General features: G+C 49.8%; 6 protein-coding genes across 9 annotated transcripts in view; 4 read left to right on the top strand and 2 right to left on the bottom strand.

The window, feature by feature from the left end:
• Positions 1-406: 406 nt before the first annotated feature.
• On the top strand, positions 407-12,959 carry LOC142826602 (ecto-ADP-ribosyltransferase 5-like). The gene is made up of 4 exons (XM_075919675.2): positions 407-605; positions 7,226-7,925; positions 9,351-9,383; positions 10,596-12,959. The coding sequence occupies exons 1-4, from the start codon at positions 543-545 to the stop codon at positions 10,700-10,702; spliced, it is 903 nt and encodes a 300-aa protein (XP_075775790.2). The 5' UTR covers positions 407-542; the 3' UTR covers positions 10,703-12,959.
• Positions 12,960-38,019: 25,060 nt separating this feature from the next.
• Positions 38,020-48,369, top strand: LOC102444481 (ecto-ADP-ribosyltransferase 5-like). Its single transcript, XM_075919667.2, has 5 exons — positions 38,020-38,064; positions 41,880-41,967; positions 44,077-44,782; positions 46,224-46,256; positions 47,326-48,369. The coding sequence occupies exons 2-5, from the start codon at positions 41,905-41,907 to the stop codon at positions 47,430-47,432; spliced, it is 909 nt and encodes a 302-aa protein (XP_075775782.2). The 5' UTR covers positions 38,020-38,064; positions 41,880-41,904; the 3' UTR covers positions 47,433-48,369.
• An 8,297-nt stretch (positions 48,370-56,666) lies between these two features.
• Positions 56,667-66,290, top strand: LOC102443765 (ecto-ADP-ribosyltransferase 5-like). The gene is made up of 4 exons (XM_006110161.5): positions 56,667-56,744; positions 59,253-59,958; positions 61,406-61,438; positions 62,515-66,290. Exons 1-4 carry the CDS (start codon positions 56,682-56,684, stop codon positions 62,619-62,621), a joined length of 909 nt encoding a protein of 302 aa, XP_006110223.3. The 5' UTR covers positions 56,667-56,681; the 3' UTR covers positions 62,622-66,290.
• A 244-nt stretch (positions 66,291-66,534) lies between these two features.
• LOC149526000 (ecto-ADP-ribosyltransferase 5-like) lies at positions 66,535-84,588 on the bottom strand. 2 transcript variants are annotated; one of them, XM_089775815.1, is made up of 5 exons: positions 84,480-84,588; positions 78,958-79,045; positions 72,888-73,563; positions 72,620-72,652; positions 66,535-71,687 (listed from the first exon to the last, which is right to left on the bottom strand). In XM_089775815.1, the coding sequence occupies exons 2-5, from the start codon at positions 79,018-79,020 to the stop codon at positions 71,620-71,622; spliced, it is 840 nt and encodes a 279-aa protein (XP_089631941.1). In that variant the 5' UTR covers positions 79,021-79,045; positions 84,480-84,588; the 3' UTR covers positions 66,535-71,619. The 2 variants fall into 2 exon arrangements, with proteins under 2 accessions (XP_089631941.1, XP_089631942.1); XM_089775816.1 differs by having other exon boundaries at positions 66,535-71,863; positions 84,480-84,587.
• A 3,849-nt stretch (positions 84,589-88,437) lies between these two features.
• On the bottom strand, positions 88,438-117,175 carry LOC112546380 (ecto-ADP-ribosyltransferase 5-like). 2 transcript variants are annotated; one of them, XM_075919668.2, is made up of 5 exons: positions 117,004-117,175; positions 114,861-115,193; positions 98,234-98,948; positions 92,476-92,508; positions 88,438-88,924 (listed from the first exon to the last, which is right to left on the bottom strand). In XM_075919668.2, exons 2-5 carry the CDS (start codon positions 114,921-114,923, stop codon positions 88,770-88,772), a joined length of 966 nt encoding a protein of 321 aa, XP_075775783.2. In that variant the 5' UTR covers positions 114,924-115,193; positions 117,004-117,175; the 3' UTR covers positions 88,438-88,769. The 2 variants fall into 2 exon arrangements, with proteins under 2 accessions (XP_075775783.2, XP_075775784.2); XM_075919669.2 differs by having other exon boundaries at positions 88,783-89,064; positions 117,004-117,172.
• Positions 117,176-136,177: 19,002 nt separating this feature from the next.
• Positions 136,178-140,851, top strand: part of LOC102447458 (ecto-ADP-ribosyltransferase 5-like) — a 12,972-nt gene continuing 8,298 nt past the window's right edge. The window contains exons 1-2 of one of the 2 annotated variants that reach the window (XM_006111771.5): positions 136,178-136,782; positions 137,418-137,487. The gene's annotated coding sequence lies outside the window, so the exon portion shown is untranslated. The remainder of the gene's footprint in view (positions 136,783-137,417; positions 137,488-140,851) is intronic. The other variant, XM_006111772.5, reaches the window with a different exon arrangement.

Below are 140,851 nucleotides of genomic sequence, written 5' to 3'. Positions count from 1 at the left end.
AGAATGGGTAGGAACGAGGGGCTTTTAAAGTGCGGGTCACAATCCAGCTTTAGGCAGCCATCCCCTTGGGTCCCTGAGCGCTGAGCAAGGCTGCCCAATATTCATACCACAGTGCTGAGACACCCGAAATTTGAAACCCACTGCCCTATGGCGAACAGACCTCCCTAGCCGCTGGGGTCTGTGCATTGTGCAGTCTTAGTGCGCTGACGAGTATCCCCAGCAAACCTGTGGATCGTATTTACATCCCCCAGAGCCCATTTGATAAATGTGATCCCCATGGAGTGACAGCAGGATTCCCACCGACGGCTCCCCACCCCTTCAGCTGAGAACTGTACTCCAGGATCACCCCCCACCTTGGTGTAGTTGGGCTGTGATCAGTGAGAGCAACTCCTCCCTAGGAAACCCCCGTTCCTGAGCGTGGCTCAGCGGATCACAGGACACAAGCAGGACGATGTTTAGTTTTACGATGTTCTTTCCCCCCAAATCTCCACTGACTCTCCTGGTGGATTCTCCCACAGCCGCACGGGGGAGTTGGAACCACCATGAGGTCTCTGCTGATCCCCTTGACGTACTTTTGCCTGCAAACCCGGCTGGGAACTGCTCAGGTAAGTGCCTGAGCCTTGCCAGGGGAGCTCTCTGGGTTTTCTTTGCTCAAGGCTGTGTTGGGTGCCAGGTTGCCTTAGACCCACCGACGTGCAGGGCTGGAAGGGACCTCGCAAGGTCGTCTGGTGCAGCCCTCTGGGCTGAGGCAGGGCCTAGCTCACTGAGACCAGCTTTGATGGATTTTGTCTAATCAGGGCCCCTCGACACTTTCCCCAGTGCCTGGTCGGGGGACGCAGCCTCTCACTGAACTGGGCGCCAGGGCACGGCTCCATCAGACTCCTTGCTGCTGCCTTCCTGGACATCTTCCTACCACAGCCTGTTCCCTGCCTGTCTCCCCTCAGCCTCTCCAGGCTCAGCCTTCTGTCAGGGCTGGACCCGCAGGGCTTCCCCCGGAACTCCCCAGCGTGATCCCACAGGAACAGAGCAATTTCTGTAAACCAAGCTCTGCCCCGCTCAGGCTCCCTCCTCACCCTGCAGGAGCCTTCCTGTTCTCCTCAGGTCTCTGAACGTTTTACTGCCCAGGGAGGGACTGCAGACGTCTCCCTGTCTCCCCTCCGTCCCCCACGCTCCACTACAAAGGCCTCTTGGGCTTTCCCATCACTGGGGCCCTATCAAAGTCACAGTCCACTGTGGTCTGTTTCACAGCCATTGGGTTTAAAAAAGGATAAATTTCACCATTTTAGCTTTTTAAATCTGAATTTCATGATGTAGTTGTCGGGGTCCTGACTCAAAAATGTATGTACAGGGAGAAAAGCACAGAAAAGACCAGATTTCACGGGGGGAGACCAGGTTTCATGGTCTGTGACACATTTTTCATGGCCATGAATTTGGCAGGGCCCTAATCACCAGAGCCTCTGGCTTCTCCTGGCCCGAGCCCACCCACCCCTGGCCCAGGCATCACTGCCCCTCGCCTGCTCCTGCCCAGACCCTCCAGTTCTGGCGCCAGGCCTCTCTCTGCCATTATCCCCAGAGGGGACATTCCCTGCAACTGCATTTGTGCCTAACACCCCTCCAGGTGTCACCCAGCAGCCTAATGGGGTGCAGGCTCCTATTATTTCCTGAGTCCATCATACACCCAACCCTCCTTCACTGAGCCCCCATGTCTCCAGTCCAGATTCCTACACCCCCACATTCCCAGCCTCCTGCCATTACATTCCTGCACCCACACCTCAACCCTATGCTTTGAACCCCCCATGCACCCAACCCCTCTGCCCCAATCTAGACTCCTGCACCCCCACATCTCCAACCCCTCTTAACCCCTGGTTTACCAGGGTAGTATTCGTACAACCCACCACAGAGTGTTGAGAAATTGCTTCTCTAAGCTTTGTCCCAATGTGACACACAACAGACTGACCCGTCCTTTTCTAGCACAATTGGAGATGAAGCACCTTGTGCGACTGGGCACTGTAGGTCATGCATAGAGTATAAGAAAATCACGGCGTGGAAACAGTGTGCTGCAGACCTGGGGTGAGAGGCAGTAGCAGAAGCTGGATTTTAGAGAGTCGAATAGGGTAACAGTGCGCAGCCATGTGTGCTGGCTGCTGTAAAGAACAGCGAGGAAACGTCACCTTGAATTACCTGTAGCCACACCTCTATTCACGATAGTTCGTGAAAACATTTTGGTCCCGATCCAGCAAAGCACATAAGCATGTGCTTAACCTTAAGCACATGAGGAGTTACACAGACATCAGTGGGGGCTACTCCCCTATTTCAAGTTAGACAGATGGTCAAATACCCTGCTGAACTGGGCCCTACCTTGTAACATAGCCCCCCATTCCCACACGTGCTGTCTCACGCCTGCCTGTAATGTGACATTTGCTGCACATGGACCGTGGGGGCGCCCAGAGCGGTGTAATGCATAAGAACATAAGAACATAAGAACGGCCATACTGGGTCAGACCAAAGGTCCATCTAGCCCAGTAGCCTGTCTGCCGACAGTGGCCAGCACCAGGTGCCCCAGAGAGGGTGGACCGACGACAACGATCAAGCGATTTGTCTCCTGCCATCCCTCTCCAGCCTCTGACAAACAGAGGCCAAGGACACCATTTTATCCCCTGGCTAACAGCCTTTTATGGACCTAACCTCCATGAAATGATCTAGCTTCTCTTTAAACTCTATTATAGTCCTAGCCTTCACAACCTCCTCTGGCAAGGAGTTCCACAGGTTGACTACACGCTGTGTGAAGAAGAACTTTCTTTTATTAGTTTTAAACCTGCTACCCATTCATTTCATTTGGTGTCCTCTAGTTCTTCTATTTACGGAATTAATAAATAACTTTTCTTTATCGGCCCTCTCCACACCACTCATGATTTTATAGACCTCTATCATATCCCCCCTCAGTTTCCTCTTTTCTAAACTGAAAAGTCCCAATCGTTTTAACCTCTCCTCATATGGGACCCGTTCCAAACCCCTAATCATTTTAGTTGCCCTTTTCTGAACCCTTTCCAAGGCCAAAATATCTTTTTTGAGGCGAGGAGACCACATCTGTACACGGATTCAAGGTGTGGGCATACCATAGTTTTATACAGGGGCAGTAAGATATTCTGTGTCTTATTTTCTATCCCTTTCCTAATAATTCCTAGCATCCTATTTGCCTTTTTGACCGCCGCTGCGTGGAAGTTTTCAGAGAACTGTCCACGATAACTCCAAGATCCCTTTCCTGATTTGTCGTAGCCAAATTAGCCCCCATCATACTGTACATATAGTTGGGGTTATTTTTCCCGATGTGCATTACTTTACACTTATCCACATTAAATTTCATTTGCCATTTTGTTGCCCAATCACTCAGTTTGGTGAGATCTTCTTGGAGTCCCTCACAGTCTGCTTCTGTCTTGACTATCCTAAACAGTTTTGTATCATCTGCAAACTTTACTACCTCACTGCTTACCCCTTTCTCCAGATCATTTATGAATAAGTTGAAAAGGACTGGTCCCAGGACTGACCCTTGGGGTACACCACTAGTTACCCCTCTCCAATCTGAAAATTTACCATTTATTCCTACCCTTTGTTTCCTGTCTTTTAACCAGTTCTCAATCCAAGAAAGGACCTTCCCTCTTATCCCATGGCCATGTAATTTACACAAGAGCCTGTGGTGAGGGACTTTGTCAAAGGCTTTCTGAAAATCCAAGTATAGTATATCTACTGGATCCCCCTTATCCGCATGTTTGTTAACCCCTTCAAAGAACTCTAAGGGTATGTCTACACTACCCCGCATTTGCATAAGCCGGGCGCCGCCATTTTTAAATCCCGGCTAGTTCGAACCCCGTGCCGCGCGGCAACACGCGGCACGGAGTAGCTAGTTCGGATTAGGCTTCCTAATCCGAACTAGCTGTACTCCTCATTCCACGAGGAGTACAGCTAGTTCGGATTAGAAGCCTAATCCGAACTAGCTACTCCGTGCCGCATTTAGCCGCGCGGCACTGGGTTCGAAGTAGCCGGGATTTAAAAATGGCGGCGCCCGGCTTATGCAAAGGAAGCCCGGGAAATTCAAATCCCGGGCTTCATTTGCAAGTGCGGTATGCCTACATTACCCCGCTAGTTCGAATTAGGAGGGTAGTGTAGACGTACCCTAATAGATTAGTAAGACAGGATTTCCCATTACAGAAACCATGTTGACTTTTGTCCAACAAATTAGGTTCTTCTACATGCTTCGCAATTTTATTCTTTACTATTGTTTCGACTAATTTGCCCGGTACTGACTGCTAATTTCTTATTATTGGAGCATGGAATTACTATCCATAGCGATTCTATGGAACATGTTGATTCACTTAATATTTTTATTTCGTTTGATTCTACATTATCTTTCACATACAGTGCCACTCCGCCACCCACCCGGCCTGCTCTATCCTTTCTATATATTTTATATCCCGGTATGATTGTGTCCCACAAATTTTCCTCATTCCACCAGGTTTCAGTGATGCCTATTATGTCATTCTCCTCATTTAATATGAGGTACTCCAGTTCACCCATCTTATTAGTCAGACTCCTGGCATTTGTGTACAAGCACTTTAAAAATTTGCTTATTTGTCTGCCCTTCCCTGATGCATTGGATTCCTTTGTCTGAAGTTGTTTGTCTGCTCTGGTCCATGGTTTGTCCTCTCCCCTCCTCTCTTTCTGACTACAGCCTAGAGAATCTCTATCAATAGATTCTCCTCTAAGAGAAGTCTCCCTCCGATTTACGTGCATCTCCACACCAATCGGCTTTCCCCCATCTCTCAGTTTAAAAACTGCTCTACGGCCTTTTTTAATGTTTAGTGCCAGCAGTCTGGTTCCATCCTGGTTTAGGTGGAGCCCATCCTTCCTGTATAGGCTCCCCCTCTCCCAAAAGTGTCTCCAGTTCCTAATAAATCTAAACCCCTTTTCCCTACACCATCGTCTCATCTACGCATTGAGACTCTGAAGCTCTGCCTGCCTAGCTGGCCCAGCGCGTGAAACTGGAAGCATTTCCGAGAATGCCACCATAGAGGTCCTGGATTTCAGTCTCTTTCCTAGAAGCCTAAATTTGGCCTCCAGGACATCTCTCCTACCCTTCCCTACTTCGTTGGTACCTACGTGTACCACGACCACTGGCTCCTCCCGAGCACTACACATAAGTCTATCTAGATGCCTCGAGAGATCCGCAACCTTCGCACCAGGCAGGCAAGTGACCATACGGTTCTCCCGGTCATCACAAACCCAACTATCTATGTTTCTAACGATCGAATCACCCACTACTAACACCTGCCTCTTCCTAACTGGCATTCCCTCCCCATCAGAGGTATCCTCAGTGCGAGAGGATACCGCAACATCCTCTGGGAGGAGGGTCCCAAGTACTGGATTATTTCCCTCTGCTCCCATTGAATGCTCTGTTCCCTTGAGACTTTCATCCTCCTTAAGAGCACTGGGGCTCTCAGACTGGAGGTGGGACAGTACTACAGTGTCCCGGAAAGTCTCATCAACATAGCTCTCTGCCTCCCTTAGCTCCTCCAGTTCAGCCACCCTGAACTCCAAAGCCCGAACTCGGTCACTGAGGGTCAGGAGCTCCTTGCAACGGGTGCACACATACGCCACCCGCCCACAGGGCAGGTAATCATACGTTACACTCGACGCAATAAACAGGATAGCCCCCACTCTGCTGCTGGGCTTCTGTCTGCATTTTTCTAATGAATAAGTTTAAGTGTAAACTGGAATTCTTTTTAAACCTCTGGAATATAGATTATTCTAAAAGTTATGTTTCAAAGGTCCGAAGTCACTAGTGCCCTCTAACTTCCCTCTCCAAACTCTCCTGTTAGCTGTTCCTGTTCGCAAGCTCCCTGGTCGCTGAGTCACAGGCTTATATAGCTCTGGTAGCCCCTCCCCCTGACTGAGGCTCAGCCAATTAACAGAGGCTTCTAGCCTCCTTCTCCTTTCTAATTGGCTGTGTGTGTCAGTCACCCCCAGCTCTTCCCTCCTCTTCCAGGCTCACTCTCCCACCTTCTCCTGACCTTCCATGTGCCTTTGGGGGTTGGATGGAACCTTCCCACGGGCTCTGCCAGCCCTGGAGCATGCAATGCTTACATAGGTGGTCTCCCACTGAGGTAAACAGGGGGGCTACGTCTACACTGGCATGAATTTCCGAAAATTCTTTTAATAATTTTCAGAAAAGTGCATCTAGATTGGCAGGATGCTTTTCCGCAAAAGCACTTTTTGCGGAAAAGCGTCCGTGGCCAATCTAGACGCACTTTTCCGCAAAAAAGCCCCGATTGCCTTTTTCACGATCGGGGCGTTTTTGCGGAAAACAGTACTATGCTGTCTACATTGGCCCTTTTGCGCAAAAGTCTTTTGGAAAAAGACTTTTGCCCAAACGGGAGCAGCATAGTTTTTCCGGAAAAGCACTGATGATTTTACATGAGATCATCAGTGCTTTTCCGGAAATTCAAGCGGCCAGTGTAGACAGCTGGCAAGTTATTCCGGAAAAGCAGATGATTATCCGGAAATACTTGCCAGTCTAGACACAACCGGGTGGTTTCTAGATATTCCGGTGGGAATTGGATTGGGATCTGAGTCCCTCCTGGCTCCATCCCTTCTACAGCCCTTGTTCCCCCTGCTACAACAGCCCTCTTAATGTGTCCCTTCCTGCCTTTCTTCCTACCCCCCTCTCCCACCTGCACACATGGCAGCCGTCACTCTAACAGAGTTCTCCAGGATCCCAAATCTCCAAAGTTACTAGTCCTGCCATTGTCCCCTAACAGCCCTGAAGTGTTTGCTGAGAAGCAGCTTGTCCTGAGAGCTCGGCTTGTTTTCCCAACAGACGTTATTAAACCAAGTCAGATGTTCAGTTAATGCCTCAGTAGCTGAGGCTGCAGACAGCACTGATCAGTTATTACAGGGAAACTATAAATCTCCTGCATCCCTAACCCCAAAGTCATGGAACCTATTGCCTTGCAATACCTAGAGGAGTCTTTTTATGTGTCCTGTCCCTTTCTCCCACTTTCCATCTGTCTTGTCTGTTTAGAGCTCAGCTCCTAGGGAGCAGAAGTCATCTCCAAGTGTGTTTGGCCAGGGCTGAGCACAAAGGGACCTTGTCCTAGGGGGTGACCTTTCGGTGCTATTATAACACCAGTGCTGACCATATGTCCCATTATTCTCCCTGGCTCCAACACAGGTGGCACTAAACATGATGCTCAATGCTTTTGATGACCAATACATAGGATGTGCTGAAAAAATGGAAAGAACTGCATCTGCACTGCTAGCAGAAGAAAAGTCGAAATCCTCACATCTTGATGATGTGTGGGGAAAAGCAACAGTCAAATGGGAAGAAGTGAAAAGAAATATTCCTCTCCCCAGAAACTTTCGGGATGAGTATGGAATAGCCATAGTCGCCTATACTTACAGCTCCGGTTTCTACAACAAATATTTTTCAACTGAATTTAATCTGGCAGTGAAAGAGAACGGGAAATCTCGAGATGATTACATGAACAATTTCCAGTTCAAAGCCTTTCATTATTATTTGACAAGAGCCTTACAGCTGTTACGCGGGAAATGCGATGTAATGTACAAAACGACAGTGTACCGGGGGGTTAAAGACACATTCCAACACTCAGGTTCAGATCCTATCAGGTTTGGACATTTTGCCTCTTCCTCGGTTAATAAAGAAGTGGCGAAGGGGTTTGGCACGGACACATTATTCACCATCCACACGTGCTTCGGCGTTGATATCAAGAAATTCTCATTCATACCAGTCCAAGAAGAAGTGTTAATCCCAGTCCATGAGAAGTTCCGTGTGACCCCAGATGGGAGTAACAGATTTGTCCTCTGGAGCACAAACAAGACCTGCAGCCACTTTAACTGCGCGCACGAGGGCCGTGAGTACTGGGCTGAACAGGAGAACTGTTGGGGGTTGGGGGGAACGACTGTTTGCTCTGGGGAATTTGAAATGCCCTGGGGGAGCTGACGAGAGGGACGCTGACATGGGGACTTGCCACCAAGGCTGGGGGAGACGGGCTGCCATGACTCTTGCAGCTAGCGAGGGCTCAGGCTTGGATGGGCAGACACTGGGCCCCAAGTGCTCTCTGAGGACAGAGAAGGTGCCTAGACACCATGGCGAGGGGCTCACTAAAGAGACAAGGAAAGTCCCCAAACAGTTGCAAGTTTTACATACACACACATGCTCCCTACAGGGCCTGGCAGAGCAGCTGTGTCTCCTCAGACAGGGCCCAGCCAAGCAGTAGGCTGCAGGCAGGTGGCCTAGTGTGTGGCTGGCACATTATTTAGGGCAGGCAGGGCTAGGGACGATGGTGAGGAACTTCAGAGAGATGTGACCAAGCTGGGTGAATGGGCAACACCACATCAGGTGAAATTCACTGACAGGCAATCAAGGTATCACGCGTTGGGAGAAACAGCATCACTGGGTTGTTAAGGAGCTGGGCTGACTCAGACAGAGACCAGGCCATCATTGTGGGGAGTTCGGTGGAAATCCCAGTGAAACCTCTGCTCAGCGTGCTGCTAGGTCTGTAAAGCAAACAACATGTTAGCCAGCCTAAGGAACAATGGGATGGAGAAGTATGTGAAATGTCACAGCACTATTATTAGAATCAATGGGGCAACCTTTCTTGGGATACTAGATTTGGACCTGACCACACTAGCTCTAAAACTGTTTAATTTATGAGAGTTGTGGAGACACTTCTAAAGGTGAGCCTGAAATGGTTTAATTAGCAGAACCAACACCCATAAGAAATACAAGATGGAAACATACAAAATAATAAATGAGACAGTGGCAGATCAGAGAGTGCCATTTTCCCTTTTCTCAGAAAACAAAAAATAAACTGAAGGCAACATATTGTAACCAGTAAATGGGAATGTCCTGTTAGATAATGCAGGGTACACTCGTGGAACTCATTGCCACATGATTTCCATAAGGACATGTGTTTAGTAGAATTAAAAAAAAAGTATTTATTTATACAGACATAATTTCACCAGTTATGTTACATAGGATAAAACAATTGTTTTTAAAGGGACTATAATCCCCTCGGCCTGAGGACATATAGCAGTTACTAGGTGCCAGGGTTGCAAAATAACTTTTCCTTTGTGTCGGTAATTCCAGAATTGTTTGTGAGGGGATTTCTTGCAGCTTGCCATGATGCAGTTGGGCCTGCAGGATTTCTGACTAGATGCAGCCTGTTGGTGGGCTCCAATCTGACAATTACCAGGTTTCTATGGAAACAGTAGAACGAAGTTGAAAATTCTGCCTGGACAGATCCTACATCACTGACCCTCTGTTTGTGCCATAGGAGAGAAGAACAACACGTGTGTTGATAACTCGGGTAAGAAAGAAACTTTTCCTTTGCATTGTTCTGACAATGACTTGCCCTCTGTGCTGAAGTGCAGACCCAGGAGCAGCCCCAACAGGCAAACATGTCACATGAAACCAGTTGAGAATTACATGGGTTTAACTATAGATTCTATTTAACCAATTTCCCTCATGACTAGTCTCTAAGCAGCTTCAGGTCCCAGTGAATTCTGTGTGCTGTTGATTTCAGAAAAGAAAATGTAGGGAGAATGGCCCCTTAGAGCACTAGTGTTTTGATATCCAACTAGTTCTGAAGCTGTAGCCACTATAGTGGCTACTGTTATAGTGAACGAGCCACATTATTCTGAAATAATGATGAATTGTTCAAATCAACTAGCCACACTCAACTGGCCAAATAGCCACATGTGGCTAGTGGCGAGTGTGCTAAGCACCATGGCACTAAAAATTCATCTTCAGTCTTCTCAACTATAATCTGAACACCCCCCGCCACAACCCTACAATCCTCCTAAGAACTAGGCCCATTCTATCCCCAGGGGAAGTACACCTATCCCCTCAAAAGACCAATCAGCTGTTTTTCCAGTTTAGGTCGGGAAAATCTCAATGAAACATTTCTCATTGGAATTTTTCAATAGCAATGCCTAGGAGTTATGGACCTCAAGATTTCCTGCACCTTTGACTCTGGGATAGCCTGCGTGGTGCACTGCCCCAGGGCCATGGGTGAAGAATTTCAATTTTTTTTGTTTTCAAATTGGGACAAAGCAAAATGTTGCAATATCGGAATCGTCCACAAAAGGGAACGGCCCCTCCCTGCCCAGCTCTAAATCTTCCCCTAAAGCCAATAAAATACCATCAGAAATAGCACTCCTGGGGTCTGCAGCCAGGGATCCACACACTCGTGTCCTTATTGCTCATGACGGGAATGCACTTACGTGTAGACAAGAAACTTTAACCGGAGCCTCTCGGGCTGGCTTGGGTGAAATGGGCTCCTCAATGATACTTGCAAGGAAACAAGTAGGCTAGGGAGGGAGGAAGCAGGGGAAATATGTTGCCAATGAGGTGAATGTCCCAGGTAGAGCCCAGGCTGGGGTGTCCTGTGGAGGGGAAATGGAGTAACGTTGTCCCTTTGGCATAAACAAGTTCCACTAGCTGTTTCCAGCTGTAGGATCTCTGTCTGGTTGGAATTATTTCCTATCCATTGTCTGATCCGCTTTTTCTTTTTAACAAGCTACCAGAGGAGGCGTCGCCTTCCCCGGCGGGATGATCCCTTCTCTGTTTGGAGGATCCATTATCCTGATCCATGCTGCTGCTCTGAAGCTGACGGCCGGTTTCTAAATTTTCCTATTTGCGTTGCTCTTTTTTTCTCTCTAACACAAATCACAGGGATGGGGCTTGCCAGAGCCAAAGCCGCTCTGCTCTCCTGCCAGCGTTTGAAGGGAAACCGATGGAGTGTCGCTGGTACCTGCTTGGGCAGCTTTGATTAGACGCGCCGCATTAGTAGATCACAATGAAAGCTCATGGATCTGTTCCAAATGCAGTAGGATTTGTGTTACTATGCTAGAGCTATAAACGGGTGCTTGTTATAGATATCGTTTCTTATTAGTCAAGTTAGCATTTTCTACCAGCTTTTGATGACTTCAGTAAAAGTGTCGTGATCTGCCCACAGCAAATATGTTCTTTTCACACATGTGGATTACACTCCCACCTGAAAGATAAAATCAGATGTGCCCTCGGATGTGAGCTGAGTCAGGAGCCACCCAGCAGACTCTCATAGAAGATGTTAAACTTTGAGTAGTTGAACTTTCTTTTCCCCACTTAACCTGGGGTGGGTCTTTTGCTCATGGTGTAAGTTTATGAACAATGTGATTATTTCCCACCTTAATTCACAGTTACTGCCTTCCTTTTGTTAAAAGTTTCTTTGCTACACTCAGACTCTGTGCTTGTAAAAGGGGAAGCATTGCCTCCTAGGGTTGGCTAGTAGGTGGTGTGTAATTGTCCCAGATCACTTGGCAGGGGTTACATCTGTTTATTGTTGTGTTGTTGAAAAGAAACCCCTGGACAGCGAGCTCGGCTCTTGTTGCTTGTTTCCCAAAGCTGAAGAAAGTAAGTGAGATTAATTGGGAGAAAAAGTGTAGACAAAAAATTCTGAATGAACATTGATAGTTTTTTAAGAAGAAAGTAAGAGGATAATTTTCGCTCAAAACCCATCGTGACTCATTGAGGGAATGAAAGCAGCCATTAGAAATAGAACAGTACTGTATATTAGAAATGGGGAAAGTGGAAATAGATAATAATGAAAATAAATTAAAATGTATGAAGTACAGACAATAGATAAGGGAAGCTAAAGACATAAAGGAAAACCTTATTTTTGTCAGAGCTAAGGATAATAAGTTTTTAAAAGATAATAGGAACAAAAAAGTGCTAACACTGGTATAGGCCCTGTGATGGATGCGAGGGATGCTGCCCTTTTCTAAACATCTCAGCATTCAGTAACTAAAAGGTTATACCCAGGCTATTTCAGAGGAGGCTTTTCCAAAATTTGGTCTGTCTACACTGGGCCAAATTTTGGAAAGGCTGTCTCTTTCAAAAGAGCCCTTCTTCTTGGGAAAAGGAAGAGTGAGTCTAAATAAATTAAAGGAGATTGCCTATCTCCTAGAACTGGAAGGTACCTTGAAGGGTCATCAAGTCCAGTCCCCTGCCTTCACAGCAGCACCAAGTACCATCCCTGACAATTTTTGCCCCAAATGGCCTCCTTGAGGATTGAACTTACAACCCTGGATTTAGCAGGCCAATGTTCAAACCACTGAGCTATCCCCCCCCTTAAGTCTACTCTTCCTTAAAAAAAACCTCCAAAATAAAAACAAAACAAAAAACCAGACGAACAGACGTGTTCCCTGGATGCAGCGGAGTTTTTCTGGGATACTGTCCTGGAAAACCCCCGTAGTGTAGACATAGCCCCAGGGTAGCCAGAAAACGTTGGCAGGGAGCCAGTAGAACTAATGGGAAGACATGTTGAGATTTGAATTGAAAGGGAATCTGCCTGCTGCAGTTCTTTTGTGGGAGTTCAAACCAGGACCTAGGGGGAAAGATGAATTGAATCCAGCAGGAATATTCATGCCTAGAATAGGAATGCCCATGCCTTGAAATGGACTGGACCTTGAAGCTTGACGCTATCAACATGCAAGTACAGTAAAACTCCAGTGGTCCGGCATCCAATGGTCCAGGACTTCTGATGGTCCGGCACCATCTGGAACCCAGAAGTGCTCCGGGCAGCTGGATAATTGGGGCTACTCTGCCCCGGGCTTCCCCGAGTCAGCCGCTGGTGAATTTCAGCAGCGGCTGACTTGGGGAAGTCTAGGGCAGAGCAGCTGGGGTGCTGCTGGGTTGGTCCCACAGCGCCCCTCCCACTCCACCCCAGACCCCTCATAGCCCTCCCCTTCCGATAATCCAGCTTATCTGATAATCTGACACCCCCTGGGTCCTAAAGGTGCCGGATTATTGGAAGTTTACTGTAATAGGGAACGTTTAATTAGACGCAATCAGATTCTTTTCTTTGTTTTGTAGTTTGGTTAAATTCCTCTGTGCTAAGACCATGTGCCACCCTCCTCCCCCCCCCCACACACACTATGGCTACGTCTACACTGGCCCCTTTTCCGTAAGGGGCATGTAAATTTCACCTATCGTCGTAGGGAAATCCGCGGGGGATTTAAATATCCCCCGCGGCATTTAAATAAAAATGGCCGCCGCTTTTTTCCGGCTTTTAAAAAAGCCGGAAAAGAGCGTCTACACTGGCCCCGATCCTCCGGAAAAAGCGCCCTTTTCCGGAGGGTCTTATTCTTACTTCAAAGTAAGAATAAGACCCTCCGGAAAAGGGCGCTTTTTCCGGAGGATCGGGGCCAGTGTAGACGCTCTTTTCCGGCTTTTTTAAAAGCCGGAAAAAAGCGGCGGCCATTTTTATTTAAATGCCGCGGGGGATATTTAAATCCCCCGCGGATTTCCCTACGACGATAGGTGAAATTTACATGCCCCTTACGGAAAAGGGGCCAGTGTAGACGTAGCCTATGTGTGCATGCCTAAGATGGGGAGGTCAGCTATCAGAGATCACAGATTTTTTTCAAGCTCTCTTGTGATAAAAGAGCTAGGGGTACCCCTCTGGAAGAAGTTCCCAAGTGAGTTTTCCTGGGTTCAAAAAGGTTGTTTTTTTCATTTGGGTGGTGGCAGCATACTACCCAAATGTCAGGGAATTTTAAAGCAGAAAACCCTGGCGAGTTTTTAAGCAGAAGCCTGTCAAGACAAGGTATTTTTAAAGTCTCTTGCGGGTCCCCACCATCTGCACTCGAAGTGCCAGAGTGGGGAACAGCCCTGACAGGCCCATTATTAAATGGAGAGCATGCAACTCATAATGATGCAGATGAGGCAGAAATCATCATTTCTGTCCTGAATAAGGAAAGAAGCAATCTGATGTATTTGTATCACATGAGGGTAATGAAGTACTTTTCAGTCCATTAGTAACAAAGAAAGATATTAAACAACATCTGCTAGGGATACACATTTTTAAATCAGCAGCCCCAGATAACTTGTATCTGAGAGTCCCAACAGAGTTAGCTGAGCAGATCTCTGTCATTGCTGAGGTTAATTTTTAATAAATCTTGGAACACTGTGCTGTGATGGCTAGGAGTGCTGGCTAGCACCTGATGACTAAAGGGTTAAACTCAGGTAGCTGAGGGTATGTCTACACTACCACCCTAGTTCGAACTAGGGAGGTTAATGTAGTCAAACAAACTTGCAAATGAAGCCCGGGATTTGAATTTCCCGGGCTTCATTTGCATGTTGCTGGGCACCGCCATTTTTAAATGTCCGCTAGTGCGGACTCCGTGCCTGCGGCTACACGCGGCACAAACTAGATAGTTCGAACTAGGGTGATAGTGTAGACATACCCTAAGAGTGTTGGCAGGGGGCCAGAAAAACCAATGGGATACCGTGCTGAAATTTAAGTCCTGCTTCCCTTTCTCTTTGTGTGAGTTCTAAGTTAAGGGATGGAGGGAGCAAGATGGAGTAATCAGAATTACCATTCACCTGCAAGGAATATTGGCATGGGAGTGAACTGGGCCTTGAAGTATGGATCAGCATGGATCGTGAGTAGAGAGAGGAATGTGTATTTAGTCGCGATCAGGATATTTTTCTTTGTTTAGGTTGTTTGGTTAAGTATTTCTGTGTAAAATCCATGTCCCCTCCCCCCATTCATTATCTAAGCTGTACCCAGAGATACTGTTTCTCTGTGGTTTAATTTGTTTTTCTCAGTTGCTCTGTAACACCTACCAACCAAATATGCTTTATGAAGGATACCTTTTTGTTTTTTGTTAATAAAATCATCTTTTTTAAGGCAATGATTTGATTCTTGTGCGTGGAAGGTAACAGATCTCTGTGTGTGTCTGCCTAACCTTGGAGGTCAGCTATAAAAGACCCAGTTTGTTTTCTGTGTTTTCTTTTGTTTCTTTTTTCAAGCTCTCTTGTGCTATCCGTGGGGAAGGAATTCAGATGTTCCTTTTTGGTTTTTCAGGGTTCCTTAAAATCACTTGATGGTGGCAACCTGTCTTCTAGTGCCAGTGCATCTGTGACTCTGGGGAGGTTTTTTTAAATTTGTAAGGAGATCCTATAGAGCAGTGTTCCTCAAACTTTTTGGCCCATGGACCACCTGGCTTAATGTAATCTTTCCGTGGACCACCAATTGCTACTAGAAGCTCACTGTTAATTGCACAACTACAGTGCAGTTACAGCACAGCACATTTTGCTAAGGCTGCAGCTGGGGAGAATGGTTTAACTGAAATTATTAAACAGAATAAGCATTTTAACTTTCTCATGTTAGTTTCTCAAAATTCATCTTATAAATATTTCTGAAAGTGTGTGTGTGTGTGTGTGTGTTTGTCCCAAAAGATCTCTGAAACAGTAAGAGCTAGTAACACCAGATTTTACTCGAATACTACTGATTTCCTAACTTAAATAACTGGATTGGTTATATCTCAAAATCGGTTCCCTCAGTTCCCAGAGCCCCAGTTGGGCCCACTGATAATTAGATTCATAGACTCTAAGGTCAGAAGGGACCACTATGATCATCTAGTCTGACCCCCTGCACAGTGCAGGCCACAGAATCTCACCCACCCACTCCTGGAATAATCCTCTCCCCTATATCTCAGATACTGAAGTCCTCAAACGATGGTTTAAAGACCCCAAAATGCAGAGAATCCTCCCACAGGTGACCCGTGCCCCATGCTACAGAGGAAGGCGAAAAACCTCCAGGGCCTCAGCCAATCTACCCTTGGAGGAAAATTCCTTCCCGACCCCAAATATGGCTGTGACGGGGTGAGGCAACCCCACAATAAGGGTGCCCCCCCCAGCGAGGCAGGGAGAAGCGGCGCGGCTTTTCTTGCCACCGCCAAGGACGCGGTCGGCAGGGCAGCCGGGACATGCCGCTCGGCAGGCGGCTTGATTGGCAGCCCCGAGCACCGCGGGGGAAGTGCTCCCCGCGCAGGGAGAGACGGTGGCAACGGGGGAGGAACGCCACTCCACTAGCCTCGGAGCGGGCGGCCCCGCAGACGCCCCCGGGCAGCCCTCTTCCTCACTGATGCCGGCGGCAAGGAGGACGCCGGGGGTGAGTGACGACAGCTGGGGAGGAGAGGGTGGAGCCGTGGGCGAATGCAGGTGCAGGCATTCTGGAAGGGAGGGGGCGGCACCCTCCCCAGGTATAAAAACCGCAGAGTCAGGAGGGGAAGGGAAGGCGAGGAGGAGGATGCCGGATGAAGGGGCTGAGAGGCACGAGGAAGCAGCGGGACAAGCCGACTGGTAAGCAGACGAGCGAGGGCGTGAGGAAGCAGCCCAGGGCGTGAGGAAGCAGCCGCGGGCTGATGTGTTGAGGCTCCGTGCCCCATCAGCCAGGTCGGGGGAGAGAGGTTAGTCTCCCCCGCCTTAGGGCCCTGGGCTGGGGTCTGGAGAGAGGGAGGGCCCGGACCCCCCTCACCTCCTCGCTCGAGGGATCGTCTGGGTGGCTGAAGGGAGGGTGACTGGGCACCGTTTAATGAAGACCGGGAGTGACTGCGACAGCGAACGGGGCGGCGGGACTGCCTGGGACGGGGTGAGCCCCTGTACCCTGTAACAATGGCCATCAGCTAAACCCTGAGCATGTGGGCAAGACTCACCGACCAGACACCCAGGAAAAAGTTCTCTATAGTAACTCCTATCATCCCTCCATTGGCCTATTTACCACTGATCGTGAAAGGTCAATTAATTGCCAAGATCATGTTATCCCATCAAAGCATCCCCTTCATAAATCCATCTAGCTTAATCTTGAAGCTTTTAGTAGCGCCTGATCATAGGCATTTGCTGGATTCTTCTGTTAAGCATGTCACATAAACTGCAACTACGAGATCCTAGGGGATAAAGCATGTGGGCACCTGCAGCACCATCAAGGGAAAGCCCATGGGGGAGAGGCTGCAGTGGGGCAGAAAATCAGCAACCTCCACTACACTAGGGCACCAGCAGGTCTCCAGGAGAGGCCCAAATGTGGCTGATGCTGGCTGGGGTCTAGCCTTGCTAATTGTGGCTGGGAGAAGCCTCCAGCTGTCACAGCCTCTCAACATCTTCATGCAGCCAAGCTCCGACTGAACCCCTTCTGGAAATTAAAGTTTCTTCCCTCCCCCCACGCCCAAATAAGCCATCCCACCACTCGTCCTCCTTTGGGCTGCCTGCGTTCTCCTGGCAGGGCTGTGTGCGTTATCTGCAAGTGCCACTGGCATTATGCACTTTGCAGGATTCAGCTCACAGTACAAAGTGCAGGTGGTAGGAGGACAAGGTTTTGAGCACTGTGGAGCCTGAGGAGGACACGGTACACTCAGAACAGCCTATTCTCATTAGAACAGGTATGTTCAGGTGCTGCATGTTCTGATCATCTAGATATTGTTGGGGTCACTGGGCATGATCCTAGGTAACTCGGGGGAGTGGAAGATCACAAGGATCGATGAAGCCCCCCCGCTCTAGGCCCAAGCACCCTAGAATCCCCTTCCGCCCCTTCCCCCCCCCCCGACATAACTTTTCTCTAGCTCGCTAACAGCTGGGAACAGCAAGACCTTGAAGTTGCCTAGTTACTATCAGGGGTATAGAAGAAGAATTCAGATGTGTTTCTGTAGAGGGGGAGGAGGAGGAGCATGTCCCAGCGTGGGAATCTTGCTACAGTTCACTATATTCCTGCAAGTAAACAACCTGGGTATATAAGGAGGGAAAACTGCTTACGTTGGGGTGCTTGATTTGAGATGTCTAGTCTCCTGGCACCTATTTGAGCGTTCAAATAAACTTTTTTTTTGCTTCTCCACACCGGTGTGTTTATTGGAGCGCGCACACCAGGCAACGAACCCAGCTGTTGCCCCCCCTCGGGCACTGTGTGCCGGCAACAATATCACTAATTGCACCTGGTCTGAAGGTCTTTTGCTTTGTCTGATCAATGCAATCGGTCCAGCTGCCACTAGGAAGTCCATTCAGGTTGCCCCATGGAGCGTGCAGTGAAGACACTTGGGGAGGGGCTACTTGGGGAGCAGTGATTTGCTGCTGCTGCAGAGCCCAGGAGACATCCCCTCCATTTCTCAGGGCTTCTGGCAAGGAGGCTGTAGGCATTGGTTTGCATAGCGACTTTAAGGGAAGATGGGCCTTCCTGATTGGTAGGGATTGAGAAAAGAGACCCTATGGGATTTGTCATTTTGTAAGCACATCCCTAGGTATGTTAATTTCTTAAAGTACTATCTCACAGAAAAGTATTTCCAATACAATATACTATGTTAATGTCATTGACGTAGTTCATTCATCACACCTTTTACTATATTTTCCCCAGGCGACACTGGGTATTTCTGCTGTGCACGGGGCCTATTGAAGCGTGGGGCCCAGAGCAGCCGCCCCGCTCGCCTTGCCCTATATTTGCTACTGATGTCTTGTCTCCCACCCTGGGCTAGGTGTGCGCTGGGGGGGCGGCGGGGAGGGCGGGAGGTAACCATCATGTACTGTGTTTGTATGCCAGTCTCAGACTCCAAATTTAGAATAGGGGTTCTTAACAGAATATCATAGCCTGACTCAGAACATTTTATCCTACAGGGATAAACACGGATCCACCGCTGAATAGAATTGGGATTGCGCTAGCGCACTGTGTGAGCTGTGGGATCAGCTCAGGAATTCCTTTGTCCTTGTTCTAAATCTCTCTGGCCCCAGGGAACCTGACGACGGGGCTTCAGCGAACCTGGCCAGAGAGCTGGCTCAGCGGGGGAGGGTGCCTAGGGGATGGAGCAGCCCTGCGTTCCCAGGACGAGAGGCGAAGAGGGTGCTAATCTCTGGAACAGGCTGGCCATTGCTCCCTCCACCCCACCACCACCACTCCAGAGCTGAGCTGAGGACCGGAGAGGCGTCTCCGTGCCAGTGCTGTGCAGGGCTTTGGCACACGCAGGGCTCAGCTCCTCCTGGCCAACACTCCGGCCCAGAGGGACTTGGGCTTTCCCGAGCAGCTGGCCTAGTCAGAGGCAGTGTGGGAAGGAAGGAGCTGTGAGTGCTCTGACCAGGGGCGGGTTGCCCACACATGGAGACGCCGGTGCCAGCCAGAAATGGGAGGGGGGGCAGAGCCGTGCTGGCCGAGAGCTTGCATGCAGCTGCAGCTACACAATGGACCAGCAGGGGGCGCAACTGGCCGCATGTGCTGCATCTCCACCCTGTTACCAGCCTTGCACATCTACTGCTGCTGTTGGCCACTGGATCCCTTCATTCACCAATGGCAGGGGCGGATTTTCAATGAAAGATATGGTGTCCCACCACTGATATGGGGGGAGGGGGTCAGTCCCTCTGCACAGAGGGCTGTGGGTGGGGGCAGGAGAACAGGGAGGCTCACCTGCAGGCTGCAGCCTCAGGAGAGCTGGCAGGAGGTGGCGAGCAGCGTGATCTTGGGCTGGAAGGCTTCAGAGGAGAACAGGGCAGCCACACAGCCGGCTGGAGAAAATCGGCGCTTCCCTCCAGCCACCGACTGTGTGGCTACCCAGTGCTCCTCTGAAGCCTTCCAGCCTGTGTTCGTGCTGCTGGTCATCACCTGGTGAGTGGTGGCTGTCTGCAGGGTGGGGTGGGCAGCCAGCCATGGACATTAGGAGTACTTGACAATGGCACATTTGTTTCCTAGCACCATTGAATGTGTCATGTCCTGCAGGGGTGGATGAGAGTTTTGCGGGGCCCACGGCGTGGGCCTATTGAAGTGCGGGACCCGGGGCAGCACAATTTCACGCATGCGCCATTCCCACTAGCATTCACTATGTTAGACATTCCTTCATCATCCAGGACCTCTATGGTAGCATTATCTGAAATGCTTCCAGTTCCACGCGCAGGGCCAGGTAGGCAGACAGAGCTTCAGAGTCTCAATGTATGGATGAGACAATGGTGTAGGGAGGAAGGGTTTAGATTTATTAGGAACTGAGGAAACTTTTGGGAGAGTGGGAGCCTATACAGGAAGGATGGGCTCCACCTAAACCAGGATGGATCTAGACTGCTGGCACTAAACATTAAAAAGGTCATAGAGCAGTTTTTAAACTAGGAGATGGGGGAAAGCTGATTGGTGCGGAGGAGCACGTGGATCGGACAGAAACTTCTCTTAGAGGAGCGTCCATTGATGGAGATTCTCTAGGTTTTAGTCAGAAAGAGAGGAGGGGAGATGATAAAGTATGGGCCAGATCAGACAAGAAACAATCACATATACAAGAATCTAATATATCAGAGAAGGGCAGACAATAAACACTGGCAATTTTTTAAAGTGCTTCTACACAAATGCTAGAAGTCTAAATAATAAGATGGATTAATTAGAATACTTTGTATTAAAGGAGGAAATTGACATAATAGACATCACAGAAACCTGGTGGAATGAGGACAATCAGTAGGACACAATCATACTGGGATATAAAATATATCGGAAGGACAGAATAGGTCATGCGGATGGTAGAGTGGCACTATATGTGAAAGATAAGGTAGAATCAAATGAAGTAAACATCTTAAATGAACCAACGTGTTCCATAGAATCACTATGGATAGTAATTCCATGCTCTAATAAGAATATAGCAGTAGGGATATATTATCGACCACCTGGCCAGGTCAGTGATAGTGACGTTGAAATGCTAAGGGAGGTTAGAGAGGCTACCAAAATGAAAAACTCAATAAAAATGGGGGATTTCAATTATCCCCATATTGACTGGGTACATCTCACCTCAGGACGAGATGCAGATATAAACTTTCTTGATGCCTTAAATGACTGCTTCTTGGAGCAGCTGGTACAGGAATCCACAAGGGGAGAGGCAATTCTCCATTTAATACTGAGTGGAGTGCAGGATCTGGTCCAGGAGGTAACTATTACAGGACCACTTGGGAATAGTGACCATAATATAATAACATTTAACATTCCTGTGGTAGGAAGAACACCTTAGCAGTCCAACACTCTGGCATTTAATTTCCAAAAGGGGAATTATGAAAAAATGAGGAAGTTAGTTAAACAGAAATTAAAAGATACAGTAACTAGAGTAAAATCCCTGCAAGCTGAATGGAAGCTTTTCAAAGACATCGTAATAGAGGCCCAACTTAAATGTATACCCCAAATTGGAAGTAAAAGACCTAAAAAAGAGCCACTGTGGTTTAACAACCATGTAAAAGAAACAGTGAGAGATAAAAAGGCATCTTTTAAAAAGTGGAAGTCCAGTCCTAGTGAGGTTAATAGAAAGGAACATAAACACTGCCAAATTAAGTGTAAAATCTCCTGGTTAAGCCCAAGTGGTCTCTTACCTTACTTTCTATCTTTCCTATGCAGTGGAATAGTTTGCTTTTCGGCCCTTAATAATGTTCCTTTGAAAAATTGCCAGCTCTCTTCAGTTGTTATCCTATCTAATTGTCTATTTATATCTTCAGTCTCTCTCTGAACAGCTGAGCGCTGTCTAAAGATACCTTGTGGCAATGAAGTATATTCCGGGGAGCTGACAGCCTTGCTGGGCCCCTGGGCTGTTGCACCCTTCCCTGCCCCCCTATTCTGCAGGCCTGGTTGTATTAAATCATAGAATCATAGAATTATAGGACTGGAAGGGACCTCGAGAGATCATCGAGTCCAGCCCCCCGCCCTCAAAGCAGGACCAAGCTCCGTCTACACCATCCCTGACAGATGTCTATCTAACCTGTTCTTAAATATCTCCAGAGAGGGAGATTCCACCACCTCCCTTGGCAATTTATTCCAATATTTGACCACCCTGACAGTTAGGAATTTTTTCCTAATGTCCAATCTAAACCTCCCCTGCTGCACTTTAAGCCTGCACTCCTTGTCCTGTCCTCAGAAACCAAGAGGAACAAATTTTCTCCTTCCTCCTTGTGACACCCTTTTAGATATTTGAAAACCGCTATCACGTCCCCCCTTAATCTTCTTTTTTCCAAACTAAACAAGCCCAGTTCATGAAGCCTGGCTTCATAGGTCATGTTCTCTAGACCTTTAATCATTCTTGTCACTCTTCTCTGTACCCTTTCCAAATTCTCCACATCTTTCTTGAAATGTGGCACCCAGAACTGGACACAGTACTCCAGCTGAGGCCTAACTAGTGCAGAGTAGAGAGGCAGAATGACTTCATGAGTTTTGCTTACAACACACCTGTTGATACAACCTAGAATCATATTTGCTTTTTTTGCAACAGCTTTTTTTGCAACATCTGCCTTGGGCAGATGGAGTGGAGGTGGATCTACAGAGAGAAAGAGAGACAAAGGGAGTGTGTCAATGTGAGAGCCTGTGACAGACTGGGCCGGGTCTGGGCATAGCTGAGGGTGTCCACTCAGGGTGAATTGCTCAAATTCAGGGCTCCTTACAGCCCCAGACTGGAGACCTTCCGAAATAGGCCACAAACCAGTCACTCTGAATAAAATCCGCCAGAAACCCCAGATCTCCATGCCACAATCAGCCCCGGGCCTAACAACCGGTAGGTGAGGAGTTATAGAACCCGATCTCACCTACCCTGAACGGGTTCTTCTGGTCTCAAGAAACCAGGCACAGTTCTCAGTCAATTTACACTTTGAATCTTATCCACAAGATCACGCTGGGCCAATCTTTTAGATTCTAAAATCTGGGGCTACATCTACAGTGGCATGATTTTCTGGAAATGCTTTTAACGAAAAAGTTTTCCGTTAAAAGTATTTTCGGAAAAGTGCATCTAGATTGGCAGGACGCTTTTCCGGAAAAGCACTTTTTGCGGAAAAGCGCCCGTGGCCAGTCTAGATGCACTTTTCCGCAAAAAAGCCCCGATCGTCATTTTCGTGATCGGGGCTTTTTTGCAGAAAACACAACTATGCTGTCTACACTGGCCCTTTTCCGGAACAGTTTTCCGGAAAAAGACTTTTGCCCGAACGGGAGCAGCATAGTTTTTCCGGAAAAGCACTGATGATTTTACATTAGATCGTCAGTGCTTTTGCGGAAATTCAAGCGGCCAGTGTAGACAGCTGGCAAGTTTTTCCAGAAAAGCGGCTGATTTTCCGGAATAACTTGCCAGTGTAGACACAGCCTAAAGGTTTATTACTAAAAGAAAGAAAAGCATGAGAGTAAAGTTATTAAGGAGAATACTTTACATGCATTGAATCACCAAGTTCTCAATACAGACTCGTAGCAGAGATGTCTATCTTAAAAGTCTCTGGTGTACATCCTGTGTCAGGATGGGTCCACAATTCTTCCCAGCTCTCTGTCCTTTGCAAGACTGCATCTGGGATCAGAAGCAGAATTGCAGACCAAATGGAGATTGCCACATGGCACTTATATACCTTTCCTAGCATCTTCCTGGCCAGAGCAGGGCACATGGCCCGGTGACTTATCCCTGTGTCCTATGTCAGCAGTCATCCGATACTGGCTAGTTTGCAGGTATCCAGATTTCCAGACGCATTCCCCAGATATGTATTTGGCACCTAGCGATTCATTGTCCCTGGAGCCTTGCTAATTAGCACCATCACTGGCTGAACATTCTTTGCCCATTGCTTACTCTCAGACAGAGACTCTTCCAGCATAAGCACAGAGTACATAGTTATAATTCCACATACAGATATCAGACAAGTACATGAATAGCATGTACAGAATCAGTAAAACACAAGCTTTCATTTGACATCTCACATGGCCCCCTCCGTACAGACTTTGGGGCAAACTCCCCCCCTCCGTGGGTGCAGCAGTGATCCTTAAAATCCAATAACATGACAAAGCCACTTTGTGTGTGAGAGACGGACTTTGAGTGTCTAAGGCGCGGAGGGCCCTGAGTCTGCATTAAAGATAACCCTCGTCTTTTTACCCAGAGCATGCATGTAACCACCGTGCCAGTCTCTGCTCAGTGAGACTGCTCCAGCCCCAGTGGTGCAGTACGGGCACACCACGCCAGCCAGAGACTACACCTAGCTCAGGAGCCAATGATGCGCTGGGAGAGGCAGGCTGGTCAGGGCATTGCCCGGATGGGGGGTGGCATTGCAAGTGCAGGTTGGGGGGAGGAGGAGCTGGGAGGAGCTGGTCCCTCTTCCTGCATGCTTTGAACAGCTGGCAGCTCCCTCTAGGCACCCTGGCAGGAGACTTTGCGTGCTCCCCTCCCCCAGACCAATCAGGACCAGAGTGAATGGTCCATAGTGTGATTACTTGGCTCATCGGTGCTGAGTACTTGGGAGATCCAGCCCTGGAGCACCCACAGGAAAAGCAGCCCATGCTTAGCACCCACCAGCAACGGTGCCGCAATCCCTGCCAGGGATCAGTCATCCTTGGGCGTCCCCTTCCCCGTGAAGCAGCTTGCTGATGGAGGTGTGAATCACCCTGGAGCTGTTCACCTTTTGTAGCCCCTGGGCCTGTGTTGCAGAGGCCAACCCAGACCTGCGTCTCCTGGAGCTGCTTTACTGCCCCAGCCAGGGTTAGAAGTGGGCAATGGGGGAAGGGGAGGGGCAGGACTCCCTCTGCCAGTTACCTGTTCTGGGCTTGTATAGGCCGATCTAGAGGCGAATGTTTGCAAAATATCAGGACGTGGTGGCTCAGCCTCAGGCAAACCACAACCCTCTGGGCCCCAGAACAGACCCTGGTGGAGAGCCTCTGGTATCAACACAATTCGCATTTACCATCAGTGAGCTCAACAGGACCGACAACGCTAGTCTGGGCAAAGCCAACGCATGAGTCACAGAATCATAGATATGCGGGGTTGGAGGAGAGCTCAGGAGGTCCCCTAGCCCCAGCTTAGACAGGACCTGGATTTGTGTTATAAAAGGAGGCGACATAAAAAATCTTCCCTCCCCAAGACAAAGTGGAAGTCAGCGCCTATCACTTGGATCATCCCATGTACCTGTTTAAACCTAGCAGTCCATGGCCAAGTTCCTAGGGAAAGTGGTGGAAACTGCATCTCTTGGGCCATTTGACAATGGATGCAAAGAGCACTGGAAATAGAGGGGAAAAATAAAAATAGTTTAGGAAACAATTGTGCATAGTGCCCTGAGGATGGACTATGTGGAATATCATTACACGGTTCCACCCCCTAGCAATGATTTCATGTCAAAGGCTTCTTGCTACTACCAGGCAGCAGAACCTGGCTTAACCCTCTGCCTTCCAAAAGGACACAGTCTAGGTTCGTAGAACAGAGCAGTAGAAATCCCGTGGGAATGTGTTAGGAGAGTCATTCTCACCAGCATGCCGGCCCCACTGTGCACAAGACAGAGACGTCCTGTACCTCAGGGCTCAGAGGAAATTGGTTGACCAGGACAGCAACGTAAACAAATTGCACAGGCCTTTGGTTTCAATTCCTCCCTTCCTGTGTATTGTGGTCCACGGGGTCGGTATCTTGTGGCAGAGAAGTAGAGATGTGAAAACTTTTCAGCAGTTTCCAGTCCTTCTGAGACTCACACATCGCACGATCGTCTCCTGTTGTGTTGGTTGGTTACTCTGGGCCAGGGCTGATGATGATGGGGGAGGGGGCAGATGCCCTTGAGCTTGTCAATTTACAAGGGTCTGTGGTTCCTGGCCGCCATCGATGCTACTGGGGAAAAGAGTCCCCAGCCCGTTAAATCACCACTGGAGCCTTGTGCATCACTGTCCTTAGTCCCACTCTTTCTGCTTAAGGCCCCGCCCCTTCCAGGGGTCCCAAAACCGGACCCCCCACATTGCCAAGGGCTCAGGCACATCTGCACCAGCTATTCTCTGTCCTTTTCTCCCCTTTGCCCCAGAGCAAACACCTCACCCGTAGCACAGAGATGTCTCCATTCTGCAAGCTAGTCGAACTTGCATGTCCATACTGTGCTCATTGTGTTGGCAGAATGCACCCTCACTAGCAGGGCTTTTGTGGCTACACAGAGCACTGCATTGTGGGTAGCTGTCCCCCAGTGCATGTAGTCAAGTTGAATGTTGGGTTGGGCTTGCAGTACCTAAAGGGACCTGTAATATAACAGGGTTTCTGGATTGGATCTGCTTTTACTGCACGGTTCCCGTATGTCCTATGCACTCTTGCCAAAAGCTAAAGAAAATAATTAATTTATCCATACAGGCTCTGGCAAATATTTGAAATCCAAAAAACAACCTGTTAATACAGATATACATGCTCTCTATAGTGTAGGAATCTTGGCATTTAGCCAGGAAAGCAATATGGTTGTGTGCCTCAGTTACCCTTTTCCACACAGCACATTATTTCTGCAATGTCCTTTCTCATGTGAGAAGTGCCAAGACTAGATTAGAAGCACTAACTGTGGAATATCAGTAACACTAGGTCTTTTAACATAGAGCCTGTCTTTAGGTACCACTCTTAATCTGGTTTCCAAAAGATCATGCACATTGTACATCTTTACAGTTTTGGGCATCAGCAGCCCATCAGTTACAAAAGGTAACATCAGCAATAAGAAAAAATCTATTACAGTCTTACATTTACATTTTTTGTATATGCCACATCTTTGGTTGATAGCATTGGAGTTCTGGCTTCCCTTTGCAAAATGAATTAGTTTCTTTCCTCTTTGCCCCGTGGGCTCAAGTTGCTTAACAGTTGGCTGGCTGGGTGCATCCTCTAAGGTCACAGCTGCCATGCATAACAGTCTCTAAGAAGTAGCTGTGTTAGTCTGTAACTTTAAAAACAATGAGTAGTCCTGGCTGTAGCACCTTAGAGAATAAATATATATATATATGGTATCATAGTCTATCTATCTGGTATATATGATATATATGATATATATGGTATCATGCTCATCTAAGGAAGTGGGTTGTGCCCACGAAAGCTCATGATACCATTTATATATTTTTCTTAGTCTCTAAGGGTACGTCTACACTACAGCACTATTTCGAATTATCTTAATTCGAAATAGTTCATTCGAATTAAGCTAATTTGAATTAATGCATCTACACACACAATCTATTTTGAGATAGTGCGTCCACACTGAGTGGACCCTGAACCGAAGTTACGGCTGGCCGGAACCAGCTGTTATTTTGAATTAACTTTGCAGTGTAGGTATACCCTATGATGTTACAGGGCTACTCGTTTTTAACTGTCATGGAGTCTTTCTCCCCCCAGTCAGATAACAAGTATCGACACAGTCACAGATCTTTTAAATCAATTCTTAGGCCAGGTCTACATTGTGAGATAAAGTCGAATCTATTATGAACAATTTCCAGTCACCCGATTTTGGAAAGTCAAACGTACATGTCACCACTGCAGGGAAGAATTTAATGTTTGAATTAGCGCATCTCCATTAGGGAGACTGCTGTTGACTTTGAGAGCAATGCTCGGTGGGTAGCTGTCCTACAGTGTCTGCACCACTTTGCATTCTGGGTTATGGTCCTGGTGCACGCTGGGAACAAAACTGTGCGGTGAGTGGTTCTGGGTTCATGTTTTCAGCATCTCAGAATGCACTTGTCTGCTCCCTCCCCCCTTGCTTGAAATGAACGAGAACCTGTCTTTTCACACCTTTTTTTGCCCTGGTTATCTGTGCAGATGCCACAGAAGTGCGAGCATGGATCCCTTTGTGCATCAAACCATTGTGATGTTGAGGTCTGCCTTGGTGCGCCCAATGACGCAGTATTTCGAGAGTGGAAGAGTACGAGGAGGAGGAGGAATCTCCTCTGTCTCAGGATGCCCTGGGCCCACTGTGCAGGCCAGCCCGTGTGTTGGGCGAAATGGAACTGCAGCCGGCGTTTGTTCCTATACACTGGTTCAGTGCCGTGAGACGAGCTCAGACTGGTGGGACTGCCTAGTGCTGAGGAGATGGGAGGATCTGCAGAGGCTGCAAAAGTTCTGAATGCTCAAGGCCACTATCATGAAAGGTTGTGAATGGCTTTCCTGCCTCGCCCCCCCCCTCCAGAAGCCCAGAGACTCTGACTGTGGAGAAGCGCGTGGCAAATGCCCAGTGGAAGCTTGGAATGCCAAACAGCTACTGGCTGAGAGTGGGGAACCCTACAGCGGGGGCTGTTGTTATACAAGTAGCCAAAGCAAACGACACCATTCTGCTACGGAAATGTGAGTGCCCTAGTGCAGTGGCTCTCAAAGTGGGGTCCACGAGTCGTTCATAGAAGCCTTGCAGCTGGGCCACGGCTCGAGCTCAACCCCCTTTATTCTCCCCACAGCGGGGAACTCACACTGGTGGTCTCAGCCCTCTACCCTGTGAAGCTGGAGCACCAGCGCTGGTTTCCTGCTAATGGGAGAGGAGCCCCGAGTCTCTCTGAGCAATCTGACTCCATATGCTGCTGCTTCCCTCCGCCGCACTTTCCCTGCTACTCCCATTGGCCAGATTACAGCCAATGGGAGCAGCAGGAAGCCATGCTACATGGTGCCTGGGAGTGGTGGGGGTGTGTGTGAAAAGGCAAGTAAGTGCCCGTCTTCCTCTAGTGCCCAGACTCTGGTCCCCACCCCGCTCATGCACACCCCGACTGAGACCTGCACCCCTAGTCCACTCCTGCACCCTCCCCCGTGGACAGACACCCTATTACTACCCTGCTCCTGCACCCCACCTCCTCCCCAGATCCTGCACCCTCATCCCACTCACTGGGAGCCCTGTCCTGCACATTAAACCCCTCATTTTGACCCCACCCCAGAGCCCAGGGGGGTTCACAAAATCCACTAATCCTGGAACACCAGGAGAGTTAATTTGACCTATGGGAAGCTCTGAACCTGAGTCCTTCCTGCCCCTCCCCCATTAGTCTGGAGAGCCTGGGAAGTGAGGTGTCTCAGTTGGGGGCCACATCAGTGAGGGTTGGGGGAGACTTGGAGGGGTTTTCTTCTGCTTCTCACCTATGCTTCTCACCTATGTGGTCCTCAGCTGTTTTTTCTGTGGGTCAGTGGCCCCTGACTCACAAAAGGTTCCCCACCCCTGCTGTAAATGAAAACAATTTTGAAACCTTTTGTGCTGGGTATATTTTACTTCAAGTAAAATGAAGTTAGATAAACTAACATGAGAAAGTTAAAACAATCTGATTAACAATTTCAATTCAATTCACATTTCCTTTTTTACTGGTTAAATTAAACCGCTCTTCCTAGCTACAGCACTAGCAAAATGGCTCAGGCATAGTTATACAATAACGGCGAGTTTCCATTAGCAGCTGGTGGTCTGCGGAAAGGTTTGCGTTGAGCTGGGTGGGCCATGGGCCAAGAAGTTTGAGAGCCACCGCTCTAGTGGATGGCTTTGCCGCGATGGGGTTCCCTAACTGCGGTTGGGCGGTAGACGGAACACACAGCCCCATCTTGGCGCCCAGCCACCTTATGCTTGTATAGGCTAATCTAGAAGGAAACATTTGCAAAATATCAGGACATGGCTCAGGCAAACCACAAACCAGAACGAACATTGGCGCAGAGCATCTGATATCAACACAATTCACATTTACCATAAAGGAGCTCAAATTATAAACGGATCAAGCACACTAGTCTAGGCAAAGCCAAAGCACGAGTCCCCCAGCCCCAGCCTAGACAGGACCTGGATTTGTGTTCTAAAAGGAGGCAACATCAATGAATCTTCTCTCCCCAAAACAAAACAGAAGTCAGCGCCTACCACTTGGATCATCCCATGTGCCCATTTAAACCTAGCAGTCTACAGCCAAGTTCCTAGCGGATGTGGTGCATACCACGTCTGTGGGGCCATTTAATAATGGATGCAAAGAGCACTGCAAATAGAAAAAATAAAAATAGTTTAGGACACAATTCTGCATAGTGTCCTGAAGCTAGACTAAATGGGAAGGTCATCGCATGGTACCACCTCCTAGCAATGTCAAAGGCCTCTTGCTGACCCACAGCTAAACCTTGCCTGACCCTTTGCCTTCTTTAAGGACATAGTCTAGGTTCATAGAACAGAGCTAGAGAAATCCCGTGGGAATGTCTTAGGAGAGTCATTCTCACCAGCTTGTCGGCCCCACTGTGCACAGGACAGAGACGTCCTGTACCTCAGGGCTCAGAGGACATTGGTTGACCAGGACAGCAACTTGAACAAATTACACAGGTCTTTGGTTTCTCTTCCTCCTTTCCAGTGCATTGTGGTGCACAGGGCCTGTCTCTTGTGGCGGAGAAGTAGAGATGTGAAAACTTTTCAGTAATTTCCACTTCTCCTGAGATTCACACATCGCACGATTGTCTCCTAATACTTCAGTTAGTTACTCTGGGCCAGAGCTTCCGGTGGGGGGGGGGGTGTGTGTGTCTTAGAATCCAATCTCACCTACCCCGAACAAGTTCTGTCCGGTTCCAAGAAACCACCCACAGTTCCCAGGTCAATTTACACTCTGGATCTTACCCACAAATCACGCTGAGCCAATCCTTTAGAATCTACAATCTAAAGGTTTATTACTACAAGGAAGAAAAGCCTGAGAGTAAGGGTATGTCTACACTTGCAGCCTATTTCAGAATAGGGCTGCAAATGTAGGCATTCGGAATTGCAAATCAAGCCCGGGATTAAATATCCCACGCTTGATTTGCATCTTCCCAGCTGGGCGCCATTTTTGAAATTTACAAGCCCGGAATAACTGCCCGCGTCTACACGCGGCAGTGAAATGGGCGTTCGAAATAAAGCCCTATTTCGAACTACCTGTTAAACCTCATTGCAGGAGGAATAACAGGTAGTTCAAAACAGGGCTTTATTTCGAATGCCTGTTTCCCTGCCGTGTGTAGATGTGGGCAGTTATTCCGGGCTTGTAAATTTCAAAAAAAAAATGGCGCCCGGCCGGGAAGATGCAAATCAAGTGCAGGATATTTAAATCCCAGGTTTGATTTGCAATTCCGAATGCCTACATTTGTAACCTTATTCCGAAATAGGCTGCAAGTATAGACATATCTCAAGGTTGTTAACGTATCATACATTACATGTATCGAATCTCCCAGTTCTTGATGCAGGCTTGCAGCAGAGATGTTATAGCTGCTGGCTTAAAAGTCCTTGGTGCACATCCTATGCCAGGATGGGTCCACAGTTCTTCCCGGCTTGTGAATCCCTAAGAGGCTGCATCTGGGGTCAGAAGCAGATCTGGAGACCAAGATGGAGTTGGCCACATGGCCTACTTATACCTCCTTCCTGGTTTCTTTCAAGCTGGCTAGAGTCACATGGCCAGTGGCCAGGCATGTCTTTGGCCTCCAGAGATCCATTGTTCCCTGGAGACTTGCTCATTAGCATGTCCATAGGCAAACATTCCTGGCCCATTACTCAACCACATAGAGAGAAAATACCAGTCTCCATACAGAGTACATATTCATAACTCCACACACAGACATTATACAGATATACGAAGAGCATATACAAAACCAGTAGAAAGTAAGCTTTTGTTTGAAACCTTACATGGCCCCCTTTGTACCACTTTTGGGGCGAACACTCCCCCATGGGTGCAGCAGTGACTCGGCTGTTCCCCTCAAAATCCAATAACGTGACACCTGTCAATTTAAAAGGGCCTTTGGCTCCTGGCTGCCATCACCACTACTGGGGCACCAGCATCAGCTGGCATCTATGCAGAATTAGGAGTACCCGACATCAAGTTCAGTGGCCCTTGAGGTTGAGGTCAAGCTCTGTGACTGGTCTCACCCACAACTATTTCCAGTTTGGGGACAATTTATAACTTCAAGTCAGTGGCACAGCTGTGGGCACCTGCATAGCTCCCCAATGTGCCAACCTCTTCATGGATGACCTCGAACAACGTTTCCTCAGCTCTCGCCCCCTAGCACCATTACTCTACTTGTGCTACATTTACAACATCTTCATCATATTGACCCACAGGAAGGAGACCCTTGCAGAATTCCACAGGGTTTTCTACAACTTCCACACCACCATCAGCCTTATCCTGGACCAGCCCCCACACAGATCCACTTCCTCGAGACTAATAAGAGTGGTAGTCCATCGTGTCCAACAATGACATCTTGAGCTTTCACAGGCTCATCGGTTGTGGACTCGAATGTGGCTGAGGAGTCCAAGACTTGAATGGCATGGGCTTTCACAGTGGGGGCAAAGGAATTGTCCTGGCTCTGTTGGTGTGGCTGCTACTGTTGCTTTTCTCCTCTCATGAGCATCAATCAGGCGAATGCGTCGCTGCTCTTCGAAGCTGTTGTGCGCGTATCGTATGAGAGCATGCCAGCCTGTTCAGTCTTCGGCAAGCTGCTCTAGCTGCTTTGGCTTTAATCCAGCATGAGCAGTGTTGGCCTTTTCACAGTCTTTATACCTCTGGCGAGGCCTACCTTGATTCCTTTTGCCCTGGGAGAGTTCACCATAGAGAAGTTGCTTAGGAATTCTTGACTCTTCCATTCAAATGACGTGCCCTGTCCAACGAAGCTTGTTTTTCAGAATCATGGCTTCAATGCTTGTGGTTCCTGCTCTGTCAAGGACTTCCAAGTTCGTGCCATCGAATGTGCAGTAATGACCTTAGGCTGCGTGTGTGGAAGTGCTCGAGGGCTACGTCTACATTGGCATGATCTTGCGCAAATACTCTTTAATGCAAGAGTTCTTGCGTTAAAGTATTTGTGCAAGAGAGCGTCTACACTGGCATGTGCCTTTGTGCAAGAGATGTACTTTTGCACAAGAGCATCCGTGCCAGTGTAGACGCTTTCCTGCGCAAGAAAGCTCCGATGGCCATTTTAGCCATTGGGCTTTCTTGCACAAGAAATTCATGTTGCCTGTCTACATTGGCCTCTTGCGCAAGAACAGTTGCACAAGAGGGCTTATTCCTGAGCGGGAGCATCATAGTTCTTTCACAAGAAGCACTGATTTCACACATTAGAACATCATTGTTCTTGAGCAAGAACTCCCCGCCCATGTAGACAGGCAGCATGTTTTTGTGCAAAAGCAGTTGATTTTGCCAAAATCATGCCAATGTAGACACAGCCCCAGTAGTTTCACATGTTTTCTGTACAAGGTCCAGGCTTCCCATCCATATAGGAGGCTGGTCAAGACTACAGTCTTGTACACTTTGTACACCTCCACCTGTCACTTCGCCCCTCTCCCATCGCCGCAGGACTTGGAAGTAATTTTTTGCAAACTAAAAGAGATGAGACTATGCAAAGAACCTGTGCGGGAAAGTATTTAAAGTGAAAAAGCCGTTGCACAGGGGCAGTTCCACTCTTCTGGCCTAAGAAACCTGGTTCCAGTGGTACGAAAAGTCATCACGGCTGGAGACTTCCTAGGCTGCAGTGAATGGCCATGGCATCATCAGTGCCTTGTCATGTCCTTCGCTCTCCACAGAGCTTTGCAGAACTGCCTTCCTGGTCATTGGACCTCACTGTTGATCTCATCCGCACAGTCCGCCGGACTGACTTCGCATGCTGGGGTAGGCAAGTCCCTATCTCACTGAAGGTTTCAGACCTGTTGGCTACTCTCACCTGTCGCGAGAATCACAGGTCCGATGATAAATACCCAAGGGGGGAAGGACAGAACCAGGTGGACAGTTTTATCAAATAAAAAATATTTATTTATGACAGTGGTGAATTTATAGTATTTATTCTAAGATTTTTAATAGACCGTGTTAATAATGGATTTACAGTATTTATTATATTTATTCTATGGTTTCTAGTAAAACGTGTCAGATATAGGGATGGGAATGGCAAGGGGAATAGTCTCTAATCTGAAAATATCCAGCTACAGTAATTAAATAACAGTGATAACTACAAACTCTTATGTACTACCCAAAAACAACTACAACACTAAGCTTATACAACAAGAAAAAATCAAATCATACATACCAACTTACACAGCACACGGAACATTTCACAGATATCGGTTCAGTTGCAAAGGCCTTGGTTACGCCCGAGAGTTGGGGGAGGTGGCTGGTCGGTTGATCAGGCCGGCAGCGCTTTGAAGTATGCGAGAAGGCACGCACACGGTGGTACGTGTGTTGCGAAGACCTCCTAGAGCGAACTGTGCCATGGGTATTTATCTCCAAATCTGCACATCGCTTTCCCGCGCTTGCATATTACCATATATGGCCCAATGGTCACCAAGTGGGGGGTCTGTGTCCCAGGGGTTGGGCCGAAACTGTGCAGGTTTCATGCGACCAGGTAAGCCCCGCAGTTCTCATGCCAAGGTGACAAGTGGGAGAGTCTAAGGCTATTTTCCCCTTTTCACACCTTTCCTTTTTCTAAAGGCAATGGTATGCAGGAAGGGTGCGGCCGGTTTCTCTCAAGGAGTACTGCAGAACAAGAGCGGCCTGGCCAAACTTTTTTACTGGGGGGGCAGTTTCTTTTCTCTAACAACCTGGTTTGGCCCGCCTATCAAAGCAGTTTATTGGGGTGTGGCCACTGCACATGCTACAGCTTCTTGGAGCCACAGGGGAGAGCTGAGTGTCAGGTGGGGACCAAAGGTGCGTGAACTACCCCCAAAGAGACACGACAAGTCTCCACACCAGAGGTGCTACCCCTCCCTGGGCACCCCAGACACCCCTCCTTGAGACTACAGTACAAATAAATGACAGACACATTTCCAGCACCTTATACCGGAAACCTACTAACCGTTACAGTTACCTACATGCCTCTAGCTTCCATCTAAGACTTATCACCCAATCCGTTGTTTACAGCCAGACCCTAAGATAAAACCGGATTTGCTCCAGTCCCACAGAAAGAGATCTCTTTCAGGCATTCTTAAAACTTAAATACCCACCTGGAGAAGTGAAAAAATAGATATACAGAGCCAGACGAGTACCCAGGCATCAGCTTCTTCCATATAGGCCCAACAAAGAAAATAACAGAACACCACTAGTCATCACCTGGAACCCCCAACTTAAACTCCTTAGTGCAGGGGTAGCCAACCCATTAAATGAAGAGAGCCAAAACAGCAGCGAAAAACTGTGAAGCCTCGCCAGCCAGAGTTGTTGAGGAAGAGGGGAAAAAAAAGGATGCTGCCCCTTTAAAAACAGCTTTTTGGCCACATCGGGCTCCCATCGGCCACCAACATCTTGTGGACCCTGGCGGAAGGGGGGGAGCGGCTTCACAAGCCGCATTTTCAGGGGTGAAGAGCCACAGGTTGGCCACCCCTGCCTTAGTGTATCATTGACAATCTGCAACCTATCCTGAAAAATGATCTCTCCCCCTCACAGGCCTTGGGATAAGTCTTGGATGGAAGCTAGAGGCAGGGCACTCCTCACCTACAAGCAACCCCCCAACCTGATGCAAATTCTTTCCAGCAACCATACATCACACCTCAAACATACTCACCCAGGGACCCACCCTTGCAATAAACTCCAGTGCCAGCTCTGTCCACACATCTATACAAGTGACATCACCACGGGACCCAACCAGATAAGCCACCATATCAGGGGCTCATACACCTGCACATCCTCTAATGTGATCTATGCCATCAAGCGCCAGCAATGTCCCGCTGCCATGTAGATTGTCTCTACGACAAAGGATTAACGGACACAAATCAGATATTTGAAAGGGTAACACACAGAAACCTGCGGAGGAACATTTTAACCTGCCTGGGCACTCATTAATGGATTTAAAAGGGGCCATTCTTCTACAAAGGAATTGCTGGAACCGACTGCAGAGAAAGGCTGCAGAACTGGCCTTCATATGTAAGTTTATACCATCACCGAGGGATTGAATAAAGACACAAACTGGACGGGCCGTGATATTCAACGTCCAAATAACATCAAAAGTTAAATATCAGACACTTACAGCCGGTTCTATTAGTCTCATTTAGCATGGGCACTTTAATTTACCGGGTTTTTTTTCTCCCCCTCCCTTCTTTTTCTGCTTCGAATTTGAGGTTTCTGTGCCCTTTTGCTCTCCTCATCTGAAAAAGTGGGTTCTGCCCATGAAAGCTCATGATACTATATATATTTTTTGTTTCTAAGGGTATGTCTAGACTACATGCTTCTGGCGACAGAGGCATGTAGATTAGGCTACCCGGCATAGGAAAATGAAGCGGCGATTTAAATAATCACCACTTCATTTAAATTAAAATGGCTGCCACACTGTGCCGATCAGCTATTTGTCAGCACAGCGCGGTAGTCTGGACACTCCGCAGTCGACATCATAGGCATTTTTCAACCGCCCTGGTATGCCTTGTGGGATGAGGTTTACTGGGGGGATTGACAAATGACTTTGATGTCGACCGCGAAGCATCCAGACTACCACTCTGTGCCGACAAACAGCTAGTTGGCAAAGCGTGGCAGCCATTTTAATTTAAATTAAGCGGCGATTATTTAAATCGCCGCTTCATTTTCCTATGCTAGGTAGCCTAATCTACATGCCTCCGTCACCAGAGGCATGTAGTCTAGACATACCCTATGGTGCCAGAGGATCGCTCATTGTTTTTAATTTTTTTTTTTAAGTTATAGACTAACATGACTACCTCTCTGAGGCCCTAAAATAGTATTTCTTGTGCTGGTCTCCCACCTCCTAAAGGCCGAGAGTGGCCGTCCAGTGAGACATAGCTATCGTGATGAATGACATGTGATTGGAGTTAAAAGGCAGCATGCTGGTTGGACCCCATGGTGCTTAGCCAGCGCAAAGAACTGCCCCAATTGAATAGTCCCTGGGATGTGCTCCAGGAGTTGAGGGTAGCCTTGTGTCCCATTTCTCTTGATTTTCTGCCAATATACAGCTCCAGCTGTGATTTCATCAGATAAATAGGAGCAGGCCTGATTAATATTTGGAAGGGAGACTCCCAAGCAGGGGCGGATATAGGGCAGGGCGAACGGGGCGGCCGCCCCAGGCCCTGCACGTCAGAAAGCCCCGCGCATGCGCCGTGGCAAAGGGGGGGCCCCGCAGAATTATGCTGCCCGGGGTCCCGCAAAACAGTCATCTGCCCCTGCTCCCAAGGCAGTCATCCACTCACTCAAATGCTACAGTGATTGACCTCCTATCAACACCCAGCTATATATACAAAAGCATGTCCAGTGTTCATAGAATCATAGAACATTAGAACTGGAAGGGACCCTGAGAGGTCATTGAGTTCAGTCCCCTGCCTTCATAGAAGGACCCAGCACTGTTTAGACCATCCCTGACAGATGTCTGTCTCACCTGCTCTTAAATATCTCCAGGGATGGAGATTCCATAACCTCCTAAGACAATTTATTCCAGTGTTTAACCACCCTGACAGGAAGTTTTTCCTAATGTCCAACCTAAACCTCCCTTGCTGCAGTTTAAGCCCATTGCTTCTTCAAGAACAATTTTTCTCCCTCCTCCTTGTAACACACTTTTACGTACTTGAAAGCTGCTATCTTGTCCCTTCTCAGTCTTCTCTTTTCTAAACTAAACAAGCCCAGTTCTTTCAGTCTTCCCTTATAGCTCATGTTCTCTGGACTCTTAATCATTTTTGTTGCTCTTCTCTGGACCCTCTCCAATTTCTCCACATCTGCCTTGAAATGTGGTGCCCAGAACAGGACACAATACTCCAACTGAGGCCTAATCAGTGCAGAGTAGAGTGGAAGAATGACTTCTTGTGTTTTGCTCACAACACTTGGTGACTCAAAGGTTAAACTCAGGTAGCTAGCAGGGTGTTGGCAGGGGGCCAAAAGAACCATTGGGTATATAGTGCTGAAATCTGAATTGGCTATAGATACCTGGTCTGCTCTTCCTTTGTGTGATTCTAAGTTAAGGACTGGAGGGAAGAGATGAAGTAATCAGAATTACCATGCCTATAAAAAAATTGAATATGAGAGTGAACTGGGCCTTGAAGTATGGGTCAGCATGGATCATGAGTAGAGGGAAAGAGTGTATTTAGTTATGATCAGGGTATTTTTCTTTGTTTTGGTTGTTTGGATAAACTTCTCTATGTGTATCCTTGCCTTTCTTCCCCAATTCACTATCTAGAGCATATCTAGACTACAATTTTTTCCAAAAAAGGCTATGCAAAATTCACTCTGCATTTTGCGTAGCTTTTTCCTATCCTTTTGTTGGAAGAGGCTTTTCTGACACTTGGCCCAGACTAGGAGATACTGGAAATACTCAGGAGATACTGGAAATACTCAGGTACCCTGGCCCTAGGTCGTATTAACTTTGTATCTCAGTGCAGGCCTGATCCACAACCCATTGAGTCTTTCCATTGGTTTCAGTAGGATTTAGATCAAGCCCTTACAGCTAAAGAAAATCCCATTCATTTTGAAAATGAAAGAGAACGGGGAGGTTTCTTAACCAGAGGCGGGCCATTCCTGCGGTATAAATACTTGTGGCTGTAGTATTAGTCTGCAGACTCCTCTTGCTTGGGTCAGCAGCCTGCCAGGGCACCACAGCCACTTGGGAAGGCAGGTATAGTAACCTTTTTCTAGTCTTGCTTTTCATTAACCTCATTGCAGGCCCTTGTGTTGCCTTCGCCCCAGGCAGCAGGTTGGACTTAGAGTTGCCAGATGGCTGAAACAAAAATACCGAACACCTCCCCCTCCCAAAAAAAACCACTGGGAAAAAATGTTGTTGAAGGAAAAAAAAGGGGGGGGGGGGACCAAAGTTGTTGAGCAAAAAAAAAAGTGCAGCAGCACTGGCCAGGGGAGATCAGGAAGAGGAACAGGCTGGCGGGAAGTAGAGCTGGGGGATGCAGGAGGGGTGGCCGGGGAAGTGAGGGAGGGGAAGTGAGGGAGAACCGGCTGGGAAGGGGGGGTGAGCAAATTGGCCGGCGGGGAGCAAGACTTACCTGGGCACTTGCTGCCTGTCCCGCGCAGGGTCCCGGCGACGCTCAAGCGAGGAGGAGGCTTCCCCTCCTCCTCACACTCAACCGACTGAGGGCTCCCGGCGGCAATCGCGGCCCCACCTCCCAACCGGGACTCTCAGCCTCTCCCCCGCCCACGCCAGGCTTCCATCCGGTGCGCAGCCGGAAAAATCAGAAAATATCGGACATTGCACATGTCCGGTATTTTGTTTTTTTTTACCGGACAGAGCGCACAAATACCGGACTGTCCAGTACAATACCGGACACCTGGCAACCCTAGTTGGGCTGTGCTTTGGCTCATGATCCATATCTGCTTTGGGGACTAAAAATTTCATCTTACAAAGCCAGGAAAGTGCATCCCACCAACCAGTGATGCCTGGCTCCTTGAGACGCCGACCTAGCCACTAGTGAAGGACGGCATCCTGCAGCAGGGGAATGCCCCCAAATTCACAGCAATTTGCACTGGCTCTGTAGAGCTCCATGATTAATGAAGAGCCTAAAAAATATTTATTTTTTTCCAAATACAACAAATGGACCAAAATACCAGATTCATCATGGTGACTGAAGAGCCTGAAAATTTCATAGAATCCTATAGTGGAAAGAGACCTCAGGAGTCATCAAGTCCAACCCTCTGCTAAAAGCAGGACCAACCGCAACTCAATCGTCCCAGCCAGGGCTTTGCTAAGCCAGGATTTAGTAACCTCTACGGATGGAGATTCCACCCCCTCCCTAGGGAACCCATCCTCGTGCTTCATCACCCTCCTAGGGAAATAATTTGCCTTAATATCCAACCTAGACCTCCCCCCACTGTAACTTGGGACCATTGCTCCTTGTTCTGCCATCTGTCACCATTGAGAACAGCCTCCTCTCCATCCTCTTTGGAACCCCCCTTCAGGGAGTTGAAGAATGCTATCAGATTATTAATTTTCATTATGAGTTATTTAATTTTTCATTGTGATTAATGAAGAGCCTGAACATGTATCTTTTTTTTAAATACCACAAATAGACCAAAATACCAGCTTCATCATAACACACCCAGTAAGTAACGAGGGCTCGGCCAAAGGATGGGGGAGAACAGGGGAGAGGAAGCGACATGCTTTTGTATCCTGGTCTATTTGTTGTGTTTGGAAAAATTAATTAATTATAAATGAAACAAGAGACAAAATTACAAAGCTCACCACAGGGACAGTGTAAATGTGCCAGAGAGGTGCTGGGTGCTGAAGATAAGGCACTGGGGTCAGAGCTGGGTGATCCACGCTCTCATCCCTGCTCTGTCATTGGCCACCTCATTGGGCAACTCGCTTTGCTTTCCCTCCCAGCCTTTGTCTGAGAGTAAACTCCTCAGGGGAGGGACGGACTCCTGAGCCCCCAGAACCACATGCCCACACTCCAGGTGGGGATCCCCGTGTGCTTCTGTACCACAGATTACAGTCTGAGAGGGCAGCACTTGGTGTGTGGAAGCCCAGTGGTTTCCACTGAGTAGATGTTAGATCTCTGGTTTGTTACAAGGTTAGAAAGGCTTCCAGGGTGGGGGGAAGCTACAGAATATTGCAACCCTAGGGAGTGAAAACAAAGAATCCACTTAGTCTGTCTACACCTAGCTCATCATATACTTTGACTGGGACTAGAGAAGGCAAGCCCTAACCCTGCCCCTTCTGCCCAGGTCCCGCCTCCCATGGGATCCAAGCTGCCCTCCCTCCACTCAGCAGCATGGGGAGGGAGGAGGATGCACGGCCCCATCCTCCCCAGCCATGGAGCACATGGAGGGCGGATGCTTGGGGGGAGCAACACAATGGGTCTTCTGGGGGTGAAGTATGGTGGGGCCAGACTGACAGTTTGGGAAAGCAATTCCTTCCTCTGCCTATGATGCCCTCTGCCCATAACTGCTCCCTAGAGGGCAAACATCCCTGTTTCTTCATTGTAAAGCTCTGTCCTGCACTGGCACAGCCACCAAGATGATCCGTTCCTAACATCCAGCGACTGCCTGAGCATCTGATCTCTAGCCATCCCGCACTGCCACATTATCCTCCTAAATCCCAGAATCAGACCCCCTTGAGATTCCCTGCTCAGCTGCTCCCAAGTCCTGCAGCTGTATAAACTTGTCTGATACCTGAATGTCTCCAGGAAAGAATTCCCTAGGCTGCTGTGTGTGTGTCTCTGCCAAGCACCTTGTGCCAGGACGAGGGCACGGAAACCTTTGTGGAGCAGGGGAGGAGGGGAAAGGCCAAGGTGGTGCAGGAATTAAAATTCTACGTAAATATCCTGCAAAAAGCCCATCTGTTTCTTTTGTAAAAAAGGAGGGGGTCATGACCCCCTGGCCCCCTTACGTCTGGCAACAGGGCCCCACGGCTTGTCCGACTGGGCCCTGAGGGAGAAGCTTTCACAAAAAGCGGGGGCTGGGAGGGAATAGAAGGATTTCCCTCCTAACTTTTTGCCCAGTGGTTAGTACATTACCTGGCACAGGTAACCTCCCTCACCCAGCCTCAGAGCGGGACATGAGCTAGGACCCATCCCCTGTTGTGTGAGGGGACAGACCCGGCCTCTGCAGAACCAGTCCCACGCTCGGCTGCTTTGCTCTGCTCCACTGCTGGAGTTGTGCCATTGCGGAGATACAGACTCCCTAGCCTGGCAGAGAGATTCTGTGCCTCAGTAGCTCTGGCACCTCCCTTGTGCTGGGAGACCCAGGCTCCCCTCCCCCTCCGGCAATGCCTTTAAAAGTGATTTATCCCCCGTGCAGCAGCAGGAGAGACTGAGAATGCACCAGGTGCACAAAAGACGCTCAGAGGTAAAGACACTCAGCTGAGGGTCTGTTTGCTGGTTGTCTCCATGAGGGCTGTGAGGCTGGAGGTTGGGTCCCTGGCCAGGCCCAGTGACAGATCTGTTTGTGAGGGTGTGTGGCTGGGACCCTTACACATAGAACAGCCTCGAGTCGTTAACTGCTGCGTTAGCCATGGGGCAGAACGGAGCAGCAAGGCCCAGGCTGTACGGTAGTTACTTGCCCAGCAATCACTTGACCAGACTCTTGCATGAAACACAGAACTATCGAGCTGTGTCGCTACTTTAGCCCCATTCCTTTTGATACGATCGACAGACCTGCCTGGCCGCTGGGTTCTGTGTATTGTGCAGCCTAAGTGCGCTGAAACACTCCCTCCCCCAAGTCCTTTCAAGAAATGTGATCATGGTGGAGTGAAAACAGGATTCCCACCAACCGCTCCCCACCCCTCCTGCTGAGAACTGTGTTCCAGGGTCACCCCCCTACCATGGGATGGCTGCGATCCATGAGAGACCAGCTCCTCCCTGGGAAACCCCAGTTCCTGACCGTGGCTCAGTGGATCACAGGACACAAGCAGGACGATGTTTAGTTTTGTGATGTTCTTTCCCCCCAAACCTCCACTGACTCTCCTGGTGGATTCTCCCACAGCCACACAGGGGGAGTTGGAACCACCATGAGGTCTCTGCTGATCCCCTTGACGTACTTCTGCCTGCAAACCTGGCTGGAAATCCCTCCGGTAAGTTTGCCTGTGAACGTGTCTGTACTTCATCTTGTTTCTGCTCATGGCTGTGTTGGGTGCCAGGTTGCCTTAGACCCATAGATGTGTGGGGCTGGATAGGACCCCGCGAGGTTGTCTGGTGTGGTCCTCTGTACTGTGGCAAGCCCAAGCCCACTGAGACCAGCTTTGACAGTTTTTGTCTAATCAGAGCCCCTCATCACCTTCCCTACTGCTTAGTCAGGAACGCAGGCCTCTCCCTGGACTGGGCGCCCGTCTATGAACCCCATAACCAGCAGCTAAGCTCTGTTCCATCAGACTCCTTGGACGTCTTCCTACCACAGCCTGTTCCCTGTCTGTCTCCCCTCAGCCTCTCCAGGCTCAGCCTTCTGTCAGGGCTGGACCCGCAGGGCTTCCCCCGGATCTCCCCAGCGTGATCCCACAGGAACAGAACAATTTCTGTAAACCAATTTCTGCCCCGCTCAGGCTCCCTCCTCGCCCTGCAGGAGCCTTCCTGTTCTCCTCAGGTCTCTGAACGTTTTACTGCCCAGGGAGGGACTGCAGAGGTCTCCCCCTCACCCCCCATGCTCCAGTCCAAAGGCCTCTTGGGCTTTCCCATCACTGGGGCCCTATCAAAGTCACAGTCCCCTGTGATCTGTTTCACAGCCATTGGGTTTGAAAAACACGCACATGCCACAATTTCAGCTTTTAAAATCTGAAATGTCAGTGTTGTCATTGTGGGAGCTCTGACCCAAAAAGGAGTTGGGAGCAGAGTTGAGGGCTTGTGGTTGTGGTACCCTTACTTCTGTATTGAGCTCATTGTGGAGCTGCCTTCAGACCTGGGCAGCTGGAAAAACTCTAGGCTTTGTCTACACTGGCGCGATCTTGCGCCAGAAACATGCAAATGAGGCTAAGCATGGAATATCGCCAATCCTCATTTGCATATCTAATGAGCCGCCATTTTGTGGAAGAGGCTCTTGTGTAAGAAGGAGCGTCTACACTGCCCCTTTTTGCGCAAGGAAAACCTCTTGCTCAATGCCGGTACGTTGATTATTTTCAGGAATAATGGCATTGCGCAAGAGAGTTTTTCTTGCGCAAGAAGGGGCAGTGTAGATGCTCCTTCTTGTGCAAGAGCCTCTTCTGAAAAAAATGGTGGCTCATTAGGTATGCAAAGGAGGCTTGGCAATATTCCACGCTTAGCCTCATTTGCATATTTCTGGCGCAAGATCATGCCAGTGTAGACCTAGCCTTATAGTGTAGACATAGCAATTAAGGTAGAGGTTGTACAACCCACCACAGTGGTGCTGAGAAATTGCTTCTCTAAGCTTTGTCCCAGTGTGACACACAACAGACTGACCCGTCCTTTTCTAGCACAATTGGAGATGAAACACCTTGTATTACTGGGCACTGTAGGTCATGCAAAGGGTATATAAAAATCACTGGGTGGAAACCTGGTGTTAAGGATCCAGTGTGGCAGGCAGTAGGAGAAACTGGATTCTAGAAATATTCAAATAGGGTAACAGTGAGCAGCTGTGTTTTGCTGGTAAGGAAGCATCACCCTGAATTCTTCCTTTAACAAGATCTCTGTTAATGACACTTCATGAAAATATTTTGGCCCTGATCCAGCAAAGCATGTAAGCATGTGCTTACCTGTAAGCATGCGCGGAGTCCCACAAACATCAGTGGGGGCTACGTCCCTATTTCAAGTTAGGCACAGGATTAAATATGCTGCTGTACTGGGCTTTATCTCACACAGTAACCCCCATTCTCCACATGCACTCTCTCAGACATGCCTGTCATGTGACACGTACTGCACATGTGCTTGTACCCTGCTGGGCAGTCTTTGCCCTTTCTGATTGGCTGTGTGCGCCAGCCACCACTGGCTCTTTCCTTCTCTCCCAGCCTCACGTCCCTGCTTTCTGGATTGATCTCCATTCCTACCTCCCTCTGACCTACCTTCTCCCACATCCTTCTCTTGATCCAACTCCTACCAGTGGCAGATCAGAGGTGCAATTCTACACTTGCCTGCAAAATGGCGTCCTCCTCTTTAGAGATAAGATCCCTTGATGCTATTGTAACACAAAGTTAATGTGTTAATAATGTGTTAATAATGTTCCTTTATTTTCCCAGGCAAAAGGCCAAGTGGAGCTGGACATGGTGCTTGCTGCTTTTGATGACCAATATATAGGATGTGCCAATAAAATGGATGAAATTGTGCCTGGACTATTAGAGAAAGAAAAGTCCATGTCCTCGCGGTTTAGCATGGTGTGGGAAACCTCAGAAAAAAAATGGCAAGAAGTAAAAACAAAGCTTCCTCTCCCCACGGGCTTTAAGGATGAGCATGGAAGAGCCATAGTAGCCTATACTGACAATGACTTTCACGAGGAGTTTAATCATGCAGTAAAAAGTACTGGGACATCTCGAGATAACTACATGGAGCATTTTCAGTTCAAAGCCTTTCATTATTATTTGACAAGAGCCTTACAGCTCTTACGAGGGAAGTGTGACGAGAGGTACAAAATGGCGGTGTACCGGGGGGTTAAAGGCATTAGATTTCAGCACACAGGATCAGACCCCATTAGGTTTGGACAATTTACCTCTTCCTCAGTTAATAAAGAAGTGGCTAAGATATTTGGCACAGACACATTTTTCACCATCTACACGTGCTTCGGCGTTGACATCAGGAACTTCTCAAACTTTCAGGAGGAGGAAGAAGTGTTAATCCCAGTCCATGAGATATTCAGAGTGTTTCAAGAAGAAGGGAGTACAACTAACAGCTATGTCCTCCGGAGCACAAACCAGACCTGCAGCCACTTTAACTGCGCGTATCTGGACAGTGAGTACTGGGCTGAACGGGAGAAATGTGATGGGGGGATGTTTGCTGGGGGAATTTGAAACCCCTGGGGTGGGGGCAGGGAGAGCTGATGAAAAGGACACTGACATGGGGACTTGCCACCAGGGCTGGGGGGTGACAGGCTGCCATAAACTTTGCAGCTAGCAAGGGCTCAGGCTGGGGTGGGCAGATACTGGGCCCCAAGTGTTCCCTGAGGACAGAGAAGGTGCCTAGACACCATGACGAGGGGCTCACTAGAGATGGGTAAGGTCCCAAACCGCTGAGAGTTTTACACACACACACGCCCCCTGCAGGGCCTGGCAGAGCGGCTGTGTCTTCTCAGACAGGGTCCAGCCAAGCCGTAGGCTGGAGGCAGGGAGCAGGCCTAGTGTGCAGCTGTCACGTTATTTAGGGCAGTCAGGGCTAGGGACGATGGTGAGGAACTTCAGAGAGATGTGACCAAGCTGGGTGAATGGGCAACACCACGTCAGGTGAAAGTCACTGACAGGCATTTAAGGTGCTCCCCATTGGGAGAAACAACGTCACTGGCTTGTTAATGAGCGGGGCCAACTCAGAAGGAGACCGACTATCATTGTGGGGAGTTCAGTGCCAATCTTAGTGAAAATCTCTGCACAGCATGCTGCTAGGTCTCTAAACAAACAAAATGTTAGCCGGCCTAAGAAGCCATAGGATGGAGAATTATGTGAAAATATTACAGCACCATTATAGGAATCTGAAGGGAAGCCTTTCCTAGGGCAGCGTTTCCTGGGATATTAGATTAGCATCTGATCACACTAGCTCTAAAAATGTTGAAAATGAGGAGACGTGTGGAGATACTTCTACAGGTGAGCCTGAAATGGTTTAATTAGAAGAAGGGACACCCATAAGAGATACATGATGGAAAAACAAAAAATAATAAATGAGACAGTGGCAAATCAGAGTACCAGTTTCACTTTCTCATAAAACTAGAATAAGCTGAAGTAAAAGGGAATATCTGGTTGGATAATGAAGGGTAAACATGTGGAACTCATTGCCACATGATTTCCATAAGTTGAAGAGTACAACAGAATAAAAAAAAAGAATTAGTGTTTTCACTAACAGACAGAATCTCCAGAGTTATGTTACACAGGATAAAACAATTGTTTTTAAAGTGACTATAATCCTTAGACCTGAGGACATATAGCAATTACTAACTGCCTGTGTTGGGAAAGAAACTTTTCCTGTGTCAGTAATTCCACAATTGTCCACCAGGGGATTTCTTTTTTTCTTCCCACAATGCTGTTAGGCCTGAAATCAGTCATGGACAAGCAAGATTCCTGGCTAGATGCAGTCTGTTGGTAGGACCGAGTCTGAAAATTAACATGTTTCTTTGGAAAAAGTAGAATAGAGTTGAAAATTTTACCTGGGCCGATCACATTTCATTGAACCTCTGTTTGTACCATAGGAAACAAGGACCAAATGTGTGTTTATAACTCTGGTAAGAAAAAAACTTTTTCTTTATATTGTTTTGCCAATACCTTGGTCTCTGTATTGAAGTACAAGCCAAGAGAAACCCCAATGGGCAAACATGTCATATGAAGCCAGTTGAGAAATAAATGGGTTTAACTATATGTTCCATTTATCCAATTTCTCATACATCCATGATTAGTCTCTGAGCATCTTCAGATTTCAGGAGACTCTATGTGCTGTTGATTTCAGAAAAGAAAATATAGGGAGAATGACTCTGTAGGGAGAATGGACCCCTTTGAGCACTAAAAGATTCATCTTCAGAATTCTGAACTATAAGCTGAACAAATATCCCTTAAGCCAACAATCTTCCTTCCTTTCATAACGAGGCCCGTTCTGTCCCCAGTGGAAGTACATCTCTCTGCTCAGAAGACCAAAGAGCTATTATACCAGAACAGGTCGGAAAAATCCTGATGAAACATTTTATCTTTGGAATTTTACAATAGGAATGCTTAGGAGTCATGCACTCCAAGATTTCCCATGCCCCTGACTCTGGGACAGTCTGCGTGGTGGACTGCCCTAGGGCCATGTGCGAAAAATTCCAAAATTGTTGATTTTCCTTTCAAATAGGGACAAAACGGAATGTTGCAATGTCAGAATCGTCCACAAAAAGGAACAGCCCCTCCCTGCCCAGCTCTATGTCTTCCCCCAAACCCAATAAAATCCTATCAGAAATAATACTCCTAAGATCTGCAGTCAGTGATCCACACACTTGTGTCTTCCTCATGACGGGAATACACTTACATGGTAGATAAGAAACTCTAACCAGAGTCTCTGGGACTGGCATGGATGAAATGTGTCACCAATGATTCTTGCAAGGGAACAAGCAGGCTGCGGAGGGAGGAAACAGGGGGAATATATCACCAGTGAGGAGAATGTCCCTGGTAAATCCCAGGCTGGGGTGTGCTGTGGAGGGGAAATGGACTAGCATTAACCCTTTGGCATAAACAAGTTTCACGAGCTGTTTCCAGCTGTAGGATCTCTGTCTTGTTGGAATTATTTCCTATTCATTGTCTGATCCGCTTTTTCTTATTAACAAGCTACCAGAGGAGGCGTCGCCTTCCCCAGTAGGACGAGCCTTTCACTATTTGGAGGATCCGTCATCCTGATCCACGCTGCTGCTCTGAAGCTGACGGCCGGTGTCTAAATTTTCCTCTTTCTGTTGCTCATTTTTTCTCTCTCTAACACAAATCACAGGGATGGGGCTTGACAGAGCCAAAGCCGCTCTGCTCTCCTGCCAGTGTTTGAAATGGAAACTGATGGAGTGTCGCTGGTACCTGCTTGGGCAGCTTTGATTAGACGCGCCGCATTAGTAGATCACAATGAAAGCTTATGGATCTATAGCAAATAGTTAGAGCTATAAACGGGTGCTTGTTGTATAAATCATTGTTTATATTCCAGTCAAGTTTGCACTTTTGTACCAGCTTTTTGTGACTTCAGCAAAAGTGTCTTGATCTGCCCACGGCAAATGTGTTGTTTTCATACATGTGGATTATACTCCCACCTCAAAGATAAGATCAGAGGTGGTCTCTGATATGAGCCGAGCCCGGAGCCACCCAACAGACTCTCCCAGAAGATGTTAGACTTTTAGTAGTTGAACTTTCTGTTCCCTACTTACTTGGGGGTGAGTGTATGTTTATGAACCCTGTTTGTCATGGTTTCCCACCTCAGTGCAGAGTCGCTTCCCTCCTTTTATTAAAAGTTTCTTTGCTACACTCAGATTCTGCTTGTGAGAGAGGAAGCGTTGCCTCGTAGGGTTGCCTCTATAGCAGCCATTATTGTGTCCCGCTAGCATAGGGGTGGGCAATAATTTTTGCAGGGGGGCCACTTCACAAATTTCAGTACATAGTCGTGGTCCACTGTCCGGGGCCATAAAAGGGAAAGGCTGAAGATGCAAGGGGCGGAGCTGGGGCTATAGAGAGAGATAAAGAGCGTGTGAGAGTGGGAGCCACTTTGAGTGTGAGACACAGACTTTGTGTGTCTGAGGGTATGTCTATAGTATACTAGCCAATTAGCCCATCATAAGACGGGATTTTCAGATCTCTCCTCCACGTCAGTCTTCTCTCCTGAGCCTCCGTTCTCTCGCTCCGTCTCTCTCTCTCTCTCTCTCTCTCTTTCTTTCCTTCTCCTACTGCCTCTCCCCCCCTCTCTCTCAGCTTTCCTCCTGCCTCTCTCTGTCTCTCTCTTTCTCTTCTCCTCCCCCTCCTGCCTCTCACTCAGGGGACTGTGGAGCCCAAACGTGCTGCATGGGGAGCGCGGAGCCCAAATGGCTGCTTGCGCCACTTGCTCCCCTGCGGCGGCCTGGCTGAGCGGCGCAGAAGTCAGCCGAGCGCCACGGCAGGAAGCGAAGGGGGCGAGGTGGTGACGTACATGGCCAGGCCCCACCCCCTGGGCATGTACGTCACTGCCCCGCCTCCTTTCCCTTTCCGTCGTGGCACTCGGCTGACTTCTGCGCCGCTCAGCCGGGCCACCACGGGGGAGCAATCAGTGCAAGCAGCCATTTGGGCCCCGCGTTCCTCATGCAGCTTGGGCCGCCCAGAGGGAACAGCCAGCATTTCAGCAACAGCGCCCCCCAGAGGGAACAGGCAGCATTTCAGGCAACAGTGCCCCTCAGAGGGAACAGGCAGCATTCTGGTGTTACAGACTCACAGACACTGGGCTACTGTATATATGATGGCTGTGTCTACATTGGCAAGATTTTGCGCAAAAACAGCTGCTTTTGCGCAAAATCTTGCCACCTGTCTACACTGGCCGCGAGTATTTGCACAAGAACACTGATGTTCTACTGTACAAAATCAGTGCTTCTTGCGCAAATACTCTGATGTTCCCTCTCAGGGATAAGTCCTCTTGTGCAAGTATCCTTGCACAAGAGGCCAGTGTGGACAGCAACATTAATTTCTTGTGCAAGAAAGCCCGTTATGCCTCGTGGGATGAGGTTTACCGGGGAGGTCGACAAAGGGTTTTGATGTTGACGGGGGAGCATCTAGACTATCGTGCTGTGCCGACAAACACCTGATCATTAGCTGGTCGGCACAGTGCAGCAGCCATTTAAATTTAAATGAAGCCATGATTATTTACATCGCGGCTTCATTTTCCTATGCTGACCACCCTAATCTACATGTCTCCGTTGATGGAGCCATGTAGTATAGGCATGCCCTAAGAGTCCCTGAGTCTGTATTAAAGACAACCCTTGTCTTTTTAGCCAGAGCATGCATGTAACCAGCGTGCCAGCCTCTGCTAAGTGAGACGGCCCCAGCCCCAGTGGTGCAGGGCGGGCACACCACGCCAGCCAGAGGCCACACCTAGCTCAGGAGCCGATGATGCGCTGGGAGCAGCAGGCCAGCCAGGGCATTGCCGGGGGCGGGGGGAGGAGGGTGCTGCGAGAGCAGGCTAGGGGAAGATGAGCCGGGAGGAGCTGGTCCCTTTCCCTGTGTGTTTTGAACAGCGGCAGCTCCCTCTGGGCACCACGTGCCCCTGGCAGGGGACTTTGCGTGCTCCCCTCCCCCAGATCAATCAGGACCAGAGTGAACGGCCCATAGTGTGATTACTCAGCTCATCAGTGCTGACTACTTGGGAGATCCAGCCCTGGAGCACCCGTAGGAAAAACAGCCCATGCTTAGCACCCAGCAGCAACGGCGCCGCAACCCCTGCTGGGATTAGTCGTCCTTGGGCGTCCCCATCCCCTCCTGGGGCTGCGGCTACAGAGGCCGACCCAGACCTGCGCCTCCGGGAGCTGCTTCACTGCCCCAGCCAGGGTTAGGGGATGAGCAACAGGGTCGGGAAGGAGGGGGAGGGGCAGGACTCCCTCTGCCAGTTACCTGTTCAGGGCTTGTATAGGCTAATCTAGAGGTGAACATTTGCAAAATATTTGAACATGGTGGGTCAGCTGAGGCAAATCACAGCCCTCGAGGCTCTAGAACAGACCCCGGCGGAGAGCCTCCGATACCAGCACAATTTGCATTTACCATCAATGAGCTCAGATTATAACAGGACCAACAACGCTAGTCTAGGCAAAGCCAACGCATGAGTCATAGACTCACAGGGTTGGAAGAGACCTCAGGCGGGACCGAGTCCCCCAGCTCCAGCCTCGACAGGACCTGGATTCATGCTATGAAAGGAGGCAACACCAAAGAATCTTCCCTCCCCAAAATAAAGCAGAAGCCTATCACTTGGATCATCCCATATATTTGTTTAAACCTAGCAGTCTATGGCCAAGTTCCTAAGGAAATGGGTGGAGACCACGTCTCTGGGGCCATTTGACAATGGATGCAAAGAGCACAGCAAACAGAGGAAACAAAATAAAAATAGTTTAGGAAACAATTCTGCATAGTGCCCTGGGGATGGACTAGATGGAAGGTCATCGCATGGTTCTATCTCCTATAGCAATGATTTTATGCCAAATGCCTCTTGGTGCCCCACAGCTGAACCCTGCCTGTCTGTCTGCCTTCTGAAAGGACACAGTCTAGGTTCATACAACCTGTGTGACTGGCCAAATGTGGAAATACTGCGGAAATGTGTTACGAGAGTCACTCCTGTGTCGGCCCAACTGTCCATAGAACAGAAACTTCCTGTACCTCAGGGCTCAGAAGAACTGGTTAAGCAGGAGAGCAGCTTAAACAAATTGCACAGCTCTTTGGTTTCTCCCTTCCCTTCCTGCGCATTGTGGTGCACTAGGCCTGTCATTTGTGGCTGAGATGTAGAAACTTTTCAGCAGTTTCCAGTTCTCCTGAGGTATTCTCCCATCGCACGATCATCTCCTGTTACTACTGGGCCAGGACTGCCAATGTGGGGAGGAAGGGAGCAAAAGGGGCAATTGCCCTGGTGGCCTGTCAATTTAAAAGTGTCTGTGGCTCCTGGCTGCTGTCGCCACCACAGCAGCACCGACTACAGCTGAAGTCCCATGCCTTTTAAATCACCATCCCCAGTGTGTGCTGTCCTTAGCCCTATAGGGTTGCCACATGGTTTCAACAAAAATACCAGACACACTTGACATTACATCACAATTGACATCACGTATTAGTTAGAAAATACATTTCTATTTTCTCAATTTGTTTCCCAAACAGAAAGCTCAAATACTGGAGTGTCCAATTCAGAACCGGACACCCAGCAGCCCTAAGCCCCGCCCTTTCTGCTCAAGGCCCCTTTCCTTTCAAGGTGCCCGAAGCTGGATTCTCCACATCGCTAAGGGCCCGGGGACATCTGTTCCCAGCTACTCTCTGTCCTTTATTCCCCTTCCCCTAGAACAAACATCTCACCCTTAGCACAGAGATGTCTCAGTTCTGCAAGCTAGTTCTGCTAAAACCTGGGTCTGTTTGCACTGAGACCATGTCAACACTACAAATGTATGTTGTTAAGACCTCAAGCCTTCAATTTAAGCAAGTCGATCGTGTGTGTCCACACTATGCTCATTGAGTTGACACAATGCATCCTCACTAGCAGAGATTGCTTTACTACATGGAGCACTGCAATGTGGGTAGCTGTCCCACAGTGCATATAGCCAAGTTGAATTTTGGGTTGCTCTTGCAGTACCTAATGGGACCTGTAATATAACAGGGTTTCTGGACTGGATCTGCTTTTGCAGCATGGTTCCCATATGTCCTATGTGATGTTGCCAAGAACTAAAGAAAATAGTTTATTTAGCCATACAGGCTTTGGCAAATGTTTGGAATCCAATAAACAACCAGTTAACGTAGATATTTATGCTCTCCATAGTGTAGGAATCTTGGCATTTAGCCAGGAGGCAATATGGTTGCGTACCTCAGTTTCCTTTTTCCATACAGCACGTTATTTCATAGAATCATAGAACACTAGAGCTGGAAGAGATCTCAAGATGTCATCGAGTCCAGTCCCCTAGCCCCTTTTAGATACAGTAATTCCTCATTTAATACGTGCCCGCTTAACACGTTTTCGCGATAGCATGACTTTTTTTTTTTAGGGAACATGTTTTGAATTACATGACCGTCTCTGAAATAACACCATTTCCCCGGCCAGCCTGTTGCCAGCGGCTGTTTGGGGTTTCCCCCGCCTCCCTGCAAAGTGGCAGAGAGTTTGCTGCTCGTCACACCATTCCCCACCAATCCCACCTCGTCGGACGCAATGTGGGTCCTGGCAGACCCATCACAGGGGCATACTCCCAACCCAATCTCCCTCCCCTCTCCTCCCCTTCCTTTCCCCAGAGCCAAACACCTCCCCTTCCTGCTGTAACCCAGTCCCCTTTCTCCCCCCAACCTTATGTCCCAATCCCCAGGCAGCTGTCTGTGCTCAGTGGCTGGCTGCTAGCAAGTGCAGGCTGGAGCCCTGAGCACAAGTGCGCTTGAAATGCAACCCCCACCTTTTCCATTATTTTCAATGGGAAAATTCACCCCACATAACTTGTTTTCACTATCGTGTTAAATGAGGAATTACTGTACCTGAAAACTGCTATCATGTCCCCTCTCAGTCTTCTCCTTTCCAAAGTAAATAAGCCCAATTCTTTTAGTCTCCCTTCATCAGTCACGTTCGCTAGACCTTTAATCATTCTTGTTGCTCTTCTCTGGACTTTCTCCAATTTCTCCACTGCTTTTGTGAAATGTGGTGCCCAGAACTGGACACAATACTCTACTTGAGGCCTAATCAATGCAGAGTAGAGCGGAAGAATGACTTCTCATGTCTTGCTCACAACACTCCTGTTTAATGCATCCCAGAATCATGTTTGCTTTTTTTGCAACAGCGTCACACTATGACCCTTAGATTCCTTTCTGCAGTTCTCCTTCCTAGACAGTAGTTTCCCATTCTGTATGTGTGAAACTGATTCTTCCTTCCCAAGTGGAGCACTTTGCATTTGTCCTTAATAAACTTCATCTTATTTACCTCAGACTGTTTCTCCAGTTTGTCCAGATAATTTTGAATTAGGACCCTGTCCTCCAAAGCACTTGCGACCCCTCCCAGCTTCATATCATCTGCAAACTTAATAAGCATATTCTCTATGCCATTATCTAAATCGTTGCTATTGATATTGAACAGAAACAGTCCCAAAACAGACTCCTGTGGAACACCACTTGTTATACCCTTCCAGCAGGGTTGTGAACTCTTAATAACCACTCTCTGAGAAGTTATCCAGCCAGTTATTCACCCACCTTATAATAGCCCTATCTAAGTTATATTTGCCAAGTTTATTGATAAGAATATCATGTGACACCGTATCAAATGCCTTACTAAAGTCTAGGTATACCACGTCCACTGCTTCTCCCTTATCCACGAGACTCATTATCCTATCAAAGAAAGCTATCCGATTGGTTTGACATGATTTGTTCTTTACAAATCCATGCTGGCTGTTACCTATCACCTTATTATCTTCCAGGTTTTTGCAGATGAATTCCTTAATTAATTGCTCCAGTATCTGGCACAGAAGTTAAACTGACTGGTCTGTAGTTTCTTGGATTGTTCTTATTTCCCTTTTCATAGATGGGCACTATATTTGCCCTTTTCCAGTCTTCTGGAATCTCGCCTGTCTTGCACGATTTTTCAAAGATGATAGCTAGAGGCTCAGATACCTCCTCTATCAGCTCGAGTATTCTAGGATGCATTTAATCAGGCCCTGGTGACTTGCAGGCATCTAACTTTTCTAAATATATATTTTTTTAATCTTCTTAACCTACCCCATTTCCACTAGCATTCACTATGTCAGGCACTCCTTCATCAGACTTCTTGGTGAAGACCAAAACAAAGAAGTCATTAAGCATTTCTGGATGATCCTTTCTCATGTAAAAAGTTCTAAGACTTGTTTAGAGGCACTAACTGTGGAATATCAGTATTACAAGGTCTTTGAATATACAATGTGTCCTTAGGTACCCCTCTTAACATGGCTTCCAAAATGAAGGCACATTGTGTGTCTTCATAGTTTTTCACATCAGCAGCATATCACTTACAAAAGCTAACATCAGCAATAAGAACAAATCCACTGCACACGGACACTTATCTTTCTTTTTTTTTTTTTACATTCCATGTCTTTGGGTTAATGCCACTGGAGTTCTGGTTTTTCAGGGTTAATCTGTGTCTTCCCTTTGCAAAATGAAGTAATTTCCTTCCTGCTTGCCCTGTGCGCTGAAGTCTGTTGCTTAACAGTCAATTGGCTGGCTGGGTGCGTCTTTCCCCCTAACCACTGGGGAGGGGAGGGCAAGGCCGCACCAGCTCTGGCCTCTTGCCCCTCCCCCCCAGACACTGGGGAGGGGATCCTAGGCCTCTGGGCACACCCCCCCAGCCAGCCTAGACCTCTGCCCCCCGCACGCTGGACCTCTAGTGTCCTCCCCCCGCACACCAGGCCTCTGGGACCCCCTGCAGTCTTCCCCTTGCAGACACGCAGGCTGCTTTCTCAGCGGCATTCCAGACCCACTTGCTCTGTGTGCACATTCCCCGCCTTCTCCCCACAGCACCAGGGACAGATCTGCAGCCCCTCACCCCAGTGGAAGTCCCACCCTTTCCAATAACACCCAGTGACGGCGTGTCAGGGACCCCCCTCCCCCGATCCTGCACACCCATAGCAGCAAGAACAGACTCCGCCAGCCAGTAGAATAGAGGGGTTTATTGCTCCTCCAGGATACAGCACAGCACAGACGTGATGCGGTTACAGGAGTCAGGGCCAGGCAGCCTGGGACCCCTTGGGTTAGGGGTCCATCGCCCCCTCAGCACTCAGCTCAGTCTGTTTCCTTCATGTTTCCAGCCAGAAACTGCCTCCCTCCCAGACCCTGCCCCCAGCCAGGTGTTCGTCTCCATCTCCCTCCCTTTGTCTCTCCCCTGGGAAGAGCTTTGCTAACTGCCCAGGCTGGGACTAGGTGTCTGGGCCAATCCACATGTGGGTGAGTCAGTGGGAATTGCACATCACAGCGCAGGGGAACCCCGGGTTACAGAGCAGACAGCCCCCCCACTATGTCACATCCCCTCCCCCAACATCCCCGCCTATTGCTGTCCGCTCCTGGCCCTGGCCCTGCCCCTGCCCCTGCTTTTCCTGAGCAAGACACTGCCACCCCCTCGGTCTCATGTCACTGACTCCCCTGGCATCCAGTCTCCACATTCTAATTTCAGGATCCCTTTCCCTGGCCAGAAACATCCGCCCCCACAGACCCAACTCCCCCGCAGACCCTCTAACCAAGGAATCAGCTCAGCAGGAGAACAGGAGGGGGAATGGGGTGTTTTGGGTGGGTCTGGTGCATGGGGGTAAAGGGACTTGGGGTTTGTTTGTTTGCTGTTTGTGTCCATGTGAGCTGCAGGGCTGAGGTTTGGCCCCTCACCCCGCCAGGTGACAGAGATCTGTTCTGTGTAGCTGGGACCCTTATGGGATCAGCCCTGGTGTTTGACCCGCCGTTCCGGTCTGACAGGCAGTGATAGAAAGAGAATCTAATTCACTGCCCGGGCAGACTCCACTGTTCTTTCTGGACTCATTGGAATTCGAATTCATTTCCATTTTTACCCCCAAACCAGCCAAATCCAACTTTCTAATCCAAGTGTTAAAACTTTTTGTAAATGGTGTTTCTCTTGGGTACTAAGTAACTATGACAGAGTCTTGACTTGGCTTTACTTCTGGGTTGGGGAGGGGGGGTGTTACATTCTCCCACAAGGTTTGCAGCATAAAACGGGGGCAGTTTTGTGGCTACATTTGGCAATAGGAAACACTGGACATACTGAGTCATATTAACTTTTTGACTCTGTATGGGCCTGATCCAAAGCCCATTGAAATCAGTGCGGTCTTTCCATCAGCTTCAGTGGGATTTAGACCAAGCCCTTATTGCTAAAGAAAATGAATTACTAAAGAGAACAGGAAAGTTTCTTAACTACGAACGGAGGAATAGGGGGGGAAGAAGGGGGGGTCTGTCTCCTGTGGTGTAAATGTTTGCAGCTGTGGTAATTGCAGTTATTCTATTTGCAGACATTGCTTGCTTGGGTCAGCAGCCTGCCAGAGCACCACAGCCACTCGGGAAGGCAGGTATAGTAACCTCTTTCTAGTCTTACTCTTCATTAACCTCATTGCAGGCCCTTGTGTTGCCTTCGCCCCAGGCAGCAGGTTGGGCTGTGCTTTGGCTCATGATAGAGATCTACTTTGGGGACTAAAACTTTCATCTGGCAAAGCCAGGAAAGTGCAGCCCACCAAATAGTGATGCCTGGCTCCCTGAGACACCAGCCTAGCAGCTAGTGAAGGACAGCATCCCGCAGCAGGGGAATGCTACTTTAGACCCATACCGTGGGATGGCTGCAATCCGGGAGAGCAACTCCTCCCTGGGAAACCCCAGTTCCTGAGCGTGGCTCAGTGGATCACAGGACACAAGCAGGATGATGTTGAGTTTTACGATGTTCTTTCCCCCCAAACCTCCACTGACTCTCCTGGTGGATTCTCCCACAGCCGCACGGGGGAGTTGGAACCACCATGAAGTCTCTGCTGATCCCCTTGATGTACGTCTGGCTGCAAACCTGGCTGGAAATCCCTCTGGTAAGTTTGCCTGTGAACGTCTCTGTATTTCATTTTGTTTCTGCTCAAGGCTGTCTTGGGTGCCAAATTGCCTTAGACTCATAGGCATGTAGGGCTGGGCAGGTCCCCATGAGTCAAGACCAGGCTTACTTCCAGGCCTACCCTGCAGAAGGGTTACATGTCTAATCAGAGCCCCACACCACCTTCCCTACTGCCTAGTCAGGGAACGCAGGCCTCTCCCTGGACTGGGCTCCCGTCTATGAACCCCATAACCAGCAGCCAAGCTCTGTTCCATCAGACTCCCTGGACGTCTTCCTTCCACAGCCTGTTCCCTGTCTGTCTCCCCACAGGAGAGGGGATCACCACACAGGAGTGTAAAGGGTGTGTTTATTCAGTTAAAACTGGGAAGGGAGGGGAAATCTCACTCATACACTCAACCACACTGACAGTCCCAGGCAGGATGATAAGGCGAGCAGAAGGCAGGTCATGTTGTTTGATCTTCCCAAGTTGACGCCTGAGCTGGTCCCCTGGCCAGGCGATCCGAGCAGAGGGCGTTCTGGGACGCTCCACTGGATGGTCAACCAACCGTGTCTCTGTCCCTCTCTCCTTTAAGGATCAGCCACATGCAGCTTCTGAGTCTCTGAGCCTCTTGGGGCCGTGTGCGCTCCCTGATGGGGCCGTGTGCACTGTTGTTTACTCCCGTTGTTTACCTCAGAGTTGTCCTGCCTCCGGTGTCCAGTGTGACAGGCAGCAGGAGAAACTAGATGGTAGAAGGATTCAAATAGGGTCACACTGAGCAGCTGTGTTTTGCTGGCAAGGAAGCATCACCCTGAGTTCTACCTTTAACAAGATCTCTGTTAATGATACTTCATGAAAATATTTTGGCCCCAATCCAGCAAAGCACACAAGCATGGGCTTAACGGAATGCATGTGAGGAGTCCCACAAATGCCAGTGAGCGGTAATCCCCTATTTCAAGTTAGGCACAGGATTAAATATGCTGCTGAATTGGGCTCTATCTCACACAGTAATCCCCATTCTCCACACGCACTCTCTCACGCTTGCCTGTGATGTGACACGTCCTGCACATGTGCTCGTACCCTGCTGGGCAGTCTTTGCCCTTTCTGATTGTCTGTGTGCGCCAGCCACCACTGGCTCTTTCCTTCTCTCCCAGCCTCAAGTCCCTGCTTTCTGGATTGGTCTCCATTCCTACCTCCCTCTGACCTACCTTTTCCCACGTCCTTTATCCTACTCCCACCAGTGGCAGATGAGAAGTGCAATTCTACACTTGCCTGCAAAATGGCGTCCTCCGTTTCATGTAAACTCACATGGACAATCTTTGTGAGGTCATGCGCAATGCAGTGCATGGACAACATATGGAGATGGCCTCTCACTGAGGTAAATGGAGGTTGGGGGTGTTTCTAGATATTCCAGTGGGAGTTGGATTGGGATCTGAGTCCCTCCTGGCTCCCTCCCTTCTATGGCCCTTGTTCCCCCTACTACATCATCCCTCTTAATGTGTCCCTTCCTGCCTTTCTTCCTACCCTCTTCCCGCTCCCACCTGCAAACATGGCAGCCACCTCTCTAACAAAGTCCCCAGTAAACTAGAAATTCCTCTGACAGGGCTCGCTGGTCTCTGAGTGCATCGCTTCGGGAGTCAGGCCCTGTGCCTTTACTGCTCCTGGGCAGGAATCCTGTGAGTCTCCCAGACTCAGACAGGCCCTGGGCTGCAGAAACCACTCACCGGTGTGTCCATCGTGCTCACCCAGCAGCGCCGGCTGAGTTCAGGCCCCTGCGGTTTGCCCATTCAGAAGCCGGTGTCCAGGGGTGCATTGTACCCAATCACCTGCTGACACCAGTCTTCTTTACTGTAGAAGCAAATTGTTTAGAGAAAAAGGATTTTTAAACAGGCCCCAGTTCAGACTCACATCAATCTGACCTAATGGGCTGCCATCCATGGGGCTAATCTAGGTAGGCTTCCTGCACCCCAATGTCTGAGCCTGGCTCCCCTGAAACAGCTTCCTCCCCCTTCTTTAGAGAGTTTTCCTTGTTCAACTTGCCACAGATCTTCTGATCACCTGCCCTTCCAGCCCTCTTCCTGCCTGGCTCAGAGCAGCTCTGCAGGTGAGTTCTAGGAACCAAAATCTCCCAAGTTACTAGTCCTGCCTGTGTCCCCTAACAGCTCTGCCGTGTTTGCTGAGAAGCGGCTTCTTCCAAGCCCTTCTCTCCAGCTCGGCTTGTTTTTCCCAACAGATGCTATTAAACCAAGTCAGATGTTCTATTAACACCTCAGTTACCAAGGTTACAGACAGCACCGATTGGTTATTACAGGGAAGCTATAAATCCATCATACACACCCCAAAAATTGTGGAACCAACATGACATGTGCCAAACAATGAACCGAGGACTCTGCTTCAGTTTCACATCCCCTTCTCCCACTTTCATCTGCCTTCTTTCTTTAGAGATAAGCTCCCTTGATGCTATTGTAACACTAATGCTAATATGACCGTATATTTCCTTTATTTTCCCAGGTAAGAGGCCAGGTAGAGCTGAACCTGGTGCCTGATGCTGTTGATGACCAATATATAGGCTGTGCCAATAAAATGGATGGAGTTGTGCCTGGACTGTTAGAGAAAGAAAAGTCCATGTCCTCGCGGTTTAGCATGGTGTGGGAAACCTCAGAAGAAAAATGGCAAGAAGTAAAAACAAAGCTTCCTCTCCCCACGGGCTTTAAGGATGAGCATGGAAGAGCCATAGTAGCCTATACTGACAATGAATTTCACGGGGAGTTTAATCATGCAGTAAAAAGTACTGGGACATCTCGAGATAACTACATGGAGCGTTTTCATTTCAAAGCCTTTCATTATTATTTGACAAGAGCCTTACAGCTCTTACGAGGGAAGTGCGATGAGACGTACAAAATGGCGGTGTACCGGGGGGTTACAGACATTAGATTTCAGCACAAAGGATCAGGCCCCATTAGGTTCGGACAATTTGCCTCTTCATCAATTCAGAAACAACGGGCTGAAGGATTTGGCACAGACACATTTTTCACCATCCACACGTGCTTCGGCGTTGACATCAGGGCCTTCTCACACAGTCCGGAGGAGGAAGAAGTGTTAATCCCAGTCCATGAGATGTTCAGCGTGGTTCCAGAAAAAGGGAGTACAATGAATAGCTATGTCCTCCGGAGCACAAACCGGACCTGCAGCTACTTTAACTGCGCGTACCTGGGCAGTGAGTACTGGGCTGAACAGGAGAAATCTTGGGTGGGGGGGACTGTTTGCTGTGGGGAATTTGAAACCCCCAGGAAGGGGGGGTTCAGGGAGAGCTGACAAGAGGGACGCTGACATGGGGACTTGCCACCCGGGCTGGGGGAGACGAACTGCCATGACCCTTGCAGCTAGCAGGGCTCAGGCCGGGGTAGGCGGACACTGGGCCCCAAGTGCTCCCTGAGGACAGAGAAGGTGCCTAGACACCATGGTGAGGGGCTCACTAGGGAGTCAGAAGAAGGCCCCAAACTGCTGTGAGTTTTACACACACACATGCCCCCTGCAGGGCCTGGCTGAGCAGCTGTGTCTCCTCAGACAGGGCCCAGCCAAGCCATAGGCAGCAGGCAGGGAGCAGAAGGCAGGTGGCCTAGTGTGCAGCTGGCACATTATTTAGGGCAAGCAGGGGTAGGGACTATGGTGAGGAACTTCAGAGAGATGTGACCAAGTTGAGTGAATGGGCAACACCACGTCAGGTGACATTCACTGACAGGCATTTAAGGTGCTCCCCATTGGGAGAAACAACGTCACTGGGTTGTTAATGAGCTGGACCAATTCAGACAGAAACTGGGCTGTCGTTATGGGGAGTTCAGTGCCAATCTTAGTGAAAATCTCTGCTCAGTGTGCTGCTAGGCTTGTGAACAAACAACATGTTAGCCAGCCTAAGGAGCAATGGGATGGAGAATTATCTGAAAATATCACAGCACCATTATAGGAACCCATGGGGCAGCCTTCCCTGGGATACAAGATTAGGATCTGATCACACTAGCTCTAAAAATGTTGAAAATGATGCAGTGTGGAGATATTTCTACATGTGAGCCTGAAATGGTTTAATTAGCAGAAGGGACGCCCTTACGAGATACATGATGGAAACATAATAATAAATGCGATAGTGGCAAATCAGAGAGTGCCATTTTCCCGTTCTCATAAAACCAGAATAAGCTGAAGACAACATATTTTAACAAGTAAAATGGAATTTCATGTTACATAATTCCGGGTAAACTGGAGGAACTCATTGACACAAGATTTCCATAAATTGAAGAGTGCAATAGAATAAAAATAAGAATTAGCACAGACATATTACACAGTTATGTTATACAGGATAAAACAATTGTTTTTGTGACTATAATCCCTTCGGCCTGAGGACATATATCAGTTATTAACTGCCTGTGTTGGGAAAGAAACGTCTCCTGTGTGTCAATAATTCCACAATTGTCCACTAGGGGATTTCTTTTTTCTTCCCACAATGCTGTTAGGCCTGACATTAGTCATGGACAAGCAAGATTCCTGGCTAGATGCAGTCTGTTGGTAGGACCCAGTCTGACAATTAACATGTTTCTTTGGAAAAAGTAGAATAGAGTTAAAAATTTTACCAGAGCAGATCACATTTCATTGAATCTCTGTTTGTACCATAGGAAACAAGGACCAAACGTGTGTTTACAACTCTGGTAAGAAAGAAACGTTTTCTTTATATTTTCACAATACCCTGCACTCTCTATTGAAGTGCAGAGCCAAGAGCAACCCCAATGGGCAAACATGTCACATGAAACCAGTTGAGAAATAAGTGGGTTTAACTATGGATTCTGTTTATTTATCCAGTTTTTCTCATGACTAGTCTCTGAGCATCTTCAGGTCTCAGTGAATTCTGTGTGCTGTTGATTTCAGAAAAGAAAATGTAGGGAGAATGATCCCTTAGAGCACTAAAAGATTCATCTTCAGAATTCTGAACTATAAGCTGAACAATGGTCTCAAGTTGTGGTGGAAGAGGTCCAGGTTGGATATTAGGAAAAATTATTTCACGAGGAGGGAGGTGAAGCCCTGGGATGGGTTCCCTGAGGAGGTGGTGGAGTCTCCATCCCTAGAGATTTTTAAGTCTCAGATTGACAAAGCCCTGGCTGGGTTGATTTAGTTGGGATTGGTCCTGCCTAGAGCAGGGGGCAGGACTTGATGGCCTTCTGAGGTCTTTTCCAGCTCTATGGTTCTATGATTCTATGATAAGCTGAACAAATATCCCCAACCCTTTCCGACCAAAGAGCCAAGATCCAGCTGGATCCAGCGCGAAGAGCCAGAGCAAAAAAATGATAGAGCAGAAAAAAAAAACCAAAAGCCCAGACTTTAAGAAGGCTTTTTGGCTTCAGCAGGCTCCTGTCTGCGGCCACCTTTTTGGATCTGCCATTTTGGATCTGGACGGCTCCCCTGCCCCAATGAGCACAAGGGAGGAGAAGAGCCACATGAGGCTTGTGAGCCATGGATTGGCCACGCCTGCCCTAAGCCAACAATGTGTTACCAATGACTCTTTCAAGAGAACAAGCAGGCTGCGGAGGGAAGAAGCAGGGGAAATATATCACCAGTGAGGTGAATGTCTCTGGTATATTCCAGGCTGGAGTATCCTGTGGAGGGGAAATGGATTAACGTTGTCACTCTGGCATAAACAAGTTCCACTAGCTGTTTCCAGATGTAGGATCTCTGTCCCTGTGGAATTATTTCCTATCTATTGTCTGATCCATCTTTTCTTATTAACAAGCTACCAGAGGAGGCGTCGTATTCCCCGGAGGGATGAGCCCTTCACTGTTTGGAGGATCCGTCATCCTGATCCACGCTGCTGTTCTGAAGCTGACGGATGGTTTCTAAATTTTCCTCTTTCTGTTGCTCATTTTTTCTTTCTCACACAAATCACAGGGGTGGGGCTTGCCAGAGCCAAACCAGTCCTGCTCTCCTGCCAGTGTTTGAAAGGGAAAGCGATGGAGTGTTGCTGGTACCTGCTTTGGCAGCTTTGATTATTTACTCTGCATTAGTAGATCACAATGATGGTTCTATTCCAAATATAATTTGTATTACAATGCTAGAGCTATAAATAGCTGCTTGTTGTATAAATCATTGCTTATATTCCAGTCAAGCTGGCACTTTTGTACCAGCTTTTGATGACTTCTGTGATCAAACATATTGTTTTCACACATGATGGATTGTGCTCTCCCTCCTTCCCCCTTAAGATAAGGTGTGCACTCTGATGTGAGCTGAGCCAGGAGTCACCCAGCAGGCTCTCACAGCGGACGTTAGACTTTTAATAGTTGAACTTTCTGTTCCCAACTTCCTTGGGGTGGGTCTGTTGCCCAGGGCGTAAGTTATGAACCCTGTTTGTCATGGTCTCCCACCTTAATGCAATGTTCCTTCCTTCCTTTTATTAAAGGTTTCTTTGCTACACTTAGCCTCTGTGCTTGTGAGAAGGGAAGCATTGCCTCCTAGGGTTGCCCAGCAGGTGGTATGTAACTGTTCCGGATCACTGGGTGGGGGCTTGATCTGTTTATTGTTGTGTTGTTGAAAAGGAGGAACCACTAGATACTGAACCGGCTCTTGTTGCTTGTTTCCCAAAGCTGAGGAAAGTGAGTGGAATTAGGTACGACAGGACAAGGAAACTCAGGCTAGTGGAACAGGCAGAACCAGGGGGACCCTAGCACATCAGGCGGTACCTTGGATGTGAGGTTCGGCCTATCCCAGAAGGAAATTCCAGATGATTGGACATGTGCTATTGTTGTGCCCACATTCTAAAGGGGTATTGGGATGACTGGGGAACTACATGCTGGTTAGTCTGACTTCGGTCCCAGGCAAATACCAGAAGAATCGATAAGGTGCGCAGCAGACAACGTGTGTCCATTAATGTGCATTTTCCAGAGCAGAAGCATAACAGAAAATGGAAACATTCTGGCACGCAGCCACAGTCTCAGTGGGTCATGGGTTGGGGTTTTTTAAGGGCAGCCTTCCCTTTTAAACATAATCCAAAATAAATAAATCGATTCTGGAGGAACTGCTGCCCTTTCACTGTAAAATGGTTTTGGGAAAAGGTGCTGCACATCCGAGGTCAAGCTTAGGTTATGAAACATTATAACTCTTGGTTGCACAAGTTCAAAACATACAGGCTGTGTCTAGACTGGCAAGTTTTTCAGCAAAATCATTTGATTTTGCGGAAAGACTTGCCAGCTGACTACACTGGCCGCTTGAATTTCCGGAAAAGCACTGATGATCTCATGTAAAATCATCATTGCTTTTCCGGAAATACTATGCTGCTCCCGTTCGGGCAAAAGTCTTTTTCCGAAAGACTTTTGCGCAAAAGGGACTTTTGCGAAAATGGCGATCGGGGCTTTTTTGCGGAAAACTGTGTCTAGATTGGCCACGGACGCTTTTCCGCAAAAAGTGCTTTTGTGGAAAAGCATCCTGCCAATCTAGATGCGATTTTTCCGAAAATGCTTTTAACGGAAAACTTTTCCGTTAAAAGCATTTCCGGAAAATAATGCCAGTGTAGACGTAGCCACAGAGAGCACATAACAAGCATTGTCCCAGACTGTGGTGTGTTGAGGGTCTGTTTAGACTACATGGCTTCGACAGAGCCATGTAGATGAATTTACTAGACATAGCAAAATGAAGCGGCGATTTAAATAATCGCCACTTCATTTACATCAAAATGGGTGCCGCGCTGTGCCGACGATCAGCTGATCGGCACAGCGGGGCAGTCTAGACGCGCCGTGGTCGACAAGGGAAGCCTTTGTCAACTGCTCCAGTATGCCTAGTTCATGTGGGGTTCAGGTTGTGTGAGATAGTATTAAATTTGTGGGTTATATTGATATCTGGCAACAGCAGGCTGTTCATTCTGCGGTGTTGGCAGGGGTGTAGCCAGGGGCCATGTGTGCAGGCAGGGTGTGGCTCAGGGCTCAGGAAGATGGTAGCTTATGGCTCAGAGAGGACATAGCTTGAGGCCGTGTGTGAACAAGGGGGTGGATAGGGGCTGTGCACCAAGAGGACTCCCCTGTGGTCACTTCTCCCCAAGGACTCTATCAGCCACAGAGAGGCCCTGAGAAACAGCCACAACCTGGGCACCAGCTGTAGACAGGGGAACACTGCTGGTGTCTGCTCCATGATTCCAGCCCGAGCAGCTCTTGCCCCACTGCCTGACTCCGGATTCCTGCCCCCAGTCTGGCCAGAGAGTCGTGCCTGGGGGTGGGGAAAGGAGGAAGTGGGTGTGTGAAGCTGATCCCTGGATTGCCCCACTCTGGCCTTGCAGTGTATAGGAGGGGAGGGGGAGCCAGTGCTCAGGGTTTCAGCCCCATGGCGGGAGAGGGGGTCACCAGGGCTCTGGCTCTAGGTTTCAGCCACAGGGTCCTGCTGCCCCCCCCTCCCAAAGGGGCTTATGCCCCTCCTGAAAGGGCTCATAGACTCATAGGAGGACCAGGAGCCAGGTTGAGACCAGATGGTCAAACCACAGCTGTTTGGGGATGAACATGACACGCGTGTCTGTAATGAAGTTAATGGGTAAGAACTGAAAGCCGTGACTATCCCTGAATTCGCAATTGGCTGTGACTCCCTGGCAGGCCCCTGACCCAAGCCAGAGCTACAGCAACAGCAGCTTACACACTGAATGATTCCCTCTCTGGACTAGGCTCAAATATCAAACCGCAATGCACGTCCAATATTTACCTTGCAAATGCTTTCTGTTATCGTTACGTGGCACAGTGGGAAAGCCGAGCCCTTTCGGTAAGAGCGCAGGGTGACACTTCCACTGTCGGCTTTTGTAAGCCAGTCATTTTAAGTGAGGTGAAACTTGGGGCAAGGAAAACAAATCAGGGTTCAGTTGTCTGGAAAGGTTTTGAGCCAGTGAGCTAGCCCAGCCCTGACAGGCATCTGTCTACCCTGCTCTTAAATATCTCCAGTGATTGTTGAAGCAAAGGCTTCCCTCTGCTTTGGCAGCTAACAACCAGCTTTATTGATCAATAAGGCAAGAGTGAGCCAAATGTGACCCCAGCAGAGCCGGGCCCAGTAAGGCTGGCTAATAACATCAGTCCTAGTATCTTTTTACCCTTAGCCAAACAGTCTGACGTCAGGGCATCCAATTACAGAAATCATCAATTAAACTTGGAAAAACAAAGCCTTATCAGCAAGACGGTGGACAGGTACGAGGGAGTACATCTCCTGTCTCAACCAGCCCAATTAACACATTCCAATAGTCCATCCTGTAGGCCTCTCTCACGGGGTGACAGAAAGTTCACTCTGGTCTACGTGCTAAAGAGAAAAGCTGAAATGGTGTCTGTTATACAAGATGGCTTCTAGCTAAATATGAAATGGTTTCCACATGATGGAGATTCAATATTCTCCCTAGGCAACTTATTCCAGTGCTTAGTCACCCTGATAGAGCCTTTTCATTTCATAGTTCCATTTTTCTCCCACCACCGCTGAACTATTTTGCCTGGAATCAGTGCCAAAGACAGCCTATATTTGGCTCATCCCATTTCCCCATTTAAAACTGGCTGCGTCTAGACTGGCGTGATTTTGCGCAAATGCTTTTAATGGAAAAGTTTTCCGTTAAAAGCATTTGCGCAAGAGAGCATCTATACTGGAAGGTGCCTTTGCACAAAAGCTGTGCTTTTGCGCAAGAGCATCCCATGCCAGTCTAGATGCTCTCTTGCGCAAGAAAGCCCAGATTGCCATTTTGCACATCGGGGCTTTCTTGCACAAGAGCTGTCTACACTGGCCTCGGGCGCAAGAACCCCTGCGCAAGAGGTGCTTATCCCTGAGCGGGAGCGTCACAGTTCTTGCCCAAGGACGCTAATGATCTTGCATGAGATCGTTAGTGTTCTAGCACAAGAACTTGCGGCCAGTTTAGACAGCTGACAAGATTTTGCACAAGCAAAATCTGGCCAGTCTAGACGTAGCCACAGTGATTAGCAGGGGTGGGCAATCATTTTTGGAAAGTTGTCAAAGACCTCACTCTTCCATGATATTAATGGAGGGACTGGGATGGAGGCTGGGTGCAGAAGGGACTTTGGGGTAAGGGATTGGGGTACAAGCGGGAAAGTGGGGTCTCGGAGGGCGTTTGGGTGAAGGAGGCAGTTGTGACCTTGATCCCCCCTGCAACCAGGGCCACTGTTCATACCTCCCTGGTAGCCTCTCATACAGAGAGTGTAACTGTGGATCACCGAGTCACAACCTCCACAGGCAGTGGTGGGTACAGAGTATTCTCAGGGTGGGATGGGAGTGGGGGTGAGGTGTTTCCTTCAGTTCCACAGATGAGGCAGTTCGTTTAGGTGCCTCAAGTCCATGACTCCCATGCTTACATGGATACAATTCATCTAGGACTGCGACTCTCCCCATGGGATCTCTAAAACCTGCCCCATCTCCTTCTCAGTCTCACCCCGGATTGACTCCTGCCCCTGGGATGGGCCCTGGTTCTTGTTTAGCCATTTATTTATAAAATCCATTACCCAGCCTGCCAGAACCCTCAACCACCATCACAAGAGTCTGCCACAGTCCCCTCCAAACAGCTGCACAGACTGTTGGGGGGGACTTATAGGCTGCCACTCACCTGTCCAATGTGATGCATCTGCGACATGGCACCAAGATGTTAGAGGGCTGATCCCTTCACCCTCCCACTTCCCAGCTCCTTCCCACATGAACAGAGAACAGCAACACCCGCAGTCCAGAGATGCAACAATTCGATGTTTATTGGGGTTCACTTCCAGCCAGACTCCAGTGTCCTTTCCTTTCTCCTTTGGTTTTTCCCATCCCCATACTGTTTGTCCCTAACGTGTATAATAATATTTTCAGCTATTCCTTAACCATTCATTCTACTTGAAATGTGACTAACCCATCCTAACATATTGCCACAGGATCATCTAACCAATTATATCCCACCACCTTCATTGGTTTACGCCCAGCAAAATTAATTGTACAGCAGACAGAAACAATAGAAACAGAGCTAATACAGATGCAATACAGATAAACAATAGGGAGATGGGGCTTGAGTACATCTACTGAAAGGGGTACTTCTCCAGGTCATTGCAGGGGCTCATGGATCACAAGGAATGCTTCACCGACATCGACATCGGATGGCCGGGAAAGGCGCACCATGCCCGCATCTTCCGGAACCCCTGCCTCTTACGAAAGATGCATGCCGGCGCGTTTTGCCCAGACTGCTCCATCACAGTCGGGGAGGTGGACATGCCCATCGTGATCCTGGGTGATGCAGCTCCCCTTTGCTCCCCTGGCTCATGAAAGCCTACACGGGCAGCCTGGACCCCACCCCAGCAAGGGGCAGTTCAACACCAGGCTGGGCAGGTCCCAGATGGTGGCAGAGTGTGCATTTGGGTGTTTAAAGGGGAGGTTCAGGAGTCTCCTCAGCTGTCTGAACCTCACCGAGTGCAACCTGTGGAACTCCTTGCCCGAGGAGGTTGTGAAGTCTAGGACAATAACAGGGTTTAAAAGAAAACTAGACAAATTCTTGGAGGTTAAGTCCATCAATGGCTATTAGCTAGGATGGGTGAGGTATGGTGGCCCTAGCCTCTGTTTGTCAGAGGGTGGAGCTGGATGGCAGGAGAGAGGTCGCTTGATCATTGCCTGTTTGATTCACTCCCTCTGGGGCACCTGGCATTCACCACTGTCAGCAGACAGAACACTAGGCTGGACATACCTTTGGTCTGACCCAGTCTGGCCGTTCTTAACATCCCCTTCGTGTGCTCTGCAATCTGTGTGAGAATAAGGGGAAGACTTTTCTGCGGTGGGGGGAGGGAGAGCAGCTGAGGCCGAGCCTGGCCAGGGATTTGAGCAACTGGACACCAGTGCCAAAAGGAGAGCACTGCAAGGGACAGTGCGAATCAGAGACGCCTTGAAAGACAATTTCAGGCAAGACCAGTTCTGAGATTCTGCCCCAGGGCTCCCTGCATGGGGCCCCTGCAGTCCATGTCTCCCTCTTCCCTCCCCTTGCCTGCAGTTCAGGCAACAAAGACACCACTTTTCAACCAATAGGAGTGTTTATTCAGGGGATAAACAACGAGGGAGGGAAAAGATTGGGAATTGGAAGGGGGGGGGCCAGGAATGACCTGGGACTGGCGCCTGCTTCCGGGTGGCCTAGAGGCTCCCACTGCCCTAAAGGTCGCCCGCCCCCCCCCATGTTCTGGGGCCCTAGTGGTCCCTGGGGACCGAGGCAATGGAAGCCAGAGGGCAGGCAGGGATGTGGCTGGTGGCACATGCACTTCGCCACATGCTTCCATCACCGCGGTGTGGGTGGAGCTCGCTGCTCCACACGGCCTCCTGCTCCTCCAGGTCAGCCCACTGCTCCTGTCTCTTGGCAACCGGCTCCAGGCGCTCTGCCTCGACTTCCTGCAGGAGGGCCTGCCGGCAAACCATTTGCTCCCTCATGAGCTCATCCCGGGTTCGTTTCACCTGCGGATCCCGGGCGGGCGGGCAGACGCCACGGTAGGTGTGGGATGCACCCAGCTCGCAGCTGGCCCCGTGGTACAGAAAAGTAAGAAGGGCAGTCGTCACAGGAGATACTTTGTACAAAGCCTACGTCTAGTCTCTGAGCGGACACAGAAGGTCTCATTCAGACAATGGTGCTGTGTTTTGAGCAAGGCCACGTTTGGCCTGTAAAACAGGCACTTTGCAGCAGGTGCCCAGACATCCCAGGGAGCATCGCAACGCACATGGCCTGGGGACAAGCAGGCATGGTAAGATGCTGGCCAGGCCAGGAGCTTGCAGGGGAGGGGGTGGAGGGAAAGGGCAGCTCTGCTTCCCTGGTGCACGTGCCAGGTCCTGCACTCCCAGCCTCCCATAGAGAGAGGATGTCTATCCCCGCCTGCCTCTGATTTTTGCTAAATATAACCATGACAGAATGGGTCCAAGGCCTGCTGTGAGAGGGGAGGTTGGGTACAGCACTGCCTGCAGCAGCTCCAAGCTGCAGGGCTGCTGGCTGGGAGCCGTAGGGGCCCCCTGCCACTTGTGGTACTTGGGCACTGTCAGCCGACGGTCAGGGCAGTGTGTGTGGGTATGTCTCCTAAGTCTTTAACTGCTAAGACACGAAGTCTCGTCGCAGCGGGCAGCCCAGAAGGCTGAAAGGAGCCCCGAGTGTTTAACGTCCGTGACTTTACTGCTAGGACCAAGGTCCCGTCGCAGAGGGTAGCCAAACAGGCTAACAGACGCCCCAGTGTGTAGGAAGAGCTTATTACACCTTAGATTTTAACTGCTAGAACACAAAAGTTCCTTCGCAGCGGGCAGCCTGGGAAAGGCTGGAAAGGTGCCCCAACGGATCTTGTCACCTGGGAGTGACACAGATCCAAACGCCCAAGCTCTCCCTATGTCTGTCCCTTTATGACCGGCTGAAGTTCTTTTAAATTGTGCTTGGTTCTATCACAGCAACTGAAGGAGTCAGGTTAAAAACTTAAACAGTTACAGGTTTATTAAAGGAACTTATAAATCATATGGTTACAATGGCTATTGCTCTATTTCTTAATTACTAGCAAATTATAGATCTTAAAATGGTTACAGGAAAAAGGTAAAGATAGAAAATAGAAAATAATGGTACCAAGTGACAGCTTAATCTTTAAAGAGCTCTAACACTATGTATATATACTTAAACAAAGGACCACATCCAGGTACAATTTTTACCCCCTTCTGTGCCTCTCGACTCCAGCGTGTCAGGCCAGGGCCGGTCTCTCAATTCCTCGGAAAGACGAATACGAGGTGGGCGTCCCCTCTGGAACCTCGGGAGGTCAAACACCAAACCCGACCAGCAGATAGATGGTAGATTGACACACAAAGCAAATGTGCTGCTGGACTCATCTTTATACCCCTGGGGGCCCGTATTCTCTTTCTTATCTTCAGAGGCCAAATTTTACTGGTCCATTTTGTGGCGCCAGTTCTTACAAGCAGGTTACAAGTTAATTTACACTTGTAAGAGAGGAAGATAACTAAATTAGGACTGCCGGATGTTCTTGTTGGGCGGGAGATTCCTTCCCCCGTGGACGGGTATGTGTTCGTATCAATATGGGTTTCAGTCAAGGGCACGATGTACAGCCTCTTGGTCAACAATTAGTTCGACCACCCTCCTATCTCTGCTTACAGTTGGTCACGGTCACTGAGCCAGCATATCTAAACCTCCTGCTCCAAGATTTTCAAAGAATATGCTGTTTTCCAGCTCTTATGTGCCCTGCATGGTTTTAAGCAGACAAAGATGGATGTTAAAATGGGGCTTTATGTCTGGCTACAGGCACTGCCGCGGCCTCCACACCCACAGTGACTGAGAGCTCCAGGTTCCCCTGCTGCACCCACTAGCTAGAGCTGTGGGCATCCCCCACTGTCTATGGTGACTGAGAGCTGTGGAGGCCCCTGCAGCCTGCAGTGACTGGAGTTGCTGGGGTCCCCTGCACTCACAGACATACGAAGCTTCAGATCTCCCTGGGGTGATTCTGGAAATCATGGAGTCTGTGACTTTCGTACCCTCTGTGCAGGGCCAGATTATCCATTAGATTACCCACAGTGCCTAGGGCCTATGAAAAATGTAGGGCTTAAAAAAGTCATAATTGACTCAAAAATAAGAAAAGAAACCTGCTAAATCATACTTCATAATTTACTATTTTTTTTATTAGAATACATGTGCACATGTTGAAGATGAATGAAATGCAGGCGTATTAACTCTTTAGTCGACAAACAGATACAACATACAATTCAATATTGACTTTGTGGCTCCTTTTGTTAGCAAAATCACAGATTTCATGATCAAATGTCATTTTTCTCAAAAGCGCGCACTCAATTGAAAGCTGCTCCAGGGAAGAGAGTCGTTTCTGTCCCACGGCAGACCTCAGAACATTCTTTATACATTATAACTTTGAAAAAGAGCACTCCTCTTCACAGTTTGATCCCAAGATGGCGAGATACATTCTGAAAACAATGTTGACGTTTGGAAAACTTGTCACCAACTTGACAGCTATTTGTGATCACCGCAGCTGGGTTTGGCTGCAATTTTATGTGTTAATGCATCAGAGAGAGCTTAGTCAAATCTATCTTCCCTTGTCTTGTTGAGACTGGAGTGAGGAGGGATTGGTATTAATTACCAACTGATTGGTGAAACAAAAAACAAAAAACTGATTGGTGACATAATTACAAGATCTTAAATATAGGGTTGCCAAATGGTTTCAGCAAAAATACCGGACACATGTGATATTACATCACAATCTAATAACATCTTATTTAGAAAATACCAGACACTTGCATTTTCTCATTTATATTTTCTCAATTTATTTCCCGAACAGAAAGCTCAAATACTGGACTGTCCGGTTCAAAACCGGACACCTGGCAACCCTACTTAAATATGCCAGGAAAATATAATGGGAGAAATAATAATGTCGCTCCCACAATTAGACTTATAGACCAAACACAAAATAGTGTCAGCAGCTCTACACCAAAACATTTTCCACCAAGTATAAAGAGGGAAAGATAAAGAGCTTTCCATTTAGCCAGGTTTCGTTTGTTATCAGGAGGCAATCTTCCTGGAGATGTCAGTCTGAGCTAAAAATTAGTTTGTTTGGAGGGAGACAAATCCAGAGCAGATAAAGAGGGTGGAGAGATTCTGCATTAGAAGATCTTAATGCAGGATCTGACTTCACTTGTATTTCTATTATAAAGCAGTTATAGATTTCTGGCCCTGATGAGAACCTGGGTAAATTGATACAATCTACTGTTAGACCCACTTATTTCTCCAGTTTATTCCTTGCATATGACTTGTTCGCATGGTGAAGTTGCTGTCGGCTCTGTACATCAATACAGAGTGCAGCTCATTGTCAAACAATGAAAATAAAATGTTTCTTTCTTACCGGAGTTGTTGAGACATTGTTGGTTCTTTTGTCCTACAGTACAAACAGAGAGGATCAATGAAACGTAATTTTATTCTACTGTTTCTGCCCATCCCAGCCTAAGCCCTTGCTGGCTATAAGGGTCATGGCAGCCCGTCTCCCCCAGCCCTGGGGGCAAGTCCTCATGTCAGCATCTCTCTCGTCAGCTCTCCCTGCCCCCCCTCTCCCTGGGGGTTTCACATTCCCCACAGCAAACAGCCCACCCCCATGTCTCCTGTTCAGTACTCACCACCCAGGTATGCGCAGTTAAAGTGGCTGCAGGTCTGGTTTGTGCTCCAGAGGACAAATCTGTTACTCCCATCTGGGGTCACATGGAACTTCTCATGGACTGGGATTAACACTTCTTCTTGTTCTGGAAAGTGTGAGAAGGCCGCTATCTTGACGCCGAAGCACGTGCGGATGGTGAACAATGTGCCCGTGCCAAATTCCTCTGCTTTTTTTCTCTTCATAGATGAAGAGGCAAAATATCCAAATCTGATGAGACCTGATCCCGTGTGCTGAGATTTAGTGCCCCGGTACACCGTTGTGTTATACGTCACCTCACACCTCCCGCGTAACAGCTGTAAGGCTCTTGTCAAATAATAATGAAAGGCTTTGAACTGGAAACACTTCATGTAATCCTCTTGAGATGTCCCAGCCCTCTTCACTGCCCCATTAAAATCACTGTAAAAGTATTTATCAGTATAGGCCACTATGGCTCTTCCGTACTCATCCTTAAAGGCAGTAGGCAGAGAGAGCTTTGTTTTCACACTTGCCCATTTTGTTCTTGATTTGTGCCACACTTTTCTCAGCAGAATGTGCCTGGACTTTTCTTCCTCTAGCAGTGCAGGTGCTTCTTTATCCATTTCATTAGCGCATCCAATATATTGGTCATCAAAAGCATTAGCTGCCATGTCCAGCACCACCTGGCATTTTACGTGGGATAATAAAGGAAACATAGTCACATTAGCAGTGGTGTTACAAAAGCACCACGAGGTCACACCTCTGGAGCGAGGTCCCAATGTGCTCAGCCCTGTATACACACTAAGGCTGCTTCTAGACTGGCCGCTTTTGCGGAAAAACTTGCCAGCTGTCTACACTGGCCGCTTGATTTTGCACAAAAGCACTGACATTCTACTGTCCAAAATCAGTGCTTCTTGCGCAAATGCTTTGATGTTCCCGTTCAGGCAAAAGCCCTTTTCCGGAAATGCATTTGCACAAAAGGGTCAATGTAGACAGCTAAAAAGTGTTTTGTGCAAAAAAGCCCCGATGGCGAAAATGGCGATTGGGGCTTTCTTGCACAAAATCGCGTCTATTTTGGCACGGACGCTTTTCCGCAAAAAGTGCTTTTGCGCAAAAGCGTCCATGCCAATCTAGACGCTCTTTTCTGCAAATACTTTTAACGGAAAAACTTTTCCGTTAAAAGAATTTGTGGAAAATCATGCCAGTCTAGACGTACCTAAGTGCAAGACGTCCTTTTGAAATAATGTCGAGCTGGAGGACTTCTTACTCTGACTCCTGTAATTCTTATGGGTATGTCTACACTACCCCGCTAGTTCGACCTAGGGGGGGTAATGTAGGCATACCACACTTGCAAATGAAGCCCGGGATTTGAATTTCCCGGGCTTCATTTGCATAAGCGGGGCTCCGCCATTTTTAAATCACCGCTCGTTCGAACCCTGTGCCGCGCGGCTACACGCGGCACGAACTAGGTAGTTCGAACTAGGCTTCCTAGTTCGAACTACCGTTACTCCTCGTGGAATGAGGAATTATTCTTTACTCCTCATAATTTTTGCTGCCCTTCTCTGTATCTCTCACAAAGACATCGTGGACACAACATGGATTTATACAGAGGCAAGATGATATTTTCCGTTTTATTATTTATTCCTTTTCTAATGATTCCACCTCCATATGCCGGCCATGCATTGCGCGCTCCAGAGCTGGCTGTGCCCTTGGGAAGATTCCATCCAACTCCCAAACTCACATGGAAGAAGCCATTTGGTAGATGCTGCCTCACAATGGGACCTCGCAGGCACCGCACATGGGAGATTGTGCTGTTTAGAGGATGCCATATTGCTGGCAAGTGCAGAATCTGTAGACTTGCACGTCTGACCTGCCACTGGAGGAGCTGAATATATGAGAAAAGATAGGTCTGGGGGAAGTATGAATGGGAAGGCGTAAAGAAGGCAGGCGGGTAAGGCTGGCAAAGAGGGGAAGAGCTGGGGGCGGTTCACACACACAGCTGAGCTACGTTATAAGTTAGGGTCCAGTTCAGCAGCATATTTAACCCTCTGCCTAACTTCCAATAGGGGAGCAGCCCCCAGTGACATCTGTGGGACTCCTCACATCTTAAGGTTACGAACATGCTGACGTGCTTTGCTGGATAGGGGCCAAAATGTTTTCACAAAGTATCACATACAGAGACGTTGCTACAGGAAATTCAGGGTGATGTTTCCTTGCTGTTATTAATAGCAGCCAGCACACACGGCTGTTTCCTGTTACCCTATTTGACTCTTTCTACCATCCAGCTTCCGTACTGCTTCTCACACCAGGTCTGCGGCACCGTGTATCAATGCGGTGATTTTAATATACTCTGCACATGACCTACAGTGCCCAGTAATACAAGGCTTCATCTCCGATTGTGCTAGAAATGGATGGGTCAGTCTGTTGTGTGTCATACTGGGACTAAGCTTAGAGAAGCAATTTCTCAACACTGCTGTGGTTGGCTGTATTAACCCCACCTTGGATAACCAGGGGTTAATATAGGGTTGGGATGTGGGGGGTGCAGAAGTCTGCAATCGGGACATGGGGGTCAGAGCACAGAGATGGGGGGTGCAGGAAAGTTATATCAGGGGGCTGGAGGTATGGGGGTGTAGGAATCTGCACTGGGTGTATGGGGGCTCAGGGCAGGGGGGGTTGGGTGTATGATGGGCTCAGAGCACAGGGTTGGGGTGTGTGGGGGATGCAGGAATGTTATGGCAGGGGGCTGGGGATGTGGGGGTGCAGGAATCTGGGCTGGGGGCACGGGGGCTTAGGGCAGGGGGGTTGCTATATGATGGGCTGAGGGGTTAATAGGCTCCTGCACCTGCCCCATTAGGCTGCTGGGTGGCACCTGGAAGGGTGTTAGTCACTAATGTGGTCACTGGGAATGTCTCCTCTGGGGCTAGCGGCAGAGAGAGGCCTGGAGCCAGAACTGGAGGGTCTGGGCAGGAGCAGGCGGGGTGCAGTGAAGCCTGGGCCGAGGGGCGGGTGGGCTCAGGCCAGGAGAAGCCAGAGGCTCTGGTGATTAGGTCCCTGCCAAATTCATGGCCATAAAAAATGTGTCACAGACCATGAAATCTAGACATCTGTGTGCTTTTAGCATGTGCCATACAGATTTCATGTGGGAGACAAGAATTTCTCATACTGACGATTGGCTGGGGCGGGATACAAGATTTTATAGCAAGGGTTGCAGTATTTCCACCCTTACGTCTGCACTGCTTCAGAGCTGGTGGCCGGAGAGCAGCAGCTGTTGACCAGGTACCCAGCTATGAAGGCAGCACCCTGCCAGCAGCAGCACAGCAGTAAGGGTATGTCTACACTACAAAGTTAGTTCGAACTAACGGACGTTAGTTCGAACTAACTTTAATAGGTGCTACACTAGCGCTCCGCTAGTTCGAATTTGAATCGAACTAGCGGAGCGCTTAGTTCGAACTAGGTAAACCTCATTTTACGAGGACTAACGCCTAGTTCGAACTAGCTAGTTCGAAGTAAGGGCTGTGTAGCCCTTTAGTTCGAACTAGTGGGAGGCTAGCCCTCCCCAGGTTTCCCTGGTGGCCACTCTGGCCAACACCAGGGAAACTCTATGCCCCCCTCCCGGCCCCGGACCCCTTAAGGGGCACGGGCTGGCTGCGGTGCCCGTGCCAGGTGCAAGCCTGCCAGCACCCAGCTAGCAGACCCTGCACCTGGCACGGCACAGAGCCACCCACCCGATGCCCCCCAGCCCACCCCCTCTTGCCGGGACCAGGCTGGCGGCTCCCGGGAGCTTGCCCTGGACCGCAAGAGGCGGGCACCTTCCTGGGCTAGTGCGGACATCGTGGACCTCGTCCACGATCTCCGCACTAGGCACAGGAAACTGGCTGTCCAGGGCAGGAGAGCTTCCAGCCTGGCCACCCAGGAGCAGGTGTGCATGAAAATCAAGGGGGTCCACTGAGACCCCCGACACTGAGCCCTGAGCTTACAATGGCCGTCCTGGGTCATACCAAAGGTCCATCTAGCCCAGTAGCCTGTCTGCCGACAGCGGCCAACCCTAGGGACCCTGGAGGGGATGGACCGAAGACAGTGACCAAGCCATTTGTCTCGTGCCATCCCTCTCCAGCCTTCTACAAACTTTGGGCAGGGACACCACTCCTACCCTCTGGCTAATAGGACTCCATGGACCCAACCTCCATCACTTTATCTCACTTCCCTTTAAACTCTGTTCTAGTTGTAACCTTCACAGCCTCCTGCAGCAAGGAGTTCCACAGGTTAACTATTTGCTTTGGGAAGAACAACAACTTTCTCTTACTAGTTTCAAGCCTGATACCCATTCCTTTCCTTTGGTGTCCTCTAGTCCTTCTTTATGGGAACTCAGGAAGAACTTTTCTGAATGCACCCTCTCCACCCAACCCCTGCTTTTAGAGACCTCTAGCCTGTCCCCCCTCCGTCTCCTCTTTTCGAAGCTGAAAAGTCCCAGTCTCTGTAGCCTTTCTTCATCTGGGACCTGTTCCCAACCCCTGATCATGTTAGTTGCCCTCCCCTCTCCCAGCCTTTCTCTTCCCCTCTCCCACCTCCTTTTCCCAGTCTCCCCCAGTTTTGTTCAATAAAGACAGAGTCAATGTTGGAAGAAACGTTATCTTTATTTTGTACATCAATAAGAAGGGGGGCTAGGGAAGGGTAAGTGGAAGGAGGTGAGGGAGGAATGGGGTACGAGCCCCCGATGGGGAGGACTGGGCTGGCTCTGCGGGCTTCTGGGGGTGGAAGCTCTCCTGCAGCCCCCCAATTACTCCCTCTCCCCAGATGGCAGCCTGCGGCAAGTGCAGCCGGGCTGATGGCCGAGTGGTGTGATGTGCCCAGTGTGAGCACTCAGGGCACTCCAAGCCAGAACTTCTTTGCAAGCGGGGCACCCCTTAGAACTGTGTGTCCGGGGTGGGGGTCGGGACCCTTTAAGCGCAGCCCTCGGCTAGCCTGAGACAGCATCTCCATGCTCTAAGTCCTCCTTTTATGCCCTGCCGGCACTGCTTCTGGCCATCCTTAAGCCCTGTTCAGAGTCCACTCAATGTGGACTTGCTAGTTCGAACTAGCAAAACGCTAGTTCGAACTAGTTTTTAGTTCTAGACGCGTTAGTTCGAACTAGCGCTGTAGTGTAGACGTACCCTAATTCTGTCAATATCGAACCATGCACCCTTACTCCTGTGCTGCTGCTGGGGGCAGCTCTGAGCTGGGCTCTCGCCAGCAGCTGCTGCTCTCCAGCTTCCCAGCTCTGAAGGCAGCTCCACAACAAGCAGCAATACAGAACTAAGGGTACCACAACCACAACCACAGCCCCCCCCAACAACCTTGTGACCCCCCAACTCCTTTCTGTGTCAATTATAACAGCATGACATTTCAGATTTTAAAAACTAAAATAATTAAATGTACGGTCTTTAAAACCCAATGGCTGTGAAACAGACCACAGGGGACTGTGACTTTGATACGGCGCCAGTGATGGGAAAGCCCAAGAGGCCTTTGGACTGGAGCGTGGGGAGCGGAGGGCAGAGGGGGAGACGTCTGCAGTCCCTCCCTGGGCAGTAAAACGTTCAGAGACCTGAGGAGAACAGGAAGGCTCCTGCAGGGTGAGGAGGGAGCCTGAGCGGGGCAGAAATTGGTTTACAGAAATTGTTCTGTTCCTGTGGGATCACACTGGGGAGTTCTGGGGGAAGCCCTACGGGTCCAGCCCTGACAGAAGGCTGAGGCTGGAGAGGCTGAGGGGAGACAGGCAGGGAACAGGCTGTGGTAGGAAGATGTCCAGGAAGGCAGCAGCAAGGAGTCTGATGGAGCCGTGCCCTGGCGCCCAGTCCAGTGAGAGGCTGCGTCCCCCGACCAGGCACTGGGGACAGTGGCAAGGGGCCCTGATTAGACAAAATCCATCAAAGCTGGTCTCAGTGAGCTAGGCCCTGCCTTAGCACAGAGGGCTGCACCAGACGACCTCGCGAGGTCCCTTCCAGCCCTGCACGTCGATGGGTCTAAGGCAACCTGGCACCCAACACAGCCTTGAGCAAAGAAAACCCAGAGAGCTTCCCTGGCAAAGCTCAGGCACTTACCTGGGCGGTTCCCAGCCAGGTTTGCAAGCAGACGTACGTCAAGGGGATCAGCAGAGACCTCATGGTAGTTTCAACTCCCCCCGTGCGGCTGTGGGAGAATCCACCAGGGAAGTCAGTGGAGATTTGGGGGGAAAGAACATCGCAAAACTAAACATCGTCCTGCTTGTGTCCCTGTGATCCACTGAGCCACGCTCAGGAACGGGGGTTTCCCAGGCAGGAGTAGCTCCTTTAGGGATCGCAGCCCAACCATCATGTGGTGTGGTGGGGGGTGACCCTGGGATACCACTATGGGGGAATGGGACCAGTTATGTGGGAATCCTGCTTTCACCCCCCGGAGGTTACATTTCCCTAACAGTGGCTGGGGATGGGACTACGGCTCACAGCGCCGTCGTGCTTTCTCTTCTCTGCACTTAGGCTGCACAATACACAGAACCCAGCGGCCAGGCAGGTCTGTGGATCGTGTTGTAGAGTATGGGGCTAAAGTAGCGACACAGCTCGAGAGTTCGGTGCTTCCTGCAAGGGCCTTGTCACGTGTTTGCTTGGCAGCTTGTCCTCCGGCCTCACTGCTTCCTTCTGCTCCTCGGCTAACGGAGCGATTAACCACTCAAGTCTGTTCTACACCTACGGGTCCCAGCCACATGCCCTCTCAGGGGCAGACAAAAACAAATCTGTCACTTGGACGGGGACCCAAACCCCAGCCACATGGCCCACCTGGAGACAGCCAGCAAACTGACCTGCGCACGAGTCACCAAATCCCTTTACCTCCATACGCCCCTAGTGCAGCTGGTGCTCTCTCCGTCTCTCCTGCTGCTGCATGGGGGAAAACTCACTTTTAACAGGCATTACCTGAGGGGGAGGGAAGCCTGGGATTCCCAGCACAAGGGAGGTGCCAGAACCACTGAGGCACAGGGCCTCTCTCTGCCAAGCTAGTGAGTCTTCTTCACACAAGCAGCCGAGCGTGGGACTGGTTCTATAGAGGCTGGGTCAGTTCCCTCACCCAAGAGGAAATGGGTCCTAGTTCATGTCCCGCTCTGAGGCTGGGGGAGGGAGGTTACCTGTGCCAGGGAATGTACTAACCACTGGGCTAGACGTTAGGAGGGAAATCCTTCTATTCCCTCCCAGCCCCCGCTTTTTGTGAAAGCTTCTCTCTCAGGGCCCAGTCTGACAAGCCGTGGGGCCCTGGTCACTAGAGCCAGACCTGAGGGGGGGTCTGTGCAGGATATGGAAGTAGCATTTTAATTCCCCCACCGATTTGGCCTTGGCCCTCCTCCCCTGCTCTACCAAGGTTTCCGTTCCTCCGCCTGGCATGAGGCTGCATGGTGCTTGGCAGACACACACACAGCAGCCTAGGGAATTCTTTCCTGCAGACATTCAGGTATTAGACAAGTTTACAGACCTATAGGGCTTGGGAGCAGCTGAGCAGGGGATCCCATTGGGGGCCCGATTCTGGGATTTAGGAGGCTACCGTGGCAATGAGGGATGCACAGCCTTCTGCCTGCGAGGGGCACCTAATTTAAATAAAATAAATGGAGATTGCCTATCTCCTAGAAGTGAAAGGGATCTTGAAAGTTCATTGAGTCCAGTCCCCTCACTTTACAGCAGGACTAAGTACCATCCCTGACAAATTTTTGTCCCAAATGGCCTCCGCAAGGATTGAACTCACAACCCTGGGTTCCTCTGTTTAGCAACAGTTCATTGTGGTGGGTGTATCAGTGCAGGACAGAGCTTCACCATGAACAAAGAGGGATGTTTGCCCTCTAGGGGGCAGTGATGGGCAGCAGGTTTCATAGGCAGGGGAAGGCATTGCCTTCCCAAATGGTCAGCCTGGCCTCACCCACACTGCGCCCCCAGGACGGCTACTGTAGGTGTAGTGGGGGTGGAGGGCTGCTGCTCCCAAGCACTCTCCTGCTATATGTTCTGGGGCTGGGGCGTCTGGGGCCGCCTGCCCTCCTCCCTCACTGTGCTGCTGGGGGGAGGGCTTGTTGGATCCCATGCGGGTGGGACCTGGGCAGAAGAGGCGGGGCTGGGGCAGGGCTGGGGCTTGCCAATATCTATGTAGCTGTGGACAGACTAAGTGGATTCTTTGTTTTCACTCCCTAGGGTTGCAATATCCTGTAGCTTCCCCCCACCCTGGAAGCCTTTCTAACCTTGTAACAAACCAGAGATCGAACATCTACTCAGTGGAAACCACTGGGCTTTGAATTCTGTGCACCGAATGCTGCCCTCTCAGACTGTAATCTGTGGTACAGAAGCATCCCGGGATCCCCACCTGGAGTCCGTCCCTCCCCTGAGGAGTTTGCTCATAGACAAAGGCTGGGAGGGAAAGAAAACAGAGTTGCCTAATGAGATGGCCAATGACGGAGCAGGGATGAGAGCGTGGATCATCTAGTTCATACCCCAGCACCTTATCTTCAGTACGCAGTACCTCCCTGACTCATTTGCATTGTACCCGTGGTGAACTTTGTCTCATTCGCTCTTGTTTGCATGTACGATGTATTGCATTTTCCAAATACTGTACAACAAAGAGACCAGAATACACAGGCATGTCGCTTCCCCTCCCCTGTTCTCCCCCCACCCTTAGCTGAGCCCTTGTCACTTCCTGGGTGTGTTATGATGAAGTCGGTAGTTTGGTCTGTTTGTTGTATTTAGAAAAACTGATTATTTTTCAAGCTCTTCATTAATCATAGAGCCCTTGTAGCCATACAGACCCTCCCCCCATATCATCCATCTTATTTGCCTCTCTGAGGTTCCTGAAGCATACAAGACAGAGAAGGAGCAATAAAATCAGCATAGTCTATGCTGGCTCATCTGATCCTGAGAAGATGAAAACATAGATATGAGGAGAGAACGATTAAGGCAATAAGCTGGCCTCGAGGCTGCGAGAAGTGCCCGGCTGGCACCCATGTTGATACGAACACACAGCCGTCCCTGGGAGAGGAATCCCCCACTGAGAAAAGAATCTCCAATACTTCCATTTTAATCCTCTCAGCTCTCTCTTACAAGTGTAAATTAAGTTCACAACTCCCTTGTAAGAACTGGTCTCACAAAAGGCAGACCAGCACTATTTGGCATCACAGATAAGAAAGAGAAATACGTGACCCCAAGGGTATAAAGAGAATTACAGCAGCACACTCACTTTTGAGTGTCATTCTACTCTCTACCTGCTGGTCGGGTTAGGTGTTTGACCTCCCGAGGTTCTATGGGGACGCCCACCTCGTATTTTCATCTTTCCTAGGAATTGAGGGACCGGCCCTGGCCTGACACGCTGGAGTCGAGAGGCACAGAAGGGGATACAAATTGTACCTGGATGTGGTCCTTTGTCTTAAGTGTACACAGACTAAGAGCTCTTTAAAGGTTAAGCTGTTACTTGGTACTATTATTTCTGTTTTTTCCTATCTTTATCTTCTTTGTAACCATTTTTAAGATCTATATTTTGCTAGCAGTTAAGAAATAGAACAATAGCCATTGCAACCATATGATTTATAAGCTTCCTCAATAAACCTGTAACTGTTTAAGCTTTAACCTGACTCCTTCAGTTGCTGTAACAGAATCAGGCACAATTTAAAAGAACTTCAGCCTGTCTTAAGGGACAGATATAGGGAGAGCTTGGGCGTTTGGATTTGTGTCACTCCCAGGTGGCAGATCCGTTGGGGCACTTCTCAGCCTCCCCCAGGCTGCCCGCTGCGAAGGAATCACAGATTCTAGCAGCTAAAATCTGAAGTATAATAAGCTCTCCCTGCAAACTTATTGGGGCACTCGTCAACCTCCTCTAGGTTGCCCGCTGCAAGGGACCCCAGTCTCAGCAGTTGAAGTCTCGGGTGTATAGCACACACACACACACCACTCACTGCACTAACCATCGGCTGACAGCCCTAAAACTCCAGGCATCACTGTTTGGTGGGATGCACTTTTCTGGCTTTGCCAGGTGAACATGTAATGGACCCCACCCCCCAGGCCTGCTTTATGAAATGGACTCACGGACACAAATATGCAGAACTCAGAGATTTGGGACAAATTGCCTCATGTAACCTCCCAATCTTCATGTCTTAATCCACTGGTCTGTTTATCTTATTTTGGTGCATGTATCATTCTTGTGTGGACAGTTAGGTCTGTACATCTATGAAGTATGGAGTGGTTCATGGTTTTAAATGTACAAATGAAATCCATCAAGGGTGTTGCCAATGCTTGGATGCCTCAATGTCTGGGCAGTCATATGTAAACACCCTCTTTTGTGCTTTAAATCTCAGCAGTGGTTGTTCTTAGAAAGTCACATGTCCACCCCAACTGGCAGTAGTGGACCAAGTAATTTTCCATGGGAAGGTGGTATCAATAAAAAAAATGGGAACTATGTTTTTCTTTATGTTTGGCTGGTGTGGCACTCCCAAGAGGATGAACCAAAGACCCCAGGGAGAAGGATTTTCCCCAGTTTAGACGTGTGGCTGGAACAGAAACAGTTTTTGGGTGAGTTTGTAATAAGTTTGCACTGAGGTTTTAGTGTTGGGATTAGCGAAGCGTTTTCTGTTATTTTAAGTTCATATTCTACTTTGCTCTGCCTGTTCTCACTTATAACCACTTAAATCCTACTGATGTACATAATAAAATCACTTTTATTGACTATGAAGCCCACTGTAAATAATTGTTACCTGGGGGAGCAATCAGTGTGCACATCCTCGTTTCATTGCTAGAGGGGGCTTACCTAAAAATTCATTGGGGGGTCTGATCCCATTTGGAGAGTAGTGTCCCAGGAAGCTAGACCCAAAACTGCATTTTCCTTGGACCTGAAGGCTACGTCTACACTGGCATGATTGTCCGGAAATGCTTTTAACAGAAAACTTTTCCGTTAAAAGCATTTTCGGAAAAGCACGTCTAGATTGGCAGGAAAAGCGTCCGTGGCCAAACTAGACGCAGTTTTCCACAAAAAAGCTCTGATTGCCATTTTCGCAATCGGGGCTTTTTTGCGGAAAATAGTACTGTGCTGTCTACACTGGCACTTTTGCGCAAAAGTCTTTCGGAAAAAGACTTTTGCCCGAATGGGAGCAGCATAGTATTTCCAGAAAAGCACTGACAATCTTACATGAGATCGTCAGTGCTTTTGCGGAAATTCAAGCGGCCAGTATAGACAGTTGGCAAGTTTTTCCAGAAAAGCTGCTGATTTTCCGGAAAAACTTGCCAGTCTAGACACAGCCGAAGAGTTTCGGTGTCTGTACTGCTCCTTGGAGTGCAGAGAGCAGTGATCTCTGATCTGTGTCTTGGCTGGGGGAGACCAGAGAGCTGGCCCAGCAGGACAGGGTAGTGAAAAGCCCCACAGAGTAGAGAGGGGAGTGTCAGTGGCTTTGTCAGCACTCTGGGAAGAATCCCCAAAGGGTCGTCTGTGACCTCACCCTGTCACAGAATCTTTTAGTCCCCAAAGCAGATTTGGAGCATGAGCCAAAGCACAATCCAGCCTGCTGCCTAGGGCGAAGGCAACACAAGGGTGTGCAGTGAGGTTAATGAAGAATAAGACTAGAAAGAGGTTACTTTACCTGCCTTCCAAGTGGCTGTGGTCTCCTAGCAGGCTGCTGACCCAAGTAAGAAATGGCTGCAAATAAAATATCTGCAAATCCTACACTGCAAACATTTACACCACAGGAAACAGTCCCCTCTCCTCTTCCCTCCCCCCTCTGTAGCTATGAAATTTCTCTGTTCTCTTTCACTTTCACAATTCATTTTCTTTAGCAGTAAGGGCTCGATCTAAATCCTACTGAAGCTGATGGAAAGACCCCACTGATTTCAATGAGCTTTGGATCAGGCCTGTACAGAGTCAAAAAGTTGATATGACCTTGTATGTCCAGTGCCTCCTGTTGCCAAATGTAGCCACAAAACTGCCCCCATGGTATCCTGTAAACCCCGTTGGAGAATGTTACACATACCCCCTCCCCCATCCCAGAAAGAAAGCCAAGTAGAGATACTGTCGTAGACCCAACATCTAGACAAAGTTTTACCACTTGGATTAGAAAGTTGGATTTGGCTGGTTAAGGGATAAAATGGAAATGAATTAGCATTCCAATGAGTCCAGAGAGAACGGTGGAGTCTGTGCTGGCAGTGAATTAGATTCTCTGTTACTGGCTATCAGACCGGAATGTGTAAGCACAAAATAATATTATCTGGTGTTGTATAGAAAAAGATGCACAGTGTAAATTCATAAAAATGGCTTCTTCTATCAATGTGGAGGAGATATGCATAGCATTTTGAGCCCCTCCCCCATGAATTGTACAATCTGGGATCAGTAATGAGCAAAAAATCAATTCATTGACTACAAAAGGAAATTTTGAAGGATTAAAGGGATAACCCATAAAGCGGATGACTGAGCAATTAAAACAAAACACACAAATGAAGCTTAATGCACTCAGGAAACATCCTACACAATTGAAAAAAAAAAATCCCAACTATATATATAATATGATGGGGGCTAATTTAGCTACAACTAATCAGGAAAGAGATCTTGGAGTTATCGTGGATAGTTCTCTGAAGACGTCCACTCAGTGTGCAGCGGCAGTCAAAAAAGCAAACAGGATGTTAGGAATCATTAAAAAAGGGATAGAGAATAAGATGGAGAATATTTTATTGCCCTTATATAAATGCATGGTACACCCACATCTGGAATACTGCATACAGATGTGGTCTCCTCATCTCAAAAAAGATATACTGGCAATTAGAAAAGGTTCAGAGAAGGGCAATGAAAAGGATTAGAGGTTTGGAACAGGTCCCATATGAGGAGAGATTAAAGAGACAGGGACTTTTCAGCTTGGAAAAGAGGAGGCTAAGGGGGGGATAAGATAGAGGTCTATAAAATCATGAGTGGCGTGGAAAAAGTGAATAAGGAAAAGTTATTTATTTGTTCCCATAATATAAGAACTAGGGGCCACCAAATGAAACTAACGGGCAGGAGGTTTAAAACAAATAAAAGGAAGTTCTTCTTCCCACAGCGCATAGTCAATCTGTGGAACTCCTTGCCTGAGGAGGTTGTGAAGGCTAGGACTGTAACAGGGTTTAAAAGAGAACTAGATAAATTCATGGAGGTTAAGTTCATAAATGGCTATTAGCCAGTATGGGTAGGAATGGTGTCCCTAGACTGTTTGTCAGAGGGTGAAGAGGGATGGCAGGAGAGAGATCGCTTGATTATTACCTGTTTGATTCACTCCCTCTGGGGCACCTGGCATTGGCCACCGTCGGCAGACAGGATACAGGGCTGGATAGACCTTTAGTCTGACCTCCAGTATGGCCGTTCTTATATTCTTACCATACATATTGTTTTAGGCAAATTGCAGAGTTATTTTTCTTTACAGACTGGACCTCTCAGCCTGGACTCAGCCCCTGGACACAGCCTTTCCCTTCAGGTGATTTGAACAACCTTCTTTCTCAGACAGGGAGGCAGTAGAGAAGAGTCCTGACTGATTTACTCCCCAGGCTTAAATAGTATTTACATCAGGCATGAACCATTTGTTTCCAGTGGAAAAACACCAGCATTGTCCAAGCTGGTATTCCGTACCTGGCGACATCATCAGACGACCCTGCAGTGTCAAACAACATTCCAGGAAGCTCTTCACGATGGCGGGAGATCAGTATCTTCAGTGTTGTATTGTCCATCTTCAATGCATTTTGTTTGTTAGACTAACCCAGTTTCCTTTCCTTTTTCCCTTGGTTTTTTCCCACCCTCTTCCTGTTTGTCCCCAACTATTGATAAGTGCTTAGCCAAAAGCCTTCACTTCAGAACAAAGCCTCAGACAGATAGACTGCATCATTATGAATTGTATGCTCTCTATTTAATAATGGGCCTGTCAGGGCTGTTCCCCACTCTGGCATTTCATGTGCGGAATGTGGAGACCCGCAAGAGACTTTAAAAATGCCTTGCCTGGATAGGCTTCTGCTTAAAAACTCCTCATGCTCACAGATTCCCTGATGCTGGGTACTCTGCCACCAACCAAGTGGAAAAAAAAACCCTGTTTGAACCCCAGAAGATTCACTTAGGAACTTCTTCCAGAGGGGTACCCCAACTCTGTTACCACAAGAGAGCTTGAAGAAGAAAAAAACCCTGCAATCTCTGATAGGTGAGCTCTCAATCTTAGGCATGCACACAGACTTCTTCTGATCTTCCAGAACACAAGGATCAGATCATAGTCTTAAAAAAGGAGATTTTATTAACAAAACAAAAAGATACACTTGGCAAAGCAGACTTGGTTGCAAGATGTTATAGAGCAACTAAGAAAAACAGATTAAAGCACCAAGAATTGCTTCTCTGGGATTCACTTTAGTTACAGTGTGTGTGTGTGGGGGGGGGGGGGGGGGGGCACATGGTCTCAGCAAAGAGCAATTTAATCAAACTACAAAACAAAATAAAAGAATCTGACTGCATCTCATTAAACATTCCCTATCACTTGCATATCTATATCTTCAAGGTCCAGTCCATTTCAAGGCATGGGTATTCCTATTCTAGACATGAGTATTCCTTTTCTAGGCATGAATGTTCCTGCCAGATTCAATTCATCCCCTTCCCTCTCCCCCTTCCCCTCCCCGCATCAGTTACTGGTTTGACTCCCACAAACAGACGGTGTTTCCTTGATGTCTTTAGCATCCCTTATATATTGTCTACACATGCCAAAATTATCTTTTTTCTTGACTGTGGAATGATGGCTTTTTGGCTATCTCTTACTTTCTTGTTTAAAAACTACCAATGTTCATTCCGATTTTTTTTGTCTACAGTTTTTCGCCTAATGAAATTCATTCTCTGCTCAGCTTTGGGAAATAAGCAAGAAAAGCAGAGTTTGGCATCTAGAGGTTCCTCCTTTTCAACAACACAACAACAACAACAACAACAACAAAACAGATCAAGCTCCCACACAGTAACCTGGGACAATTACACACAACCTGCTGAGCAACCCTACGAGGCAATGCTTCCCCTCTCACAAGCCCAGAGTCTGACTGCAGCAAAGACACTTTTAGTAAAAGGAAGGAAGGAACTTTATTAAGGTGGGAAACCATGAAAAACAGGGTTCGTACACAAATACCTTGGGCAAAAGACCCGCCTCAAAGGAAATGAGGAACAGAAAGTTCAACTACTAAGGGTACGTCTACACTAGCCCCCTAGATCGATCTAGGGAGGCTAATGAGGGCGACCAGAATTGCAAATCAAGTCCAGGATTTAAATATCCTACACTTGATTTGTATGTTCCCGGCTGGTCGCTAGTTTAGAAATTGACTAGCCCAAAGTAACTGCCTGCGTCTACACGCGGCAGTGAAACAGGATTCCGATTTAAAGCCCCTAATTCGAATTAGCTGGTAAACCTCATTGCAGGAGGAATACCAGCTAATTCGAGTTGGGGCTTTCAATCGGAATCCCGTTTCACTGCTGCATGTAGACGTGGGCAGTTACTTTGGGCTAGTCAATTTCTAAAATGGCGACCAGCTAGGAACATGCAAATCAAGCGTGGGATATTTAAATCCCGGGCTTGATTTGCAATTCCGGTAACCCTCATTAGCCTCCCTAGATCGATCTAGAGGGCTAGTGTAGACGTACCCTAAAAGTCTAACATCCACTGTAAGAACCTGCTGGGTGGCTCCTGGCTCAGCTCACCTCAGAGGGCGCACTTCTCACCTTATCTTGGGGTGGGAGCACAATCCAACATATGTGAAAACAACACGTTTGCTGTGGCCAAATCACAACACTTCCACTAAAGTTATCAAAAGCTGGTACAAAAGTGCCAACTTGACTGGAATATAAGAAACAATTTATACAACAAGCACCTATTTATGGCTCTAGCATGGTAACACAAATGCTAGTTGGTATAGATCCACGAGCTTTCATTGTGATCTACAAATGTGGTGCGTACAATCAAAGCTGCCCAAGCAGGTACCATCGGTTTCCATTTCAAACACTGGCAGGAGAGCAGGGCGGCTTTGGCTCTGGCAAGCCCCATCCCTGTGATTTGTGCTAGAGAGAAATGAGCAACAGAAATAGGAAAATTTAGAAACCGGCCGTCAGCTTCAGAGCAGCAGCGTGGATCAGGATGACGGATCCTCCAAACAGAGAAGGGCTCATCCCGCCGGGGAAGGCGACGCCTCCTCTGGTAGCTTGTTAATAAGAAAAAGTGGATCAGACAATGGATAGGAAATAATTCCACAGGGACAGAGATCCTAGAGCTAGAAACAGCTAGTGGAACTTGTTTATGCCAAAGTGACAGAGTTAATCCATTTTCCCTCCGCAGGGCACCCCAGCCTGGGACTTACCTGGGACATTCACCTCTCTGGAGATATATTTCCCCTGCTTCCTCCCTCTCTAGGCTGCTTGTTCTCTTACGTGAATCACTGGAGAGCCCATTTCACCCAAGCCAGCCCCAGAGACTCTGATCAGAGTAGGCCTGAGCAAAATATGGCCCGTGGGCCAAATCCAGCACGACAAGCCAGTGGATCCTGCCGCGGATGCTTCATGGTGCCCCAGGCTGGCTCCCCGCTTGCCTCACCTGGCCCACACACTGCTCAGAAAAGTGGCTGCAGAGCCATTTCTCTTTTAAAACAGTGAGCCTGGGGGAGGGGGAAGGCTTCAGACACTGGTCCCGCCCCCAGCACAATCCCATTGGCCAATCTCTGGCCTGAAATCGACCAGTGGGAGCTGCCTGTTTGAATAATAGGCAGCCACAGAACACCATGCTCCTTGCTCTTGGAGCTTATAGTTATTCACAAAGCACATAGAGCCCTGCAGTCTGTGTAGGGACAGGGCGGAGCGGGGCAGGCAAGGAGGCCTTTTTGGAAACGTGCTGGGCTGCTGGCCAGGAGTCACCCAGGTAATTCTCCTGGCCAGAGCCTGCCTCTGGCATCCCAGCCCCTCCCTTCCCCAATCCTGTGCCCGCCCACTACTTCCTCCCTACTCCACATACTCAAACCGTCTGATCCCCTCGGCTGTGTCTAGACTGCATCCCTTTTCCGTAAAAGGGATGCAAATTAGACACATCGCAATTACAAATGAAGTGGGGATTTAAATCCCCCCCGCTTCATTTGCATAAACATGGCTGCCGCTTTTTTCCGGCTCGGAGCTTTGCCAGAAAAAAGCGCCAGTTGAGACGCGGATCTTTTGGAAAATAAAGTCTTTTCCGAAAGATCCCTTATTCCTTATTTTCACTCAAATTCCCTCCCAGACCCCACACTCCTTCCTGCACCCCAATTCCTTACCCCAAGCTCCCTTCTGAACCCAATATCCATCCCAGACCCCGCACTCCCTCCAGTAATATCATAGAAGATTTTGGCCCTCGACCATTTTCCAAATTCTTGGAGTGGCTCTCTGTCAAAAATTACTGCCCACCCCGGGTTAGAATTTCTTATCTACTGCATTCTGCAGTCATGAGTACTCCAGTCATGTACTCCATGTACTCCAGTCATGAGTAATAAGGCCGTGAGTCTGTGGAACACTTGCTGCAGACAGCAGTAGTATTTTTTCTGATGGGTTTTTTAAAATGGCTTTAGGGTCAAATGGACAGCTGCGCAGAGAAGGGCCGTTCCCTTTCGTGTGAGATTTTGATATTGCAACATTTCGTTTTGTCCTTGTTTCTATCTATATGTACAAAAAAGTTCTTCCTAAGGGCTCCACCCACTGCCATAGGCTCCACCCACTGCAAAGCCACCTGGTAGCCCAGACTGGGCAGATATTACCTCCCTGCAGGAGGGCCAGGGGGTGGAGGCAGTAGCTCCTCGCTGTGCTCAGGGCTGCGACACTCCAAGACCCAGAGAGCAACCTCCACCTCTGGCTGCCTCGGGTCAGGCCTGGGTCACTGACTGCCCGGTGGTCCAGTCTCAACTCCTCCCCACCTCACCCCACCACAAGATTAGTTCAGCTGTGCCAGCTTTGGCTTCCTATGGAGGAGGGAGGAGAGGAGAAAGCCCCAAGACTCCGTGCCGGGGAAGCGCAAACCGGATCCAGCCTGGAGTCTTGGGGCTTTCTCCTCTCCCTCCTCCCTCACAGGAAGCCGGTGCAGGCGCGCTAATCTTGCGCAGAGGGGAGGGGGAATTGAGACTGGTGCACTGGGCAGGAGGTGGCCCAAGCGCTCCTGGCCCTGGCTCAAGGCAGCCAAAGGCAGCAGTTCCCCGCTGGGTCCCTGAGCATTGGTGCCCCGAGCGCAGCAAGGAACTGCTCCCCTTGCTCCTACCGCCTCCTGGCCCAGCCTTGGCCCTGCTCCAGTGGCCATAGGGGGGCTGAGAGGTTGGGGCTGACTGCGACCGGGAGAGGGATGGATGGCAGAGAGGTGGGGGGGGAGGCTGGGGCTGGCTGCATATGGAAAGCAACATGAGGGGTGGGGTGGGGTGGGCCAAAAGGCCAGGGCTGTGACCAGGGAGGGGGGGTGGCGGGACCAAGAGGCTTGGAGCTGGATGTGATTGGGGAGAAGGATGGGGGAGCTTTGGAGGAGCCAAGAGACTGGGACTGGCATGGCCCCTGCTCCCCCCCCCCCCAGCAGCCAGAGAGGTAGGGGGCAGAGAGGCCGGGCTGGCACGATCCCCAGCCCTCACCCTCCCATCCCCAGTGGTCGGGGGGAACCTGAGAGGCCAGGGCTGGTGCAGTCTGGGCCCTCCCCAACAGCCAGGTGGAGAGCTGGCCTTGTCTGCTGTTTCCCCTCTGCAGTGGTCAGGTCTGGCATGGCCCCCGGCCCCCCCCTTCCTGAAGGCTGGGTCTGGTGTGACCTCTGGCCCTCCTCTCCCCTCCACAGGGTCCAGAGGGGTAAGAAGCCAAGTCCCAGCCCTCTCTGGTAGCTGGGAGGAGAGCCATGTATACCTACCCACAGGGATTGGCACGGCCCCAGTGGCTAGAGAGGTGGGGAGCTGGGAGGCTGGGGCTGGTGTGACTCAGACACTTCCCAGCATCCGGGGGGAGTGAGAGGCCAGGGTTTCCTACCCCCACAGACAGGGGCATTGGCGAGTGTCACGAGTATGGGACATTGCCCCCTAGTGAAATGAAAACCAAAAATTTTGAAATTATTCACACACGGCCCTGGGGCAGTGCACCAAGCCGGCTGTCCCGGAGTCAGGAGCACAGGAGATCTTGGGATCCATGACTTTAGGCATTGCTATTGCAAAATTCTGATGAGAAAATGTTTCCTCAAGATTTTTCTGACCTGGTCTGGAAAAATAGCTGTTTGGTCTTTTCAGTGGATACGTGTATTTCCCCTGGGGCCTCGTTCTGAGAAGGAGGGTTGCTGGGTTAGGGAATGCGTGTTGAGCTTATAGTACAGAAGAGGGAAGATGAATATTTAGTGCTCCATTCTCCCTACATTTTCCTTTCTGAAATCAGCAGCACACAGAATTCACTGGGACCTGAAGCTGCTCCAAGACAGTCGTGACAAAAACTGGATAAATAAACAGAATCTATAGTGAAACCCACCAATTTCTCAACTGGTTTCATGTGACATGTTTGCCCGTTGGGGTTGCTCCTGGCTCTGCACTTCAGCACAGAGGGCAAGTCATTGTCAAAACAATGCAAAGGAAAAGTTTGTTTCTTACCAGTGTTGTTAACACACGTTTTATTCTTCTCTCCTATGGTACAAACAGAGGGTCAGTGACATGGGATCTGCCCAGGCTGAATTTTCAACTTCATTCTACTGTGTCCATAGAAACCTGGTAATTGTCAGACTGGATCCCACCAACAGGCTGCATCACCAGAAGCTGCAAGAAATCCCCTACTGGACAATTCTAGAACTACCGACTGTGACGTAGTGGGGGGGCTGTCTGCTCTGCAGCCCGGGGTTCCCCTGCGCTGTGATGTGCGATTCCCACTGACTCACCCACATGTGGATTGGCCCAGACACTGAGGGTGTGTCCAGACTCCATGCCTCCGTCGACGGAGGCATGTAGATTAGCCAGATCGGAAGAGGGAAATGAAGCCGCGATTAAAATAATCGCGGCTTCATTTAAATTTAAATGGCTGCCCCGATCTGCCGATCAGCTGTTTGTCGGCAGATCGGGAGAGTCTGGACGCGATGCCCCGACAAAGAAGCCTTTCTTCATCGACACAGGTAAACCTGGTTTCACGAGGCTTACCTGTGTCGATGAAGAAAGGCTTCTTTGTCGGGGCATCGCGTCCAGACTCTCCCGATCTGCCGACAAACAGCTGATCGGCAGATCGGGGCAGCCATTTAAATTTAAATGAAGCCGCGATTATTTTAATCGCGGCTTCATTTCCCTCTTCCGATCTGGCTAATCTACATGCCTCCGTCGACGGAGGCATGGAGTCTGGACACAGCCCTAGTCCCAGCCTGGGCAGTTAGCAAAGCTCTTCCCAGTGGGAGAGACAAAGGAAGGGAGGCGGAGACGAACACCTGGCTGGGGGCAGGGTCTGGAAGGGAGGCAGTTTCTGGCTGGGAATCATGAAGGGAACAGACTAAGCTGAGGGTTGAGGGGGGGCGATGGACCCAAGGGGTCCGAGGCATCCTGGCCCTGACTCCTGTAGCCACGTCACGTCTATGCTGTGCTGTAGCCTGGAGAAGCAATAAACCCTCTGTATTCTACTGGCTGGCGGAGTCTGTTCTGGCTGCTACGGGGGTGCAGGATCGGGGGGTCCCCCATGCGCCATCACAGTGGTGTCAGGGGTGGGATGCACTGCACCCCGTGGATTGAACTTCCAGCAGAAAGGGACAAGGTGCAACACAAGGAAGGGGCTTGCAAGAGCCAGGCATGCTGGAGGCAGAGTGAAGCGATTCCTGGGCGTCATGGGGCGCTGCAGCACTTGACTGGTGAGTCTACAACCTGGGGATCAGCGGGGAGATGGCCTACGCCCAGCTCCTGAAGGCAGACATTGTGGGGCTGTGCAGAGGAAGGAGCCTGGCCATAGGGAAAGCAACCAAGTCCCAGCTGATTACCCAGCTGGAAGAGAATGACCAGTCCAAGGGCCTGGATCCTGTCCCAGCGAGGAGCAGCCAGACACCTCCTGAGAGTGTCTCAGGCCCTCAGACTGGAGGGAGGGCTGGAGTCTTCCAGACAGATGTGGCGCCCACCAGGCCGTGCTCCATCCAGGGCAGGGTCCATCTCGGCAGAGCTGCGGTGGCTGGAGATCAAGCTGCGGATGAAGGAACTGGAGGTAGAGGACTGAGAGAGGCAGCGGCAGCATGAGCTGGCCATGGCAGAGCGGAGAAGCCAAGGGGCCCCGACTGTGGTGAGTGGCGGGGACCCGGGGAGGCTAGACACTTTGAGAAGCTCGTGTTGGCCCAATGTAAAAATGGGGATATGGAAAGGTTCCTTAGCTTCTTTGAGTGGGCCTGTGAACTACACCACATCCCCCTAGCGGACCAGCTGCAGCAGCTCAGGGGTGTTCAACCAACTGGAGAATCTGCAGCCGGGTGACTACGAATGGGTCAAAGAGGCGCTGCTGCACAAGTCTGGCCTGACCCCTGAGACGTACAGGAAGAAGTTCCGGGGGGTGCAGAAGGGGCCCAGGGAGATCTATGTAGATATGGCCTCCCACCTGGCGCATACTACTGCAAGTGGGTGTGCAGGGTTAGAGCCCAGACCGCAGAGGATCTGCTTAAGCTGATGATGCTGGAACAGTTTTATGAAGCGTGCCCGCCCAGCCCGAGGCTGTGGTTCAAGGACCGGAGGCCAGAGGACCCCCAGAAGGCCAGGAGACTGGCAGATGCGTTCACAGACAGCCAGTCCGGGTGTGAACGGGAGTTCTGGAGAGAAAGGGAATCGCGCAGGGACTGGTTCTCAGCTGAGCAACGGAGGAAATCACCTACGGGGTGAGCCCAAGAGGCAAGGAGCAGCCAGGGCCCGGATGGAGCTGACCCGAAGGGCCCTGCACGACCTAACCTGCCATCACTGCAGGCAAAGGGGCCACAAGAGGGCTTAAGTGCACCAGCCACCAGGACAGGTCCCCCAACCTAAGACTTTCCAGGGTTAACTAGCTGGAGCTGGGGGAAGGGCAGGCTGCCCTAGAGGCAGGGGCCAGCAGGCAAACCTCAGCTCAGAGTGGGGGGAAGGACGTTCAGTGCACCTCCCCTGGTAGATCCAACCTTCTGGAGGCAGATTTCTCCGTGTACCAGGTGAGGGCAGGGCAGCCTCTGTGGGCTCCTGGAGGTGGATGGCAGGGAGGTGACGGGTTTCTGGGACATAGGGGCAGAGGTGACGCTGGCTCAGCCTGAGGCAGTAGCCCCAGACCATATGGTACCTGACACTCAGCTGACCCTGAGGGGCATAGACAGGACCCCGTTTAAGGTGCCCGTAGCCCGGGTGTATCTGAAATGGGGGGGCTAAGGAGGGCCCCAAGGAAGTGGGGGTGTACCAACACTTGCCCATGGAGGTGCTGATGGGGAATGACCTAGAGGAATGGCCAGATGGATCCCACAGGGTCCTGGTCACCACCCACAGCCAGAGCCAGCGAGGGGCTGGCAACCCTGACCCGGGGAAGGGCTCCCTGCAGGGGGCTCAAGGGCCCATCCCAGCAGACACGGAGCCCAGCAGGGCTAGAGGCCCAGACCCAGGCAGTGGTGGGGAACAGGTCCCTGTTCCTGCCCCAGATGTGGAATTCCAGGCTGAGGTGCAGGCAAACCCCTCCTTACAGATGCTGAGGGACCAGGATGGCCTCCATGCTGATCAGCCCCTGGGGAGATGCTGTGGGAGTGGGGATTCCTGTATCGGGAATGGCTTCTCCCTGGGAAGGAAGGGGTCTGGGGCAGCTGGTAGTCCCCCAAAAGTATTGCTGCAAGCTGCTGTATCTGGCCCATTACGCCCCATTTGCGGGGCACTGGGGTATCCAGTGCACCTGGCTGAAGCTGCTCCGAAACTACTATTGGCCGGGGACATTTGCAGCTGTGCAACGGTACTGCTGGTCCTGCGACTCCTGCCAGAGGGTGGGAAAGGCCCCAGATGGGAGGAAAGCTGCTTTGAGGCCCCTTATAGAGGAGCCGTTCTGGAAGGCAGCAATAGAGATAGTGGGGCCTGTCGGTCAGGTCACCCAGATGGGGAACAAATGCATCCTGGTAGCAGTGGATCTGGCTACCCACTGCCCCTAGGCCATGGTTCTGTCCTCTATCGAGGCAGACATGGTGGCAGACACACTACTGGCCCTTTTCAGCAGGGTGGGGTGCCCCAAGGAGGTCTTCACGGACCAGGGGTCCCACTTCATGTCGGCCCTGCTCTGGTGCTTGTGGGAGAAGCACGGGGCCCGGCTCACCTGGGCGCCGGCGTATGACGCTTGGCCCAGCGGGCTGGTGAGGAGGTTCCAGGGGACCCTGAAGCAGGTGCTGGAGGCCTTCGTCCACTGGTATCTGCAGGACTGGGACAAGTACCTGCCCCCCTGCTGTCTGCACACCGGGAGGCACTCTGAGGGTCTGCCAGGTTCTCCCTGACTGAGCCAGAGTACAGAAGAGGGGAGGACCCCTTGGGCTTGCTGAGAGAGTCATGGAAGGGGGAGGCTGCCCCAAATGGAGCGTCGGGGATGGAGGATGTCCTGGCTTTCCAGGAAAGGCTCGCTGAGCTCATGGGCCCGGCCAGAGAGACCCTGGGCAGAGCCCAAGGGAAGTGAAAGGGCTGGTACGACCAGAGAGAGTGGGTCCACACTGGCCCCCTCAAAGCCGTGCAAGCAGCTGGACAAGGGGGAGCCAGCTCCTGCAGGGCAGCGCTGTGGCAGGACCAAGCCAAGGGGAGCGCCAATGTCACTGCTGCTGCTTTACCTGGCAGGGGGCCCAAACTTCCCCAGGTCACAAGCAGAGTGACCCCGCTTAGTCCACTCTCGGAGGGAGGAGAGATGTGACGTAGTGGGGGGGGGGGCTGTCTGCTCTGTAACCCGGGGTTCCCCTGCTCTGTGATGTGCAATTCTATTGACTCACCCACATGTGGATTGGCCCAGACACCTAGTCCCAGCCTGGGCAGTTAGCAAAGCTCTTCCTGGGGGGAAGGGAGGAGAGGGGGGCAGTGAAGAGATAAAGGAAGGGAGGTGGAGACGGCCACCTGGCTGGGGGGCAGGGCCTGGGAGCGAGGCAGTTACTGGCTGGGAAACATGAAGGGAACAGACTGAGCTGAGTGCTGAGGGGGCGATGGACCCCCTAACCCAAGGGGTCCGAGGCATCCTGGCCCTGACTCCTGTAGCCACATCACGTCTGTGCTGTGCTGTGTCCTGGAGAAGCGATAAACCCTCTGTATTCTACTGGCTGGCGGAGTCTGTTCTGGTGCTACGGGGGTGCAGGATTGGGGGGTTTTATCCTGTGTAACATAACTGTGGAGATTCTGTCTATATAAATAGCTACTTCTTTTCTTTTTTTTAATCTACTGGGCACATGACCTTATGGAAATCTTGCGGCAATGAGTCCCACAAGTTTACCCTACATTATCTAACAGAACATTCCCGTTTACTAGTTAAAATATGTTGCCTTCAGTTTATTCATGTTTTATGAGAAAGGGAAAATGGCGCTCTTTGATCTGACACTGTCTCCTTTATTATTATGTTTGTTTCCATCATGTTCCTCTTATGAGTGTCCCCTCTGCTAATTAAACCATTTCAGACTCACCTGTAGAAATCATGTAAACACTTTTAGAGCTAGTGTGATCAGATCCAAGCTAGTACCCTAGTGAAGGCTGCCCCATGGGTTCCCATAATCATGTTGTAAAATTTTCACATAATTCTCCATCCCACCACTCCTTAGGCTGTCTCACATAGATTGGCACTGACCTTCCCACGATGATGGCCTGGTTTCTGTCTGAGTTGGCCCAGCTTATTAAGAACCCAGTGACGTTGTTTCTCCCAACGGGCAGCACCTTGATTGCCTGTCAGTGAATGTCACCTGACGTGGTGTTGCCCATTCACCCAACTTGGTCACATCTCTCTGATATTCCTCACTATTGTCCCTAGCCCTGCTTGCCCTAAATAACGTGCCACCTGCACACTAGGCCACCTGCCTGCTCCCTGCCTGTAGCCTATGGCATAGCTGGGCCCTATCTAAGGAGACACAGCTGCTCTGCCAGGCCCTGTAGGGGGCGTGTGTGTGTGTAAAACTCACAGCGCTTTGGGGCCTTCCCCATCTCTAGTGAGCCCCTCACCATGGTGTCTAGGCACCTCTCTGTCCTCAGGGAGCGCTTGGGGCCCAGTGTCCGCCCACCCCGGCCTGAGCCTTTGCTAGCTGCAAGGGTCATGGCAGCACGTCTCCCTCAGCCCTGGTGGCAAGTCCAGCAACCCTCTTGTCATCTCTCACAGTACCCAGGGGTTTTAAATTCCCCACGGCAAACCGCCCCCCCCGCCCCCAACATTTCGCCTGTTCAGCCCAGTACTCACTGCCCAGGTACGCGCAGTTAAAGTAGCTGCAGGTCTGGTTTGTGCTCTGGAGGACGAATCCGTCATCTCCTTGGGACACGTTGAACATCTCATGGACTGGGATTAACACTTCCTCTTGGGATCGGTTGTATGAGAATTTACTGATATCAACACCGAAGCACGTGTGGATGGTGAAAAATGTGGAGGTGTCAGATGACCCCTTCTTGGCAAATTCCTTAGCCACTTTTTTGTTAAGAGAGGAAGAGGCAAAATGTCCAAACCTGATAGGATTTGATTCCATTCCCTTGAAATGATATTCAACATCGGGAACCCCCCGGTACACCGTCTGTTTGTACATCCCATCGCACTTCCCACGTAAGAGCTGCAAGGCTCTCGTCAAATAATAGTGAAAGGCTTTGAATTTGAAATTGACCTTGTATTCAGCTTGAGATTCCCAATTCTTCCTCACTTCCTCATTTAATCCTCTATTGAAGCGGTTAGTATAGGCGACTATGGCTATTCCATACTCATCCTGAAAGCTTCTGGGGAGAGGAATATTTCTTTTCACTTCTTCCCATTTATTTGTTGCGTTTATCCACACAACATGAAACAATGCGGAATTTGACTTTTCGTCTTTTAGCCATTCAGATGCACTTCTTTCCATTTCTTCAGCACATCCTATGTATTGGTCATCAAAAGCATGAGGCATCTTGTCTAGTGCCCTCTTTGTTGGTGCCTGGGAGAATAATGGGACATATGGTCACGTTAGCATTGGTGTTACAATAGCACTGAGAGGTCACCCCCAAGAGCAAGGCCCCTTTATGCTCAGCCCTGTACAAGCACACTAGGTCTATGTCTACACTCACGGGTTCTTGCGCAAGTAATATGCAAATGAGGCTAAGCGTGGAATATTGCTGAGCCTCATTTGCATACCTAATGAGCCACCATTTTTTTCAGAAGAGGCTCTTGCACAAGAAGGAGCATCTACACTGCCCCTTCTTGCGCAAGAAAAACCCTCTTGCGCAATGCCATTCTTCCTGAAAAGTAATAGGTGTAAAGAAAGAGTTTGTGGCTCGCAACAGGCCTGACAGCTCTGAGCCAGCCTGCAGCTGCACCTGATTCACTACACCCCTAAAATGAGCCAGTCTGCCGCTCCCACCCAGCCCTCCACTGCTTCCAGGGAGCAGTCAGACAGTTCCCAGGAACCTGCCAGGGGCCGAAAAAGACATGCACCTTCCTGGTCTGGTGCGGAGATTCTGGACCTCATTGAGGCTTAGGGTGACAAGACCAACCTCCAGGATCTCCACACTAGACACAGGAATGTGGACGTCTATGGGCTGATGGCCAACAGCCTGGCCACAAAAAGATACATCCACACCCAAGAACAGGTGCGGATGAAGGTAAAGGAGCTCCACCAGGCATATGCCAGGACCAGGGAGGGCAACTCCTGCTCCGGGGCAGAGCTCCACACCTGCCCTTATTTCACAGACATAGACTTAGACTGCATCCTGGGGGGCAAGCCGCACACACACACACACACACACACACACACACTCCCACCCATGGCACACAGACATCTTCTTTGATAAGATAACGAGCCTTGTGGATAAGGGAGAAGCGGTGGATGTCATATACCTAGACTTTAGTAAGGCATTTGATACGGTCTCGCATGATATTCTTATTGATAAACTAGGCAAATATAACTTAGATAGGGCCACGATAAGGTGGGTGCATAATTGGCTGGATAACCGTAGTCAGAGAGTTGTTGTTAATGGTTCTAAATCCTGCTGGAAAGTGATAACAAGTGGAGTTCCTCAAGGGTCTGTTTTGGGACCCGTACTGTTCAATATCTTCATCAATGACGTAGATATTGGGATAGAGAGTACGCTTATTAAGTTTGCAGATGATACCAAACTGGGTGGGGTTGCGACTTCTTTGGAGGATAGGGACATAATTCAAAATGACCTTAGCAAGTTAGAGAAATGGTCAGAGGTAAACAGGATGAGGTTTAATAAAGAGAAATGCAAAGTGCTCCACTTAGGAAGGAACAATCAGTTCCATACATACAAGATGGGAAGCGACTGTCTAGGAAGGAGCATGGCAGAAAGGGATCTAGGGGTCATAGTGGACCACAAGTTGAATATGAGTCAACAGTGTGATGCTGTTGCAAAAAAAGCAAATATGATTCTAGGTTGTATCAACAGGTGTGTTGTAATCAAAACTCGTGAAGTCATTCTGCCGCTCTACTCTGCACTAGTTAGGCCTCAGCTGGAGTACTGTGTCCAGTTCTGGGCGCCACATTTCAAGAAAGATGTGGAGAAATTGGAAAGGGTACAGAGAAGAGCGACAAGAATGATTAAAGGTCTAGAGAACATGACCTATGAAGCCAGGCTTCATGAACTGGGCTTGTTTAGTTTGGAAAAAAGAAGATTAAGGGGGGACATGATAGCGGTTTTCAAATATCTAAAAGGGTGTCACAAGGAGGAAGGAGAAAATTTGTTCCTCTTGGTTTCTGAGGACAGGACAAGGAGTAATGGGCTTAAAGTGCAGCAGGGAAGGTTTAGATTGGACATTAGGAAAAAATTCCTAACTGTCAGGGTGGTCAAATATTGGAATAAATTGCCAAGGGAGGTGGTGGAATCTCCCTCACTGGAGATATTTAAGAACAGGTTAGATAGACATCTGTCAGGGATGGTGTAGACGGAGCTTGGTCCTGCCTTGAGGTCCCTTCCAGTCCTATTATTCTATGATTCTATGACATGCCCACAGTCTCGGGGCAGCACCCACTCCTGGGGACATCTGGGCCCACTGGCCAGAGCACACATGGCCTTGCTCCAAGCACATCGCCTGTGACAGAGCTGAGAACGGTTGCTGTTGGCTCACAGATGGGGATAAGGCTTCAGGAACAGTGTTCCCTGGGATGACTGACCATCTCTCTTTATTCTCCACAGCTGCAGCAGCTGCAAAAGGGGCGTTGACTACTTGGGACAGCCTCCTGGCCCCGAGGCTTCCGCAGGCGCCACTGTCCCATAGATGAGTTCCACCGGCAGCACCTGTCAGCACTCCAGTCCCTGAAGCAGACCAACCACGGAGGAGAGCTGGTGGGAGCGGCTTGCACAGGGTCGCTCCATGTATGCAGATGTGCCCTCCTTTGTCCTGCTCCTGCTCCAGCTTCTGCGCCCGCTCCTGCTGTAGCTCCTGCTCCCACTCCCCCTCCCGCTTCTCCCTCCATGCCCTCCCCATCCAGATGTGGATACTGAGGCCCCTGCTCCCACGGTGGTGAGAGCAACAAAGCCAGGCACGACTCCCAGCCCCAACCCTGAGTCTTTCCTCCCCCTTCATCCCCCTTCCAGCTCCCTCCTCCAAGGTTCTCACCACCCTCCTTCTTCCACCCTCTGTCCTCCCCTCTCCCAGGTTCTTTTCCCCCCTCCCTCCCCAGTTTAATTGACCCCACATTAAAAATACAAAGGTTTTAGTTTTTCAGAAACAAATGTGTCCTTTATTTTTTCATTCAGAATGGGGGGAAGGAGGGAAGGGAGGGGTTAGTGAAGGGATGGCAGTGAGGGGAGAAACTTTCCCTCGGGGCCTCCCAGGGTATGTCTACACTAGAAAGTTAGTTCGAACTAACGGACGTTAGTTCGAACTAACTTTCCTATGCGCTACACTAGCGCTCCGCTAGTTCGAATTTGAATCGAACTAGCGGAGCGCTTAGTTCGAACTAGGTAAACCTCATTTTACGAGGACTAACGCCTAGTTCGAACTAGCTAGTTCGAACTAAGGGCTGTGTAGCCCTTTAGTTCGAACTAGTGGGAGGCTAGCCCTCCCCAGGTTTCCCTGGTGGCCACTCTGGCCAACACCAGGGAAACTCTATGCCCCCCTCCCGGCCCCGGACCCCTTAAAGGGGCACGGGCTGGCTACGGTGCCCGTGCCAGGTGCAAGCCTGCCAGCACCCAGCTAGCAGACCCTGCACCTGGCACGGCACAGAGCCACCCACCCGATGCCCCCCAGCCCACCCCCTCTTGCCGGGACCAGGCTGGCGGCTCCCGGGAGCTTGCCCTGGACCGCAAGAGGCGGGCACCTTCCTGGGCTAGTGCGGACATCGTGGACCTCGTCCACGATCTCCGCACTAGGCACAGGAAAGTGGCCGTCTAGGGCAGGAGAGCTGCCAGCCTGGCCACCCAGGACCAGGTGTGCATGAAAATCAAGGGGGTCCACTGAGACCCCCGACACTGAGCCCTGAGCTTACAATGGCCGTACTGGGTCAGACCAAAGGTCCATCTAGCCCAGTAGCCTGTCTGCCGACAGAGGCCAACCCTAGGGACCCTGGAGGGGATGGACCGAAGACAATGACCAAGCCATTTGTCTCGTGCCATCCCTCTCCAGCCTTCCACAAACTTTGGGCAGGGACACCACTCCTACCCTCTGGCTAATAGGACTCCATGGACCCAACCTCCATCACTTTATCTCACTTCTCTTTAAACTCTGTTCTAGTTCTAGCCTTCACAGCCTCCTGCAGCAAGGAGTTCCACAGGTTAACTATTTGCTTTGGGAAGAACAACAACTTTCTCTTACTAGTTTCAAGCCTGCTACCCATTCCTTTCCTTTGGTGTCCTCTAGTCCTTCTTTAGGGGAACTCAGGAAGAACTTTTCTGAATGCACCCTCTCCACCCAACCCCTGCTTTGAGAGACCTCTATCCTGTCCCCCCTCCGTCTCCTCTTTTCTAAGCTGAACAGTCCCAGTCTCTGTAGCCTCTCTTCATCTGGGACCTGTTCCCAACCCCTGATCATGTTAGTTGCCCTCCCCTCTCCCAGCCTTTCTCTTCCCCTCTCCCACCTCCTTTTCCCAGTCTCCCCCAGTTTTTTTCAATAAAGACAGAGTCAATGTTGGAAGAAACGTTATCTTTATTTTGTACATCAATAAGAAGGGGGGATAGGGAAGGGCAAGTGGAAGGAGGTGAGGGAGGAATGGGGTACGAGCCCCCGATGGGGAGGACTGGGCTGGCTCTGCGGGCTTCTGGGGGTGGAAGCTCTCCTGCAGCCCCCCAATTACTCCCTCTCCCCAGATGGCAGCCTGCGGCAAGTGCAGCCGGGCTGATGGCCGAGTGCTGTGATGTGCCCAGTGTGGGCACTCAGGGCACTCCAAGCCAGAACTTCTTTGCAAGCGGGGCACCCCTTAGAACTGTGTGTTCGGGGTGGGGGTCGGGACCCTTTAAGCGCAGCCCTCGGCTAGCCTGAGACAGTATCTCCATGCTCTAAGTCCTCCTCTGATGCCCTGCCGGCACTGCTTCCGGCCATCCTTAAGCCCTGTTCAGAGTCCACTCAATGTGGACTTACTAGTTCGAACTAGCAAAACGCTAGTTCGAACTAGTTTTTAGTTCTAGATGCGTTAGTTCGAACTAGCTTAGTTCGAATTAACTAATTCGAACTAAGTTAGTTCGAACTAGCGCTGTAGTGTAGACGTACCCCCAGATGAGCATGGCCTCCTGATGGGCCTGTCAGATGGCACCTATGCATGACTGCTCATAGGCCCTGTCTATGCGGTCAACCTCCACCCCCCACCCAACCTTCCCCTTCCTCTCGCACACGTTGTGCCGAACACAACACAGAGCCACCATATGTGGAATGTTGTGCTCCCTGAGGTCCAGACGAGTGAGGAGGCATCTGAAGCGCACCTTCAAACAGCTGCAGGCGCCCTCCACGACCATGCAGGCCTTGCTTAGCCTGGCATTGTATAGTTCTCTGGAGGGGTTGAGGTGGCTGGTATAGGGCTTCATGAGCAAAGGCTTCAGGGGATAGGCCGCATCCCCCACCAGGCAGACGGGCATGTCCACATCCCCGACCTTGGTATTGTGGTTGGGGAAGAAAGTTCCAGCGTGCAGCTTATGGAACACAGTAAGATTCCAAAACATACATGTGTTGCGCCCCTTCCCCGACTACGTGACATTTTGTCAGTGAACTGTCCCTGGTGGTCCGTCACAGCCTGAAGTATCCCTTGCAGTTGATGTATAGAGATGCCCGGTGGTCTGGGGCATGGATGGGGATGTGGGTCCCGTTGATAGCCCCCTGCAGTTGGGGAAGCCCATGTCGGCAAACCCGACGATGATGGTGTCCACATCTCCAAGGTGGAAGACTACGCAGTAGGATGGTGTTGATCGCCCTGACCTCTTGCAGAAGGAAACAAACAAACAGAATCACAGGGGTTCCAGGGTGCCTCTGAGTTCCCTCCATCCCCGTTTCTATTCCCCCTCTCTCCCACTCACCAGGAGCAACCCCCTGCAATCACACCCACTTCTGGCAGGGCTTGGTGAGGGTGGGACTGAAAAAAATCTCCCAGGTATGGGGTTTGCACCAGCCCCAACCCCCTTTCTCTAGGGAAGCCCACTCCGTCCTTCCAACCCGCTCCTAGGACAATAGCCTGAGAATGGCATACCTGCATGACCAGGACCCTGGCGGTCGATTTCCCCATGCCAAACTGGTTCCCCATGGATTGGTAGCTGCCCAGCGTGGAGAGTTTCCCGAGGGTGATGACAACGTGCTTCTGGAGGGTGATGGCATATCTCATGTGCGTGTCCTGTCACCTCAGGGCAGGGGTGAGCCACTCACAGAGCTCGAGGGAGGTGTCCTTCTTCATTCTGAAGTTCTGGAGCCATTGTTGGTCTCCCCAGCGCTCCAGAACATTGTGGACCCACCAGTCTGCACGGGTGTCCAGACGCCATAGGTGGCGGGGCACAGTGTCCAAGGCCAGGCAGCCGGGATTCAGCTGCAGGAGCTGCGCCCACACAAATCCGAAGAGGGTCTCCAAGGGCTGGATTCCTGCAGAGCCTGGAAGGCTACATGCAGAAACTGCTACATGACTTGCAGCAAAAGCTGCAAGAGCTGAAGACTGCCCGGAGGCAGCTCCAGATCCACAGCAAAGAGTGTTGTGGTGCCCTGAAGCAAAGCAACCAGAGCATGCAGAAAAAATGCTTGGCTATCCCTCAGAGAGGTAGGCAAGCAAGAAGGAAAACCTGAGAAACGGCTGTCCAGGGGTTCCCTTTAAGCATGAGCCTCAACAGCCACCCGAAGTAACTACTGACCTGATGCCCTGCCTGCACTTCTTCTGGGTGGCCTTAAATGCGAGTCAGCATCCGATCAATGCGGACACACTATTTCTAAATAGCTAAATTTCGATATGCATTTTGTGTGTAGACGCGCTATTTTGAAATAAGCTATTCCGGAAAATCTCTTCCTGAATAGCTTTTCCTGAAAGAACGGTGCAATGTAGACGTAGCCTAAGAAATGGTCTCTATCCCTCGGAGTCGAGCTCTAAACAGACAAGGCAGATGAAAGCTGGGAGAAAGGGATGGGACACATAAACGGACTCCTCAGGGTGTTGCTAGGCAATTGGTTCCACAATTTCTCTGTGTGTGTGCAGTGGATTTGTAGTTTCCCTGTAATAACTGAACAATGCTGTTTGCAGCCTCGGCCACTGAGGTGTTGTCAAGGCTGTTTCCCACTCTGGCACGATGCATACAGAAGTGGAGGCCTGCAAGAGAGCTTCAAAACCTTGACTCTACAAGCACTGGTTACAAAAACTTTCCCCCTCCCCCCAAATCCTAATATCCAGATTTGGGGGGAATTTGCTGCCACCATCAGGTGCTTTTTGATCCCCCCCAAAAAAACAAAAAGTGATGAACACTTGAAACCACCCCCCCCAAAAGAGCTTGAAAAAGAGAAGAGAAAAACAAGCTGCAGTCTCTCCTGGGAGGAGGCGGGTGCAGGGGACTCTCTCCTCCCACTGGCACCCTGTTCCCTCTCCCCACTCCCCTGTCCTCAGCCACAGATCTCCATCCCCAGCCCCCCTCTCTCCAGCCACAGAACCAAAAGCTTCAGTCTATATCTGCCCTTGGGGCTGGGGGGGAGGGAGGGCGCCGACTACATGGCTCGCCTAGGGTGCCAGTTGCTGGCAGCTAGTCTAGGGCCGCCCCTGGCTCTGAGCCAAGCAGGAAGAGGGCTGGGAGGGCAGGTGATCAGAAGATCTGTGGCAGGTTGAAAAAGGAACGCTCTAAGGAAAGGGAGGGAGATGCACCACTGAGCACCAACTCCAGAAAACATGAATTGCAGGAGCCTGAATTCAGCTGGAGCTGCTGGGTGAGCATGATGGATACACTGGTGACTGGTTCCTATACCCCAGGGCTCGTCTGAGCCTGGGAGACTCACAGGATTCCTGCCCAGGCACAGTAAAGTCACAGGGCCTGACACCCGAAGCGATGCACTCAGAGACCAGCGAGCTGTGACAGAGGGGTTTCTAGTTTATTAGGGACTTTGTTAGAATAATGGCTGCTATGTGGGAGTGGGGAGGGGGTAGGAAGAAAGGGTATGTCTACACTACAAAGTTAATTCGAACTAACAGCTGTTAGTTCGAATTAACTTTAATAGGGGTTACACAGGCAAACCGCTAGTTCGAATTTAAATCAAACTAGCGGAGCGCTTAGTTCGAACTAGGTAAACCTCATTCTACGAGGACTAACGCCTAGTTTGAATTAAGTAGTTTGAATTAAGGGCCGTGTGGCCACTTAATTCGAACTAGTTGGAAGCTAGCCCTTCCCAGCTTGCCCTGGTGGCCACTCTGGGCCAAACCAGGGACCCTCTTCTGTCCCCCTCCTGGCCCTGGAGACCTTAAAGGGGCACGGGCTGGCTACACTGCTTGTGCCAGTGCAAGCCTGCCAGCACCCAGCCAGCAGACCCTGCACCTGGCACAGCATGAGCCAGCCACCCGCTGCCACCCAGCCCTCTGCCTCTTCCCAGGACCAGGCTGGCGGCTCCCAGGAGCCTGCCTGGGGCCGCAAGAGGCGGGCGCCCACCTGGTCTAGTGCGGAGATCATGGACCTCATCGAGGTTTGGAGGGAAGCCTCCAACATCCACGATCTCTGCACTAGCCATAGGAACGCGACCGTCTACAGCCACATGGCTGCCAGCCTGGCCACCAGAGGCCACATGTGAACCCAGGAGCAGGTTTGCAAGAAAATCAAGTTGGTCCAGTGAGACCCCCAACCCTGAGCCCTGAGCTTAGAACATAAGAACATAAGAATGGCCGCATTGGGTCAGACCAAAGGTCCATCTAGCACAGTAGCCTGTCTGCCGACAGCAGCCAACTCCAGGTATCCCGGAGGAGATGGACCAAAGACAATGACCAAGCCATTTGTCTCATGCCATCCATCTCCAGCCTTCCACAAACAGAGGCCAGGGACACCATTCCTACTCCCTGGGTAATAACACTCCATGGACCCAGCCTCCATAAATTTATCTAACTTCTCTTTAAACTCTGTTATAGTTCTAGCCTTCACAGACTCCTGTGACAAGGAGTTCCACAGGTTGACTATGTGCTGTGTGAAGAAGAACTTTCGCTTATTAGTTTTAAACCTGCTGCCCATTAATTTCATTTGGTGTCTTCTAGTCCTTATATTATGGGAACTAATGAATAAGTTTTCTTTATTCACCCACTCCATGCCACTCATGATTTTATAGACCTCTATCATATCCCCCCTCAGTCTCCTCTTTTCTAAGCTGAAAAGTCCCAGTCTCTTTAGCCTCTCTTCATATGGGACCTGTTCCAAACCCCTAATCATTTTAGTTGCCCTTTTCTGAACCCTTTCAAAGGCCAAAATATCTTTTTTGAGGTGAGGAGACCACATCTGTACACAGTACTGAAGATATGGCGTACCATAATTTTATACTTCCTCTCCTCCTTCCTCCCCTGGCTTCCTCCTTCCAGTTCCCTCCTCCCAGGTTTCCCCCTTCCCTCTTCCACCCTCTCTCTTCCCCTCCCCCACTTCCTTTTGTTAAATAAAGAGAGTTTCTATTTTTGAACACACGTGTCCTTTATTTTTTACATCAGGAAGGGGGGCTATGAAGGGGTAATTGGAAGGAGGTGAGGGAGGAATGGGGCACGAGCCCCTGATGGGGAGGACTGGGGTGGCTCTGCGGGCTCCTCGGGGTGGAAGCTCTCCTGCAGGGCCTCCTGGATCCTGACAGCCCCCCGAATGACCCCCCCGGATGGCAGCCTGCGGCAAGTGCAGCCGGGCTGATGGCCGAGTGCTGTGATGTGCCGAGTGTGGGCACTCAGGGCACTCCAAGTCAGGACTGCTTTGCTGTCCCTCATCGAGTTAGACAAGCAAGCGGGGAATCCTGAGAACTGTCTGTCCGAGGTGGGGGTCGGGTCCCTTTAAGCACAGCCCTCGGCTAGCCTGAGGCAGCAGCTCCACACTCTAAGTCCTAACCTGAAGCCCTGCCGGCACTGCTTCCGGCCATCCTTAACCTCGGTTCAGGATCCACTCAATGTGGACATGCTAGTTCGAATTAGCAAAATGCTAATTTGAATTAGTTTTAGGTCTAGATGCACTAATTCGAATTAGCTTAGTTCGAATTAGTGCTGTAGTGTAGACATACCCAAAGGCAGGAAGGGGCACTTTAAGAGGGATGATGTAGCAGGGGGAACAAGGGCCATAGAAGGGAGGGAGCCAGGAGGGACTCAGATCCCAATCGAACTCCCACAGGAATATTTAGAAACCACCCTTGTTTACCTCTGTGCGAGGCAACGGGGGGCCATCTCTGTAAGCACACTCCAGGGCTGGTAGAGCCCATGGGAAGGTTCCATCCAACCTCCAAATGCGAATGGAAGATACCATCTGATAGACACTGATGGCGACTTCCACATAATGGGACTTCACAGGCTCCACGCCTGGGAGATCGCGCTGTATGGAGGACGCCATTTTGCTGGCATGTGTAGAACTGAACATATGACCTGCCCCTGGCGGGAGCTGGGTCGGACCAAGGACGTAGCAAAAGGCAGGACAGGGGGAGGTGGGAGGGCGAGGCTGCGAGAGAAGGGAAGAGCTGGAGGAGAGGGCTCAGCACACACGGCCAATCAGAAAGGGCAAGGAGAGCCCGGCAGGGCATGAGTGCGTGTGTCGTGCATGTCACATCACAGGCAGGCGTGACACAGAGCATATGGGGAATGGGGGTTGCAGCCATTCTGAAGGAAAAATGGGCCCTTTTTCCATAGGAATGTCTGTAAATAATCCAGGCAAATTTGACTCGAATCTGTACATTTGATTATAGATACTGCCAAAAGAACTCTAAAGGGTGGGAGTTCTATTGGAACTTAACTACCCCAATGAATAAAAAGGGAATGTAATTGTTGTACAGCTATGTAGAAATAGTGTAAGAAAGGTTCAGAGAGAATGTATGTGTATCAGTGTGTAAATATACATATATATAGTGTAAATAAATGTGGTTTTCAAGGTCCAGTAATCTTGTTTGTAGGTTTAAAACAAATTGGTTTGGTTTACTTTCAGTAAGACCATTTCAGTCCAAGTTGTTTAATAAAAGGTACAAGAAAACTGTAAGCATAAAGAAAGAGTTATACCCTATGCAAAGCTTAATGTGGCTAAGTAGTGTTGTAAACAAAGATTGCACATTTTCCTGTGATGTGCCATGTATATTGTAGAAGGGGTAAAACTGCAAACAAATTAAAATGCTGTGGAGGCTCCAGAAGCCACAACAGGTTGTAATTTCCTTTGTGATGCAAATGCCCTAGCTGGCAGCACAAAGAAGCTTTGCGGGTAATAGCTAAGTTTGATCAGCAAGCTACCTGAGATCAGAAAGTTCAAATTGTAGCCTTCCAGAAAGAAAGATGGGAAAAAGAAGTCAAACATAAAAATGAGAATCCAAAAGGATTTATGTTTGCACAATGTTAAAAGTGAGAACAGATACAAAAGGGGGAGCAACCTTTGGTGACAACAAGACGGAGTGTGCTTGTGGGTGTGTAAGAGTACATGAGTGTAATGTATATATCATATGCATATGATAAGTATTGATTGATCTATGTATGTTCAATAAATGTGGCATGTTGCCTTATCCCCTGAAAGAAAGAAAAAAAAGGAGGTATTAGTATTGCTATTTTAGTCCCAATAGGAGGTTGGGTATACTAGAAAATGTTTAAAATGTAAGCAGTCTTTTAAGAAGGCTCTCAGAGAGAAGACTGAGAAATTGGCATTTGTAAAGGATGTTACCCCTTTTGAACAAAATCTTGCAAAGGTTCGGGCATAGCCCTTGATCTGATCAAGTGTTAGCTGCTGTCCATACAATTTCAGACCTAGAAGACAAATTGGCTAACTACTTGTGGATATGTAAACCTTTGGCTCCAATGAAGAGGGAAGCAGCTGCAGCTTGACTTCTATGGAAAACCTAAAATGAGGTGTTCCTCAAATTGACTGACTATAAGAATGCAAATATGAAACTGCAAAAATGTAAAAGCCTCTGCTGCAGAAGTGGAGAGGTAGAAATGCATGTCCCTCAGTACCCAGACAGAGCTAGATTCCCTTAAGGATGGGTACTGAGAGTTAAAGCAACTCTCAGATTTTTCAGGAATATGCTTAAGAAAAAGGACCAGGAGGTATGAGGCTTAGTGAACAAGGCCACCCTCCTTGCTAAAACTGGTAATAGGCAAACTGGCAAATTGATTACATTGGCCCATTACCCTCCACCAGACAGAGAAGGAAATATGTTTTGACTGGAGTAGAGATTGTCTCGGGAATCGGCTTTGCCTACCCGACCCAATTAGCAACGGGGTTGTCAACCATCAAGGGACTAAACCGCTCAACAGCACTCCTCCCAAGACCCCAAATAATACAATCAGATAATGGCTCCCAAATATGCTCCTGGGAATACCATTGTAATTAAACATCCCAGTCTTGGAACACAGACACGTGTTCTCCAAACTTATAAGGGAAAAGGGATATGGACCACCTCAAGTTCTGTAAGGATGCCAATAACTATAACTAAGGCTTGGATTGTATCCAAGACCGGTTGACTTTGTGCTTTTTTTTAGAATCAAACTTGGTTGTGTGGCAGACCCCGATCCGAGCGACAGTATGATGTTTGGACTCAATGTAAAGTTCCTTGTGGCCACAGCAGCCTCTGCCGTTCCCAGACACCCTTTCCAGAATGCCATCCAAACTGGCGCCATGGACTGTTGGACGTGTACACTGCTGAACTTTTCCACGGGACTAGGGATTGAATTTGTTCCCCTAAACATGAACAGCTAGTGGAACAAGAGCAACATCCTCAGATGGGGACCAGCCTGGTTCAACGACAACGAGCCCGGCCACCAGGATCTTCGGAATGGCTCTGGGAAAGGAACTTGGGGGTGGCATGGACAATGGCAACCTACACTATGGGGTCAACCTCTGGAGTATATAACAGGAACCTCCAGGGAAGCGTATAAATTAAAAGTCTGGGATGTCTATCCCAGTGCAACCCACCAAAAACCCTTAAGGTGCTGGGGATATAACATCTCCCAAGGTGGCACACCACTGTCTAGCAATGTTACCATTATTCCCCTAAACTTCAGTCATTATTCATTATTCCTAACACCGGTCCCAAACCAGTGTGCTAGGGCAGAGCTTTTTGCAGCAGATCAGGTCCTACAGGACTTGCTGCTTGCCTTGCATTGCACAGCCGCTAATGATAGTTACTGTGCTACCCACCATACCCCAAAGAAAGGACCCACTGGAACAGGGTGGTATAAGGGACCCTGCTCCCCTATTCTAAAGGAAGAGCCAGGACTCTTTTTCATTTGCAGGCAGAAAGCCTACAAGTATCTGCCACTGAATTAAATAGGGCGCTGCTCACTGGGGCACGCTGCCCCTGGGGGGCTCACTGTATACCCCCACATTATGGCTCCTGGTCTCACTAACCTTGGAAGTTTCCTGCACCGGATGCCAAGAAGATTCACCCTGAACCCCCTTATAGAACGCCCTACAGATTTTTCACCAGTTCACCTGCACATTCCTGCCTGGCTTGGAGTAGCTGAGTTGGAGAAGGCATTAGTGAATAGCCTTAGATGCAGTTTTAGCCCAGCAGGGGGGAGTTTGTGCAATAATTAACCAATCTTGCTGCTTACAAATTAAACAAGATGCATTCGCTATAAAGGGCGCTGTTAAAATAATACACGCTGTAACTGAGAACGAAAAAGCCTCATAGCTAGATTGGCTAGCCCAACACCTAGGACTTTCGTTAAGTCCATTCCTTCACTCTATTGTAAATACTATATTAACCATTTTACTTGTTGTAATTGTATCCTAGCAGCTGAAATCTGAGGTGTAATAAGCTCTCCCTGTAAACTTCTTGGGGCGCGCCCGTCAGTCTCACCTAGACTGCCCACTGCGACGGGGCCTTGTGTCTCAGCAGTTGAAGACTTGGGTGTAACACACACACATGCACTGCCCTGACCATCAGCTGACATGTGCACACGCCAGCAGCTGTTCCCAGGGTTCCCCAACCATGGCCCCTCATAGTGGCAACTACTCCCAGGATTCCTCAGCCCCACCCGCGGGGCGGCACCTGCTCCCAGAGTTCCTTGCCCCTGTCCCCGTGTGGTGGCAGCTGCTCCCAGAGCTATCTACCCATAGGTCATTGGCCTGGCAGGTTGCCACCAATCAGACTGGCTGGATCCCAGCCAGTCTGAATGTCTGGGGCCAGGGCTCTCTGCTCTAGCAACATCAGTGGTCCTGCTGGACCAGGGTCCCAGACGAGAGAAGTTCAACCTGTATCATGAACACAGGTGTTGCTATAGAAAGTATTCAGGGTGATGTTTCCTTGCTGTTCTTTACAGCAGCCAGCACATACGGCTGCTCACTGTTACCCTCCTTGACCCTTTCTACATCCAATTTCTGTTACTGTCTCTCACACACTGCACACAGTGATTTTTGTATAGCCTTTGCATGACCTACAGTGCCTAGTCACACAAGGTGCTTTATCTCCGATTGTGCTAGAAAAGGACGGGTCAGTCTGTTGTGTGTCACACTGGGACAAAGCTTAGAGAAGCAATTACTCAACACCGCAATGGTGGTGTACAAACTCCACCCTGATTAACCAGAGGTTAATAGGAGCCTGCACCCCATTAGGCTGCTGGGGAGGAACCCAGCTGCCCAGCTGTGACAGCAGCTCCACAACAAGAAGCAATACAGAAGTCGGAGTACCACAACCCCCAGCCTCACTCCAATAACCTTGACACTCCCTCAACTCTTTTTTGGGTCAGAACCCCTACAGTTCTAACACCATGACATTTCAGATTTTAAAAGCTGAAATTGTGAAATTTATGCTTTTTAAAAAATCCAATGGCTGTAAAACTGACTGTGACGGAGCCGGCAGGCTCCTCATCTCCAAACCGCCGGCCTCCCACAGCAGTGAGCGCCCAGGGAGCTCTGGCGGCGGCTGGGGCTGCACACTTGGGAGATATGGCCCGGGACGCGCCGCCGGAGGCAGAAGCCAGCGGGGAAATGGCGCCTCGGCCAGATGCCGGCACAGGCGCTCTGGCATCTGGGGAAGAAGCCGGCAGGGGAATGGCGCTGAGGCCAGACACCGGCGCAGGCGCACCAGCGCTCGCAAGTACCCGCGGGGGGAATCCACCATAAGGGGGGGGCGGGGGCGGAGGTACCAGCGGGGATGCACCCTGGAGTGGGGCAACCCCAAGGGTGTGGGATTTAAAATGGGCCAACCTCCAGATGGGGGGTGGGAGGAAGGGAGCTTGGGGAGTGTCCGGGTTCCAGTGGGCCGAACGCCTCCGGGGAAAAGAGTCCAGAACGGGACGCGGTCGAGTTATAATGAGTTAGCCCCGGAGTGAGACGGGGTGAGTAAGAAGAAGCCCAAGGCAGGGTTTTAAGCCTGTGGGTCAGTGCGTTTTGGGTGGCATCCACACTGACCACAGGAGGTGGAGAGAAAGAGATCTCCCCCTCCCTAAGGCCCTGGGCTGGGACCCAGAGGTGAGGGCAGGCCCGGGTCCCCCTAATCCCCACCCCATGTTGGGAAGGCGAGGAGTGCTCCGAGAGGTGCTAGGGCCTCAGTGAAGTCTGAGTGGGACTGGGGGTTGTGAACAATAAACACTTTGGACACAGCCCAAGCGTGGGTGTAATGGACTAAAACAAAGAAAAAGGGGCAGGGAGCCCCAGGGAGGGGACAGGACCCTCTCACACTCACCACAGTGGACTGCGACTTTGATACGGCGCCAGTGATGGGACAGCCCAAGAGGCCTTTGTAGTGGAGTGAGGGGAGTGGAGGGGAGAGAGGGAGACGTCTGCAGTGCCTCCCTGGGCAGTAAAACGTTCAGAGACCTGAGGAGAACAGGAAGGCTCCTGCAGGGTGAGGAGGGAACCTGAGTGGGGCAGAGCTTGGTTTACAGAAATTGTTCTGTTCCTGTGGGATCACGCTGGGGGGTCAGGGGAAGCCCTGCGGGTCCAGCCCTGACAGAAGGCTGAGGCTGGAGAGGCTGAGGGGAGACAGGCAGGGAACAGGCTGTGGTAGGAAGATGTCCAGGAAGGCAGCAGCAAGGAGTCTGATGGAGCCGTGCCCTGGCGCCCAGTCCAGTGAGAGGCTGCGTCCCCCGACCAGGCACTGGGGACGGTGACGAGGGGCCCTGATTAGACAAAATCCATCAAAGCTGGTCTCAGTGAGCTAGGCCCTGCCTCAGCCCAGAGGGCTGCACCAGACGACCTCGCGAGGTCCCTTCCAGCCCTGCACGTCGGTGGGTCTAAGGCAACCTGGCACCCAACACAGCCTTGAGCAAAGAAAACCCAGAGAGCTCCCCTGGCAAGGCTCAGGCACTTACCTGGGCGGTTCCCAGCCAGGTTTGCAGGCAGAAGTATGTGAAGGGGATCAGCAGAGACCTCATGGTGGTTCCAATTCCCCCCCATGCAGCTCTGGGAGAATCCACCAGGAAAGTCAGTGGAGTTTTGGGGGGGAAAACATCACAAAACTAAACAGTGTCCTGCTTGTGTCCCTGTGATCTGCTGAGCCACTCAGGAACTGGGAAGTCTCCCCTCCTCGTGGGGGCGGGGAAAACTTTGCTCCCTGCCCACTTGCTGGAACAGCGTTCTGAGTGGCTGCCAACCCAGCAGAGCAGGGGGCGGGGTAGCCAGGGACAGTCCAGTATTTGAGCTTTCTGTTTGGGAAACAAATTGAGAAAATATCAATGAGAAAATAGAACTGTCCAGGATTGTCTCAATAAGATGGAATGCAGATTGTGATGTCATGTCAAGCGTGTGCGGTATTTTTGTTGAAACCTTCTGGCAACTCTACCTCTGAAAGATGGTGCCCAGAAACACCCCGCCATCCCCAATTGCATGGCCCCCCCTCTCTCTGTCCATCCTCCATGTCCTCAGCCCCTCCCTTGCCCCCTCATAGACTCCCATGCCCCTTTCTCAACCTGGCCAGGCATCTAGCTGCCAACCCACTGGTGCTGTTTCCTTTCTGGTTAGGTTGCCTGTTTGTAGAGTGGGTGGGGGGTATGTGGGGATGGGGGGTGCAGTAAAGGGGGATGGTGGGAGAGGGGTAGATAGGAATGGAGGCAGGGGGTAGGCAGTGTGGGGATGGAAGAGGAGGGGTTAGGGAAGGATGGGGTGTAGGAATGGAGGAAGGGTAGGTATAGGCAGTGTGGGGAGGAAGAGTAGGTGTAGGAATGGAGGCGGGGTGATAGGGATGGAAGGATGGGGATTGGCAGGGTGGGAAGGGGAAGGAGTGGTTGTAGGGATGGGGGTGTAGGAATGGAGGATGGAGGAGGGGGTAGGAGTGGAAGTGGAAGGTGGGGGCTGGGAACCGTGGAGCTCTGGGCACCAGCTCTTCCCCCTTGCCCGCTACTGGGCTGGGGGCTGTGGGGAAGAGCAGGACTGGAGCAACCTGGCCCTGGAGTCCAGGACCAGGGCGGGGAAAGAACTAGGGCAGGCATGGGGGCTGTGAAGGGTGAAGAGCTGGGGCTGGTGCAGCCTGGGCCAGGAGCTGGGGGGCAGGAAAGAGCCGAGGCTGACACTCCTGTGGATAAGGGAGAAGTGGTAGATGTGGTAAGCCTAGATTTTAGTCAGGCATTTGACCCGGTCTCACATGGTTTTTTTACCAATAAACTAGGCAAATACAATTTGGATGGGGCTACTATAAGGGGGTACATAGCTGGCTGAGTAGAGAGTAGTTATCAATGGCTCACAGTCATGCTGGAAGAGCATAACAAGTGGGCTTCCGCAGGGGTTTGTTTTGGGACCGGTTCTGTTCAATATCTTCATCAACAATTTAGATATTGGCATAGGGTACGTCTACATTGCATCCCTAGTTCGGACTACGGATGCAAATGGAGACGACCGAAGTAATTAATGAAGCGGGGATTTAAATATCCTGCCCTTCATTAACATGATCTTGCCGGTGCACTAGTTCGAGTCCCTGCCAATTCGAACCAGGAAGTGCGCACCGGGACGCGTTAGTTCAGACTAAAAAGCCCTTAGTCCGAACTAACGTTACTTCTCAGAAAAAAGAAGCAACGTTAGTTCGTACTAAGGGCTTTAGTCCGAACTAACATGTCCCGGAGCGCACTTCCTGGTTCGAATCGGCAGGGATTCAAACTAGCGCGCCGGCGAGATCATGTTAATGAAGGGCGGGATATTTAAATCCCTGCTTCATTAATTACTTCGGTCGTCTCCATTTGCATCCCTAGTCCGAACTAGGGATGCAGTGTAGACGTACCCAAAGAGAGTATGCTTATTGAGTTTGAAGATGATACCAAAGGGGGAGGGATTGCAAATGATTTGGAGGACGGGGTCATCATTCACATTGATCTGGACAAGCATTGCAAGATGAAAGTTTTAGTCTCCAAAGCAGAGCTCTATCATGAGCCAAAGCACAGTCTGACCGCCTGCCTAGGGGTGAAGGCAACACAAGAACCTGCAATGAGGTTAATGAAGAGTAAGACTAGAAAGAGGTTACTATACCTGCCTTCCCGAGTGGCTGTGGTGCCCTGGCAGGCTGCTGACCCAAGCTGCAAATACAATAGCTGCAACTGCTTCAGCTGCAAACATTTACACAGGAAACAAAAGCTTTCCTCACCCCGCAGCTAAGAAACGTCTCTGTTCTCTTTCACTTTCACAATTCATTCTCTTTAGCAATAAGGTTTTGATCTAAATCCCAACGATGCGATTGAAAAGATCATGCACCACACTGGCAACCGGTGGAACTCCTTGCCAGAGGATGTCATCTGGCCTGGCTCTGCTCCCTGGGTCATGTTTGTTTATTTTCCAGCCACACCCAGGCTAAGTCTAGACTGCAGGGCTATTCTGGGACACTGGAGGTATTCTGGAAAAGCTATGCCGCATCCAAGGAACAATTTCTGAAAAAGCGGATGCGTTCTTCTCCATCCCTGTAATCCTCTGAGGAAGAAGAGGAGGAGTTTCCGAAATTTGGACCCATGTAGGCTACTTCTAGACTACCTGTGGCTTCCGAAAGAAGATGTGCAAATTAGTCATGAATTTGCATATCTTCTTCTGATCTCTTTTTCAGAGGAGTTAAAAAAAAAGGAATCTAGATGGGAGTTTTTGTGTGAAAACCCCCTTTTTCGAAAGAACCCTGTAAACCTCATGTTTGAGGAATAAGGGTTCTTTCAAAAAAGGGGGTTTTCATGCAAAAAACCTCATCTACACTGTTTTTTGGTTGGGGGGGGGGGTTCGAAAAAAACTCTTCCAAAAAAGGGATCGGAAGAAGATATGCAAATTCATACTTAAGTTGCAAGTAGTCTAGACGTGCTTGTAGACAGGCCAAATTTCAGGAAATCCTCTTCCTAAAGAAAAGTGGGAAAAGATATGCAAGTTGCATATCTTTTACTGACTTTTCTTTGCAGTCTAGACATAGCCCCAGTGAAGAATTCGGCATCCAGCTGAAGCTGCAGGAGGAATTTTGGGACGCAGAAGGAAGTTATCCAGCTGGCAATTCCACAGACTGACCTACAGTGGGTAGCATGTTACCTGGGGGACTAGCTCTCTGGCAGCTCCAGAGAGAGCAAAGGATGCACAGGATTGCAGGAGAGTCTGTGCGTGCTCTCCAAGATTCCTCTTCACTGACATCCACAAAGATCTGGTGGCTGCGCACGGCACAGAAGTGGTCAGGAAGTTGCTTCATTGGCATTCCGGGTGCACTGTAAAAAGAAACAGGATGGGGTGGGGGAGGGAAGAACGTAAGCCAGCTAGTCAGAATTAAGGTGCATCCCCTTACAAATGATCTGAGGAAGTGGTCCTGGCCCAAGAAAGCTCATCACCTAATAAATCATCTTGGGTATGTCTACACTAGCCCCCTAATTCGAACTAGGGTGGCTAATGTAGGCATTCGAACTTGCAAATGAAGCCCGGGATTTAAATATTCCAGGCTTCATTTGCATGGTCCCGGGCGCCACCATTTTTAAATCCCCTTAGTTCGAACTGACTGCCCGCGGCTGCACGCGGCAATCAAAAGTTAATCCGAACGAAGTCCTTAATTCGGATTAACTGTTAGACCTCATTGCAGGAGGAGTAACAGTTATTCCGAACTAAGGACTTAGGGTATGTCTACACTACAAAGTTAGTTCGAACTAACGGACGTTAGTTCAAACTAACTTTCATAGGCGCTACACTAGCGCGCCGTTAGTTCGAATTTAATTCGAACTAACGGAGCGCTTAGTTCGAACTAGGAAAACCTCATTCCACGAGGATTAAGCCTACTTCGAACAAGCTAGTTCGAATTAAGGGGTGTGTAGCCCCTTAATTCGAACTAGTGGGAGGCTAGCCCTCCCCAGGTTTCCCTGGTGGCCACTCTGGCCAACACCAGGGAAACTCGTCTGCCCCCCTCCCGGTCCCGGACCCCTTAAAGGGGCACAGGCTGGCTACGGTGCCCATGCCAGGTGCAAGCCTGCCAGCACCCAGCCAGCAGACCCTGCACCTGGCACGGCTCGAGCCACCCACCCGATGCCCCCCAGCCCTCCCCCTCTTCCCGAGACCAGGCTGGCGGCTCCCGGGAGCTTGCCCGAGACCGCAAGAGGCGGGCACCCGCCTGGACTAGTGCAGACATCGTGGACCTCATCCACGATCTCCGCACTAGGCACAGGAAAGTGGCCGTCTAGGGCAGGAGAGCTGCCAGCCTGGCCACCCAGGAGCAGGTGTACAAGAGAATCAAGGGGGTCCACTGAGACCCCCGACTCTGAGCCCTGAGCTTACAATGGCCGTACTGGGTCTGGCCAAAGGTCCATCTAGCCCAGTAGCCTGTCTACCGAAAGCGGCCAACCCTAGGGACCCTGGAAGGGATGGACCGAAGACAGTGACCAAGCCATTTGTCTCGTGCCATCCCTCTCCAACCTTCCACAAACCTTGGGCAGGGACACCACTCCTACCCCCTGGCTAATACCACTCCATGGACCCAACCTCCATGACTTGATCTCACTTCCCTTTAAACTCTGTTCTAGTTCTAGCCTTCACAGCCTCCTGCAGCAAGGAGTTCCACAAGTTGACTCTTTGCTTTGTGAAGAACGACTTTCTGTTACTAGTTTGAAGCCTGCTACCCATTCCTTTCCTTTGGTGTCCTCTAGTCCTTCTTTATGGGAACTAATGAAGAACTTTTCTGTATGCACACTCTCCACCCAACTCCTGCTTTTAGAGACCTCTATCCTGTCCCCCCTCAGTCTCCTCTTTTCTAAGCTGAAAAGTCCCAGTCTCTTTAGCCTCTCTTCATATGGGACCTGTTCCCAACCCCTGATCATTTTAGTTGCCCTCCCCTCTCTCAGCCTCTCTCTTCCCCTCTCCCACCTCCTTTTCCCAGTCTCCCCCAGTTTTGTTCAATAAAGACAGATTCCATTTTGGAAGATACGTTATCTTTATTTTGTACATCAAGAAGAGGGGCTAGGGAAGGGTAAGTGGAAGGAGGTGAGGGAGGAATGGGGCACGAGCCCCCGATGGGGAGGACTGGGCTGGCTCTGCGGACTTCTGGGGGTGGAAGCTCTCCTGCAGCCCCCCAATTGTCCCCTCTCCCGAGATCGCAGCCTGTGGCAAGTGCAGCCGGGCTGATGGCCGAGTGCTGTGATGTGCCCAGTGTGGGTACTCCGGGCACTCCAAGCCAGGACTGCTTTGCAAGCGGGGCACCCCTGAGAACTGTCTGTCCGGGGTGGGGGTCGGGACCCTTTAAACACAGCCCTCGGCTAGCCTGAGACACCATCTCCACGCTCTAAGTCCTCCTCTGATGCCCTGCCGGCACTGCTTCCGGCCATCCTTAACCCCGATTCAGGGTCCACTTAATGTGGACATGCTAGTTCGAATTAGCAAAACGCTAATTCAAACTAATTTTTTAGTCTGGATCCGTTAGTTCGACTTAGCTTAGTTCGAATTAACTAATTCGAACTAAGTTAGTTCGAATTAACGTTGTAGTGTAGACATACCCTTAGTTCGGATTAACTTCTGACTGCTGCGTGCAGCCGCGGGCAGTCAGTTCGAACTAAGGGGATTTAAAAATGGCGCCCGCCCAGGAAGATGCAAATAAAGCCCGGGATATTTAAATCCTGGGCTTCATTTGCAAGTTCGAATGCCTACATTAACCACCCTAGTTCGAACTAGGGGGCTAGTGTAGACATACCCAAGTAGTTTTTAAAGTGCTGCATAGTCCTGTCTTTTGTTTCTCCCCTGCAGTGCAGGCTACAGGATTCTGCTGCAAGCCAGGCTGGATTAAACCTTATGTGCCCCTAGCACAGCATCTTGAAATGTCCATATGGCTGTGCCCAAAGCTGCCCTCTCCATGTGTCCTGTCTGGAGCCTCGGGAGTCCTGTGTGGCCCACCCTGCCGCCTGGCCTGGTTCCAAGAAGGCTGCTGTGACTTTTGAGGAAAACATGCATCCGCCAGCCAGCTGTTTGCTGCCACCCCCCAGACCAGTCAGCCTCCAGCTGTTCTGCCACAGCGGCCTCTGGTGGGAGAAAGGCAGCACGTTCGCCTCAGAAAATAAATTTCTGCCTCCTTTATCTGACAGCTAAAAAAAAGCCCGCTAGAAATTCACACACTTGGCAACCAGTGGGCAGCATTACGGCAGGCAGGCAGCTGCCGCAGGGGAAGAGCTGGGTTGCCAGATGGCTGAACCAAAAATACCGAACACACCTCCCCCCCCCCAAAAAAAAATACCGGGGAAAAAATTCTGTTGAAGAAAAAAAGGGGGGAGACCCAAGTTGTTGAGCAAAGAAAAAAAAAGGTCTCCAAGACTTATTAAGCAAAAATAAACAAATAAATAATAAAACAGCATTCAAACAGCATGTCCCCTTTCAGAGTGAGTGCAGTTAGAATAGGATAGGAACAGTAGAGAGGTTGAGCACTAAGATTCAGGAGAGGCATTGATTCCCCATGGTCTTTTTGCCAGCAGTCATTTTGTGCTGGCAGCCTTGCGGAACCAGGTAAGCATGGGATCTGGGGGAGGAGTGTTGGGGGCCGGGGTGGACTCGGGGGGGAGGGGAAGGGAGGCCAGGCGCTGAATGTTTGTAGGGTTGCCAGGTGCCCAGCATTTTCGCCTCCTAGCAGGGAAAAAAATCAGAAAATACTGGACATTTCATGAAATTTTTTACTGGACAGGAGATGGAAATACCAGACTGTCTGGGTGAATACTGGACACCTGGCAACCCTACTGGGAGACAGCTGTGCAGCTTTGACATTCCTCAGCACGGAGAGCTCACGGAGCTACAAGGGAAAGGAGCGCAGGGATCAGCTCTGTCTCCCACAACACTGCCCTGCAGGATGCTCACCCACATGGCTTGGCTTTGTCAACAGGGGGGTAGCCATGAGGCCATCAAATGTCAGCAGTGGGAGGCCAAAAAACTAGTTTGACTGGTTTTCACTTTTGACGGCTTTTGCATGTTGACAGCACTTTTATCACCAAATCTTCCCAGTGTAGACACGGCCTTCAACTCCCACCTCATTTACAGCCCTCCCTGGGGTCCCCTCAGGCCGCACAGGCTATGCCTGGATTGCAGTTGTTTTGCAGAAGAAGAAATGCAAATGGAGCTCTCATTTGCATATCTCGCACTCTCGTTTGCAAATTCTCCTCCGATCCTTTTTGTGGAAGAGCTTTTTGCAATAAAAAGCCCTGTGTAGATCGGGCCTTTTGTTGGGAAAAACCCCTTTTGCACAAGAACCTATAAACCTCATTTTTGAGGACTAACGGATCTTGCGCAAAAAGGGTTTTTTCCGACAAATGGCCCCGTCTACACAGGGCTTTTTATTGCAAAAACTTTTTCTGCAAAAAGGATTGGAGGAAGATATGCACAGGAGAGCGTGAGATATGCAAATGAACACTCTATTTGCATTTCCTCTTCCACAAAATAACCGCAGTAGCCACGTCGATAGGTACAACACATACAATCAGTGGACCACTGGGGCGCCGCATAAATTTTTACGCGTGTAAAGCATTCCGGAGCCCAAAAAGTTTGAGAAGCGCTGGTTTAGACTATTCATATGCATGCCTGACTTTTGTATTCCAATGTATGAGTATTGGTTCTGTCCTTGTATGCCAAGTATTTGCTTCTGGCAGATGTCAACAAGTCTTAACCACCTAGGCTACCCTGTAAACCACATTTTGTGAGGAATAAGGGGTCTTTCACAAGAAGGGGTTATTCCAACATTTGGCCCTACGTAGATGGGCCAAATATTGGAAAAACCTCTTCTGCAAAAAAAAAAAAAAACAGAAGAAGATATGCAATTGCAAGCATCATTTGCATAACTTCTTCTGGGGGGAAAAAAGGGCGATGTAGCCGTAGCCCTATTGTGGAAGGGCAGATAGTCAAGTGAATTGGAGTACTTGACTGACTTTGGACCTTAAGTGGTGGAATCCACATCTAAGGAATTTTGCTATGAGCCTGCAGACCAGCAGGCAGGCAAAAGCTATTTGACTAAAAAAAGGCATGGACAAGTGACTTGCTCATGTGACAGACTCCATTTTGGAAAGTATTTCACACAGCGAGAACAATGGGATTCCCTCCACATGGGCAAGATTATAAAAAGGGCCCTGGGGGTTCCTCCATCTTTGTCCTAACTCCAGAAGCATCTTGGCTTTGAATTGAGCCTGGAAGGACCCTGTGACAGACCGGGCCGTGTCTGGGCACAGCTGAGGGCGCCCGCTCAGGGCGAATTGCTCAAATCTGGGGCTCCTTACACCCCAGACTGGTGACCTCTCCAAACAGGCCACAAACCAGTCCCACAGAGCGCTTCAGCAACCTGCCTGAAGCCTCACGAGCAAAACCCCTCCGACACCCCAGCAATATCTGTGCCCCAGATGGCCCCGGGCCTATACACAGGTGGGGGGGTCCTAGCACCCAATCCCACCTACCCCGAACAAGTTCTGTCCGGTTCCAAGAAACCAGCCACAGATCTCTGGTCAATTTACCCTCTGGATCTTACCCACAAATCACGCTGGGCCAATCCTTTAGAATCTATAACTAAAGGTTTATTATGACAAGAAAGAAAATCATGAGAGTAAGGTTGTTAAAGTACAGTACGTTACATGCACCGAATCTCCCAGTTCTCGATGCAGGCTCTAGCAGAGATGTTACAGCTGCTGGCTTAAAAGTTCTTATTGCACATCCTACGATCAGGATGGGTTCACAGGTCTTCCAGGCTCTTCGATCCCTGCAATGCTGCCTCTGGGATGAAGTGCTGAGCTGAGAACAAAATGGCACCAACCACATGGCCTCTTTATACCTCCTTCCTGGCCTCTTCTGGTCTCAGCCGGTCACCTGGTCCTCAGCCTCTCTCTGCTGGCAGCTCTTAGGTGTCCGCCCTCATGCTTTAGGTGTGTCTTTGGCCCATCAAGTGCCATTGTTCTACAGGGCTTCACTACTCAGCCTGTCCATAGCAATGCTTAACCACATTCAGAGAAATATTCAGCTTCCACACAGATTACAGATTCCTACCTACACACACAGACATTATATACTCACATAAACGGTGTACACAGGATCAGAAAACAACAAGCTCCCATTCAATACCCCACATGGCTCCCTTTTATACCAATTTCTGGGGCCAACACTCCCACCTAGGGGTGCAGCAGCGATCTGGCTGCTTCCCTCCAATTCGGTAATGTGACAGACCCATCCTAGCAAAGGAGGCATTCCAGAGACTTTTAGGACAGCAGTTTATTCCATCTTGGCTAAGAGTCTGCACCTGCTTCCCCCCTCGCCACCAGCGGGTCAGCTCCCCAGAACGGAGCAGGCTGGGACCAGCACCGCCTGGCCGATCTGGAGCAGGGGCTGTAGAGGGCCAGAGGGGCTGTTTGCAGGAATGTTCTTCTCTGCCCCTCCACGAAGACATCCCTGTTCAGAAAGTTCAGAAAGTTTGTCATGAGTCTTTAGGTGGTTGCCCAGGGCAGTGCTGGCCAATAGCTCAGCTGCACACACTGTAGGACCAAGAGCCCCGAGGCTCTCTCTGAAGTGGGATTCACAGCAGGGGCCATGAGATGCTGGGAATATTGTAGGCAGTGTGGGTGAGCAGGCAGGCTCCGGAGCACAGCTCCCAGGAACAATGAGGGACCCTTTATTGCCTCCTGCAGAGAAACTTCCTGGAGCGAGCTGCTTGGGGCCTGGAGCTATTGGAGCTGACAGGCTAACGGTCTATTCCCCTCCTTTAGGGATGTCTCCAGTCACTGGGTCTGGCGGCTGCAGCACGTGAGTTTGTTCCAAGGGAAAGTCAAACTACAGCCTGACAAGGGCAATGTGACCTCATCCTGATCAGCCCGGGAACAGAGGGTCCTCCCTGGCTTGTGATGGCGCTGGGAAAACCCCGCCCCCTTTCTGGGAATCCAACATGAAACTGCCCAGGCAATAAGTGGGTGTGTCCTGCCCACTTGCCAACCCAGTGTATCCCCTCACAGAGGCCCATAGGAGACAGAGGCAGGTGCTGGGCAGTTGTTCACCCCCCCCCCCCCCGGATTCTGTTCATGCCACGTAGCAGTGATTTCATGGGACACACAAAGCCACGACCATTAGCAAGGCTTCAGGTCAGGGTCTTTAACACCATCCTCTCCCACTGGGCTTCGTGACAAAGTCCGGGAGCTTGGAATAATATGAATAATAAGGTATTTAGATATAGGTGAAGGCCAAAAAGTTTGAGAACCACTGGTGTAGAAATACCGGTGTGCAGTGTTAGGAAAGTCACTGTCAGAGACAGGTTCACATCTGTAGGCGGTGACTGATGAGAGCAGGATCCGGGGGGTGAAGAGGAGGCGCCAGTCACATGAACCTTCCCACCCCCCCCTCAGCCTCAGGACCCGCCTCTCCCCATCCCTGCCCACCAAGGTGGCGTGGGGGAGTGGCAGGTTATGGGCGGTGGGTACGCTAGGCAAGGGAACATTGCCTTCCCAAACCACCAGCCTGGCCCCGCCCACTCTCTGCCCCCAGAATGCCTATTGTAGGTGTCTCCCCACCTCCCCATGGTGCTGGGGAGGCTGCAGGGGCAGGGCTGGGGGAGGGGCTGGGGGCTTGCCCTACTTTCTACTGTCACTCACCGCCCATGTAGCAGGGCTGGGGGGCCAGCACTGGCAGCATGTGTCTGCCCCCCTCCCACACTCACCAGCTGCATTGCTCCTCTTCCTGCTGCAATCCTTCCCCTTCCCCTCTGGAACAAAACAGCTGGAGTTGCCTTACTCCTTTTTCCCATGATTGCAGGGGGTGGGGCTGGACCCTTGCTGCGGGAGCCAGGAGCCCCCACTACTCCCACACAGTTGGCTGGCCCTTCCCACCTACAGCATCTGGGGCAGGTGACCCCCTCATGCCTCTCTCCCCCTCTTCCACACACACACTCCTGGAAGTTGGTTAAACAGGAGTGAAGGGGAAATGCAAAGCACCGGCTTAAATTACACAGCTCTTTGGTTTTTCTGTTCCCTTCCTGTGTATTGCAGGGCATGGGGCCTGTCTCTTGTGGCTGAGATGTAGAGATAAGGAACATTTTAAGCAGTTTCCAGACATCATCTCTGAAGAATCATCCCCTGATCCTTTGTTGTTATCTCTGTTGGTTACTCTGGCTTTTTTATAACTTCCCCTAGAGCAAACATCTTAGCACCCACTCCGCTGTCACCCTGGAGTGTCTGCAGCCTGGAAGCCAGCCAGCAGAGCCATAGTAAGGGCAACTGGCCTGGAAAATGTGTTGCTGGAACAAAATGAAACTTTGGCCTTAATGTAGGAAGTGGGGAGCCAAGGGAGGGCAGTGAGGGAGAAAAAAGCAACATAAACACATGATCAAAGTGCAGAAGTCAGAGGGGAAGGACAGAGAGGGGGTGTTAGATTTTCGAAAGCTCTGAGAAGGATGGAACAGTTGCTTACCTTGCAGTCACTGTGATCCTTTGAGTCTTGTTTTGTGTCAGGCACTGGTAGTCAGGCCTAGTGGTTAGTGTAAGTGACCTTTTATCACAAACGACTGTTTGTCTTGATGGCAAGAGACACTGGGGAGCCTAAGGGTGCTGCTTGGGACTCTATGGTAGGGCTGGTACCGGGACCCAGGAGTTCCCATTTGTTATCAGCTCAGTGACACCTACTTTGAGACCACACCATCAGTTTAGGGTGTCTGGCTTGCCTTGTGACAGTCTCCCTGAGGTCGGCATGCACAGTCATGAGCTGCTCCAGACAGCGCAACAGTCTACAAAAGCAGGCGGCCGTGTAGACGGGACCGTTTTGCGCAAAAAAAAAAACCCTTTTGCACAAGAACCCTAATTCCTTAAAAAATGAGGTTTACAGGTTCTTGCGCAAAAGGGTGGGGTTTTTTGCTCAAAATGGACCCGTCTACTTTGCTTTTTTTTGCACAAAAAGCTCTTCCACAAAAAGCATTGGAAGGGAATATGCAAATGAAGCGTGAGAAGTTGCTAATGAGCGCTCCATTTGCATTTCCTCTTCCTCAAGAGGGAAGCAGTGAAGACGTACCGCTAGTGTGGTTCGCTGTCCCATGTAATGGCACTTAGTCCACTTACAGCGAGAGATAAGAACAAGGGAGCTCTACAGCCTAAGCTGAGAACCAGCTGGTTTTATAGCTCAAGCTGTCAAGACTCCTACCCTAGGCTCCACAGGTCCTATGTTCAAATCTGCCTGGTGGTAGTTATATTTGCGTAGATATTCTTACAACTAACGCTATTGCAATGGTTGCTTCTGGCAACCAGCCCTGTTCTTGTCAGATTCTGAGAAGGGGCCTGCTTCTTGTTCACAACTTCACTTGGCTTTATATTAGCAAGTTTTGACCATTACTGTCATCCAGGCCTCAGGCCTCATCCTAGGCCTCTGCCACACGGCCTCTCTTCTTACTACCACAATTGTTTTAGGGAGCGCGCAAGGTGTGGCCAAGTCATGAAACATCTCAAGTCAACTGTCACTCGCTCATGTGTTGAGAAGTGCCCCTCTCCCTCACACACAAAAATGTCCATGAATTTGAACATGTTGAGCGTAGAGAAGGACAAGTTCATCGAGGAGCCCCATGCAAAAAGAGGAAGCTAGATAAAGTCCATGACAAACTTTCTGAACAGGGATGTCAAAGATTCATGCAAAGCCCACAGTTGAGCAAAAACCAAACTGCCATTTACAACAGGTGTCGTCTTCAAAGAAACCACCAAAAAAATTGCCCCCAAATCTGCTCCTTTTCAAAGACAGCACTGCCGTGCCGGAGCTGTGGCAAGAAAGCCTGAGGGTTTAGTGGCTACCTGTATGGCAAAACCGTTAAAGCCACAGTAAATGCTCCCTTTGTGAGCACGGTATGGGAAGAGCATACCGACCCCAGTGCCACGAGTCAGCTTTTACTATCGTTTTGTGAATGCTGACGCAAGGGAAATTCACGCCGGTGTTTGAGCTTAATTGACATGGCTGAACCCCGTAATGCTGAAAATCTCAAGGCAACTGTCAATGACTGTTTGGAAAACAACCAAAACAAGTGCCCTGTGGAGAAAATTGTGGGATTTACATCGGACGGGGCATGTGTGATGCTAGGCCAAAGGGGAAGGTTTGATGCTCCCCATTTTTTTCATGCTTTAAATTCATTTCTTATTGCAGGAGGCCAGAATGGCAAACCCGACGTGCTCTCCAGCGAGGGAAACACTTTGGTGATAAGGCAGAACCATCGGAGTCCTCCACCACCCCGAAGCCCGTTTCACCAAGGTACTAGGGCACCTAGATCTGTGAGGCACCTTGTAAAATCCTCCCTACTGAGCAACCAGATTGGGCCTCAACAGATGTCACCCAGTGCAGAACACACTGCGGGCGCGTGAGAGGGACCCAAGGGGCTACATGCCCTCCCATGGGGGTGTGGGAGGAGCAAGGGCCCAGTGTCAGTGGGGGCCTGGCTCCCTCATACTTACAGGCAGTTGAGGGGGGCGGGGTGTGGAGCATGCCTGCCGGTCATGTCATTTGGGGAAGGGTCAGGACCCCCCCCCCCATCGCCCTCAGCTGGGAAGCAGCGCAACATGGCCAGCAGCCAAGGGAGTGGGCTGGGATTACATCTCGCTGTTCCCTGCCCCCCACCCCCGCTCCCTGTTACTGGGCCTGACCCACATTGCTAGTTCCCTAGGCCTTGTTGCTCAGGGGGAGAAGCTGGGAAGAGAGGCAGGGAGGGGCAGAGCAATGGGAGGAAGAGGTGGTCGGGAGTGGAGCAGGGGTGGGAAGAGGTGGGGCAGAGGCAGGGCGTGGGAAGAGGTGGGGCAGAGGCAGGGCCTGAGCCGGAGGCGAGTTGTTGTCCTTGCCCTCTCCTGATGGCATGGGAGGAGTTATGAGGGGGGTGGCCTTGTGGCCTTGTGGCCATTGTCCCCCCGTGTCCTTCCTCACCAGTTGCCCCAGCCCAACCCAGGGCTCTCTGTTAAAAATGGGGTACTTCTGTTTAAAGGCCACGTTCATGCCACCAATGGGCCCCCTCGCAATTATCCTTATTATACACCATGACTTACCTCTGGCCCGCCATTTTGGGCTTTACTACTCCATAAAACTGATCACACAACACTTCGGTGGCCCCAGTGAACGCCCCATGAGATCAGACAGGCAAAGAATGTTGCCACACCAAAGTCCCCCATACTAAGCACCAGCTGCCTGGATTCCCCGGCCTTCTCCTTCCCGACCCTCGGAATCCAGAGCAGCGGATTTGATTGTAGAGCCCCATAACTCCCAGAAGCACCCCGCCATATTAGCTCTCATAGACTTCCTGTCAAGGTGCCCCACTTCACCCAGTTCCCACATTAAGGCAAACGGTTGTTTAATTCAGCAGCACATTTTCCAGGCGTGTGTGCTGGCTGAATTTCCGTTTACAGACGCATCTGTGTAACAGTTTTGAGACTCAGGGAGTCTGCAGGAAATGAAGAGACTGGGGCAGAGACACATCACAGAATTGTTTGTTACTCGTTTCTCCTTGCACCAGCAAAGGCCTGGTCTACACTACAGACATAGGTCACCATAAGCCGCATTAAGTTGCTCTATTAATGAATGTGCCTACACTAATGAATGTCTCTTCTGCTGATCTGAGTGGCCTGTAAAGACAGCTTCTGTCCTTCAAATGGTGCAGCATTTGATTCAGCATCCACGGGTGGACATGGGCATAGTATAGACATGGCATGGTGTAATTCAAATGAATTGGCCTCCAGGAGGTATCCCAGAATACTCTGCTGAGACCGCTGTAGAGAGCACTTTCAACTCCACTGCACACCAGCCCAGGTACACAGGAAACAGCTGATCCCTTATTAAAGCCCCCGGGAATTTGAGAATGTTCCTTTCCTGTTTTGATCATGGTGGACCACTCACCAGCACAGCTGATCGTGGGGTCTCAAGGCAGGGAGTCCCCAGAGTGGTGGATCTGATTGCTGTGTGGGGAGAAGAGTTGATGCAGGCAGAGTTCCGATCCAGCAGAGGAAACGCTGACCAAAATCGCACCGGGCATGGGGCTCTTTTGGGCAAGATCTCAGGTATACATTGGCCTGGGAATGTGGCTGGTTCTTTGGGATCAGAAGAACCTTTCCTGTTTTGAAACAATTCCGCTGTGTAGGAAAGATAGAAAATATGGCAAAAGACCAGCTTGGCTTAACAAGGAGATCTTGCACGATCTCAAAATAAAAAAGGAGTCATATAAAAAATGGAAACTAGGACAACTAACAAAGGATGAATATAGGCAAGCAACACGGGAATGCAGGGGCAAGATTAGAAAGTCAAAGGCACAAAATGAGATCAAACTAGCTACAGGCATAAAGGGAAACAAGAAGACTTTTTATAAATACATTAAAAGCAAGAGGAAGACCAAGGACAGGGTAGGCCCACTGCTTAGTGAGGAGGGAGAAGCAGTAACAGGAAACTTGGAAATGGCGGAGATGCTCAATGACTTCTTTGTTTCGGTCTTCACGGAGAAGTCTGGAGGTGTGCCTAACGTAGTGAATACAAGCAGAGAGAGGGTAGGTTTAGAAGATAGGATTCACAAAGAACAAGTTAAAAGTCACTTAGGAAAGTTAGATGTCAGCAAGTCACCAGGTCCTGATGAAATGCATCCCAGGATACTCAAGGAGCTGATAGAGGAGGTATCTGAGCCTTTAGCTATGATCTTTGAAAAATCATGGCAGACAGGGGAGATTCCAGAAGACTGGAAAAGGGCAAATATTGTGCCCATCTATAAAAAGGGGAATAAGAACAACCCAGGAAACTATAGACCGGTCAGTTTAACGTCTGTCCCAGGGAAGATAATGGAGCAGGTAATTAAGGAAATCCTATGCAAACACTTGGAAGGTAATAAAGTGATAGGGAATAGCCAGCATGGGTTTATGAAGAACAAGTCATGCCAAACTAATCTGATAGCTTTCTTTGATAAGATAACGAGCCTTGTGGATAAGGGAGAAGCGGTGGATGTCATATACCTAGACTTTAGTAAGGCATTTGATACGGTCTTGCATGATATTCTTATTGATAAACTAGGCAAATATAACTTAGATAGGGCCATGATAAGGTGGGTGCATAATTGGCTGGATAACCGTAGTCAGAGAGTTGTTGTTAACGGTTCTAAATCCTGCTGGAAAGGGATAACAAGTGGAGTTCCTCAAGGGTCTGTTTTGGGACCCGTACTGTTCAATATCTTCATCAATGATGTAGATATTGGGATAGAGAGTACGCTTATTAAGTTTGCGGATGATACCAAACTGGGTGGGGTTGCGACTTCTTTGGAGGATAGGGACATAATTCAAAATGACCTTAGCAAGTTAGAGAAATGGTCAGAGGTAAACAGGATGAGGTTTAATAAAGAGAAATGCAAAGTGCTCCACTTAGGAAGGAACAATCAGTTCCATACATACAAGATGGGAAGCGACTGTCTAGGAAGGAGCATGGCAGAAAGGGATCTAGGGGTCATAGTGGACCACAAGTTGAATATGAGTCAACAGTGTGATGCTGTTGCCAAAAAAGCAAATATGATTCTAGGTTGTATCAACAGGTGTGTTGTAAGCAAAACTCGTGAAGTCATTCTGCCGCTCTACTCTGCACTAGTTAGGCCTCAGCTGGAGTACTGTGTCCAGTTCTGGGCGCCACATTTCAAGAAAGATGTGGAGAAATTGGAAAGGGTACAGAGAAGAGCGACAAGAATGATTAAAGGTCTAGAGAACATGACCTATGAAGCCAGGCTTCATGAACTGGGCTTGTTTAGTTTGGAAAAAAGAAGATTAAGGGGGGACATGATAGCGGTTTTCAAATATCTAAAAGGGTGTCACAAGGAGGAAGGCGAAAATTTGTTCCTCTTGGTTTCTGAGGACAGGACAAGGAGTAATGGGCTTAAAGTGCAGCAGGGGAGGTTTAGATTGGACATTAGGAAAAAATTCCTAACTGTCAGGGTGGTCAAATATTGGAATAAATTGCCAAGGGAGGTGGTGGAATCTCCCTCTCTGGAGATAATTAAGAACAGGTTAGATAGACATCTGTCAGGGATGGTGTAGGTGGAGCTTGGTCCTGCCTTGAGGGCGGGGGCTGGACTCGATGACCTCTTGAGGTCCCTTCTAGTCCTATTATTCTATGATTCTATGATAACCTGTTTGGGTTTCGAGAGCTCGATTTTCATAACTTCTCGTCAGTGCAAGGGGTGGCACAGGCTGGCACACAGGAAAAGCTGGAGTGTCTAGGACAGGAGTGGGGAATCTTTTTTGAGTTGGGGGCCACTGACCCAGAGAAAAATCAGTCACAAGTGAGAAGCAAAAAAAAAAAAAAAAAAAAAAAAAAAATCCTCACAGACGTGGCCCCAAACTGAAAAGGAGAAAGACTCTCCCCACATTCCTCTCATACACCAGAGCCTAGGCAGACCCAGGCTACTACATTCTGTGTGCTCCAGCCCAGTTGTGGGGCAGAAGGGGGGCTGGAGTACCAGTGTGGGGCGGAGGAGCTGAGCCTTGGGGGCTGTATCCAAGCAAGTCGGGGGCCAGACCTGAGAGTTTCCACCCTTGGTCTAGGGGATTGATTGTGAGACTTCTTGCTGGCCAGTGTGGCGGACAGAAGTGCTCTGGGTGACTGGTTTGGTGCCTTATAATGAAGGACCCCAGGCTTGGGCTGTAAACAGCCCTGTCTCTAAGCAACTCACCCTGTTTTGACCCTCTCGGCAGTGACCCCGGAACCCGTCATATTACAGCATGCGGAAGTCCTGCAGCTACTGCTCGTCATCCCGTACCCCCCTTAACAATGTGGCCCTACCAGCCGGTGCTTGTTTCCTGTGTCATGGTAACACATAAGATGTGAGGCGTTTGTGATGCTCACAACAACAGGATACAGCAGAGCGGGGTCCATGCTTTTCCTGCTATTGCAGCTGAAGAGGTATCCCAGGCTTGCCAAAAAAGGCACAGAAAAGACTTGCCTGGTTTGTCATTGATTTCAGGGAGGCAGGGAAGGAGGGAGGTAAGAGCGTGATGAGAGGCTAATGCCATGTTCCCATAATCACCTGCACCAATGTTTTGGTCCCATAAGGCACTGCAAGCCCAACCCAAAATTCAACATGGCTACTCATGCTGTGGAACAGCTACCCACAATGCAGTGCTCTCTGTAGCGACCCAAGTCCTGATAGTGAGGATGTATTCCACCAACGCAGTGAGTATAGTGTAGACACGCAAGATCGACCTGCTTAAATTGGAGGCTTGATGTCGATTGACACAAAGTCAACGTAACTTTGCAGTGTAGACACGGTCTCAGTGCAAACAGACAGCCACCCTGGTTTTGACAGAACTAGCTTGCAGAACGGAGACATCTCTGTGCTAAGGATGAAATGTTTACTCTAGGGCAAAGGGGGGAAAAGGCTAGAGTACCTAACAGAAGTAACGGTAGAAGATCATAGGATGGTGTGAATCACTCATGAGAGATTTGTTCACAGTTGAGAACTGGAAACTGCTTAAAAATTTTCATATCGCCACATCAGGTACACGATACAGAGCTTGTGGGTCACAACGCACAGGAAGGGAAGAGAGAAACCAAAGATCTGTTAATTTGTGTGCGATTGGCATTTCCTCTTCCCTCCTGCTTAACTTCTGAGCCAAGGTACAGGAAGTTTCTGTCCTATGCACAGTAGAGCTGACAAGCTGATGAGAACAACTCTCATGTAACTTTTCCACGGGATTTCTCCAGATCTGTTCTACGAACCTAGACTGTTTCATAGACTCATAGACTCCAGGGTCAGAAGGGACCATTATGATCATCTAGTCTGACCCCCTGCACAGTGCAGGCCACAAAATCTCACCCACCTCTCCTAGAATAATCCTCTCACCTATATCTCAGATATTGAAGCCTTCAAATACTTTGAAGACCCCAAGATGCAGAGATCCTCTAGCTGTGATCTGTACCCCATGCTACAGAGGAAGGCGAAAAACCTCCAGGGCCTCTGCCAATCTACCCTGGAGGAAAATTCCTTCCCGACCCCAAATATGGCGATCAGCTAAACCCTGAGCATGTGGGCAAGACTCATCAGCCAGACACCCAGAAAGTTCTCTATAGTAACTCCTATCATCCCTCCATTGACCTATTTCCCACAGAAGGCAGAGGGTCAGGCCAGGTTCAGATGGGGGCAGCAAGAGGCCTTTGACATAAAATCATTGCTAGGAGATGGAATCATGCGATGACCTTCCATCTAGTCCAGCCCCAGGGCACTATGCAGAATTGTGTCCTAAGCTATTTTTATTTTATTCCTAAACCATTTCCAGTGCTCTTTGCATCCATTGTCAAATGGCCCCAGAGACGTGGTTTCTACCTCTTCCCCTAGGAATCTGGCTGTAGACTGCTAGGTTTAAACAGGTACATGGGATGATCCAAGTGATAGGCATCGACTTCTCTTTGTTTTGGGGAGGGAAGATTCATTGATGTTGCCTCCTTTTATAGTAACTCTCTAAGTAATCACACTATTGGCTACTTCCTCAGGTGCTGAGCATTAGGGGCCTCTGTAAAGAATGGAAATATGAAATGAAAACCTCCAAACTGTCAGGGTGGTTGAGCACTGGAATAAATTGCCAAGAGAGGTTGTGGAATCTCCATCCCTGGAGATGTTTAAGAGCTGGTTAGACAGACACCTGTCAGGGATGGTCTGATAATACATAGCCCTGCTGTGAGGGCAAGGGATTGGAGTAGCAGCTCTCTCTAGGCCCCTTTCAGTCCTATGTTATTAATTTCTAGTTATCTTCAATGCCAATCAATACGATTTCTTGGGAACAGGGGTGAAAGGAAATGCTGGGACTTACTAGTACTCTGGGGTTCTTGGCAAGGTGTGTGAGGTGGAGGGCCTCTGGGCCTATAGAAGGGGTGGGGTTGGGGATGAGAAGCCCCCAGCCACCCTTCATGGATGTTGTTGCCATGGTGACCAGAAGCCACAGGGATGTTGCAGTAGCCGCAGTTTTTAAATCTCTGGGCTCCAGGACAGTGACATTAAAAAGATTTAATGTCACTGGCCCGTCCCGGCTCACTTTCATCTCTGCTTGGAAACCAAGTTGTGTCAAGTGATTTAGTCTGATCGGTGGCTGAAAGAAACTTTTAAATCTCTGCGGGTAAATTTTGCAGAGGACACAACATTTGGGGCGGGGGGGTGACAAACAACAACTAGCAAAGGCAGGGCACTGATACAGTTATACGGCCCACAGGCCCTATCACATCACGTACAGTTTAATACAGTCCAACGCCAGGGTGTACATCTAGACCAGGGACACGGAATCTGTACCCATGTCTACGGAACCAGAGAGACCATTCCTGGATGTGTAACAGGACCATGCGCAAGACACACACTTTACTCACAGTACTGCAGGCTGGGCGGGTGCTGCTTCAACCACACCACAAATCGAGTGTGGAAAGACACCTGACAACTAAACACCACTCAGGCCAGTGTCTTGAGGTGCAGCCCCCACTCCCGGCTCCGGTAGGGCCCTTCCAGCCACTTGGACCCTGTCCTGGCTCCTGGTTTGACACCCCGCTAGCAGGGGCCCTGCAGTGTCCGTGCTGCACCCGAAGGCTGGGCACCCGGGCCTAGGTGCTGGCAGGAGGGGTGCCCCTCCAATAGGAAGTGTTTTCCATAAATACAGGCTAGCGGATGTACCTGGTGTTGCCCAGGGCTGTAACTCAAGGAATGGGGGGGGGGGGTGTTGGACAATAAAAGGAAAATGTACGTGCTTTGTTTAAATGATTGTATTAAAATACGTTTGTATTAACAGAAGAATGAAAGTGACACAAATGATAGAGCTTTTTGGGAGACAAAAGGGCAGCGGGTGGAGGACTCAGGGCAGTGGGTTGGATGGGGGAGCTCAGGGCAGGGGATGGGGGTGCAGGAGTCAGGCAGGACTTGGGGGCTCAGGGAGGGGGATGGGCATTGGCTGTGGGCTGACGTCAGGGGGTGGAGTGCAAGAGTCAGGGCAGTGGCTGGGGGAACAGGGGTGGAAGGGTTAAAGGTGGGGGCTCAGATCAGGGGGCTAGAAGATCGGGGGGGCTTACCATCTATGTGCAGAATACATTTTGTTATGTGCACCGAGGCATATGCAGATGTGCACCCCCAGAAGCAACACATGCTGCCTGATGGGAAGCCTTTGAATCTCTCCTGGGTGGCCTCCCAAGTGCTCAGCTTACAGGAAACACGAGTCACAGTCCTGTCCACAGAGGGGGCGCACCCACACACTAGCAATGCTCTGAATCCCGGAAGCTGATTCTTTCCACCTCTGACACCAGGCATCACACAGCTTGGTCCAGGCTGTCTCGGAACCCTTGCGCCAGCTGACTCCACCAGCCAGAGTAGTGTTCTGCACCCTCTCCCCAGCTATCTACAGAGATTCCAAAGGATACTAAGTCATCTCTGCCAGCATCCCAAAGCCTGCACAGAGTCTGCCTCTTTCTAGGCCCTTCGCGAGAATCAGACGACAGCCCACTCTCCGGGAGCCTGTAATCTGGCAGTTGCTCAAGGCGTCCAGCCACTAGAGTTTGCTCTTACTCATCAACGTTCCCATGAATAACACTCCAGCTGGACTTAACACTGCCACGGCCATCACCCTGTCTTCCCAGCTTATTGGAAGAATTTTACACACGCCTCTGGTAGGAAAGCTGTTTATTCATTTGCTGGCGTAAGTGGTTTGTGTTGCAGAGCCAGACAGGAGACGGGCTAAAGCACACATCTCCTCAATGCTGATTTTCACTGGCGCTGGCACTTTGTTATCATACCGGGCTCTGTTTTGCAAATGATCACAGTTCCTGACTGCCTTCGTCAATTGCACTCGTGAGCACAGCATCAGGATCTACAGGAGAGACAAGGTAGCAAACTGCTTGCTTTTTGACTCTGTACGGGCCTGATTCAAAGCCCATTAGCATCCAACTGCAGCAAGGGAGGTTTAGGTTGGGCATTAGGAAAAAGTTCCTAACTGTCAGGGTAGTCAAACACTGGAATAAATTGCCCAGGGAGGTTGTGGAATCTCCATCGCTGGAGATATTTAAGAGTAGGTTAGATAAATGTCTATCAGGGATGGTCGAGACAGTATTTGGTCCTGCCATGAGGGCAGGGGACTGAACTCGATGACCTCTCAAGGTCCCTTCCAGTCCTAATATTCTACGATTCTATGATTCAATGGGATCTTTCCACCAGTTTCAGCAGGATTTAGATCAGGCCGATGTTCCCTCTAATTTTTTCCACCCATATGCGGAATAAACTTTGTTCTGTGCACCGACACATGTGTGGATGTGCACCACCAGTAGACACACACTGCCGGCTGTAGCCGCTCTGCAAGTCAGGCGGGTGACACTGGAATCTCTCCTGGGTGGCCACCCCAATGTTCCGCTTATGGAAAAGACGGGATCGTGCCCTCATTTCTTAAGTAAAACCCCATAATTCTGAAAGTGAAAGTCAGCAGGGAGGGTTCCTAGCTAAATTCAGGCAGTTTCTTGTGTTATAGACATTGCAGGTGAAGTACTACAACTTCAGGACACCGCTTGCTTGGCCTTCTGAGCCTCCTGGACAGTCAGGTATAGTGACCTCTTTAAATGCTTAAAAAACAATGCTTATTCTTCATTAATCTAATTACAGACACTTCTGCTGCACCTGTCTCTAGACAACAGGTTGCACTGTGGTTTAGAAAATGATACAAATGTTCTCGCCGTTACACCTGTCGGCACCTATGGAATTGAGGGGGGCTATGGGCAGTGAATCAGGCAGCTAACTGGGGGTCCCCAAGCCTGCCTCTCCTTCTTCTTCCAGCCTTTGTCTGCCGGGGATTGTAAGCTCTTTGGCACTGGGACAAGCTGCCCTATGTACAGCCCCTCGGGCCACAAACTGGGTTGGGCTCTCTAGGCGCTTTTGTTATACTGGAGTCTGGGGGTGCAGAGAATGAAAGGCCTAATATTTCCTGTTGCGTTGAGAGCTCTGCATTGTTCTGAAATTATAAACGCTTTTGGATGGGAGAAGCTGCAGAAATATTGTCATTTGCATGTAGAGAAAATTTTTTAAAAACGGTTTATTTTGCTCATCTCTACATCATGAAAGATGCTGACCGCAGCTTTTTCCACAGATGCAAATGGAACCCAAACACCTACTGGGTGTGAGGCACTGTCCCGTATAGCGGCACTGAGACCACTTACAGACAGAAGGAGGTTGCTCTACGACCTTACCTAAGCGCCAGCAGGCTTTGCACTCTCGCTATAGAGGCTCATGTGCTATGCTCCAAGAGGTCCCAGGTTCCATTCTACCTGTAGAGACCTGTTCACAAAATCAGGCAGCCTCTAAAGCAGAAAGTTTTCATCTCTTGCCAGGGGAACAGCTCTCTTTCCATCTAGCCCTACACCTAGCTGTTGCTTTAGGTACCTTAAATCCCAGAATCAGGCTTCCCCCAGGATTCACAAAGCCCCTGGATGCTGCAGGTGCCTGCATTTACTTGGCACCTACGTTTTTGCAGTAAACAATTCCTTAGGTGGCTATGTTTCTGCCTCTGAGCATGTGCACTGCAGCCCCATGCCAGCCTTCCCAGCATGGGTACACCTCCCCAGAGTTGCTCCTTCACCTAACTCACTTGTGTGGTCTGATCTGGCATGCCTGGGCCAATTGTGCAGGGCTCAGATTTGGGTCCAAAACATTCAGCATTGTCATTAATGTCTGGGACAACGGAGTGGAGAAAGACACTTCTCAAATGTATAGCATCACCCAGCTGGGGGAGGGGGCAAACGTACTTTTCAGGATTAGAATTCAAAGGGAGCGTGACAAAGTGGAGAACTGGTCTGGAACCGACCAGATGAAATTCAGCAAAGACAAGGGCAAAGTGTGTCGCTTTGGAAGCAAAACTCAAAGGCCTGGCTACAAACTGGGGGCTAAGTGGCGAGGGGGTTGTCGTACTGCTGAAGAGGATCTGGGGGTTAGGGTGGATTCCAAACCGAGTACAAGTCAACAGCATGAGGTAGTTGCAAACCCGGATAATATAATCCTGGGATATATTCACTGGAACATCAGGCCAGGGTGGGTGTTAGTCTCAGCCTTGGTGAGGCCGCAAGTGGATACTGTGCCTAGTTCTGGGGCCATACCTTAGGGGAGGGGTCTCCAACCTTTTTAACCACAAGATCACTTTTTCAGTTTAAATGCAATGTAGGATCTACCTCAAACCCAAATACTCTGGGCCCGCCTCCTTCCCGCCCCTTCTCTGAGGCCTCCCCCTGCTCGCTTCATTTCCCTTCCTCCCCCATCCTCACTCACTTTCACCAGGCTGGGGTAGGGAGTTGGGGTGCAGGCTCTGGTCTTGGGCCAAGGGGTTTGGAATGTGGGAGGGGCTCCAGGCTTAGTACAGGGTGGGGGGTTGGGGTTCAGGAGGGGTTTCAGGATGCTTGCTCTGGGGAGGAGTTTGGGTGCAGGGGGAGGTTGGGGGTAGGAGGGCGTTCATGGCTGGGGCAGGGTTGAGGATGCAGACTCTGGCTGGGCATCATTTAACCGAGATGGCTTCTGGGTGGTGGAGCAGTGGGGTGAAGGCAGGCTTACTCCTGCCCTGGCCTTGCGCCACTCATGAAGCAGCTGGTATGTACAGCAATGGCTCCATGGTACCATGTGCTGCCCCACATCTACTGGCCACAGTTCCCCGATATTGATCAGTGGGAGCTGCAGGAGTGGTGTCTGCAGGCAGGGACAGCCTGTGGCCACATGTGCTCTGCCTCTCTCAGGGGGGTGCAGGGGCAAGCAATAAAAAAAGTAACAACTCCCCATGTATGTGTTGGGGCAGGAGATGAGAGTGAAGAGCAGTGTGTGTTTGTGAGAATGACAAAGTGTGTGAGTGTGACAGAGATTTGCATTGTCAAGTTCCCTCCATCCCCTTCACTCTATCTGGAGACAGGGTACAGAAGTGGAGGGAGGAGGGACACCCTGACATCTGTGCCCCCCCCCAATTTCACCCTCCCACACCTTGCACAGCAAGCAGGAAGCTCCCCAGGGAGAGGGGGAGGCAGCTCCAAGCCAGAGGGCAGGAACAGCTGACCATGGGTGGAGAGGCAACCCAAGTGCCAAAGCTTGAGAGCTTCCAGGACAAACCAGTCGGGATCCCCTGTCAGAGGCTCCAAGATCTACTGGTAGATCCTGATCTACCGGTTAGGGAATATGTGCACACCCTGGAGAGAGTCCAAAGGAGAGCAGCAAAAATGATGAAAGGGTTCGAAAACTGGTCATAGAATCCTAGGGCTGGAAGAGACCTCAGGAGTCATCAAGTCCAGCCCCCTGCCCAAAGCAGGACCAGTCCCAACTCAATCATCCCAGCCAGGGCTTTGTTAAGACAGGACTTAAAAACCGCTAGGGATGGAGATTCCAGCGCCTCCCTAGGTCAACAGGACTGGACATGAAGTATGTTGTTGCTCGTCTCTAAGGCGCCACAGGACTTCTCGTTTTTAAGACTGGACGGCTACGTCTAGATTGCATCCCTTTTTCGTAAAAGGGATGCAAATTAGACATATCGCAATTGCTAATGAAGCGGGGATTTAAATCTCCCCCACTTCATTAGCATAAAAATGGCTGCCGCTTTTTTTTCGGCATGGAGCTTTGCTGGAAAAAAGCGCCAGTCTAGACGCGGATCTTTTGGAAAATAAAGCCTTTTCCGAAAGATCCCTTATCCCTTATTTTAAGAGGGGCAAAGCTCCGTGCCGAAAAAAAGCGGCAGCCATTTTTATGCTAATGAAGCGGGGGAGATTTAAATCCCCGCTTCATGAGCAATTGCGATACGTCTAATTTGCATCCCTTTTACAAAAAAGTAGCCAACATGTTTAGTGTTTAGAAAAAAAAAGTGTGTGGGGGGGGGGAGACCCTGAGAGCTGCCCACATCCAGGTGTAGGGGCTTTATGAAAAGAACCAAGATCAATTGTTCTGCAT

Source organism: Pelodiscus sinensis, chromosome 1 (genome assembly GCF_052426305.1).
Source record: "Pelodiscus sinensis isolate ZL-2025 chromosome 1, ASM5242630v1, whole genome shotgun sequence".
In the NCBI taxonomy this organism is placed as follows: Eukaryota; Metazoa; Chordata; order Testudines; family Trionychidae; genus Pelodiscus; species Pelodiscus sinensis.
Note: the sequence above shows the minus strand (reverse complement) of the source record. Positions and strands in the feature narration are given on the sequence as shown.

Bases quoted from the DNA above. Each gene is read 5' to 3' on its own strand.
- LOC142826602 (XM_075919675.2), top strand. From the start codon at position 543: ATGAGGTCTCTGCTGATCCCCTTGACGTACTTTTGCCTGCAAACCCGG. The intron at 606-7,225 runs GTAAGTGCCTGA...GCTCCAACACAG, and splicing joins CCCGGCTGGGAACTGCTCAG to GTGGCACTAAACATGATGCT. The intron at 7,926-9,350 runs GTGAGTACTGGG...TTTGTGCCATAG, and splicing joins TAACTGCGCGCACGAGGGCC to GAGAGAAGAACAACACGTGT.
- LOC102444481 (XM_075919667.2), top strand. From the start codon at position 41,905: ATGAGGTCTCTGCTGATCCCCTTGACGTACTTCTGCCTGCAAACCTGG. The intron at 41,968-44,076 runs GTAAGTTTGCCT...TTATTTTCCCAG, and splicing joins CCTGGCTGGAAATCCCTCCG to GCAAAAGGCCAAGTGGAGCT. The intron at 44,783-46,223 runs GTGAGTACTGGG...TTTGTACCATAG, and splicing joins TAACTGCGCGTATCTGGACA to GAAACAAGGACCAAATGTGT.
- LOC149526000 (XM_089775815.1), bottom strand. From the start codon at position 79,020: ATGAGGTCTCTGCTGATCCCCTTGACGTACGTCTGCTTGCAAACCTGG. The intron at 73,564-78,957 runs GTAAGTGCCTGA...GTAAAATGCCAG, and splicing joins CCTGGCTGGGAACCGCCCAG to GTGGTGCTGGACATGGCAGC. The intron at 71,688-72,619 runs GTAAGAAAGAAA...CATTGTTTTCAG, and splicing joins ACAATGTCTCAACAACTCCG to AATGTATCTCGCCATCTTGG.
- LOC102443765 (XM_006110161.5), top strand. From the start codon at position 56,682: ATGAAGTCTCTGCTGATCCCCTTGATGTACGTCTGGCTGCAAACCTGG. The intron at 56,745-59,252 runs GTAAGTTTGCCT...TTATTTTCCCAG, and splicing joins CCTGGCTGGAAATCCCTCTG to GTAAGAGGCCAGGTAGAGCT. The intron at 61,439-62,514 runs GTAAGAAAGAAA...CTTATTAACAAG, and splicing joins AACGTGTGTTTACAACTCTG to CTACCAGAGGAGGCGTCGTA.
- LOC112546380 (XM_075919668.2), bottom strand. From the start codon at position 114,923: ATGAGGTCTCTGCTGATCCCCTTCACATACTTCTGCCTGCAAACCTGG. The intron at 98,949-114,860 runs GTAAGTGCCTGA...TTATTCTCCCAG, and splicing joins CCTGGCTGGGAACCGCCCAG to GCACCAACAAAGAGGGCACT. The intron at 92,509-98,233 runs GTGAGTACTGGG...TTTGTACCATAG, and splicing joins TAACTGCGCGTACCTGGGCA to GAGAGAAGAATAAAACGTGT.